We start from the raw sequence: 144179 nt of genomic DNA, 5'->3' as shown, positions 1-144179 counted from the left end.
GGAGTGGCTTTCGTCTGGCCACTCTACCATAAACGCCTGATTGGTAGAGTGCTGAAGTAATGGATGTCCTCCTGGAAGGTTCTCCCATCTCCACAGAGGAACTCTGGAGCTCTGTCAGACTCTTCCTAGATTTGAGGAAACTGAGAAATTAGGGGAGAAGTGTCCTGACCAAGGCCCTTCTCCCCTAATTGCTCAGTTTCCTCAAATCTAGGAAGAGTCTTGGTGGATTCATACTTCTTCCATTTAAGAATGATGGAGGCCACTGGGTTCTTGCGGACCTTCAATGCTGCAGAAATGTTTTGGTACTCCTCTCCAGATCTGTGCCTCGACACAATCCTGTCTCGGAGCTCTACGGACAATTCCTTCGACGTCATGCTTTGGTTTTTCCTCTGACATGCACTGTCAACTGTGGGACCTTATATATTGCCTCCTTGTTTGTTTTATTCACTGCCTTAGCACACTCTGCCAACCCAGATGTCCTAGCTGTGTCTGAATCCTGGCTTAGGAAAACCACCAAAAACCCTGAAATTTCCATCCCTAACTATAAAATTTTCCGACAAGATAGAACTGCCAAAGGGGGCGGAGTTGCAATCTACTGCAGAGATAGCCTGCAGAGTATTGCCTTACTATCCAGGTCTGTGCCCAAACAATTTGAGCTCCTACTTTTAAAAATCCACCTTTCCAAAAACAAGTCTCTCACCATTGCTATAGACCACCTTCTGCCCCCAGCTGTGCCCTGGACACCATATGTGAATTGATTGCCCCCCATCTTTCTTCAGAGCTCATGTGACCTAAACGGGGACATGCTTAACACCACGGCCGTCCTACAATCTAAGCTTGATGCCCTCAATCTCACTCAAATTATCAATGAACCTACCAGGTACAACCCCAAATCCATAAACACGGGCACCCTCATAGATATCATCCTAACCAACCTGCCTTCCAGATACACCTCTGCTGTCTTCAACCAGGATCTCAGCGATCACTGCCTCATTGCCTGCATCCGTAATGGGTCTGTGGTCAAACGACCACCGCTCATCACTGTAAAACGCACCCTAAAACACTTCAGCGAGCAGGCCTTTCTATTCGACCTGGCCGGGGTATCCTGGAAGGACATTGACCTCATTCCGTCAGTAGAGGATGCCTGGTTAATCTTTAAAAGTGCTTTCCTCACCATCTTAAATAAGCACGCCCCATTAAAAAAATGTAGAACCAGGAACAGATATAGCCCCTGGTTCACTCCAGACCTAACTGCTCTTGACAAGCACAAAAACGGCCTCCTGGGTGGCGCAGTGGTTAAGGGCGCTGTACTGCAGCGCCAGCTGTGCCACCAGAGACTCTGGGTTCGCGCCCAGGAGGTCCGTGGGGCGACGCACAATTGGCCTAGCGTCGTCCGTGTTAGGGAGGGTTTGGCCGGTAGGGATATCCTTGTCTCATCGCGCACCAGCAACTCCTGTGGCGGGCCGGGCACAGTGCACGCTAACCAAGGTTGCACGGTGTTTCCTCCGACACATTAGTGCGGCTGGCTTCCGGGTTGGATGCGCGCTGTGTTAAGAAGCAGTGCGGGTTGTGTATCGGAGGACGCATGACTTTCAACCTTCGTCTCACGCGAGCCCGTACGGGAGTTGTAGCGATGAGACAAGATAGTAGCTACTAACAATTGGATACCACAAAATTGGGGAGAAAAAGGGGTAAATAGGGGGGATAGGAGGGACGCCATGTGCGACTGACGTGTTTTCCGTTTGCTCCCGTGGTATTCTTAAAGTTTATGTGAACTTTGCAGCAGAATCGTATTTATTTTCAAATATTAATTTGGTGATCCCTTTCTGTAAAAACCAAGACTACTTTGCTTCCGAATGTCAGAATGTCGACCAAACATAAGGCCAAAAGCATGACTTTGAGAAAACCCGGCCTACAAGACCCGCTCTCATCACCGCCCTCTCCTGAGTCTGAGGGCCCGGGGACGCACACTTTACATTGGGGTGGGGCTTGGCCTGGCGGCGCTGAAATGAACATTCTCGAGGCCATCAAACTACTACGCTCTGAGATAGTTGAAATGAAAACACAGGTGGTTGCTACGATTGAGGCCAAAATACAGGAGGTTTCTGATACTTTAAAAGCAGATTTAACCATCCTGCGGAACGAGACTGTGCCAGCAATCACATTACTCAAAACAACAACTGCGTCACACACTACAACGATTGCAGCACTGGAGACCTCCGCTACTAATGTCTCCGACTTAACTACATCCCTGGAGGCTGAAGTTAAATGCCTAGCTGCGGATTTGAAAAAGGTGAAGGAGAGCTGTGTGAGTTTAGAGGGATTCTCTCGCCGCAATAATCTGAGACTTGTATCGGTCCCAGAGTCAGCGGAAATGAATCGCGCCATTGATTTAGTTTCAGGGCTGCTGAAGGATGTTATTGCCTTAGATGAAAAGCCCCTGATTGATCGAGCCCACCGGTCGCTGCGCCCAAAGCCCCAGGATGGGGAGAGGCCCTGTGACATAATTCTTCGAGTGCACTTTTTTCATGAGAAGATGGAGATCCTCCGACGAGCCCGCAATACCACTCTGAGCTTTCAAGGACAGAGCTTCTCCATCTACCAGGACTACTCCCCCACTGTTTCCAGGCAGCGCGCAGCTTTCGGACAGGCCAAACGAGTACTTCGGGACCATCCAAGTGTGAAGTATGGACTGCGATTCCCGGCCCGTTTATGGATATCTCATGAGGGTAAAGACTACACATTTGAATCTCCGGATGAGGCTATGGCTCACATTCAGCGTCACATCAAGAAGTCTTGAACATGCTCACAGTTCAGCAACTGTTGCTTGTGAACTGTGGATAGTAAGTAACCCACCTGTGGTACAATTATGTTTAGATATAACAGGCTAGTCTTGTATAGTTGGCGAACTATTCAGGCTTATTTGATGTGATCTAATGTTTTGATCATCTAGTGTGCGTGCCTTACAAGCATTCAGTCATTTTAATTTAATTGTATTAACGTTTTACTTAACTCCTGTGTTTCTAGGCTGTCTCGCTCACCTATTTAGTTTGTTTACACAGTGTATCAGTGACTCAAAATATTTTTGGTTATTTGTTTACTGCATCCGTTTGCATTGACCCAGTAAACAGTAAATGTCTCCCGAGGCTACACGGTTTTGGGGTCTCACTTTAATTCTAAAAGTTTTGAGCGTCATTTATGCCCAGCAAACGTTCAACGTTGCGCAAACAGTTTTTTGGTATTGGTTGTAAGCTGTCTCAGCGTCAACTAGACTACTATTATAATTACTATTATTTTTGATTGTCTTACTACGATTTCCTTACTTCAAACTAGATTTTTGGCTGAGAGCCTTTATACATTTTATTTATTTTCTCTCTCAATGCCTGTTAAAAGACTGGGAATATAATTATATTCATCTACAAGTGGTGCTTTTGTCATTCCGTTTGCACAAGGGATTCGCCTTTTTTTATTTGAAAAAAATACATACAAATCTTTCTTTTTGCTGCTTGATCCACTAACAAAACGCAACTTTAAAGAGCGGGACTGTGGGTTTAGGTTTAAGACCGCACTCTCACAGACATACTGTGCGAAGAGAACATGTTCTATTTAGGCTTGTACCTCGTTTGGGGAGGTACTGGTTTCTGAGCTGGTCATGGGTGCACCTCAGCCACGCTCAAGGTCCTACACGATATCATAACCGCCATCGATAAGAGACAATACTATGCAGCCGTATTCATCGACCTGGCCAAGGCTTTCGACTCTGTCAATCACCACATTCTTATCGGTAGACTCAACAGCCTTGGTTTCTCAAATGACTGCCTCGCATGGTTCACCAACTACTTCTCAGACAGAGTTCAGTGTGTCAAATCGGAGGGCCTGTTGTCTGGGCCTCTGGCAGTCTCTATGGAGGTGCCACAGGGTTCAATTCTCGGGCCTCTCGGGACAATTTCTCGGGCCTCTCGGGACTCTTTTCTCTGTATACATCAATAATGTCGCTCTTGCTGCTTCTCTGATCCACCTCTACGCAGACAACACTATTCTGTTTACTTCTGGCTCTTCTTTGGACACTGTGTTAACTAACCTCCAGACAAGCTTCAATGCCACACAACTCTCCTTCCGTGGCCTCCAACTGCACTTAAATGCAAGTAAAACTAAATGCATGCTCTTCAACCGATCGTTACCCACACTTGCCGGCCGCGCAGCATCACTACTCTGGACGGTTCTGACTTAGAATACGTGGACAACTACAAATACCTAGGTGTCTGGTTAGACTGCAAACTCTCCTTCCAGACTCACATTAAGCTTCTCCAAACCAAAATTAAATCTAGAATCAGCTTCCTATTTCGCGACAAAGCATCCTTCACTCATGCTGCCAAACATACACTCGTAAAACTGACTATCCTACCGATCCTTGACTTCGGCGATGTCATTTCCAACACTACTCAGCAAACTGGATGCAGTTTATCACAGTGCCATCCGTTTTGTCACCAAAGCCCCCAGTCAATCACGGACTACAAGAAGAAAACCAGCCCAGTCACGGACCAGGATGTCTTGCTCCCAGGCAGACTAAATAACTTTTTTGCCCGCTTTGAGGACAATACAGTGCCACTGACACGGCCTGCAACGAACGCATGCGGACTCTCCTTCACTGCAGCCGAGGTGAGTAAAACATTTAAACGTGTTAACCCTCGCAAGGCTGCAGGCCCAGACGGCATCCCCAGCCGCGCCGTCAGAGCATGCGCAGACCAGCTGGCCGTTGTGTTTACGGACATATTCAATCAATCCCTATACCAGTCTGCTGTTCCCACATGCTTCAAGAGGGCCACCATTGTTCCTGTTCCCAAGAAAGCTAAGGTAACTGAGCTAAACGACTACCGCCCCGTAGCACTCACTTCCGTCATCATGAAGTGCTTTGAGAGACTAGTCAAGGACCATATCACCTCCACCCTACCTGACACCCTAGACCCACTCCAATTTGCTTACCGCCCCAATAGGTCCACAGACGATGCAATCTCAACCACACTGTACACTGCCCTAACCCATCTGGACAAGAGGAATACCTATTTGAGAATGCTGTTCATCGACTACAGCTCAATTCAACACCATAGTACCCTCCAAGCTCGTCATCAAGCTCGAGACCCTGGGTCTCGACCCCGCCCTGTGCAACTGGGTACTGGACTTCCTGACGGGCCGCCCCCAGGTGGTGAGGGTAGGCAACAACATCTCCACCCCGCTGATCCTCAACACTGGGGCCCCACAAGGGTGCGTTCTGAGCCCTCTCCTGTACTCCCTGTTCACCCACGACTGCGTGGCCACGCACGCCTCCAACTCAATCATCAAGTTTGCGGACGACCAACAACGACGAGACGGCCTACAGGGAGGAGGTGAGGGCCCTCGGAGTGTGGTGTCAGGAAAATAACCTCACACTCAACGTCAACAAAACTAAGGAGATGATTGTGGACTTCAGGAAACAGCAGAGGGAACACCCCCCTATCCACATCGATGGAACAGTAGTGGAGAGGGTAGTAAGTTTTAAGTTCCTCGGCATACACATCACAGACTAACTGAATTGGTCCACTCACACAGACAGCATCGTGAAGAAGGCGCAGCAGCGCCTCTTCAACCTCAGGAGGCTGAAGAAATTCGGCTTGTCACCAAAAGCACTCACAAACTTCTACAGATGCACAATCGAGAGCATCCTGGCGGGATGTACCACCGCCTGGTACGGCAACTGCTCCGCCCACAACCGTAAGGCTCTCCAGAGGGTAGTGAGGTCTGCACAATGCATCACCGGGGGCAAACTACCTGCACTCCAGGACACCTACACCACCCGATGTTACAGGAAGGCCATAAAGATCATCAAGGACAACAACCACCCGAGCCACTGCCTGTTCACCCCGCTATCATCCAGAAGGCGAGGTCAGTACAGGTGCATCAAAGCTGGGACCGAGAGACTGAAAAACAGCTTCTATCTCAAGGCCATCAGACTGTTAAACAGCCACCACTAACATTGAGTGGCTGCTGCCAACACACTGACTCAACTCCAGCCACTTTAATAATGGGAATTGATGGGAAATGATGTAAAATATATCACTAGCCACTTTAAACAATGCTACCTAATATAATGTTTACATACCCTACATTATTCATCTCATATGTATACGTATATACTGTACTCTATATCATCTACTGCATCCTTATGTAATACATGTATCACTAGCCACTTTAACTATGCCACTTTGTTTACATACTCATCTCATATGTATATACTGTACTCGATACCATCTACTGTATCTTGCCTATGCTGCTCTGTACCATCACTCATTCATATGTCTTTATGTACATATTCTTTATCCCCTTACACTGTGTATAAGACAGTAGTTTTGGAATTGTTAGTTAGATTACTTGTTGGTTATTACTGCATTGTCGGAACTAGAAGCATAAGCATTTCGCTACACTCGCATTAACATTTTCTAACCATGTGTATGTGACAAATAAAATTGGATGATTTTTATTTTGTATTTTTTTATTTTTACCACCCACCACTGCGACCTGTATGCTCTAGTCTGCTAGCCCTCGCTACATATTCGTCGCCAGACCCACTGGCTCCAGGTCATCTATAAGTCTATACTAGGTAAAGTTCTGCCTTATCTCAGCTCACTGGTCGCGATAACAACACCCACCCGTAGCACACGCTCCAGCAGGTGTATCTCGCTGGTCATCCCCAAAAAAGCCAACACCTCCTTGTTGCAGGAATTAAATTCCTCTGTTTTAATACCCAATTCAAATCAAACACTCTGTCAATTCATAAGGACTTGTATGACCCTTATTTGTATAAAATGGACAGAGCCCAGTCTTAACTTATTCGATATAGGGGGCGCTCTTTTAATTTTTGGATGAAAAACGTTCCCGTTTTAAACAAGATATTTTGTCAAGAAAAATGCTCGACTATGCATATAATTGACAGCTTTGGAAAGAAAACACTGACGTTTCCAAAACTGCAAAGATATTGTCTGTGAGTGCCACAGAACTGATGTTACAGGCGAAACCCAGATAAAAATCCAATCAGGAAGTGCCGCATTTTTTGAAACCGCCTCATGGCAATGACTCCTTATATCGCTGTGAAGGAGCTAGGAGTCAGCTTACGTTTTCCACGTTTTCCCCAAGGTGTCTACAGCATTGTGACGTATTTGTAGGCATATCATTGGAAGATTGACCATAAGAGACTACATCTACCAGGTGGTCGCTTGGTGTCCTCCATTGCAATTATTGCGTAATCTCCAGCTGCAGTATTTTTCCGTTTGTTTCTGATGAGAAGCCAGCTGCCACCACTGATAGATTATCGAATAGATATGTGAAAAACACCTTGAGGATTGATTCTAAACAACGTTTGCCATGTTTCTGTCGATATTATGGAGCTACTTTGGAAAAAGTTTGGCGTTGTAAGTGACTGCATTTAGCGATATTTTTCTCAAACGTGATGAACAAAACGGAGCTATTTTGTCTACACAAATAATATTTTGGGAAAAAATGAACATTTGCTATCTAACTAAGAGTCTCGTCATTAAAAACATCCGAAGTTCTTCAAAGGTAAATGATTTTATTTGAATGCTTTTCTTGTTTTTGTGAAAATGTTGCCTGCTGAATGCTAGGCTTAATGCTATGCTAGGCTATCAATACTCTTACACAAATGCTTGTGTAGCTTTGGTTGAAAAGCATATTTTGAAAATCTGAGATGACAGTGTTGTTAACAAAAGCCTAAGCTTGTGTTTCAATATATTTATTTCATTTCATTTGCGATTTTCATGAATAGGAAACGTTGCGTTATGGTAATGAGCTTGAGGCTATGATTACGCTCCCGGATACGGGATTGCTCGTCCCTAGAGGTTAAAGTCAAACAGCAGATTTTTATTCACGAGAGTACTCCTCCTTACACATTTTACCACAGGTTATAAACTTAAAACCCATTTTTTTAAATCCACAACCCATTTTCTCTGTTTAAATTTGAGGAACGGTGTTGTTAACGTAAAATGACGCTGCAAGTCAGCCTGCCTCTGTAAAATACATATTCCCTATTCAGATTGAGTTCTGATTTAAATTCTATCAACAAAGTAAAACCAACCAAACTTCTCAACTTTCTTACCCTAACATTTAAACGTACCATGGTCTGTGCTAAATTTATCGTATGTCAGTCGATTCATAAAAAAATATATCATCCTGGTGGCACAAAACTGTATCGTATCTCTCCATTATTCCCTACATTTAACCCGGTTTAGGTGACTTTCTCTTCTATGATACATTTATTTAAATACGACTCCCATCTCAATACATTATTCCAGCAGATCATTTTGGGCAAAATAGCGTATTACATCGAAATTGTCTCGCCATTATTTTTAATGACTTCTTTTTTCAATTAAATCTAAACAACATATTAAACGTTCAGTTCATATCTTATACAAACACTAGCGATCGTATTTTTTGAGGCAAAACATACAAATAGATGAATTACAATCTAAAATCAATTTTAGTCTATCGGTTTCAAAGCTGAAATACGAACCTTGGTGTCCCGCTATTAAAATGATTGAGTTTCCCCGCCAATAACTATATTATTATAATTGTCTGTAGTCGCAAACTTCAACACCGAGAATTCTCAGAAAATCGTCCTAATTTAAAACCCTTCCTGACTATTTTAGTAATATCAGCTTCTATTCAGGTTCTTTGTCTGAGTCAGATTTTGGACGCCTCCCTTCCATTCTCTTTGTTCTCCTATAACGGTAATCTCCCGTTAGTTCCGGGACCTCTTTGGATTTCTATTTGTGTTTTCTCCTTTATGGAAACCTTATCAATAGCTTTGACTGTTGAATCAGATATTAGGTCTTACCTATACAACTATAAGCCCAGGGGTCGTAAATCCTTAGTTAATATCTTATTTTCCGGTTCTGTCAGAGGGCTTTTAAAGAACGCTAATAATCGTTATTTCACGCCACTATTTCTTAGGTTCCCTCTCGCATGGAACCTCTTGTCTATAGATTTGGCTTTTATCCCATTCCTTTAGATTTTGGTTTCCCTCTCCTCCTCATTTGGATATTTCAGTACTATTTGTTGAATCGGAACGATGATCAATACTCCCACAATTCAAATGACCATTCCAGTTATCTTGTTCGCATAGCATTCCTTCCTGTCTCCCCACGCCTAGTATTTGTACAAGAACACCGTCCTATCCCCCAGCACCTATTTAACATCCCGTCTTAATCTCGGGCGAATATGCCTCTCATGATTAAGCTTAGTTTATTTACGGTAGTGCACATTACCACAGGTTATTTTCGAACCTGCCCAGTGGATATCGGTTATACAAAACCCAGTGTATGTTGGTCATACAAAACCCTGTGGGAATAGCAAAGCTCCCATTATTGATGAATTCTAAAAATTTTAGAACATCAATCAAAGAACTCAAATCCCCCCAGAATCGAGAATATAGGCTACTGACCTTGCCACCGACTGGGAAAAGCATTGTTCGTTGGATCTAGTCACCGTCCCTGTCGGTCTGGGGTGTACACCGGCCTAGTCTTTTCACCCTCAATTCAGAGGCCAGGTCTTAAATAACGGGACCAGACCCGCTCGTGTACAATTTTTCGGCGTACGACCTTCAGATGGCAGGGAAGGGGATTTTAGATCCGGCTCGAAGGACCAATTGTTGCAGGAATTAAATTCCTCTGTTTTAATACCCAATTAAAATCAAACACTCTGTCAATTCATAAGGATTTGTATGACCCTTATTTGTATAAAATGGACAGAGCCCAGTCTTAAAGTCAAACAGCAGCTTTTTATTCACGAGAGTACTCCTCCTTACACATTTTACCACAGGTTATAAACTTAAAATGACGTCATTAGTTTCAGTACCAGCCCGTGTCATCTCCGCTCTAGTACAATGGCTGTATGGTTCTCACATGTCTCTCCCTATTAAGATAATATATATATATATATGAGCCAAGGTCAGCTTGTGTAGATAAGCCTTCTAGCCAGTCTGGCTATAAGTTCATTCATTTCTACCATGGTACATGGTCATTGTTCTAATTCTTGATTATATTTAAAATGTATACATATACAGTAACATAATAGTATTCTGATTAGTACATATACAGTAACATAATAGTATTCTGATTAGTACATATACATCATAATCTGCTCATCTGCTCATCTATCATCTAGTTTGCTCAATTGTAATTACTTCGCTACTATGGCCTATTTATTGCCTTACCTCCTCATGCCATTTGCACACACTGTATATAGACTTTCTTTTTATATATTGTGTTATTGATTGTACGCTTGTTTATTCCATGTGTAACTCTGTGTTGTTATTTGTGTCGCACTGCTTTGCTTTATCTTGGCCAGGTCGAAGTTGTAGATGAAAACTTGTTCTCAACTAGCTAACCTGGTTAAATAAAGGTGAAATAAATATAATAGTAAAAAAAAGCTGAACACATCAAATCCACAGGGGAACCTGTGACTGAAATAAAAAATAATTGTATAAGTCCACTTGTTTTCATTGGAGCCGATTACAATTGCCACAACATCAAGAAACACTGTATTTTTGTCAGGCACTGAAGGAAAGCAAATTTGATGTGAAAAGTTAACCAGTAAATTAATCAGCTACAAATAAGTAAATTAATTTGAAATATTTCTGATATTTATGCCTACTCATTAAGATATCCTAATAATGTTTGTTTGTGTATGTTGGGCAGACAACTAAACTTCTCTTCCACATTGTAGCGATATCAGAGCTTGCAATATCGGTTAATATGAGCTTATGTGGCCCATCCCCCCTACAGCCAGGCATTATTTAGCACTTTTTGAGTTTGAGAGGGGTGTGTCACTATCTATCAATTTAACCACTTTTGCAGTGAAATATTTTGACACAACCATCCATTTCATAAATGGGAGACATAAGAGATATGGAAAAACATGATTATGCTTTGTTATATCTCGGGTAGGGTATTTTTAAAACTAAAGCCCATTTTGAGGATGGGCCACTTGTAACGGCCATTGGTGGAAGAAGGTGAAGACCAAAGCGCAGCGTGGTACATGTACATGTTCTAAACTGAACACTAAATACACCAAGTAACAAAAGAACAACCGAAACAGCTCCGTCAGGTGTAAAATACACTAAACAGAAAATAACTACCCACAAACACAGGTGGGAACAGGCTACCTAAGTATGGTTCTCAATCAGAGACAACGATTGACAGCTGCCTCGGATTGGGAACCATACCAGGCCAAACACATAGAAGTACAAAACCTAGAACAAAACCTAGAATGCCCACCCCAACTCACGCCCTGACCAAACCAAAATAGAGATATAAAAAAGGAACTAAGATCAGGACGTGACATCACTAGCCGATAATGTCAGGTTAAATACTCAGGCTAAGCTTGAGTTATCCAAATGCGTAACTTATTGAGGCACGAGTCATCGAATGGGTGATCAGTTTCACTCTCAGGATCAGAGTTCACTTCTCCATTCACCAAGGCATGTTGAGAATAGGCATTGGTCAACATTTTCAGTACACAACAACTTTTTACCTATTTCACAATCAAAGCGGACTTCTGTTGTACTCCTGAGAGAAAAGGCATGAGAGAAATGGCTGTCGATAACTTCAACTGGATGCTGTACACCAATTGCTGGCTCGGACTCGGGTCCCTCGATAGAAGTTGTGCAGGACAAGGCCGTAGGGAACGCCATTTCTTCAGCCGGTTAAAGGTGGATTTAAGGTCCACAACATTTGGCAAATTATCCCTTCCATGCATTTAGATACCATCTCCACCATAACCTTGAAAAAGGACAGGTCAGAACCACAACTCAGTTCATCTCTGATTAAGGAAATCCAGACAAGCATTTCAAGAATGACAAATTACTACTACTACCAATGTTCCCAATGCAAATCTCTAAAACAAATGTCAAAGAGAATAACAACACATTTGGTTGAAAAAATGTTTTAAATGAGCCCTTATCACACTGTCAATCTCATCGCAATCATAGGATCAGGAAGTTATCCCAATCATCCAGCTGACCCAATCTGGTGAGATTTATCGAAAACAAAACAGAAGAAGCAACAATACACTTCTTCATACATCATTCGATGCATTCCTACATATCACTCAAGGTGTGTAAACATCAATCCAAAATCCATCAATTCAATCCATTAAAAAGTATATATTTTGAATACCAACCTCTGCTGGATATTCCCTTTCTGCTTCATACTTATTAAACAACTATTATTTTAAGATGAACCTGTAATGCACCCAATATATAAAATACAACAGCCAATGATTAATCAGTCCAAACAATTACCTTCCAATTGACTTACTTTCCTTTGTTACCTTCACTAGACTACATCTCTGTTTCCTTCAACTCAGAAAGCCCTCTACAATCTCTACTATACTCTACCTCTGTCTTTCCTCTACCTCTGTCTTTCCGTCTAACGTTACTATACAAGGTAAAAACATTTTTTTTTAAATTATAGTCAAAACAAACATAACTTCTGTTCACAGGGAGGCCACTTAAATTACTATGTTATCTCTTGTTTTGCTGGTTGTACTTTCCCATATGATGCCTTTTCACCCTGCTCTACCAAATAGTTTAGTAATGTGGCGATGTTTGGCATATAAGTTTCTTCGTCTTTTTACGCCAATATTGTACATTACTGCCAATTTTAATATCTTACATAATATCCACTGTCCTTGATTCTCACAAGGATTATTCAACCCCAAAATCTGGTAAGGAGCAGGGTTCATCCAAGCTCTCTGACCTCAAAAAATATAATTATTTTCTTGCCTCACAAAAGCAGTCAAGCACCCAAGCTAACTGGCTAAAGTTGGCTAGCTTGCTAGCTAACGTTACTTCCAGACACCACATCTTTAATATGAACATTCTACTCACCCTAGCAGAGCTGGTTAGGCTTTTCTCATGTTATTCAAAGCGTTGGTGACTAACTGTGCTGCTGGCAATAATTTAAATGAAGTTATTTCCCTAATGTTTACTGGCACCGGCCATATTCACCCGACATTGAGCATTCGTAAATTAATCAGTTATTCTGCGCTCTGGTATATTCAAACCAGTGCTCTGAAATCCAAACAAATGGCCAGAGTGAATTTACCAAGTACCCCATTTAATAATGTCCATTGAGAACGCACAATGACTATACATTTAGCCAAGCTAAGAATGACATGAATAGTCATGTCAATCGACAAATGTTGGGAAGTTTAATAGAATATAGTGAATATACTAGCTCGATGCAATGAAATGCTATGTGGTTCATAAGGCTAGCGCAACCAACAAATTTGTCATAATTAGTTCAAACAAGACCTTATATCTTAAGACCAATAAGCATAACACATACTCAAATTACTTCACAAATAGTACAGTTAGTGCGGTTACACTGAGTACATCTATTAATCTTGATTTTATCGGTTTTAGATCTTCTTTTATGTCATTGTGCCCAGTCACAATTGCATCCCTGAATTCTGTAGTAGTTTGGAATTTTCCAGTCAGCAGGGAAACGCTGCCAAATATTATCCATGATTGGATCTTTTCATATATGAGCCGAATCTCTTACTGCGAAAAATACATATTCAGGTCTGAGGGGCAGTTTTCTCTAAATGTATAATATAACCCTGACGGAAAAAATCCCATAAGCATTTTAGACAGTCATAATGCTTTTAACCTTATCTCTATCATAAAGAGACCACTCTGAAACTACATACATTTTGCACGCCCAATTTTTCAGTTTTTGATTTGTTAAAAAAGTTTGAAATATCCAATAAATGTCGTTCCACTTCATGATTGTGTCCCACTTGTTGTTGATTCTTCACAAAAAAATACAGTTTTATATCTTTATGTTTGAAGCCTGAAATGTGACAAAAGGTTGCAAAGTTCAAGGGGGCTGAATACTTTCGCAAGGCACTGTACATACAGTAAGGCAAAAAAGTATTTAGTCAGCCACCAATTGTGCAAGTTCCCCCAGCTTAAAAAGATGAGAGAGGCCTGTAATTTTCATCATAGGTACAATTCAACTATGACAGACAAAATGAGAAAACAAATCCAGAAAATCACATTGTAGGATTTTTAATGAATTTATTTGCAAATTATGGTGGAAAATAAGTATTTGGTAAATAACAAAAGTTTATCTCAATACTTTGTTATATCCTCTTTGTTGGCAATGACAGAGGTGAAACGTTTCCTGTAAGTCTTTCACACACTGTTGCTGGTATTTTGGCCCATTCCTCCATGCAGATCTCCTCTAGAGCTGTGAAGTTTTGGGGCTGTTGCTGGGCAACACGGACTTTCAACTCCCTCCAAAGATTTTCTATGGGGTTGAGATCTGGAGACCTTCTAGGCCACTCCAGGACCTTGAAATGCTTCTTACGAAGCGACTCCTTCGTGGCCCGGGTGGTGTGTTTGGGATCATTGTCATGCTGAAAGACCCAGCCAAGTTTCATCTTCAATGCCCTTGCTAATGAAAGGAGGTTATCATTCAAAATCTCACGATACATGGCCCCATTCATTATTTCCTTTACACGGATCAGTCTTCATCGTCCCTTTGCAGAAAAACAGCCCCAAAGCATGATGTTTCCACCGCCATGCTTCAGAGTAGGTATGGTGTTCTTTGGATGCAACTCAGCATTCTTTGTCCTCCAAACACGACGAGTTGGGTTTTTACCAAAAAGTTATATTTTGGTTTCATCTGACCATATGACATTCTTCCAATCTTCTTCTAGATCATCCAAATGCTCTCTAGCAAACTTCAGACGGGCCTGGACATGTACTGACTTAAGCAGGGGGACACGTCTGGCACTGCAGGATTTGAGTCCCTGGCGGCGTAGTGTGTTACTGATGGTAGGCTTTGCTGCTTTGGTCCCAGCTCTCTGCAGGTCATTCACTAGGTCCCCCTGTGTGGTTCTGGGATTTTTGCTCACCGTTCTTGTGATCATTTTGACCCCACGGGATGAGATCTTGCGTGGAGTACCAGATCGAGGGAGAATATCATTGGTCTTGTATGTCTTCCATTTCCTAATAATTGCTCCCACAGTTGATTTCTTCAAACCAAGCTGCTTACCTATTGCATATTCAGTCTTCCCAGCCTGGTGCAAGTCTACAACTTTGTTTCTGGTGTTCTTTGACAGCTCTTTGGTCTTGGCCATAGTGGAGTTTGGAGTGTGACTGTTTGAGGTTGTGGACAGGTGTCTTTTATACTGATAACAAGTTCAAACAGGTGCCATTAATACAGGTAGCGAGTGGAGGACAGAGGAGCCTCTTAAAGAAGTTGTTACAGGTCTGTGAGAGCCAGAAATCTTGCTTGTTTGTTGGTGACCAAATACTTATTTTCCACCATAATCTGCATAACTATGTCCGAGCTCTGGTGTCCACTCATGCCCGCCACCTCTCAGAGATCCTCCTCGTTGCCAAAAATTCTGTGGAAATCCAGTACTGAGAGAGACTTTGTCATCTCTTCAAACAGTCATCTTGATTTAATATCAATTAATTATTGCAATAATGAAACTATCAACCCAACAGTCTTAGGCAGAAAGCCTACCCTTTACAGACCATGCTGTTTCTTATATAGCTGATACCAAGAATGCTTCGTCATGGCTGGTTCAACCCCTCTCATATAGATTGGGGTCACCATAAGCCACTTTGGGTTCATCCTCTGATCATCTCCCTCTGGTGTTGTCTCCCAGATAACAGGATAATTAGGAATACTGAGGCCTTTGTTCTGTTCCTTCAGGCTCTCTCTATCTTGGTGACACCCACCACATCTTATCTATGGAATGCCAGCTGTACGTTTTTAGGCTCCTCTCAGTTCACAAAGATATTTAACAGAACATAAATGCTTTCCTGTTTAGTTAAGTATATAATCTTCAAATATCCAATGAATCAGGTAAATATGTAATTTTTCTATCACACTGGCTCGAACTGCAGTCAGGTCTAGACCCTGGTGAGGACGACGAGCACGCAGATAAGCTTCCCTGAGACGGTTTCTGAGGGTTTGTGCATAAATGAACCCTCATGTTTGAGGTCCTCTAAATCTGACTGAAAGGTCTGAGCAAATGCAAACAGAGGCTCCTTATTCAATACTGTTGTACTCTTTGGGTTGAGAGACTGGGCCCCTTGCATTATCTCGCAATTCTTCTTTGAAAAATGCCTCTGCATCTCAGCCTACCATTGGGTCCTTCTGGAACAGCACATCTGGTGCTTGATTGCAGTTAGGAGGGGCTCGATGACATCTCCTGGCAGCTCTGGCTCACTGTCCTGCTCAGAGTGAGAGGTCTCTGTGTCATCCCTTGATACATCTATTACATTAAAATAACACAAGAACCATTAGTGTATAATAACAATAAAAATGCCACAGACATCAAAACAAGAACACACATGAATCAACAACCAACATTTTAAAGTGAGGCTTAATCTGACAAAACCATCTATTACAATCACTGGGCATGTGACTGACTGCCTGGTAGATGCTCTGACCTGGTGGTGGCAGACTTGGTCCTTGTGAAGTCTGACCACAGTGACTCTGACTAGATTCAGGTAGGGAGCTGCTCTGGAGTCCGGTGGTGATGCACCTGATCTGCCTGTTTGTGCTTCTACAAAAAGAAGTCTGATATCTCTCCCTTTCTTTTCATGTTTAATTGACCCTATGCAAAAATAAGACTATGGTTACATCTAATCATCCAATTACCCACATTTTAGTCCAATCTCAACCTTAATTACAAATCTCCATCATAACCGTACCTTAAAATCAACTACCAACCTAAGTTACTAGTTGGCTAGCCCTACTCTGCAGTAAGTAACTTTGATAGCTATAATTTCTTACACCTTTACAATAGCAAACAGGCTATCTGCAAATTGTGGAAATCGTTTGAGTAACATTAACAGATTGATAATAACAATTGTTAATTTTGAGTTCAAGTACGAACTGAGTTAATGGATTTATCTAACTGAGTTAATGGATTTCAAGTTGCTGAATGTTAACTTGATTAACACTGAGAGCTGTAGCCTACTAGTTATCCCACATCAGCTAAACATTCGTATACTGTAACTTACGACACTGCACTGTATATGCATGTATTACCAGCACAGATGTAAACATAATGTTAGTCTAAATTGGGAACCGATCTCTCTCATCTGATTAAATGTCTGTTAACGGAGCCAAAGGTCTAACGTTTTAACTTACACGGTGACTCAACTTATTTTAAAAGTTGTTCAGGAAACCTAAACCCAATGCTAAACCTTAAAACTTACTTCAAATATGATTATTTCGCCAATTGCGAAAAGAGCTTGTGGAGCTGTGGAAATATTCTTTCTTCTTCTTCTGTATGTTCTTCTTATTCTTCTGTATCTCGCAACCAACGTTAATATTCTCTCTTCCTCGTCCTTAATTTGAAAAATGGGCCGCAGAAAATCAAAATAAATGTGTCTTTCAACAAGTGGTGAAATGAGATGTCAATCAGCATCAAACTGCCAGTAGCGAATTAAATTTTGTGGTGGCACCCGGGTTAGCCAATCAGACGTCAGTGGTGTCCAGTGCCACCCCAGACACCCCTCTGGCTCCGCCCCTGGTTCTAGGTAGTCTACAAGTTTTTCCTGGCTGTGCGTCTGCATTGCATTCTCTTTGTGGTTTTAGGCTGGGTGTCTGTAAAGCACTTTGTGACAACTGCTGATATAAAAAGGTCTTTATAAAATAGATTTGATGAATCAGTCTGTGTACGAGAAGTAAAATATAAGCCAAATGCTGTGATGAAAGAACTCTCTTCCTCTGTGTTTTAGATGACCCTCGTCCACACCTGAGAAAGCCAAACCAAAAAAGGTGAGACTGCCAATCCAATGCTTTTAAATCAGTGAGGGCTAATGGGGGAAGTGGAATGCAGCCCAGGCACTCTAGCCTTGTCTTATGAACCCTTCGAATCCAAAGTGTGCTCATCAACGTTTTGATGAATGGCTTCCCCATTCAAGTCAATGGGTGGAATTCTATTTCTTTGGTTGCATCAGTCAGCATTGCCCCAGTCGGCCATAGAGTGTCATGGTTGCCTTTCAGGAGAGACAGAATGTGAAGGAGAGCAGTGTGGAGCAAAAAGAGAACTGCGGAGTGGCAACAGCAGCACCAGTGGCTGCGGGGACCAGTCGAGCAGCCGGGAGGCCCCAGAGAGCCGCCGCCACCACTGCCAAGAGCTACAGGGAGCCCGACAGTGCTAGCCAATCAGAGAAAGAAGAGCTGTCCGATCTCAATGTCCTGCCTCTCTCCCTCACACATCTGACGTTTCCTCCTGATTAGGCTCATCACAGAATCAATAGAACAATTAAATAATATAGGCAATGTATCTCTATGGGCTCTAATAGTTATCTTTATGTTTCTCCTAGCCATATATGAATGTATATATACACTCACTACTGTAAATCGCTCTGGATGAGAGCGGATACTAAATGACTAAAATGTCAATGGAATTCTCTTTTGGTTGGTAGTAGGGGTTGATACATTTTTAGTTAGGGCAAATCAAGTCTGAAATCTTAAAGTGGAATACACTACAAGTTTGCATTTCCTGCTGTGATCAAATTATGATCCTACATCTGTAGTTGCATGTTTTTTTAAACACTTTTTTACCAGAGCAACTTGGAAGAAAATAAACAACTGTAATTAATGTATGTTTTGATGTATGTTTGTATGTTTGCTTGTTTGTATGTATGTTTGATGTATGTTTGATGTATGATGTTTTAATGTATGTTTTGGGATTATCATCTCCCAACTCCTCCTCTCAACTCCTCCAACTCCTCCTCTTGACAATTCAAAACTCTCTGAGAAGTAGTCGTTATTTACTATTTTACACCTGGTGTTGCTATACAATACTTATACCCATTTTATAAGAGAATCACAGAAATTGAAAAATGTCAAGTTAATTTCCGATTGAGCAGACAGCATTTACCGTGAATGCAGTCTCCGACATGGAAACATTGCCTTTACATTTCTTCTGCGCTACGGATTGAATCAAGCCCTAACTTCTAAATGAAATGGTTCAGTCACCGACCAAAAAATGTAGAGAGCCAAGAAGGCCTCCTCTTGGCCACAGTGACAACATATATGTCACGCCCTGGCCATAGAGAGGTTTTTATTCTCTATTTTGGTTAGGCCAGGGTGTGACTAGGGTGGGCATTCTATGGTCATTTTCTATGTTTTGGATTTCTGTGTTTGTTTGGCCGGGTGTGGTTCTCAATCAGAGTCAGCGGTCTATCATTGTCTCTGATTGAGAACCATACTTAGGTAGCCTTTTCCCACCTGTGTGGTATGGGTAGTTATTTTCTGTTTAGTGTGTTTTGCACCTGACGGAGCTGTTTCGGTTGTTCTTTTGTTGCCTATTTGATAGTGTTCAGTTTTACCATTAAAATGATGAACACTTATCACGCTGCATCTTGGTCCTCACCTTCTTCCACCAACGGCAGTTACAATATAGCTGTTTTAAATCTAATTCCCAGCAATTCTACTCATTTCTCCATGGCTTATGCTATCTGAGTGACTCAAACATTATAACAAAATCAATGGGAGCCTCATGCCATGACAGATACTCCTGAATGCATCATTTTGGGAATTTTAGGTTCTCCCTGACTGTCATTTTGGTGATTGTAAAAAATAAAAAACGTATAGGTCTACCTTTTCTATATACTTTATATCTGGTTTTAGTCATTTAAGTTCACACTAAAAACCTTTAACCATCCTGAAAATTATAAATAATACAAAAGAAGCTGAGGTCCAGGTGTGATTTTGAGGGCCCAAGTAGATACTCTTGCCAAGATGGCATAGCAGTCAGACATCCTTTGTTCTCGTCTTGTCGTGTATATATTTACATCTTTCTTCGCATATCTTTTATATATTTTATTTTCCAAAAACTCAACTTCAAAACACTCTCCTGCAACCCGCCTCACCAATTTAAAAAAAATAATATTATTTACCTCAAATCTGAAATCCACAATGGAAGCTAGCCAGACGCTAACCAGAAGCTAGCATGTTTACTGGCTAATGTTAGTATTCAGCTAACCACGGTTTGTGGTCATCAGCTATCCTTTAGCTCGAAAAGCTATCGCCAGTTTTGTACAACACAACTCAGACCAGAACATACCAGACCTATTTTTCTCTCCATATCCCCGGATTTCAACTGCAAGCTCTGGACTTTGACACCTGGATCTCGCAGCTAGCTAGCTGCTATCCGTGGGTAAACATCAATTATTCCGGAGCTAGCCAGCTAAAGAGTTCCATCAGCCACTCCTTGGCTACAATCTCCTATCCGAACCCGTTTTACTGTGGACGCGGATCCCCACCCATCTCCGACTCGACGTTACCTGAACACCCATCTGCGGCCCGCTAATCATTAGCTGTCTTATCGGCTGCTATCTGAATAGGTCTATCGGACAATTTTTCTTGGGTCACTATAACTATATCTATTTTGCCAGACCTCCATCCTATGCTAGCTAGCTACCGGCTAGCTGTCTGAATCGCCGTGACCCCAACCAACCTCACTACTCACTGGACCCTTATGATCACTCGACTAAGCATGCCTCTCCTTAATGTCAATATGCCTTGTCCATTGCTGTTCTGGTTAGTGTTTATTGGCTTATTTCACTGGAGAGCCTCTAGCCCTGCTTATTATACCTTATCCAACATTTCAATTCCACCACCCACACATGCGATGACATCACCTGGTTTAAATTATGTTTCTAGAGACAATATCTCTCTCATCATCACTCAATACCTAGGTTTACCTCCACTGTATTCACATCCTACCATACCTTTGTCTGTACATTATACCTTGAAGCTATTTTATCGTCCCCAGAAACCTCCTTTTACTCTCTGTTCCGGACGTTCTAGACGACCAATTCTCATAGCTTTTAGCCGTACCCTTATCCTACTCCTCCTCTGTTCCTCTGGTGATGTAGAGGTGAATCCAGGCCCTGCAGTGCCTAGTTCCACTCCTATTCCCCAGGCGCTCTCTTTTGATGACTTCTGTAACCGTAATAGCCTTCGTATCATGCATGGTAACATTAGAAGCCTCCTCCCTAAGTTTGTTTTATTCACTGCTTTAGCACACTCTGCCAACCCGGATGTTCTAGCCGTGTCTGAATCCTGGCTTAGGAAGACAACCAAAAATTCTGAAATCTTCATCCCTAACTACAACATTTTCAGACAAGATAGAACGGCCAAAGGGGGCGGTGTTGCAATCTACTGCAAAGAGCCTGCAGAGTGCTGTCCTACTATCCAGGTCTGTACCCAAACAATTTGAACTTCTAATCTTAAAAATCCACCTCTCTAAAAACAAGTCTCTCACCGTTGCTGCCTGCTATAGACCACCCTCTGCCCCCAGCTGTGCTCTGGACACCATATGTGAACTGATTGCGCCCCATCTATCTTCAGAGCCCGTGCTGCTAGGCGACCTAAACTGGAACATGCTTAACACCCCAGCCATCCTACAGTCTAAGCTTGATGCCCTCAATCTCACACAAATTATCAATGAACCTACCAGGTACCACCCCAAAGCCGTAAACACGGGCACCCTCATAGATATCATCCTAACCAACTTGCCCTCTAAATACACCTCTGCTGTTTTCAACCAAGATCTCAGCGATCACTACCTCATTGCCTGCATCCGTAATGGGTCAAACGACCTCCACTCCTCACTGTCAAACGCTCCCTGAAACACTTCAGCAAGCAGGCCTTTCTAATCGACCTGGCCGGGGTATCCTGGAAGGATATTGATCTCATCCCGTCAGTAGAGAATGCCTGGTTATTTTTTTTAAATGGCTTCCTCACAATCTTAAATAAGCATGCCCCATTCAAGAAATTTAGAACCAGGAACAGGTATAGCCCTTGGTTCTCTTCAGACCTGACTGCCCTTAACCAACACAAAAACATCCTATGGTTCTGCATTAGCATCGAACAGCCCCCGTGATATGCAACTTTTCAGGGAATCTAGAAACCAATATACACAGGCAGTTAGAAAAGCCAAGGCTAGCTTTTTCAAGCATAAATTTTCTTCCTGCAACACAAACTCAAAAAAGTTATGGGACACTGTAAAGTCCATGGAGAATAAGAACACCTCCTCCCAGCTGCCCACTGCACTGAAGATGGGAAACGCTGTCACCACCGATAAATCCACTATAATTGAGAATTTCAATAAGCATTTTTCTATGCCTGGCCATGTTTTCCACCTGGTTACCCCTACCCCGGTCAACAGCACTGCACCCTCGACAGCAACTAGCTAAAGCCTTCCCCATTTCAGCCAGGCTAGACAATCTTGTAGCAACCCCTATTACTAGCCTGTTCAACCTCTCTTTCGTGTCGTCTGGCCCTCGCTTCATACTCGTCGCCAAACCCACTGGCTCCAGGTCATCTACAAGACCCTGCTAGGTAAAGTCCCCCCTTATCTCAGCTCGCTGGTCACCATAGCAGCACCCACCTGTAGCACGCGCTCCAGCAGGTATATCTCTCTGGTCACCCCCAAAACCAATTCTTCCTTTGGCCTCTCCTTCCAGTTCTCTGCTGCCAATGGAACGAACTACAAAAATCTCTGAAACTGGAAAGACTTATCTCCCTCACTAGCTTTAAGCACCAGCTGTCAGAGCAGCTCACAGATTACTGCACCTGTACATAGCCCATCTATAGTTTAGCCCAAACAACTACCTCTCCCCCTACTGTATTTATGTATTTATTTTGCTCCTTTGCACCCCATTATTTCTATCTCCACTTTGCACATTCTTCCACTGCAAATCTACCATTCCAGTGTTTTACTTGCTATATTGTACTTACTTCGCCTTCATGGATTTTTTGTTTTGTTTTTTGGCCTTGACCTCCCTTATCTCACCTAATTTGCTCACATTGTATATAGACTTACTTTCCTACCACTTTCACTGTATGTTTGTTTTACTCCATGTGTAACTCTGTGTTGCTGTATGTGTCGAACTGCTTTGCTTTATCTTGGCCAGGTCGCAATTGTAAATGAGAACTTGTTCTCAACTTGCCTACCTGGTTAAATAAAGGTGAAATAAAATAAAATAAATCAAATAAAACCTCTTTACTGTAATGAATATTAGGAAAAGTATCTCTGTACTATTGACCTCAATGACCTTGACCAGCTGTCCGGAGTTGTGTTTTAACCCACACATAACCGCATCCGAGAGGTCGCTAGTGTTCTTACCCCGGTTGCCCCTCACCACGCTGGGCTCCCTGTCCGCCTCCCCTGCCCTGGAGCTGCACCCCAAACCCACTCACAGCTGCGGGGCTTCCAGCCTTCTTCCTTCTACAGAGCCCCTCGAAGGAGGAGTGACAGCAACGCTAAGGCTCCCTCTCTCCCCTTCCTCACTCCCACTGGCAAGACTCTTAGCCTCTGCGCCCAGAGACCCAGTGACTTAGAGGTAAGATACTGGACTAATGCTGCACCAAATTTGAGATGGAATTTCTAGGTGTATGTTTAACTCATTAGTAGTTGAATTGAGGTAGTGTGACCTCAAGCTCTTGCATGAGATTCCCCTCATCCTGTTGTGTGTGCAGCTGGTATTGGTACTAGTAGAATGAAGCCTACACCTACATGTTGCACAATAGTATTTAAATGTTTTGAGAACTGTAGAGTGGCTACTGCAGTAATTATCTGTTGTTGACAAAGATTTATTTGACTAAGCTATGTTAACTTCAGAGTATGCAACATTGTTACATTTCATGTTGATGTTAATGTTAACTACTGCTAGTGAGCATCTTGATAACTAACTTTTGTTGGCAGCTTTTAGCGACTGTATATCTTTTAAAAAGTTTTTATCCAACATTTGATTCATACTGGCCCAGATATCCTCAATGGCCTCCCATATTCGCTCTTGCTCTCTCTCTTGCCCCTCGATCTCCCCCTCCTTCTGCAGCCCCAGCTGAACCCTATCCAGCCCATTCTATCCCTGGCCCAGTCACGCCTCCTCGCCCCTCCTGACCTCCACGGCCTTGCAGAAGTCGGCTCCGCCCTTTCTTCCAGTCGCAGTCCTCTACAGGAGACAGAACAATTCACCTTTCATTTTGGCTCCCGGGCCTACCTGCCTCCTTCGACAAGGAGTCGCTGGTTTCCCGTGGTGACACTAAGCCAGTTCTCGTCTGGGTCAGTGACGTCATCGACCCGAGTGGAGGTGGTCAACCCAGCAGCCCTGACCACCGCACTGGAGGTATGAATACTAAGGGCCAGTTTCCCTGGACACAGAGACAAAGACTGAAAAGTTGTTTCAATGGCGTTTCTGGGCTTATGGGTAGTAGGCACCAATTTAGTGTCTGCCGAGCCCTTCATATCCACAAAATAACTATAGGGCTGCATCTGGAATGGCACCCTTTTCCCTATGTAGTGCACTATTTATGAACATTGGACTCTGCTCAAAAGGAGTGCACTAACGCAATATTTCGACCACAAACTTCTGGGTTAACAAATGACTGTTACCCCCTAGAAAACCCCATCCTCTGAGTGAGGGCACAAGCTGGATCAATGTAGCTTTCACCGGTCAGGCAAAAGACCACAGCTGTAACCCCCTGAAAGAAAATGCTGTTATTAACACCTGTGTCCACAAAGAAAGATTGGCAGTAATAATGTAACGTTATTTCATCTGATCTTAAATCTAGCATCATCTGGTCTGGTTCAATCATTTGGTCCCCCTCTCATAGGTCCCTGCGCAGGGCTCAAGTGCCACAACTGCCACCCCTCACCCACTAACGCGGAGGGGGAGGGAGAGCGAGCCACATGGAGAGGGGGCCAGGCGGTCAAGATGAGGCCCAGGAAACTGTTTAAACCCAGTGAGAACGACATTTCAACGTTTTTATTTATTGTCAACAATATTCGATACACATCCGTACACTTTTACATGTGTTCACAGAATTGGTAAACCAGCTCCCAAAATACCTCTTTAATAAAAAAGTTAAATTAAATTATTTTACTCCACCTCAGTGGTCAAGCCTAACCTCCACACTCAGACCCAGGCATGGGAGGAACAGAGCAGCTCTGACGAAGGGAAGAAGGGATGAGGAACAAAGGACGGCCCTCCCGGACGACCATGAAAATATAGCACCACATCCAGAGCAGCAAGAGCGCTCATGAAACAGGTACAGCCATGGAATTGAATAGAACACTTAAATGTCATGCATCTCTATGGGTACAGCAATCCACAAAACCTTTACGACAGAGATTCACCTACCCCCACGGTTCTTCAGAACAAGTAATAATAGTTATGATTTAGTCAAACCAACTGCCATATTTATCTTAACTCATTGAGCAGGTTGAAGCTTGAAGGATGCACTTACACATCCAGTACATATGGGAGATGGAGTGCTATAAACATGTTAGTCTATGAAGAGGTTCTTAAGACGATTTAAGCCATGATGTTGCTGCCCCTGTATGTCCTTGTGACTGTGTGCTTTCATGACTGTATGCTCCTGTGTGGGTGTTCATGACTATGTGCCTGCATTTGTGTTGTCCCTAGTCATGGACGTGTCTCCAGAGGGGGACCTTAGCGTGGTGGTGTCGTCCCACATGGTGACATCGTCCAGCTGGGAGGCCAGTGTGGACGTGGAGGCCAAGGGGGAGCTGCCTCGCCTCCCTCACGACATATGTCGCCAGATCAGCTCTGAGCTCCAGAGGAAATGCCAGGTTCAATAGAATGTTGCTTTTACTTCCTCCATTACTCCTATGAGTTCACTCAATGTGTACTCCACTTTTCACACAGACCCATTGAGGACTTGAATGGGGAATACTGTTCTAGGAATTGTATTTCTATGGTTGGACCCAACAGTCGTTTTTACCCAACTAATCCTTCAAAAAAAATGTACCCACTGTTTTATTGACTCGTACAGTAAAGTAAACTGACATGCCACATCAACTTCATATTTGGTTTGATGTTACTTTACAATGATTTGGCCATCTAAATAAAACATGCACACGTCCCATTCACCTCCGCTGATTGTTAGCTAATGGTAGCTTAAGATGGTTGAAAACAAAACCATGGATTGTAGTTTTTCCTCGGCCATAAACTAACAAGTTGTAAAATCCTGAACTTCCCCTTTAATCAATATGCCTTGTTGATGAGGATTTTGTTTTCCTTGAGAAACCTTAAGTGTAGTGGCGTAAAGTAGTCAAGTAAAAAATACTTTAAAGTACAACTTAAGTTGTTTTTTGCGATATCTGTATTTTACTTTACTTGTGCAATTAAACTAAACGTTTTTACTTCAGATCAACATGTTAACAACTCGTTCAAAATGCACTCATCCAATCCTCACGCCTCTGTTCACGCACAACATGCCTGATACATTCTTAAAGCAACAGTATTCAATACTGAACTGAGCTACGACACTATATTACTGAACACCACAGTAAATTATGTCGGAGTGTGCCCCTGGCTATCCGTCAATATAAAAAATTGTGCCATCTGGTTTTCTTAATATAAAAAATGTGACATGTTTTAAACTTTTGATAAAGTACATTCTAGCAATTATATTTACTTAAGTATATTTAAAACCAAATACTTTGACTTTTACTCTAGTATTTTACTGGGTGAATTTAACTTTTACTTGAGTATGACAATGGGTTACTTTTTCAGAATTGATCCAGGCAGATGGAGCTGCACTCCAAGCAGTCTCTGAAGACTGTCCAGCAGTATGTCTTCTCTGTCAATGTGCAAGTTCACAACCACAGGTCAATTAGTAGTACACAAGTATAAACTACTTAGTGAGCTGGCAACTACAGGGTTACTGACATCAATTTCTCAGGTGCCGCTGACTGCCCAAATGTCCTTGAACAGCAAGGCCCCACCACACACACACACACACAACAGGCTGGGAGCAACACATGGTCAGCCTCAGAGCAGAGCCCCTGTTCCAATTAACATTTAACAAGGCACACCTGTTAAATGAAATGCATTCCAGGTGACTACCTCATGAAGCTGGTTGAGAGAATGCCAAGAGTGTGCAAAGCTGTCAAGGAAACAGGTGGCTACTTTGAATAAATATTAATATAAAATATAACACTTTTTTGGTTACTACATGTACATATGCGCTATTTCATAGTTTTGATGTCTTCACTATTATTCTACAATGTAGATTTTATTTAATTTTTTAAACAAAGAAGAAGCCTTGAATGAGTAGGTGTCCAAACTTTTGACTGGTACTGTCTGTCTGTCTGTCTGTCTGTCTGTCTGTCTGTCTGTCTGTCTGTCTGTCTGTCTGTGTGTGTGTGTGTGTGTGTGTGTGTACGTACACACATAAAAGTATGTAGACACCACAGGAGGCTGCTGAGGGGAGAATGGCTCATAATGTCTGGAACGGAGCAAATGGAATGGTATCAAACACCTGGCAATCTGTGTTTGATGTATTTGATACCATTCCACTAATTCAGCTCCAGTCATTACCACTTGCCCATTCTCCCCAATTAAGGTGCCATCAACCTCCTGTGCTGAACACCCCTTCAAATTAGTAGATTTGGCTATTTCAGCCACACCCGTTACTGACGTGTATAAAATCAAGAAAACGGCCATGCAATCTCTATAGACAAATATTGGCAGTAAAATGGCCTTACTGAAGAGCTCAGTGACATTCAACGTGGCATCGTCATAAGATATCACCTTTCCAACAAGTCAGTTCGTCAAATTTCTGCCCTGCTAGAGCTGCCCCGTTCAACTGTAAGTGATGTTATTGCGAAGTGAAAACGTCTAGGAGCAACAATGGCCCAGCTGCAACGCTCACAGAACGGGACCGCCGAGTGCTGTAGCGCTTAAAAATCATCTGTTCTCGGTTGCAACACTCACTACCGAGCTCCAAACTGCCACTGGAAGAAATGTCAGCACAATAACTGTTCGTCGGGAGCTTTATGAATGGATTTCCATGGCCAAGCAGCCAAATACAAGCCTAAGATCGCAATGCCAAGCATCTGCTGGAGTGTTGTAAAGCTCGCCGCCTTTGGACTCTGGAGCAGTGATGAATCATGCTTCACCATCTGGCTGTCCGAAGGAAAAATCTGGGCTTGGCGGATGCCAGGAGAACGCTACCTGCCCCAATGCATAGTGATAAATGTAAAGTTTGGTGGAGGAGGAATAATGGTGAAAGCTTATTGGAATCAGTGTGTGTAGCCGGACAGGTAGGATGACTGACAATAGGGAAGGCGAACAGATGGTCACGGGTCCGATGACTAAAATTAATTTAACCACAAAGTGGTATATTTACCTGATAGTTTTTTTGTGTGCTGCATAACAAAGGAAACAGAATCAATCAATTAATCAAATGTATTTATAAAGCCCTTCTTACATCAACTGATGTCACAAAGTGCTGTACAGAAACCCAGCCTAAAACCAGAAACAGCAAGCAATGCAGGTGTAGAAGCACGGTGGCTAGGAATAACTCCCTAGAAAGGCCAGAACCTAGGAAGAAACCTAGAGAGGAACCAGGCTATGAGGGGTGGCCAGTCCTCTTCTGGCTGTGCCGGGTAGGATTATAACAGAACATGGCCAAGATGTTCAAATGTTCATAGACGACCAGCCGGGTCAAATAATAATAATCACAGTGGTTGTCGAGGGTGCAACAGGTCAGCACCTCAGGAGTAAATGTCAGTTGGCTTTTCATAGCCGATCATTCAGAGTATCTCTACCGCTCCCGCTGTTTCTAGAGAGTTGAAAACAGCAGGTCTAGAACAGGTAGCACGTCCAGTGAACAGGTCAGCGTTCCATAGCCGCTGGCAGAACAGTTGAAACTGGAGCAGCAGCACGACCAGGTGGACTGGGGACAGCAAGGAGTCATCAGACCAGGTAGTCCTGAGGCATGGTCCTAGGGCTCAGGTCCTCCAAGAGAAAGAAAGACAGAAAGAGAGAAAGAAAGAGAGAGAGAAAGAGAGAGAATTAGAGAGAGCATACTTAAATTCACACAGGACACCGGATAGACGGGAAAAATACTCCAGGTATAACAGACTGACCTTAGCCCCCCAACACAAACTATTGCAGCATAAATACTGGAGGCTGAGATAGGAGGTATCGGGAGACACTGTGGCCCTGTCTGACGATACCCCCGGACAGGACCAAACAGGCAGGATATAACCCCACCCACTTTGCCAAAGCACAGCCCGCACACTACTAGAGGGATATCTTCAACCACCAACTTACCATCCTGAGACAAGGCAGAGTATAGCCCACAAAGATCTCCCCCACGGCACAACCCTAGGGGGGGACCACATCAGTGACTCAACCCACTCAAGTGACGCACCCCTCCTAGGGATGGCATGGACGAGTACCAGTTTTCCTGTGACTCATCCCCTGTAATAGGGTTTGAGGTAGAGAATCCCAGTGGACAGCAAGGGCGGTTCGATTCTCGAGTGCCTTTCCTTCACACTCCTGGGCCAGAGTACACTCAGTCATAGGACCTACTGAAGAGATGAGTCTTCAATAAAGACTTAAAGGTTGAGACCGAGTCTGCGTCTCTCACATGGATAGGCAGACCATTCCATACAAATGGAGCTCTATAGGAGAAAGCCCTGCCTCCAGATGTTTGCTTAGAAATTCTAGGGACAGTAAGGAGGCCTGCGTCTTGTGACCGTAGCGTACGTGTAGGTATGTACGGCAGGACCAAATCGGAAAGATCGGTAGGAGCAAGCCCATGTAATGCTTTGTAGGTTAGGAATAAAACCTTGAAATCAGCCCTTGCCTTAACAGGAAGCCAGTGTAGGGAGGCTAGCACTGGAGTAATAGAATCAAAAAATGTTGTTCTAGTCACGATTCTAGCAGCCATGTTTAGCACTAACTGAAGTTTATTTAGTGCTTTATCCAAGTAGCTGGAAAGTAGAGCATTGCAGTAGTCTAACCTAGAAGTGACAAAAGCATGGATACATTCTTCTGCATCATTTTTGGACAGAAAGTTTCTGATATTTGCAATGTTACGTAGATGGAAATGTTTTTGTCCTTGAAACAGTCTTTATATGTTCGTCAAAAGAGAGATCAGGGTTCAGAATGACATCACCAAGAGGTCAAATATATTGTGAAAAGAATAGTGGTCCTAAAACGGAGCCTTGAGGAACACCGAAATGTACAGTTTATTTGTCAGAGGACAAACCATCCACAGAGACAAACTGATATCCTTCCGACAGATAAGATCTAAACCAGGCCAGAACTTGTCCGTGTAGACCAATTTGGGTTTCCAATCTTTCCAAAAGAATGTGGTGATCGATGGTATCAAAAGGAGCACTAAGGTCTTGGAGCATGAGGACAGATGCAGAGCCTTGGTCTGACAACATTAAAAGGTAATTTACCACCTTCACAAGAACAGTCTCAGTGCTGTGATGGGGTCTAAAACCAGACTGAAGCATTTCGTATACATTGTTTGTCTTCAAGAATGCGGTGAGTTGCTGCACAACAGCTTTTACATTTTTTTTTTTAAGAATGGGAGATTCGATATAGGCCGATAGTTTAAAAAAAATTCTGGGTCAAGGTTTGGCTTTTTCAAGAGAGGCTTTATTACTGCCACTTTTAGTGAGTATGGTACACATCCGGTGGATAGAGAGACGTTTATTATGTTCAACATAGGAGAACCAAGCACAGGAAGCAGCTCTTTCAGTAGTTTAGTTGGAATAGGGTCCAGGGTGCAGCTTGAAGTTTTAGAGGCCATGATTATTTTCATCAATGTGTCAAGAGATATAGTATTAAAAAACTTCAGTCTCTCCCTTGATCCTAGGTCCTGGCAGAGTTGTGCAGACTCAGGACAACTGAGCTTTGGAGGAATACGCAGATTTAAAGAGGAGTCCGTAATTTGCTTTCTAATGTTCATGATCTTTTCCTCAAAGAAGTTCATGAAATTATCAGACAGACACTTTCCAACTGATTTTTGTACTTTGATGTCCTTGGGTCGGTGCAGAGAGTCTGATAGGGCATCTAGGAATCGTTGGGTTGTCCGAGAATTTATAGCACGGCTTTTGATGATCCTTGGTTGGGGTCTGAGCAGATAATTTTTTGCGATTGCAAACATAATAAAATGCTGGTCCGATAGTCCAGGATCACGAGGAAAAACATTAAGATCCACAATATTTATTCCACTGGACAAAACTAGGTCCAGAGCATGACTGTGGCAGTGAGTAGGTCCGGAGACATGTTGGACAAAACCCACTGAAAGGAAGATGATGGCTCCGAAAGCCTTTTGGAGTGGTTCTGTGGACTTTTCGATGTGAATATTAAAGTCACCAAAAAATTTGAATATTATTTGCCATGACTAAATGGTCCAATAGGAATTCAGGGAACTCGGTGAGGAACGCTGTATATGGCCCAGGAGGCCTGTAAATAGTAGCTATAAAAAGTGATTGAGTAGGCTGCATAGATTTCATGACTAGAAGCTCAAAAGATTAAAACGTTGTTCTTTTTTTTGTAAATTGAAATTTTCTACCGTAAATGTTAGCAACACCTCCTCCTTTGCGGGATGCGCAGGGGATATGGTCACTAGTGTAACCAGGAGGCGAGGCCTCATTTAATACAGTAAATTCATCAGGCTTAAGCCATGTTTCAGTCAGGCCAATCACATCAAGATTATGATCAGTGATTAGTTAATTGACTATAACTGCCTTGGAAGTGAGGGATCTAACATTAAGTAGCCCTATTTTCAGATGTGAGATATCACAATATCTTTCAATAATGGCAGGAATGAAGGTCGTCTTTATTCCAATGAGATTACTAAGGCGAACACTGCCATGTTTAGTTTTGCCCAACCTAGATCGAGGCACAGACATGGTCTTAATGGGGATAGCTGAACTGACTACAATGACTGTGCTAGTGGCAGACTCCACTAAGCTGGTCTGCACCCTATCTCATTGTGGATCTAGGGGAGTTAGAGCCCTGTCTATGTTCGTAGATAAGATGAGAGCACCGCTCCAGCTTGGATGGAGTCTGTCACTCCTCAACAGGCCAGGCTTGGTCCTGTTTGTGGGTGAGTCCCAGAAAGAGAGCCAATTATCTACAAATTCTATCTTTGGGAGGGGCAGTTTTCAACCAGCGATTGAGTTGTGATTGAGTTGTGAGCTCATCACTCCCCCTAACTGGGAGGAGGCCAGAGACAATTACTCAATGCCGACTCATCTTTCTAGCTGATTTACACGCTGAAGCTATGATGCGCTTGTTAACCTCTGACGTGGATAACAATATCCCTATACTCTCTACACTTGACAGTTTTAGCTTTAGCCAGCACCATCTTCAGATTAGCCTTAACATTGGTAGCCCTGCCCCCTGGTAAACAGTGTATGATCGCTGGATGATGATGAGTATGAAACATGAGTCGTTTAGGATTATAACCGTTTATCATAATCACAATCATGATAATGCAAATACATTTGGCCAGCAGCATACCACCCTGCATACCACTGCTGGCTTGTTTCTGAAGGTAAGCAGGGTTGGTCCTGGTCAGTTCCTGGATGGGAGACCAGATGCTGCTGGAAGTGGTGTTGGAGGGCCAGGAGGAGGCACTCTTTCCTCTGATCTAAAAAAATATCCCAATACCCCAGGGCAGTGATGACACTGGGACGTTAAATGGGTGTCCTGACTCTCTGAGGTCATTAAAGATCCCATGGCACTTATCGTAAGAGTAGGGGTGTTAACCCGGTTGTCTTGGCTAAATTCCCAATCTGGCACTCAAGCCATCAAAGTCACCTAATAATCCCCAGTTTACAATTGGCTCAATCAGTTTTTTCAGGATAATCAATTTAGCAAATAATAATTACGTTTCATAGTTTCATGTTTGTCTTCATATGTACATGTCATTTTGTTACATTTTAACCACATGTAAATTGATTTATTGTCCGGTGATGATCTGTAGGGCCGTGATCATTGTCCATTGATATAACACAATAGGTTTGAAGCGTGCGCTCCAAGCCGTGCTCTGTGGTATTTACTATAAACAATATTTGATGGCCCACTTTTCTGAGCACAACAGATAGTTCAGATGAAAGAGAACTGATTCTGTGTGCTTACGTTGATTTGTGGAGGCACACATTAGATGTAGTTGGGGGAGAGAATGCAGCGAGGTCTGTTGGTGGCTAGTTCCTCTTTTTATTGAGTTGAGAGCTGTCAGACTTTTCCAGCTGACCTAATTAAAGCCCTCTGTCCCAGTTGCTCAAGTGGCCATGAATTAAAGGGTGATTCCACCAAATCCATGGGCCTTTTCCACAAATTGTATTGGGCTGTTTTCATATTTCGGGCTAGGCCCCTTAGTTCCAGAAGGGAAATCTTAACGCTACAGCATACGATGACATTCTAGACGATTCTGTGCTTCCAACTTTGTGGCAACAGTTTGGGGAAGGCCCTTTCCTGTTTCAGGCCCATTCCTGTTTCAAGACCCCGCAGCAATGTTCCAACATCTAGTGGAAAGACTTCCCAGAATGGTGGAGGCTGTTATAGCAGGAAAGAGGGGACCAACTACATATTAATGCCCATGATTTTGGAATGAGAAATTCGACCATCAGGTGTCCTACATACTTTTAGTCATGTATTGTACTGTATATATATTGAGATCTGCCTGCGGACCAACTACTGCAGACCCTGTGGACCCCACTTTGAGAACACCTGTATTAGCAGATGCTCTCAACTGGTCGTGTGTATGTGCTGTAAACAATGACAGGGCCCATATAATATGTATCTGCATTACTTTTAAAGGGTATACCAACCTAGCTCAACAGATTCAACATAGTTGAACTCAAACACGAACTCTATTTAGTAGTAAGATACATCCCTGACAATGCAGTATTCCAAATAACAAAACATTTTCAGTTTTGGTTTGTTTATGGGGAAGTCCTCCTGGGCTTTAGTTGACTGTATGTTGATTTAATCACTGTTATCAATTCGCCTCTCCTTAGACATACTGGAGGAAGTAGTCTGTGGTTTTCCGCTTATACCAGGAGAAAGAGACCAGAAGGTGAGAGAGAATGTGTACCCGTGCGTGCTTGTGTGTGCGCCATATTGGGGGAGTGTGAAATGTGTGGGAAAAGTGGGAAATGTTGTTCCACCTGCTCGAAAGGTCACACTGCAAAGATTGCAATCTAGCCTCTAGTCATCACCGGCTCCATTTCTAAAGGACCATATAACACATTGCCCAATTTATAACTTAGGGGAAATTAACTGTGACCAAAAATACAAGTATATCTGTTGTCATTGATGCTGGATCTGTCTCCAAAGAACTGATAGTTACTTGTTTCTTTAGGATGTGGTCATAGCATGCCTATTCACATGACTGTTCAGAACAAAAAGACAGTATCTCAAATTGTTCTTAGAAAGTGTTCTCATTAAATTTATCAGGGTTGGGGTCTATTCGAATTGAGGTCAGTCAAATTGGAATTGAGTAATCCACCCAAAAAGAGCACATTTTTCAATGACTTCTCATTCAACTGTAAAGGTGAAGCTATTATATTGATATATTTCTAATCAACCAAGTGTTGAAACCCTAGGCCTATATGTATTGTCTGTTTTTAGTTTGGTTAAAAGATTGGTTAAAACAAGTTACCACCGGTTAAAGCTATGACATGCCTATTTACTCTGTTCCATCTCACTGTGCAATCCATTGCCTCATCAGCCCAGCAGGCAATTTATTAAGGAGATCTCCACTATAAAAAGCATCTAGACATTATCTCCCATTTCTTTTAGACTAGCATTTGGTTTTCAATAGAGGATAATTGTATAAACCTTGCTGTCTGTCTCTCCGAAATGTGGAACATTGTTTCAATATTGAAATTCGATCTCCAACTGTCCCATAGTAATGAACGTGTTGGGACAAGATAGACAGGCAGCTTTTCTCAGCCACTCGAAATCATGAATAAACTGGCATCATTTTTATGGATATATACAAATAAATGCCAATAGAAAACAGGTAAAACGCAATGCAGCTAGTTGGCAGTCTTTCCAGCTTCAGTTTGAAGTGATTATATTAGCTGTGTTGTTGGCTAGCTCCTCTGAACAACAGTGTCCTAACGAGGCAGCACATTTTCTATGCCAGGGGAAATTGTGCCTCATTAGCTCATTGTTATAGATGTATCCAAATAAATGCCACTAGAAAACAGCTTTAAAAAATGCAGCTACTTTGCTGTTATTCTGGCTGCACTGTTTGACGTGACTGTAAGTTAGCCGTAGTTGGTTAGCTAGCAAGCAAGGGATAAGAACGTTAACAGCCAGTATGGCAATAGAACATTTAGAATGAACGACTGGTTCGCGTCTCTAAGCAACCTTAGATTTGTGTCTGGACTATATCTCGTGGAAGGATGAAATAATACAAATATATTTATCAAAATAGCGTTTTTAATGAAAATATGTCGATCATTATTTGATGTTGAAACGCAGTTTGTTTGCTCTTTCCAGCTCAGTCTGAAGTGATTGTGTTAGCTGTCTAGTTGGCTAGCTAGCAAGGGTGGGAGTTTTGTTTACCATAGCGACCTGCAAAGTTCTAGAACTATCAATCAGCGATTAGGTAGTTTTGCTTTACATGGCAGTCAACACTAATAGAACTAACGACCAGTGAGCGCATACAATTGCACTTGACAACCAGTGTTAGTGAATCTAGCATCACGTTTTGTAAAAACAAAAATATGTATGGTTTGGGAAATAATCTTGCTTTTTAATGCTGTTAACTCAGTTTATAAAATATATAATACACTCAAGTCCATATTTCAGGTCGCAGTTGTAAATGAGAACTTGTTCTCAAGTGGCCTACCTGGTCAAATAAAGGTGAAATAAAAAAAAAAGGAAATGTTATTATATTTTTATCATGGCTGGTAGACCACCACCAACACATGGCTTCTCATGTAGTATTGCTTAATTAAATCCTGGGCTGATTTTTAACAATAGCTGTTGATTACTATATGCCTAAATAGCATAATTGATGATATGTGATTGATATGGTTACATTTCATTTGCTCTGTTGAACCTACCCTTTGGAATGATTTCGATAGCAACAGTGAATCTATTAATAAGTGGATATTTCTCAACAATCATTCTCACGATAGCACAATGGTAAATGTGTCATCATTAGTAGTCATAAACATACATTCTAGTCCTGAAATGGACTAACTTTGGTCATTAAAGACAATATTTTCCAAAACAGAGATTTGATAGATTTAGGAAATGAATGATGTTACCGATATTTGAGGGTTGGGTCTGGATTCCAAGCATGCCCACTAACACGGAACAGCTGTCTAACAGCACCCAAATGGTCGGAGCATGCCCCACGCTTTCCAATCGTAGCTGCAGAATCAACCTACAGCCCATTTCTTTACAGACAGCAGAATTACCCAATTGAGTCATTATAACACAGTCCTTCGGGACTTGTTTGATTGACATGAGACAATGAATGAAACATACTTTTGATCATTTAGCATATGTGGACACCTGGTCGTCAAAAGTCTCATTCCAAAATCACGAGCATTAATATGGAGTTGGACCCCCTTTGCTGCTATAACAGCCTCCAGTCTTCTGGGAAGGCTTTCCACTTGATTCTGGAACATTTCTGAGGGGAATTGCTTCTTGCTTCCATTCAGCCACAAGAGCATTAGTGAGGTCTGGCATTGATGTTGGGCGATTAGGCCCAAAGGTGTTCAATGGGGTTGAGGTCAGGGCTCTGTGCAGGCCAGTCAAGTTCCTCCACACCAGTCTCGACAAACCATTTCTCCCTTTGTGCACGGGGACATTGTCATGCTGAAACAGGAAAGGGCCTTCCCCAAACTGTTGCCACAAAGTTGGAAGCGCAGGATCGTCTAGAATGTCATTGTATGCAGTAGCACTAAGATTTCCCTTCACTGGAACTAAGGGGCCTAGCTTGAACCATGAAAAACAGCCCCAGACCATTATTCCTCCTCCGCCAAACTTTACAGTTGGCACTATGCATTGGGTTAGGTAGTGTTCTCCTGGTATCCGCCAAACCCAGATTTGTGTGTTGGACTACCAGATGGTGAAGCATGATTCATGACTCCAGAGAATGCATTTCCACTGCTCCACGCTTGGCATTGCGCATGGTGATCTTAGGCTTGTGTGCATCTGCTAGGCCATGGAAACCCATTTCATGAAGCTCCCGACGAACGGTTCTTGTGCTGATGTTGTTTCCAGAGACAGTTTGCAACTCGGTAGTTGCAACCGAGGACAGACAATTTTTACACACTATGCGCTTCACTACTCCGTGGTCCCGTTCTGTGAGCTTGTGTGGCCTACCACTTCGGAGGCTGATTTTTAAGCGCTACAGCACTCGGCGGTCCCGTTCTGTGAGCGTTGCAGCTGGGCCATTGTTGCTCCTAGACATTTTCACTTCACAATAACAGCACTTACAGTTGACTGGGGCAGCTCCAGCAGGGCAGAAATTTGACGAACTGACTTGTTGGAAAGGTGGCATCCTATGACGGTGTCATGTTGAAAGTCACTGAGCTCTTCAGTAAGGCCATTTTACTACCAATGATTGTCTATGAAGATTGCGTGGCAGTGTGCTAAATTCTATTCACCTGTCAGCAACGGGTGTGGCTGAAATTTCTGTCCTACTCAAACATTTACACATTCGTGAGCTAACATTAGCATCACAAACACAAGTATCATTCCTTTAGTCAAAGTCATAGATAATACAGTGGCTCAGGCTGTTTGGGGTAACTCAACTACAGTGAGTGAAGAGGAACAAACAACAATAACTGCCAGGGTAGGATATAGCAAACATAACAAAATGTGTTAAACCACACTCCCAAGAGGGTAAATCACCCTTTTTTCTTAATTAGGAGGAAAACTGAGTTTAGCCCCCATTTAAAACATAATGAATGAGAAAAATACCTGATCTCTCCTGTGATGAGAAATAGCATTTGTTCTCATTTCCCATTGTCGAATTAGGGCCTTCTCTCTCACATTTGACCCTTACATCTAAATGTTTATTTTGTGGACAGCTCAATAAATATCAACAACAACATAAAATAGGTAGAAGAAAGTCACTGCCAGATAGTTTTTTTATTGATTCATAATTTGTGTTTTTACATTTTTTATTCACAACACCACAAAAAGATGCAAATGTGATGGTTTTGTATTTGAATATTTAATTTTCTCGTTTCTCTCTCTCTCTCACACACATTGACTTTTGGCTCGCTTGCTCTTTTGTGGGCTCTTCTTTTCCTTTCTTCCTTTGCCCTCATCAGACTGCAGAGCCTCAAGCAACTTCCAGACCAACGTGTGTCACAGCCTGGAGTACAAGGAGAGGATCTTCACCTCTCAGGTGTGGATTTTATCCAAACTTTAGCCTCCTACTTCATCCGAACTTTAGCCCTCTTATGTTGGTCATAGATCAAACAATTCCATTTGGAACAAGTACAGAGAATAGGGAAAGAGGAACAGCCAACCTACTGGGCACACCACATAATTTCAACGTTGTGAATTGGGTAATATTTGGTAGATACGCTGATCAATGAGATTCCAACCTATTTTAACTAACTCAAAAAGACAGCCAGGAAATTGTTGAGTTCCAAATGTGTTATCACTATGCTTTCAACCATCTAAAAGCTCAACCAAATTCCAATGGAAAATCAATGTCAGATTTTTGGTTTAGCACATAGAGGTTCAAATGGAAAAACAATGTCAGATATTTTGTTTATTTATTCAACAACTTAATGTGTTATCATTGTGCTTGATCTAATAGCACAAGCAAATTACCTGGATTGCAGTTAATTGAGATTACATTAAAGTAGGCTACATGCATGTGCAGATTATTATAGCAATTGTGAAGATTTCCACAGACCTACCACCCTCCTCATGCACACTTTCTATGATTACATAAGAATTGCCTTAACATTTGGCTATTCTTGGTCTTACAAAAGTAATATTGAATTGTGTTTGGTTGACAACGCAACCAAATATCAACTTTTGAAAGAGATGCATCTTCTGCTTGGACAGCTCCATCTGTGCCACTAAGTCTGACTTTAATTAAATCACATCTCCATTTCAACCAACAATCTAAGTTAAAGAACAGGACTAAATCAAATCAAACTTTAAATGCACTTTAAATAGAGTTTGATTTGATTTAAAAATGCACTATGCAGAAATCACTCTGCCATTTCCTGGTTGCTAAAATTCTAATAGTTTGCCTAATTTCAGTTTATGTGACAAAACAAGCAAGTGTAGTGTAGAGAATCATTGTACGATCTAAATCGCTGTGAAATATCTTTCCCATATCCAAAAAATATTGTATTTTCAGCTGTTTCAAGCTGATTTACCAAACTGAAAGTAAGACTCAAAAACAAAACTTAAGACTGGGAAGCATAGGCATAGTGTACATAGAACAGATCTACCGCTTCTTAGACTTGCTTTCAATGAGAATGACAGATCTATATGGCATTGTGCTTATCCCCATTTCCTCTTCTATCTACTCTGGCACTGAAGAGTTCAAACCCTTAGAAAACGTTTTGTCACCTGCTGTTTTCAGATATGCTTGATGAGGAAAGGCATGAAGTCAGTTCAGAACAGACTCTTCAAGAAAATGGTGAGTGTAAATGACAGTCGTGACTAGGCTAGAGACAAAATAATAATAATTCCCCTTCCACAGCATTAAAGAGGTCCCCCTCTTTTGTAGGCCATACTCAAAGTGCTGACTTTACAAGCGCCGACTGAGACTGCACCCCCTGAGGTGTTGCGAGTGTATTTGAGCGCTGTGTTTTGTGTCTCTCCCTTTAACAAGACAGGACATACTGAGTGTGAGGAGAGGACTACAGGCTCGTTTCCTGCCTGAAGGATCAAGGCCCTAAACCCAAATCAAGTACCACTGCACATTTATAAGATGTGTTTGTGTTCCATGAAGTTTTCTCGTCATTCTACGTTAATTGCAATCAATGAAATATATTGAGCATAACTTAAAGAAATATACATGCCTCATTTAAAAAGTATACAATTTTAATTTACATATTACTATAGAATTTGTATATTTATGAATGAATTTATGTATTATTGCAGTGATGTTTGACACTGTTAATAGCTTTTTTATGGTTTTAACCGTCTCTCGCTGCGAGTAGTATTTTCAAAATATAATGCATTTCTGTGAAAATTGTTCTAATGGCATGCCTGCTGTTAACATAGCCTGAAGTTAATTTCACTTTTAAAATGTTTTAGAATGTGAATTCAGATAAACTAAACTACCTTACTTGGCAGGGATATATGAAAATAGTACTTCAACTTATTCATGTTATTCCAATGGACAAATATCCATGAGTATCAGTTTGAGTGTCCTTTGCTTAGTAACTGTTATCTCACATTGCCAGACTCATGAATCTCACATTCACCCTGCTTACCACTGTACCTGACTACTTTTTGAGCAACACAAAGGGGAAGGCTGGATCGAGGCTTTGCTTTTACATATAGAGCTCGCCAGCTTGTAGTCCTAAAAAACTGAAATTATTTTGCATTTTCTACCTCCAGTTAGTTGGAAATTCATGGGGAAAGATAGGGGTTTTGGGATATATGCCAAAAAGAAGGTCTGAGGTTAATACAGGCTTAGGATATCTTAGACATTTTGTTCTATGAGATAATACAGTATCAGTCAAGTATCATGACTTTTATGAATTATGAAGCTGTTATGAGCTTGTTTTGATTACATAAATGCTTAAAAGTTCACAAAAAGTTGTGTTAGCTGATGAAGATTGTCTCATTGAACAAAATGTATAATATCTCCTAAGCCTGTGTTTACCACAGACCTTATTTACCACAGACCTTTATCCCCCCCCCCCCCCCCCCCCCCCCCCCCCCCCCCACAAACCCATTCATGTTTTGGCCAACGTGCCATGACGGAGTGAGCCTCTGTTAATACCTAAAAAAGACGACATTACTATTGCTCTCTGTTCAGCTGCCTAGCAATCCGTTTATTAAAACTTTCCAAAAAATAAGCTGATTCCCAAAAATAAGAGGAGGCAAAAACACTTTTTTAAAGACCTTGTATTTTGAAGACAAGTAGTGCTTACAAAGGTTTTCTATTTTCAGTAAAGACATTGACAGTCCGGTTCAGATTGACATATATACAGTTGGTACAAAATCTACCCCTGACCGACCACACAGTCCCACAGTCCCCCCCCCCCCCCCCCCCCCCAAGTGACACTTATTATTATTTTTTTATGTAAAAGGTGAAGCTGGTCACATGCACAACCGTCATCTTCCACGTACGGGTTTGCCACCTTCTCAGAGGAGACTGTTAAAAAAACACACGCACACAGACCGAAGTAGATTGTTCTTCCCTCGGCTCCATCTTAACCGATGGGCAGACAGACAGACGGAGTCCGGGGTTCCGTCTTTAGTATTCTGCCTCCAGGCAGCTCCCACAGTGGGATTCACTGCCACACACCCAAACATCACCATCCGTCCACCCCTCCTATCGATGAAGGCCAGGGGCGTGCTGGAGGAATCGAGGACACCCTGCAGACAAAGGACCGGGCTCTGGAAGAATGGCTTTAAGTGCTCCGGCAGTTTTCTAACCGCTGCCGACGCAGCAACCGAAAATTCTAGGCTCAGCAGTATTTCTTCATAGAAGTATCTCCCCTTCGTATTCATGGCCTGTGGAACCTACAGAAGGAAAGGAAGGGGGAAGAGTGAGGGGGAGGAAGAGTCATGAGCGCAGAAGGTGCCTTTGTAATCCCTCCACTTATTATTACAGCTATTCATCAATCTTGTGAGGCTATTTTTAGCACGGCTATGTGCACCGGGGGAGTGGGGTTGCTGTCTCCCTAGATCATTGGTACAAATCGACTGGAGGACATTCGTTTACCACACACACTTAATTGGGGACAGACAGCATTTGTAATTTCTCTTGCCAATATCAGGCCGCGGGGAAGGTAAGCAAGGACTCCCCTCCTCCCCTTTTACGCATCTATCTTTAGCTCTGTGGACCTTTTCTAGACATGCAAGAGGAGTTAAAAATAGAGTCAGCCGCAGCCAAGAATAGAAGCAAGCACAGAACACACACTGACCTCGTAAGGTGCTTGCTCGAGGCATGCACCTCCATCTCAGTGCTTTTGAACTCGTTCAGCTCTTTTCGGATAGCCGCCTGCAGAGGAAGAAAACAAGCGTTAGACTAGAGAGCATCCTTAAGCAGAAGCTTACCACGCACCCATCGACCCTCGCATGCATCGACCCACAGTCTGCAAAACTCAGCACGGAGAGCGTAGTAAACAAAAGAAAGATGACAACAACAAGGTCTTAGCCACAAGGACATAGTCTGAGATATGGAGTGAGAAAAAAACTGAAGCTAGCTAGAAAAAAGTGAGACATTCTGGCTCTATGGAGGAGGTAGCCAGGGCAATAAATACGACAAGTACATCACAAAATGCTCAAAAAGGGTATGTGCCAGTCACTTTGCCATTTGAGTTGGGAATCATTAATTTTGTGTGGAATGTGAAATATGGGAGATGCAGTCGAAGGATCCTTGTTTTTGACATGGTTGACATTCTCACACACACACACACACACACACACACACACACACACACCTTGTCAGCTGCCGAAAGCCTGGTCCAGGGCTTGTCTGCTCTCCTGTCATAATCTTGAGCTTTGGCCACCTCGACATAATCGCTGAAGCGGATGAGAATCTTTCGGTCCCGTAGTTCGTCGACTGTGGGCCGCTGATTGAGCTGAAATACACAATGGTCTGAAATTCCTGTATTCATCTGTGGTTTTGGCATCATAATGCTGCTCTCATAAAAGTAACGATTTTGCCATAGTAGGCTTTTTACAAATATTTGTATGTCTTGTTATGTTCTTATCCAGAGCACTTCACAAAACAAAGATACAACTAGTGTATAGCATTAAATAAATAGTGTATAGCATGAAATAAAGTATAAAAACAGAACAAGTACTTCAGTCAGGAGTAATGGGATGTAGTGTACCTTACTGTTAGTGCATTATTACATTGCCAATTATACCAATAAATGAATAATAATAACTGAATAATAACTAAGTAGTGTAATAAAAAAGTGTAACATACCTTTCTGTTGAGCCGCTGTTTGATTTCCCTCCTCTCCTCTTGTTCGGTCTGGTCATTTCTCTCTTTAAACCAATGAGAATAATACAATTAGTGATAGACAACGACACTGATAAGAACACTTGAGGTTTCAACTGATTTTCATCAGTTATCCCCCTAATCCACATGTCAGTGATGTCACTGTTTGACCCTAAACCTTATCTATGAGTGAATGATTATGAAATCAACACCAGTGTCCCACTGTGTTTGACTGTAGACACCGCTTCAGATATTACAAATAAAGTCTAATCTATGGGGATATATATGTATATTTGAACCATTTAAACATAATTCTTGGTCTAAATGTAAATCTTGTTTCACTCAGGGTCAGATCCAAATTCCCATAGAATCTCGAAATTAAAACGCTTATGTAAGAGAAACACAACGCTAGATAGAGCCTGTCCAAAATAATATGTGCTGTTGGTCAGTTTTCTAAACGAATTTCTCAACATCAAGTCATGTTACAGTATGTATGTTGGAAAACAATGTGTGCTGCTCATCCTTTCCCTCTCCTGAATTTTGCACGAGTGAATGTGTGTATCATAATAAATGTATGTATTGTCCACCTTGGTAGAGTCCTGCGCATGAATTTCACATTACTCAACGAAAAGAAACATAAAAAGTGCAGAAATGTAAATAAAAAGGCAGTTTTACAACTCACGTTTCAGAATATTCCGGCTTTCCAACTCCTCAACGTTCGGCCTCTGGCTGAGTCTCCTGCGAAAAAATACCAGAACCACGTTCTGAACCATTTTCGATTCAAGCTAGGTCAACATCAAATAAGTAGACTTTTAAACCAAATTCGCCTATCATTCTCCTCAATGTAGTTGTTCTATTGGGGAACACCTTGTTTTTCCATCTCGCGTCTAAACCTCGACTATGATGCTTTACTAGAGGCGCCCCCCACATCTGGAATACCCACAGACGCGCGATTTCTTTGTATTTCACGTTTTACCGCTGTTGAAACCTCTGGCTGTCTTAACTTATTGTCTCAAATCGTGTATTATCAGAGAGACGAAGAGCAAACACTAAGTCTACTGTCGTCTTGCATGTGCAGCTGCGCGCTTCACTGTCATCCATTGCAGTCTACTCCACACACACAGGCAGCACCCTTCTTGAACTGAGTCGTGATGCGCTACTCAGGCGAACCTCCCCCTTTCCCGACTGAATGTATAATTTGCTATCCGGAGGAGGTGCATACGAGATTCCCACTCAAGTTATCCACGATCACTCAGACAACATATTCTCAGTTTCACAAAGTTGCTTCTATTCTTCAAATGCTTTTGTTTCGAATTGTAAAATAGGCTACAATTAGCCTTTATTTATTATCTTGACTCACCTATCTAAATGTATATACTCCTGATATGGGTAGCTAGCTACAACACATCTATAGGCCTATCTCAAACTGATTACAAAACTGTATATACGTTTTTTCTTAAAATGTAATAAAAATGATGGGATACTAATAAGATGGTCCCTGGGTCATACAAATAAGCAACTCAAAATAATGACTGATTCATGTTTGCTTAAACCTCACCATCAAAGCTTCAAACAGTCCACAAAAACCAAATGCCCCTGACTTTAGAGTCACCTGTGCATGTGAGCATTTCAAAGACTTTGATATCAATAATAGATAGGGCTCAGCCCTCAGTGCATGTGGCAAACTCACCGCCCAAAAGATAAAGGTAGCGAGACAGAGTCCACCACACAACCTCACAGCATGTCTCGCCCCCGACCAACTTCAAACCTCAATTCCAGAGCTCTGAGTGAGGACCAAAGTCAGGTCACACACCTTGAAGTCGCACGCGCTGAACTCGCCACTGACGTGCCACAGCTGGGTATTGTGGCAGTAGTGCCCATTGCCCTCCCACACTGCTGCTCTTTCCCTCTGAAGAGGTGATCAATTTGCTGGAGCCCTAACAGTTATAGGCAACGTATATACGTACCAAATGCATACAATGAAATGCAAATACAGAAAAATCATGCTTGTATTCAAGACAATGTATTTAATAATACTACTATTATGACAAGACGACTAAACGAAATCAATGTTATTACATTTAATAATCATTGTACTGGTTGTCTTAGGGTTTGATCATAAGAGTTGGATGATGACATTGAACAGCATAAAGAATACAATGGCTTCAATTGTAAAATCGTATAGAATCAGCTTGATCTCCTCTGTCTAAGAGGCGTGGACCTTTTTCAAATATATTTTCAGTGGTATTGTTAACAAACACACCCCTATAAAGAAAATTAGAATTAAAAACAGATTCTACCGTGATCTTGCAGAGTTACTCCACCTCAAGAATTACATTTGGTGAAAGGCTTGGCACCCACATACTCAAATGAGAACTACAGTGCCTTGCGAAAGTATTCGGCCCCCTTGAACTTTGCAACCTTTTGCCACATTTCAGGCTTCAAACATAAAGATATAAAACTGTATTTTTTTGTGAAGAATCAACAACAAGTGGGACACAATCATGAAGTGGAACGATATTTGTTGGATATTTCAAACTTTTTTAACAAATCAAAAACTGAAAAATTGGGCGTGCAAAATTATTCAGCCCCCTTAAGTTAATACTTTGTAGCGCCACCTTTTGCTGCGATTACAGCTGTAAGTCGCTTGGGGTATGTCTCTATCAGTTTTGCACATCGAGAGACTGACATTTTTTTCCCATTCCTCCTTGCAAAACAGCTCGAGCTCAGTGAGGTTGGATGGAGAGCATTTGTGAACAGAAGTTTTCAGTTCTTTCCACAGATTCTCGATTGGATTCAGGTCTGGACTTGACTTGGCCATTCTAACACCTGGATATGTTTATTTTTGAACCATTCCATTGTAGATTTTGCTTTATGTTTTGGATCATTGTCTTGTTGGAAGACAAATCTCCGTCCCAGTCTCAGGTCTTTTGCAGACTCCACCAGGTTTTCTTCCAGAATGGTCCTGTATTTGGCTCCATCCATCTTCCCATCAATTTTAACCATCTTCCCTGTCCCTGCTGAAGAAAAGCAGGCCCACACCATGATGCTGCCACCACCATGTTTGACAGTGGGGATGGTGTGTTCAGGGTGATGAGCTGTGTTGCTTTTACACCAAACATAACGTTTTGCATTGTTGCCAAAAAGTTCAATTTTGGTTTCATCTGACCAGAGCACCTTCTTCCACATGTTTGGTGTGTCTCCCAGGTGGCTTGTGGCAAACTTTAAACAACACTTTTTATGGATATCTTTTAGAAATGGCTTTCTTCTTGCCACTCTTCCATAAAGGCCAGATTTGTGCAATAAACGACTGATTGTTGTCTTATGGACAGAGTCTCCCACCTCAGCTGTAGATCTCTGCAGTTCATCCAGAGTGATCATGGGCCTCTTGGCTGCATCTCTGATCAGTCTTCTCCTTGTATGAGCTGAAAGTTTATAGGGACGGCCAGGTCTTGGTAGATTTGCAGTGGTCTGATACTCCTTCCATTTCAATATTATCGCTTGCACAGTGCTCCTTGGGATGTTTAAAGTTTGGGAAATCTTTTTGTATCCAAATCCGGCTTTAAACTTCTTCACAACAGTATCTCGGACCTGCCTGGTGTGTTCCTTGTTCTTCATGATGCTCTCTGCGCTTTTAACGGACCTCTGAGACTATCACAGTGCAGGTGCATTTATACGGAGACTTGATTACACACAGGTGGATTGTATTTATCATCATTAGTCATTTAGGTCAACATTGGATCATTCAGAGATCCTCACTGAACTTCTGGAGAGAGCTTGCTGCACTGAAAGTAATGGGGCTGAATAATTTTGCACGCCCAATTTTTCAGTTTTTGATTTGTTAAAAAAGTTTGAAATATCCAATAAATGTCGTTCCACTTCATGATTGTGTCCCACTTGTTGTTGATTCTTCACAAAAAAATACAGTTTTATATCTTTATGTTTGAAGCCTGAAATGTGGCAAAAGGTCGCAAAGTTCAAGGGGGCCGAATACTTTCGCAAGGCACTGTATACTCCTCTGTACACTGGTCATCTCTGTATACCCATCGCAAGACCGACTGGTTGATGCTTATTTATAAAACCCTCTTAGGCCCCACTACCCCCTATCTGAGATATCCACTGCAGCTCTCATCCTCCACATACAACACGCGTGCTGCCAGTCACATTCTGTTAATGGTCCCCAAAGCACACACATCACTGGGTCGCTCCTCATTTTAGTTCGCTGCAGCGACTGGAACAAGCTGCAACAAACACTCAAACTGGACAGTTTTATCTCAATCTCTTAATTCAAAGACTCAATCATGGACACCCTTACTGACAGTTGTGGCTGCTTTGCGTGATGTATTGTTGTCTCTACCCCCTTGCCCTTTGTGCTGTTGTTTGTGCCCAATAATGTTTGTGCCATGTTTTGTGCTGCTACCATATTGTGTTGCTACCATGCTGTGTTTTCATGTGTTACTGCCTTGCTATGTTGTTGACTTTAGGTCTCTCTTTATGTAGTGTTGAGTTGTCTCTCTTTTTGTGATGTGTGTTTTGTCCTATATTTTTATTTTATATATATTTTTTAATCCCAGTCCCCGTCCCCGCAGGAGACCTTTTGGTAGGCCATCATTGTAAATAAGAACTTGTTCTTAACTGACTTGCCTATTTAAATAAAGGTTAAATAAAATAAAAAAATGAGAACAGAGACTTATAATTTCAACAGCCTAACCTTGCCATTTTGTTTGATAAGCTGACGGGTGGAGCTGGGGAACCACTCAAATACATAGGAGTCCATGAGATCAACATGACAGTTAGCATATTTTGAAACTATACATCGTTGACTGAAATGACAACATAAACAAGAAACAGAGTTGAGAGTTTGGCTTATGATATTTTAGACAGCTGTGCTAGGTTCGGACATTTATACAGCATTTATACATTTATAACAATCAATGTCAATACAGACTTGCTACTAGCAATACTGTTGAATAATTCATTAACTTATTTGTCTGATCAAATCGTTTTCCAAGGAACATTAATACAAGGCCATGTTATTTTAGTATTTCCAGAGATGCACAAATTACAGCATTTATTTTTCAGTTTAACATCTAATATTTATTTGTTCTGCATGATTTTATGTAAAGTTTTGTCAGCCTAATACACAATCTTGTGTCAGATATGCTCAATTCAAATCAAACTTGTTTTGTCCAATAAGACATTTATTTGTGAACATGGCAGTATAATAGTCTGTCCTCCACAAAAAAAAAGAACTTGACAACACTAGCCACCAACTACAGTGAGCTCCAATAGTATTGGGACAGTGACAATTTTTTACTTTAGCACTTTGGATTTCAACTGTGATTTGAACCATGATTACAGATAATCCTACATGAATCGTGAATAACGATGAGTGAGTATAGACACACAAATATCATACTCCTCCAAACAATGCTAACCTCCCCTGTTACTGTAATGGTGAGAGGTTAGCATGTCTTGGGTGTATGATATTTGTGTGTCTGTATAAGTCTCTGTTCTCATTTAAAATGTTGTATCTCACTCATAATTATTCACAATTCATTCAGGATTATGTGTAATCAGGGGGGCATCCACATGCATCTATAAGTGTTTAGAAACATATTTTATTCTTTATTCTTATTCTTATTTCTAAACGGTTCACCCAATATCGATGACAATACACTCAAATTAAAGCTGACAGTCTGCACTTTAACCACATAGTCATCGTATCATTTAAAATCTAAAGAGCTGGAGTACAGAGCCAAAAAAACAACACCATTGTCACTGTCCCAATACTTTTGGAGCTCACTGTGTATCCTACATCTGTCACTCCAGTGCGAGTGTGTGATAAAGGCATAACATTTTCAACAAATGAAATGGAGTCACTCTCAAAGCCCCAATGGACGCTATATCACCATGACATTGACCTGGCCGCTGTGTGGCTTATCGACAGTTTCTCGTGGAAGACAATGGATTCTTCCCAGGGAACCCTTGCTACAGTGTAGGCCTAATAACAGCTGTGTGTATGTGCAGAACATTGGCTATTCTTGGCAAAAAAGTAATATCTTAATTTATTTGGAGACGGAAAGTCGAGAGACTAAGCGCTCATTAGATGTTTTGATGTTTCCTACCCTATACATTTCATTTTGACCCAAGGACAGCTGTCTAAGATACAGTACAGTTCAGAACATCTACTTTTCTTGAACATACTGTAGAACATGGGATGATAATGCAGTGTATTGCAGGTGTATAGGTAGGTACCCACTGTCCTGAAATGGCTATTCAGCCAACAATGCGCCTTTTAAAGGCATTTTTCCCAAACATTCGCAGAGACATGGTAAACGCATATCGGCTCAAAAGTAAAGTACCTTAAAAAGTCTGTTATTGTGTAATGCTTTATAACACCCCTTGGATTGAATCCCGGCCTATTCCCAGCTAGCACATTTGGTCCCTTGGAAGTTATTTTGGTTACCATTGGTTCTGGGAACGAAGCAATATGTTTCCCGACCGGTAAAACTGAAGGTTTTTTAAACATTCTGAGAACGGAAGTGATTTTTGACTGTTCCGGGAACGTAACATTTTAGTTTGCAAGGAGGTTTTACTATGGTTCCCTGAAATTTTTCCTGGGAAGTTTAATTTACATTCCGAGAACAGAAATGATAGGTTATTAATTAACTTTCTGAGAACACGTTTCAATAAGACTTAACACTGCTAGCTTCGGTTAATTGTTTTGAACTCCAAGCACAGATAGGACACATGGAAATTAATTTGCTTAGGCATTAATCATGCAAATATATATTTTTTTTATAGTGGCACGGCATCAGTGAGATTTGAACTTATGATCTTCTGTTTTTTAGCCATGGAATTATTCCACTGCGCCACCAGGATGGAGCTAGTTTGCCATGTTTTTTAAACTCATACAAAGTTGTTAATTTTAGGCTATTCAAACAGACCCCGGTTCAAAGGAAACAAGCACTCATTAAGATCAGGTGTGGCCAATTAGTAGGCGGTGGCCAACACACCTGAACACACTTAACAAGATAGAAGAAAGAAAGCATTTGGTTGATGCTGAGAACAGAATGATTATGTTTTTAATGACATTCTTAGAATGTTCTCTGAATGTTACTACAGGTTTTTATGGAACATTTTCTTAATATTCTCGGGAACAATTTGAGAACATGACTTTAAATAGAACCACGAGGAAACTTTTAGGAAACGTTATGCTGAAGTACTGAAATTTCCACAGAATAACGTTGTTTGTTAATGTTCTTGGAACAATGTGAGATTATTATTTTAAATAGAACCATGAGGACACCTGTGGGAAAAGTTATGCTGAAGTACTAAAATTTGCACAGAAGAACATTTGTTTCTTAACGTTCTCTGGACTATTTGTGAACATTCCCAATCTCATTTTGGAAACGTTCCTAGAACATTTCCAAAATGTAAATTAAATGTAACCATGTTTGAACTTTTAGGAAACGTTCTGTTAAAGTATTGAAATACCAAGAAAAAAAGTTTTTTTTTAATCAAGTTCCTTAAATGTGCTGGGAATGTTCCAAAGCCAAGCAACTATCCTGTACCTTTCCGAGAAAGTTGTGGGAAGGTTGTATGCAAAATAACCATAGGACAACCACGCTCCACCAAGCTCTAAGAAACATGGTTCTCAGAATGTTATGTGCTAGATGGGTATTACTCAAATTGTCTAATACTAGTATAAATATGTAAAGCATTGCTTGTGCATGGAGAGAAAAGGATAGACAGCCTTGAGTGGGTGGTTGCAATAGGCATTCGCTTCCTTTTCTCCTTCAGCCACAAATTGGCAGCCAGACTGCAGCGAGCAGTCACAATAAACCAGCTCTCCACAAAACACACCTCTTGCTGGCCCGGAGTCTGGTCGAGCGGGTAATGCTCTTGCCTCCGAAACCATACACTTCCCCTGTAGTGGGGATCCTGGTTCTATTGAGGCATGAACTCTACACATTTCTGCTCCCATTATTTACTCTGTCTCCCTTCTTCTGCTCCTATCCTGTCATAAAAAAAAAGAATGAGTTCGAAATTCCGCTCTTCTTTAAAATGGAAAATCCCCATCTCCTGCATTCTGGCCTACTGTAACTGTATTGCCCTTCCCCCACCATTTCTCCTCACATAACTCCTCAATAACACACATTTGAGGAGGAGTGGGGAGGCGGAGAGATAGGAGTGCACCGTGATGTATTATTCAATAGTCTCCAAGCTAAGAATAGCACCGGTGAAGCGCCACCACAGCAGAAGTGGCAGGCAGAGAGCAGAGTGCTATAGATGGAAAGGTCATCTCACTCTGAGACAACGGACAGGCAAGGTGTCATTATCCCAGTGAGAAGCTAGGACAGCATCTTTTTTTCTGCTTTTTATCTGGCTGGCGGTTTCTCCGACGTGGAAAGAGGCTCAGAAAAAGACGATTCAATCTAAGCTAGCAGTCATCTTGGGAGATCTGAGCTCGGAGTTATAGACTATTTTGTCATTCATTAAGAGTACCGTTGGGAAATAGGCTTTACTCCTCCATTAAGCTTCCCTCTTCTCCACCATCTTTAGGGCTAAATATAGTTGGGCTTTCCCCTCTCTGAAAAAGCGCAGTGTAACCAAAATATGGAGCATGCACGGCAAACGGGCACCTATACAGCGCATTCGAAAAGCATTTAGACCCCTTCCCTTTTTCCTATTTTTTTTAGGTTACAGCCTTATTCTAAAATTGATCAAATATTTGTTGCCCCTCATCAATGTACACACAATACCCCATAACGACAAAGCAAAAACAGGTTTTTAGAAATGTTTTCAAATGTATAAAAATAAAGAAATACCTTATTTACATAACTATTCAGACTCTTTGCTATGAGACTCAAAATTGAGCTCAGGTGCATCCTGTTTCCATTGATCATCCTTGAGATGTTTCTTTCTACCTGTGGTAAATGCAATTGATTGGATATGATTTGGAAAGGCACACATCTGTCTATATAAGGTCCACAGTTGACAGTATTTGTCAGAGCAAAAACCAAGCCATGATGTTGAAGCAATTGTCCGTAAAGCTCAGAGACAGGATTGTGTCAAGGCACATACCTGGGGAAGGCCTCCATCATTCTTAAATGGAAGAAGTTCGGAAGAAGTTGGAAGAAGCTGGCCGCCCGGCCAAACAGAGCAATCGGGGAGAAGGGCCTTGATCAGGGAGTTGACTAAGAACCCGATAGTCACTCTGACAGCTCCAGAGTTCCTCTGTGATGGGAGAACATTCCAGAAGGACAACCATCTCTGCAGCACTCCACCAATCGAACCTTTATGGTAGAGTGGCCAGACGGAAGCCATTCCTCAGTAAAAGGCACATGACAGCCCACTTGGAGTTTGCCAAAATGCACATAAAGGACTATCAGACAATGAGAAACAATATTCTCTGGTCTGATAAAAGCAAGACTGTACTCTTTGGCCTGAATGCCAACCATCATGTCTGTAAGAAACCTGACACTATCCCTACGGTGAAGCGGTGGCAGCATCATGCTGTGGGGATGTTTTTCAGCGGCAGGGACTGGGAGACTAGTCAGGGTCAAGGAAAAGATAAACGGAGCAAAGTACAGAGAAATCCTTTAAGAAAGCCTGCTCAGGACCTCAGACTGTGGCAAGGGTTTACATTCCAACAGGACAACGACTCTATGCACACAGCAAAGACAATGCAGGAGTGACTTCGGAAGTCGCTGAATGTCCTTGAGTGGCCCATCCAGAGCCTTGAACCTGATTGAACATGTCTGGAGAGACCTGAAAATAGCTGTGCAGCGATGCTCCCCATCCAACCTGACAGAGCTTGAGAGGATCTGCAGAGAAGATAGGGAGAAACTCCCCAAATACAGGTGTGCCAAGCTTGTAGCGTCATACCCAATAAGACTTGATGCTATAATCTCTGTCAAAGGTGCTTCAACAAAGTACTGAGAAAAGGGTCTGAATACTTACGCAAATGTAATATTTAAGTTATTTAAGAAAAACCTGTTTTTGCTTTGTCATTATGGGGTATTATTGTGTGTAGGTTGATGAGGGTAAAAAACAATTGAATGAATTTTAGAAAAAGGCTGTAACATGACAAAATGTGGAAAAAGTCCAAGGGGTCTGAATACTTTCCCTATGCACTGTACGCACTAATGGCACCACGTAAAGAAGAAATAAGCAGCTCAGGACCTCAACAAAATGTCTACACTGGTGTTGGAATCGGAACGTTTACCATTTACAGTGGACCTTTTCATATGTGGTCTCTATTTTGTCTGGAGGTAACAGTGGCTATAAAATGGGAGCACAAATTGCAATATAGTAGGATAATCCTACTATGCCTGCCCCTTCCCCTTACCTTTCAATGTTTGCTGATTTCAGTAGTCTGGATAGGTAGGAGCAATGTAGTGGTGGAGCTCCTGTGAGTTATCTTCCACAGTGATCCCTCAGGACTCTAAGTCTTGGTCCTGGAGGCCCACTGTGTATGCATCACATCATAACCAGGCTTAATTCAACGGTCAAAACTAAGACATTTAGGGGGAGAAATGTTAGATGTATAGCGGTCCCCTGAATTTTGTTCAACAGTTCATCTCAATGGTCCTAACAGGACACACGGTTGTTCTCCAAGACCAGGATTTGGTGACAGTTCTTTACACACACAAGACAGAATTTCGCAGAAGCAAATGGCAGTGCACATGACCATTGAGCAAAAATAACTATAATATTTAAAATAGACAGGAAAGCATATTATTCAACAGAAGTTCCAAATACAACTTGCAATTGCATTGTGTGCATCGAATACATCCATTTAAATAAAAAATAAAAATTGCTTTATGTGCAGATTGGTGGTCTTTTGTGTGACTAGCCTACAATGGTGCTCTCAATGTGACCTTCTCCCCAGACAGCTCCACATCTCATTCCCATGCTAGAGGAACCCCCTGTCTTCACAGAGCACACTGCCTGGGGCCTGGGGCTCTTAAGCAAGCCAGAGTCATGCTGCTTTGCTCTGACCTTTTACATAAGGTGTTTGTTTGCAGCTGGTAGTGAATTGTTTTTGTTGTCCACTGACAATATTACACTTTGAGGACCCTGTGGTACGAGCGGGAACTAAGAATAGCCTGAGGTTGATCGTTTCCATGGGTCTGACTGTTAAATATTTTTCTTGAAGATGAGTAGCACTCAACTGTGAGTTGTTACATGGCTGGTTACATAACATGATGGTGTACCCCTAGCTTGACAAAATGGTGATGAGCAACACAGCAGTTATAGTTCTTAAATTCCTTCACATTCTGTCCTTGTACCAAAATGTTGTGTTTTTCTGCAAATAAGAAACCATACAGTACGAGAACATTCTCTAACTGCTTTTGTTTAGAGAAGTGTGATGTATCCACATCCATAGTGTCCCGCTGGCCTACAGGCTAAGACTGTTACTGGAAGTTCAAATTCTAATAACTTCCTGTGAGGGAATGTCTTGTGTGTGGTTGGCACATACAGTAAACCAAAACAGTACACAAACACAAATGAGGCAAAAGAAAACAGGAAATTCAGGATTCCGGATTTCTTATCTTTAACTCTCCAGGAACATTCTTGAAATCAAAGATGTTTTGCTCTTGAGAAGGAATCTGGGTATTTTACCACCATAGTGAACCACGTTCTAATTGTATAACTCAGGTCCACAAAATAACCACATTTCAAGTTTGCAGGATCTTACTCCAATTGGTGATGAAATCTCTCTTCCTCAACTAGGGATTGGTTTGGTCAAGACCTTGATTAGTTCAATCAGCTGGTTTAGCACCTGGCCGCTGTAAAATTAATCCAACACAATAGAGCGACTGATCCGGGATCAGGATCGGCCGAGTCCAAGCATCAATTCCAAAGTATGTACAAAACAATGTCAGATTAACTGACGGACGCAAATCAAGTCAATGCAAGCCAAGGAGGTAATCCTCCTAGATCAGATCGTCTTTCTCACCTCCACTCTAAACCCTCCACTGTTCAACATTACATAACCACTACCATTAAGTTTACATTTTCATCCCTTCCTAACACTCATTGTTCAGACTCTCCACTCATGGACATTCATAGGTGAACAATTTGTCAATGTGCCCATGAACAAGGCACTTAACCCTATTTGCTCCTGTAAGTCGCTCTGGAATTTACTGTATTTATATTGACATTCATATGCAATCAATATCAATGGTGTGGTCTTATGTCCCGAAAGAGCCTTCAGGTTAATATCTTCCATCCAGACCTGGGTTCAAGAACTATTTAAATCATTTTTCAAATACTTTATTTGTGATTACCAGTAGAATAGTTCCAGACCTGCAAATCCTACCCATATTGCAGGCATTTTAAAGATTTCAAATAGTATTTGAACCCAGGTCTGCTTACATACATTCTAGGGCCGCCCAACTCAACTGGCGGACCGTGGTCCAGACCCGGACCCAGAGAACCGGACAACATTGCATTTTGTTATATAAAAGTCAATCCATTGTTTCTAGACAGCTTTTTAAAAAAAATCAACCGGACGCATTGGGCCTCTAACTCAGCAACCTCTTTTTCTCACTCTCTCTCTCTTTCTCCCGAAGCAACACCCGTCTCTACTAGTGCCCCGTCTAATCCATTCGAGTGGTTATATGCAAGTACAAGAGGCGTTTTACCCAATCACATTAATCCAAATATCCTCTGCGGAACCTTGGGACAAGCAGGCGGAAATAAACAGAAATATTTAACCGCGGTTCAACTGTAAATATCACAGACAGGAGCTTAGTTACCTTTATCTTTCTTAATATGGCTTGTTAAAAAAAAAGTTGACTCTGAAAACCGTATATTCAAAGACGAGTGACGGAACAGTAGTCATTCTCCCCGCAACTAGCACAAAACCAATGTGCCTGATATGCAGTGAGTCCGTAGCTCTCGTGAAAAGTGCCAATGTTAAACGCCATTATGGCACCAGGCATAATAAATGAGATCAGACGTATCCCCTGAACACGGAGGTGAGAACAAACAACTCAAATCCCAATATGAGAAGTCCACTAAAGTCCTTGTCAATTCCCTTACAGCCCAACAACATGCAATGGAGTGTTCACTGAGGATAGTTTGGGTTTGGGGAAAAGGAAGAATAATTCAGACGCTGAGATGGTAAAAGAATGCGCATGTGTGAAGTTGCTGACACCTTGCTTTAAGGTAAACAAAAATATGACCTCGGGGAAAAATCAAACAGATCCCACTGTCAGATTCCACAGCAACGAGGAGAACTGAAATATGAGCTGAAGATTTAACTTCACAAGTTGATGAGGCCATTCAGAATGCACCATGCATTTCATTAGCTGTGGATGAATCAACAGATAACACTGATAATGTCCAGTTTCTGGTGTTTGTCAGATTTTATAACGAAACAAAGAAGGAATTCTGTGAGGATCTGTTGGGCTTAACACATCTGGAAGCACACACACGGGAGAGGATATCCATGAGGTCATCAAAGGGAAGTTGACAAAAAGGGGGAGAGATTTCAATTTGTTTTCATTTAAGGGGCTTTATGGGAAACATGTTTACATTGCCAAAGCAAGTGAAACAGATAATAAACAAAAGTGAAATAAACAATAAAACATTAACAGTAAACATTACACTGACAAAAGTTCCAAAAGAATAAAGACATTTCAAATGTCATATTATGTCTATATACAGTGTTATAATGATGTGCTAATTAAAGTACAAAGGGAAAATAAATAAACACAAATATAGGTTGTATTTACGATGGTGTTTGTTCTTCACTGGTTGTCCTTTTCTTGTGGCAACAGGTCGCAAATCTTGCTGCTGTGATTGCACACTGGTATTTCACCCAATAGAAATGGGAGTTTATCTAAATTGGATTTGTTTTCAAATTCTCTGTGGGTCTGTGTAATCTGACGGAAGTATGTGTCTCTAATATGGTCATACATTTGGCAGCTCAATTTCTACCTCATTTTGTGGGCAGTGTGCACATAGCCTGTCTTCTCTTGAGAGCCAGGTCTGTCTTCAGCGGCCTTTCTCAATAGCAAGGCTATGCTCACTGAGTCTGTACATAGTCAAGGATTTCCTTAATTTTGGGTCAGTCACAGTGGTCAGGTATTCTGCCACTGTGTACTCTCTGTTTAGGGCCAAATAGCATTCTAGTTTGCTCTGTTTTTTTGTAAATTATTTTCAATGTGTCAAGTAACAGAATTCTATTTGGCCCTAAATAGAGAGTACACAGTGGCAGAGCCCCAGGACCAGCTTGCTTAGGGGGCTCTTCTCCAGGTTAATTTCTTTGTAGAATTTAACGTCTCTTTTCTGGATTTTGATAACTGGCAGGTATTGGCCTAATTCTGCTCTTCATGCATTATTTGGTGTTTTACGTTGTACACTGAGGATATTTTTGCAGAATTCTGAATGCAGAGTCTCAATTTGGTGTTTTTCTCATTTTGTGAATTCTTGGTTGATGAGTTGACTCCAGACCTCACAACCATAAAGGGCAATGGTTTCTATAACTGATTCAAGTATTTAGCCCGCCCGACTAGCATCACTACTCTGGACGGTTCTGACCTAGAATATGTGGACAACTACAAATACCTAGGTGTCTGGCTAGACTGTAAACTCTCCTTCCAGGCTCATATCAAACATCGCCAATCCAAAATCAAATCTAGAATCGGCTTCCTATATCGCAACAAAGCCTCCTTTACTCACGCCGCCAAACTTACCCTAATAAAACTGACTATCCTACTGATCCTCGACTTCGGCGATGTCATATACAAAATAGCTTCCAATACTCCACTCAGCTAATTGGATGTAGTCTATCACAGTGCCATCCGTTTTGTTACCAAAGCGCCTTCTTATACCACCCACCACTGCGACCTGTATGCTCTAGTCGGCTGTCCCTCGCTACATATTCGTCGCCAGACCCACTGGCTCCAGGTCATCAATAAGTCTATGCTAGGTAAAGCCTTATCTCAGCTCACTGGTCACGATAACAACACCCACCCGTAGCACGCGCTCCAGCAGGTATATCTCACTGGTCATCCCCAAAGCCAACACCTCCTTTGGCTGCCTTTCCTTCCAGTTCTCTGCTGCCAGGGATTTGAACGAATCGCTGAAGCTGGAGACTTACATTTCCCTCACTAACTTTAAACATCAGCTATTTGAGCAGCTAACCGGTCGCTGCAGCTGTACATAGTCCATCTGTAAATAGCCCACCCAATCTACCTACCTCATCCCCATATTGTTTTTATTTACTTTGCTGCTCTTTTGCACACCAGTATCACTACTTACACACCATCATCTGCTAATCATCATCTGCTCATCTATCACTACAGTGTTAATCTGCTAAATTGTAATTACTTTGCTACTTTGCTACTATGGCCTATTTATTGCCTTACCTCCTCCTTCTATTGTGTTATTGACTGTATGCTTGTTTATTCCATGTGTAACACTGTGTTGTTGTTTGTGTCGCACTGCTTTGCTTTATCTTGGCCAGGGCGCAGTTGTAAATGAGAACTTGTTCTCAACTAGCTTACCTGGTGAAATAAAAAAATATATATATTTTTTTACCAGATCCTAATTGGTATGTCGAATTGTATGTTCCTTTTGATGCCATTGAAGGCCCTTCTTGCCTTGTCTCAGATCGTTCACAGCTTTGTCGTAGTTACCTGTGGCGCTGATGTTTAGGCCAATGTATGTATCATTTTTTGTGTGCTCTAGGGCAATGGTGTCTAGATGGAATTTGTATTCGTGGTCCTGGCAGCTGGACCTTTTTTGGAACACCATTATTTTTGTCTTACTGAGATTTACTGTCAGGGCCCAGGTCTGACAGAATCTGTGCAGAATATCTAAGTGCTGCTGTGTCCTGGATGGCAGGTAGTTTGACCCCGGTGATACATTGGGCAGGCCGCACCACCCTCTGGAGTGCCCTGCGGTTGAGGGCGGTGCAGTTGCCGTACCAAGCGGTGATACAGCCCGACAGGATGCTCTCAATTGCGCATCTGTAAAATCTTGTGAGGGTTATAGGTGCCAAGCCAAATTTATTCAGCTTCCTGAGGTTGAAGAGGTGCCTTCTTCACCACACTGTCTGTGTGGGTGGACAATTTCAGTTTGTCCGTGATGTGTACACCGAGGAACTTGAAGCTCTCCACGTTCTCCACTGCGGTCCCGTAGATGTGTCTCCTTTATTTTGTTGACGTTGGGTGAGATGTTATTTTCCTGGCACCACACTCCCAGGGCCCTCACCTCCTCCCTGTAGGCTGTCTCGTCATTGTTCGTAATCCGGCCTACTACTGTTGTGTCGTCTGCAAACTTGATGATTGAGTTGGAGGCGTGCGTGGCCACGCAGTCATGGGTGAACAGGGAGTACAGGAGGGGGCTGAGCACGCATCCTTGCGGGGAGGATCAGCAAAGTGGAAGTGTTGTTTCCTACCTTCCCCACCTGGGGGAGGCCCGTCAGGAAGTCCAGGACCCAGTTGCACAGGGCAGGGTTCAGACCCAGAGTACAGACTCAAGCTTAATGATGAGCTTGGAGGGTACCATGGTGTTGAATGCTGAGCTATAGTCAATGAACACCATTCTTACATAGGTAGTCCTCTTGTCCAGATTGACAAGTGCAGTGTACAGTGTGATGGCAATTGTATCGTCTGTGGATCTTTTGGGGCGATAAGCAAATTGAAGTAGTCTAGGGTGTCAGGTAAGGTAGAGTTGATATGATCCTTGACTAGTCTCTCAAAGCACTTCATGACGAAAGAAGTGAGTGCTACGGGGTGATAGTCAATTAGTTCAGTTATCTTTGCTTTCTTGGGTACAGTAACAATGTTGGACATCTTGAAGCATGTGGGAACAGTAGACTGGGATAGGGAGAGATTAAATATGTCCTTAAACACTCCAGCCAGCTAGTTTGGGCATGCTCTGGGGAAGCAGCTAGGGATGCCGTCTGGGCCGGCAGCCTTGCGAGGGTTAACACACTTAAATGTCTTACTCACATTGCCCATGGAGAAGGAGATCCCTTGGTGCCGGTCCTTGGTAGCGGACCACGTCGGTGGCACTGTGTTATCCTCAACGCAGGCAAAGAAGGTGTTTAGCTTGTCCGGGAACAAGACGTTGTCCGGGACGTGGCTGGTTTTCCCTTTGTATACCGTGATTGTCTGTAGACCCTGTCACATAGGTCTCGTGTGTGAGCCATTGAATTGCGACTCCACTTTGTCTCTGTACTGACGTTTTGCCTGTTTGATTGCCTTGCAGAGGGAATAACTACACTGTTTGTATTCAGCCATATTCCCAGTCACCTTGCCATGTTTAAATGCGATTGTTCACGCTTTCAGTTTTGTGTGAATGCTGCCATCTGTCCGGTTTCTGGTTAGGGTAGGTTTAAATAGTCACAGTGGGTACAACATCTCCCATACACTTCTTGATAAACTCAGTCACCGTATCAGTGTATTCGTGTATGTTGTTCTTGGAGGCTACCCGGGACAAATCCCATTCCGCGTGATCAAAACAATCTTGAAGCGTGTATTCCGATTGGTCAGACCAGCGTTGAATAGTCCTTAGCACAGGTACTTCCTGTTTGAGTATCTGCCTATAGGAAGGGAGGAGCAAAATGGAGTCGTGATCAGATTTGCTGAAGGGAGGGGGAGGGCCTTGTATGCATCCCGGAAGTTGGAGTAGAAGTGGTTGAGTGTTTTAGCAGTGCGAATACTACGAACAATGTTTTGTTGGAACGTGGGTAACGTTTTTCTCAAATTTGCTTTTTTTAAATCCCCAGCTACAATAAATGCAGCCTTAGGATATGTGGTTTCCAGTTTTCATAAAGTCCAGTGAAGTTCTTTGAGGGCCGTCGTGGTATCGGCTTGCGGGGGAATATACACGGCTGTGACTATAACCAAAGATAATTCTATTGGGAGGTAATACGGTCGGCATTTGATTGTGAGGTATTCTATGTCGGGTGAACAAAAGGACTTGAGTTCCTGTATGTTATCACAATCAAATCATGAGTAGTTAATCATGAAACATGCACCCCCACCCATCTTCTTCCCGGATAGATATATTTTCATGTCTGCGCGATGAACTGAGAACACAACTGGCTGTACGGACTCAGACAGTATATCCCGAGAGAGCCATGTTTCTATGAAACAGAGTATGTTACAATCCCTGATATCTCTCTGGAAGGAAATCCTCGCCCTGAGCTCATCAACTTTATTATCCAGAGACTGAACATTAGCGAGTAATAGACTTTGGAAGCGGTGGGTGTTGCGCTTGCAGTGTTTTGGAACAGCCTCTGGAATCAGTTAAATTGCCCTGGGGGGTACGAACAAAGGATCCGATTCGGGAAAGTCGTATTCTTGGTCGTAATGTTGGTAATGCTGGTGAATTATCTCCAGGGAGAACTTGTCCACTTCCCCAATGTTCTGGTGCAAACGCAGGGAGACAAAGCTGTTCCCATGTTGATTTCTTCCAGAAGCTGATGGATAACTTCAAGGCTCGCTTTAATGATTTCACTTTGGAAGAGAACTGCTTCTGCTCATTGTCAGAAGAAGCAAAACAGATCTTCAGGTGGGTAGATGTTAAATCACTATAAATGGAGTGATGGACCCTGTCACGTTCTGGGAAAGATAATGCCTGCAGCTGATGCCCATGTTCTCAAGAAACTGGCACTAAATCCTGACCATGTTTGGCTCCACATACAGCGGTTAATCAGCCGTCTCCACAATTAACTTCATTAAAAACAAGTACCGCACCAGGCTCACAAATGAACACCTGCACCAGTGTCTGAGTTGCTCTCACACCATTTGTGCCTAAGTTCAAAGCATTGGCAGGAGACAGAAAGTGTAATTTCTCTCATTAATGCAGGACAAGGCCCAGATAGACTTATACATGAATATTGCATGGCCCACAGTGACGTTCTGTGCATTAAGATTATTATTTTTGTTCAACATTTTTTTTTTTTTACGTTGTTCTTCAGAAAACATGCACTTTATTTTATTTAAATGTTTTGTTCCTCAGCAATGTTGATGCAATTTTGCACATGTTTACATTTGAAAGAAATTCTTAGTCTCATTTAATGTACATTTTATATAACAACATGTTTCCTAAGTCCTAGATGACTATGTTTGTTACTACGCTGTACCAGTGCTGATAAAGGACAATATCCATCCGTACCTTTGCCATCTAGGGAATTTGTGTCACTGGACCTTCTCAATTAGTAGTACCCCTGTTCTAGGGTAGGAAAGATGTTGAAGAGGTGTCATAGAGGTCGGCCTACAGGATGTGATCTAGATGGGATTTTCTCAATTGGCCTTTTCGGCATTCATCGCTCCTTGCCTCCTTCCAACCATATTGGACAAGAAGATCCAAGGTCCCTTTCCTTGGACCTTCTTCTCCAATGCCTTTTGAGAAAAAGGGGTGACGAGACGATGTGAGGTATTATGGAAAGATGAAGTGAGAAAGGAGTGGGTGAGGAGAGAAGATGACTACTTACTTGGCGAGTTTCATCTCGATCTGCTGGCGTATATCCTGACGCTCCTGTTCGGTCCGTGCCGGGAAGATATTCCGGTCTTCCAGCTCCTCCTTGCTGGGCCGATTCCGAAGCTTCACCGTCAACAGCTCCTTCCTTAGCCTGCGAGGTAGTGTACCTGCACACACACACACAAACGGCATCAGCGATCACTTCAAGATCACTCTCACAGGACAGAAACCTAACCTAAAATGTTCACACGCAACTTAAACCTTCTTGTAAATCACGTGGACCTCTCAAGTTTAGGAGAGTCCATAATGCCCACCAAAAAAAACCCAAGCTTTTTACATTTGTCAGATTAAAACTGCTGTGTCTGCCATTTGTGTCTGTCTGTTTTCCCCCCAAAAGTTTAACACAGGAGTTAGAAAGTTAAAAAATGAAAGTCTATTTTTGAATTGTTATACAGTTGAAGTCAGAAGTTTACATACACTTATGTTGGAGTCATTAAAACTCGTTTTTCAACCACTCCACAAATTTCTTGTTATACTATAGTTTTGGCAAGTCGGTTAGGACATCTATTTTGTGCATGACACAAGTCATTTTTCCAACAATTGTTTACAAACAGATTATTTAACTTATAAGTCACTGTATCGCAATTCCAGGGGGTCAGAAGTTTGCATTCACTAAGTTGACTGTGCCTTTAAACAGCTTGGAAAATTCCAAAAAATGATGTCATGGATTTAGAAGCTTCTGATAGGCTAATTGACATCATTTGAGTCAATTTGAGGTGTACCTGTGGATGTATTTCAAGGCCTACCTTCAAACTCTGTGCCTCTTTGTTTGGGAAAATCAAATGAAATCAGCAAATACCTCAGAAACCAAATTGTAGACCTCCACAAGTCTGGTTCATCCTTGGGAGCAATTTCCAAACGCCTGAAGGTACCACGTTCATCTGTACAAACAATAGTATGCAAGTATAAACACCATGGGACCACGCAGCCGTCATACCACTCAGGAAGGAGACGCGTTCTATCTCCTAGAGATGAACGTAGTTTGGTGCGAAAAGTGCAAATCAATCCCAGAACAACAGCAAAGGACCTTGTGAAGATGCTGGAGGAAACAGGTACAAAAGTATCTATATCCACAGTAAATAGAGTCCTATGTCAACATAACCTGAAAGGCCGCAAGCCTCAGCAAGGAAGAAGCCACTGCTCCAAAACCGCCATAAAAAAAGCCAGACTACGGTTTGCAACTGCACATGGGGACAAAGATCGTACTTTTTGGAGAAATGTCCTCTGGTCTGATGAAACAAAAGTAGAACTGTTTGGCCATAATGACCATCGTTATGTTTTGAGGAAAAGGGGGAGGCTTGCAAGCCGAAGAACACCATCCCAACCGTGAAGCATGGGGGTGGCAACATCATGTTGTGGGGGTGCTTTGCTGCAGAAGGGACTGGTGTACTTCACGAAATAGATGGCTTCATGAGAGAGGAAAATTACGTGGATATATTGAAGCAACATCTCAAGACATCAGTCAGGAAGTTAAAGCTTGGTCGCAAATGGGTCTTCCAAATGGACAATGACCCCAAGCATACTTCCAAAGTTGTGGCAAAATGTCTTAAGGACAACAAAGTCAAGCTATTGGAGTGGCCATCACAAAGCCCTGACCTCAATCCTATAGAAAATCTGTGGGCAGAACTGAAAAAGCGTGTGTGAGCAAGGAGGCCTAAAAACCTGACTCAGTTACACCAGCTCTGTCAGAAGGAATGGGCCAAAATTCACCCAACTTATTGTGGGAAGCTAGTGGAAGGCTACCCAAAACATTTGATTCAAGTTAAACAATTTAAAGGTAATGCTACTAATTGAGTGTATGTACATTTCTGACCCACTGGGAACGTGATGAAAGAAATATAAGATTAAATAAATCATTCTCTCTACTATTATTCTGACATTTCACATTCTTAAAATTAAGAGGTGATCCTAACTGACCTAAGACAGGGAATGTTACTAGGATTAAATGTCAGGAATTGTGAAAAACTGAGTTTAAATGTATTTGGCTAAGGTGTATCTAAACTTCCGACTTCAACTGTATATTGCTTGGGAATTAGTTTAACAAGGGGGATGTCATTAATCTATGTTGTTCATTTGGTGGATATCATTGTATGCGATCTTTCCTTTAAGAATGGACACACCGGAGATGACAGAGTCGTTCCAGTCGTCCTGATCATGGGGGAGGCCCGAGCTGTCGGAGAAGCACTGGTCCAGCCGCACGTTCTCCTTGTTCTCCTCCGCCTCCATCTTCCTCTCCGCTTGGTGGAGCCAGTCGACAAAGCCACCACCCGCCACCGACTGATTCTCCGAGCTGGAGGAGCGAGAGATCCGCCCGTCAGATCGCCGCCAAGGGGGCGAGCACGGCTCAGCAGGCCCATGCACACTGAGGGGACACGGGAGGGAGGAGGGAATGTGGGGGTTAACAGAACAGGGGGGGTTAATGGATGGGTGAGCAAGGCAGTGCAGGTCTTATGGGAGGTAGCATTGGGTCAATTTGAAAGGTAACAGGTAGGAGTTAACATGGATGGGTGAGCATGTGGTGAAGATACCATAGGAGTGAACACTGGGTTCTTCAATTATGAGATAGTGAAAATGCAACATGGCGGTAGTAAGCTAATTGGCTGCAACATCACTGAAAGGAATGATGTTGAGGTTAGATGTGGGGTTGAACATTAAATAACGCTTTACTCAACACCAGTAGGTATAATGCATTATGATTCAGTTATAATGCATTGTAAGATATGAGAATGTCTAGTCGCATGTGTGACAGTGTTTATAATGTCTTATCATCGTCTCATAATGAGCCTGACTAAATACCAGCCATTTTGAGTCAGTGGAACTGTTGATACAGAGACCTAACATATTATAATAAACTTTATTTTAAGACATTATAAAGGCTCATATATGCTTATAACAAGTTATAAAGAATTCTACCCACAGGCTTTAAGTTTTACCAAACATTAGAGACAACATGAATGCCCGGTCACATGATGGGGAGATTATATGGCTGTTTGCTGTGAATGGGTTGTGCCCCTCACCTTTCTTGCCGATTCGCCTTTGAGGCAAAGGCTCGTTGTAGTTCTTCCATGATACAGCTAGGGGGCATTGGAGGGTGCATAATATTGGTGAGGTGAGGAGACCCTGAGGGGTTGGAGTGGGGCCCTCGCAGGGACACCATGGGGGCCAGGCTCTCGGGAGCCCTGGGGGGCTCCTTAGGCAGGAAAGAGTTGGCCAAGTGTGAGGACACAGGGGATGGGTCTGAGGGGCAAAGAAAGACAAAGGTCAGGTATCTACTGTATTTGATCTTTGCATGGGCCAGCACCAGCCGAGCGAGCCGAGTTCGGAACAACTGAATGTATGGGTCTTAGAAGTCGTTTTCAGAATCAAACATGCTTCCCAGAAATAACATGGTCCATGTTGTAGAACGTGTATTTTGATTGCCGATGTTTGGCATTTATCAGAGTACCATCAGGTAGCCTGATTTCAGATGTAACCATGTAAACAGGATTATTAGGGAAATCGGCCTCCTTGCAAAGCATGTAAACGCTTTATTTGAACTATTATATTCATCTGACTATCCACCATAATCGCATGCTCAATGTGAATTTTAAAAACTCTTACTCTCGTGGTATGGGTGGTCCATCCTCTTCATGCACAGATGTGTGATCCTTTGGTGTGTTGTGTACAGTATAGGTAGCAGATGTCAGCTAGTTAGCTGTGTGTGCTAGTAGTACCCATCATGCCATGACAAAGTAGTATTACCCTCAGCCAAACAAAACTATTGGTAAGGTAATGGTAGGAAGGAAGCATGCTAGCTTTTGTAGTTTTGTGTCATTGGTGATGTGAGATTGAATCCTGGTCGGCCGTACATGGATGGTCTCCGTCACATGTTTTTGGGTGTTTGTGTGCTTGTACATGTGGGGTTCACACTATCCTTGTCTGAGTGTGCAGTGCAGTACATGTGTATGTATTTGCAGGCCGATGTGTTTTGGCATGATGGTCCCTTCCTAATTATATACTCCAACCGGGTTAATTCCATTTCAATCAATTCCAATTTTTCTCAATGCTTTTCAATGAGGAAAAATTGGAATCGTAATGAGCTCGATTCGAATTGACCCCTACCCTGATACACTACACTCGTCTACTCACCCTCGCCACTGCTCAGCTGTGGCATCACCGGTTTGGCCGCTACTGGAGGTGGCGTGGTTCCTCGAGGTATTTCCTCTTCTAGTCTCTCCTCCGTCTCCTCTATGCCCTCCTGGACCTCGTCGGAGGCATCGGCACTAGGCTTCGCCTCCTCTTCTCCCTCCTCTTCTGTTTTCTGACTGCTCTCCTCCTCTGGCTCACAATCCTCTGGAGGCGCAGCCGCTGAAAGACATTTGTTTAATTGAGTTAAATCAAAGTTTAATCAGGTGCCACCATTTACAGTGAGATAGTTGTTGTCAGTGAATGAACCATGCTATTATAAGTACCATTCTGGTTGTTTATACATTATCTCTGTTGCCCCCTAGTGGCTCTAGTGAGTATCATGTGGCTAAACGTAACCTACTTTGAATAATTTGTACAGTATAAGAACATGAATAATAAAATGGTGATTTCTCCATATCATAGATCATGTATCTTGAGTTTTTCCTATTGTAAATACTATCAAAAGTGTATTAATAATTGTTCACAATTATAAAGAAAAAATAAAATAGTGGTTAGAAGATATATTTTGAAAGTCTATATAGTCCCTTTGACATGCCTATAAACTATTATCAAAGATACACACAAAGGATTCAGTCGAATTCCATGGCCCTCTGTAAGTTTGATTACTCTGAAATGTGTCACTGGCTAAAGCAATACGGTTGATGGTAGACTTCACGGCTATCCTATCCTGTGTCAAATAATTTATCTTCTTCTAAAGGAGTACAAAACATAAAAGGCTAAGTTCAGTACATTCAGCTCATATTCATAATTTGATTTAGAATCCAGAATGCTGGAGTATATAGCCCAAATTTAAAAAAAAATGCTTCGCTGTGAAAATACTGAGGACTGTAGCTCCACCTTGCCCTATGACAGGCTAGGAGGTGGAAGTTTCATCATATATACCAATCAAATCCTCTCAGATCTCCATAAGTGCATAATAACCCATAGGATTTAGGATTGGGTCTTAGTTTTCTTTGTAGGGTTGTTGGGCTGTCCTACCTGGCGGGGGGAGTTCCTCCTCTGGGCCCAGGTACTCCACACTGCTGACCGTGAGAGTGGCACTGAGAGACCCCCCAAAACTCCCCAACATGACTGTCCCGTCTGAGGAGCCCTGCAAGGGGGAGCCGGGCTCGGGAGAGATGCACCCACTGGACAATGCCACATCTGCAGGGAGACAACATACAATACATGCAGTATTCTACAAAGTTGTACCTTCTATTTCACGCTCATGGTCTCCATAGCATGACTACATTACATTACATTACATTTGACCACACCCCTTTAGATTTAAACAAAACTTTCCATACATACAGTGCCTTCTGAAAGTTTTCAGACCCCTTGACTTTTTCAAAATTTTGTTAAGTTACAGCCTTACTCAAAAAAGGGAATGAAAATAAAATAAAAACTCAGCAATCACACACAATACCCCATAATGACAAAACAAAAACTGTTTTTTAGAAATGTTTGCAAATGTATTACAAAATAAAAAACAGAAATACCTTATGTACATAAATATTCAGACCCTATGCTATGAGACTCGAAATTGAGCTCAGGTGCATCCTGTTTCCATTGGCCATCCTTGAGATGTTTCTACAACTTGATTGGAGTGCACCTGTGGTAAATTCAACTGATCGGACATGATTTGGAAAGGCACACACCTGTCTATATAAGGTCACACAGTTGACAGTGCACGTCAAAGCAAAAACCAAGCCATGAGGTTGAAGGAATTGTCTGTAGAGCTGCGAAACAGGATTGTGTCAAGGCACAGATCTGGGGAAGGGTTCCAAAACATTGCTGCAGCATTTAAGGTCCCCAAGAACAAAGTGGCCTCCATAATTCTTAAATGGAAGAAGCTTGGAACCACCAAGACTCTTCCTAGAGCTGGACCGCCCGGCCAAACTGAACAATCAGGGGAGAAGAGCCTTGGTCAGGGAGGTCACCAAGAACCTTATAGTCACTCTAACAGCTCCAGAGTTCCTCTGTGATGGGAGAACATTCCAGAAGGACAACCATCTCTGCAGCACTCCACCTATCAGGCCTTTATGGTAGAGTGGCCAGACAGAGGCTACTCCTCAGTAAAAGGCACATAAAAGCCCTCTTGGAGTTTGCCAAAAGTCATCTTAAGGAGTCTCAGACCAGGAGAAACAAGATTATCTGCTCTAATGAAACCAAGATTGAACTCTTTGGCCTGAATACCAAACGTCATGTCTAGAAGAAACCTGGCACCATCCCTACAGTGAAGCATGGTGGTGGCAGCATCATGCTGTGGGGACGTTTTCAGAGGCAGGGACTGGGAGACTAGTCATGATTTAGGCCAAGATGAATGGAGCAAAGTACAGAGAGATCCTTGATGAAAACCTGCTCCAGAGCGCTCAGGACCTCAGACTGGGGTAAAGGTTCACCTTCCAACAGGACAACGACCCTAATCACACAGCCAAGACAACACAGGAGTGGCTTCGGGACAAGTCTCTGAATGTCCTTGAGAGGCCCAGCCACAGCCCAGACTTGAACCCGATTAAACATCTCTGGAAAGACCTGAAAATAGCTGTGCAGCAATGCTCCCCATCCAACCTGACAGAGCTTGAGAGGATCTGCAGAGAACAATGGGAGAAACTCCCCAAATACAGGTGTGCCAAGCTTGTAGCATCATACCCATGAAGACTCGATGCTGTAATCGCTGCCAAAGTGCTTCAACAAAGTACTGAGTAAAGGGTCTGAATACTTATGTAAATGTAATATTAGAGTTTTTATAAATTTGATAACATTTCTATAAAGCTGTGTTTGATTTGTCATTATGGGGTATTGTGTGTAGATTGATGAGGGTGAAAATCAATTTACACTCCAATTAGGATAATATGTTAGGTAGCCTAGTGGTTAGAGTGTTGGGCCAGTAACCAAAAGGTTGCTGGATCAAATCCCTGAGCTGACAAGGTAAAAAATATATGTTCTGCTCCTGAACAAGACAGTTGACCCACTGTTCCCCGGGAGGGCATCATTGTAAATAAGAATTTGTTCTTAACTGACTTGCCTAGTTAAATAAAGGATAAATTTAAAAAATACTGTAAGTATTAATTTGTGTATGGCCACCACCCATTTCATATGATATGTGATTAATTACAATTTGTATTATATGTTACGAATTAGCAAAACATGTACACTGTGTTACGAATTTGCAAAATGCATGATTTGTTACGAATTCTAGCGAGGTGGCTAACGTTAGCTAGCTAGGCTAGGGGCTAGGGTTAAGTTTAAAGGTTAGGGTTAGCTAAAAGGGTTAACGTTAGGGAATGGTAGCTAAAATACTAAAGTTATACGTGATGAGATTCAAGCTCGACGTTCGTGCTAAACACCCACCCATTTTTGTTTGTGCATACGTTGTAGTTTAGACCCTAATTTGCATCACCTGTGGTGTTTGTGTTGTGCCTGCAAACGATTGAGACTTATTATACTCTTGAATAGAGAATCAGAGAATGTTAACTTGAATGGGAATATAATTTGTTTTAAATTATACTGTCGATCTTCCATAGGAAACCTATTGAAATCATAGAAATATAGATAATATAATATACATTTGCATTTAAGTTGACATTCGGGCGGGGGATAGACCAGCAGACATCTTGTGGTAGTTTTAAATCTCAATGGTGTACAAGCTAAACTGTAGTGGCCTGAAGTGATTGAAATGACATATTCAAGGGTATGCAGCTGTCTCAACCGATGACGTGCACAACACAAACACCTCAGATGATGAAAATTAGGGTCTAAGCTACAGCATATGCGAAAATTAAATCCATCAGAGCTTACACGCTAAGAAAATTCATGTTAAAGGTTAAAAAATGAATTATAAAATAGTTTGACTAACCTGATTGTAGTAAGCTTTTAAATTATATTAAACCGTTAATATTCTTCATTGATGAAGACATGGATGTGTCATGGTATGGTGGGGTATGCAATATCGGTGCGGTCAAAAAGTGATTAATTTCAAATGGAACGACCCTATTCTGAAATGGCTTCCTTTTTTGTGTCCTTTCTTTCATGACCCCTGATCTGACAGAAATGGAGAGTCCTATTTGGGGTCATGGTAAGTTGAGATAGAGGAAGCCATTTTAAATATTTGGGGAATTGCTCAAGTCCTTTTACTCCTAATCTACTACGCCTGCATGTGTGCATGTTTGTGTAGTTTCCATCTCTCTCTCTCTCTCTCTCTCTCTCACACACACACACACACACACACACACACACACACACACACACACACACACACACACACACACACACACACACACACACACACACACACACACGCACACACGCACACACACGCACCTGTGGAGCTCTGCTTCAGCTTCTCGTTTTTCTTTTTCCTCCACTTCCAGGGTTTGAAGATGCGCCCCAGGCTGGCCAGCTTGCTGTTGCGGCGGATGGGCGGGGTGTGGACCCCCGACACCAGGCAGCCAGTATGCAGCACCCTCTGATGGTCCATCACCTCCACTGCAACCAGAGAGGTGTGTAGCAGACAGGGAGGATGGATATTAGTTAGCAGTCAATTAAGAAAATCATGTCATGTGTCAATGTTCACCCTATTCATTATGCAAATTAAACCTACTTTTGGCCACAAGGCCACAGGCCCACACAACAGCTGCACTGATGTACACATAGTCTTACTGATGTGTTGTGTTCATATTCAATTGCAAAGAAACAGGGTACATACATAGGAAATGTACAATAAATAGACCAGAAAGAATCCAAGCGATAAACATTAGTGTGACTAAACCCACGACAACAGGAACAGGCAGGAGGCAGACATTTTGGTTTCTGTAGTCAGTACAGGCTACAGAGGCTTTCAACAAATCAGGGGGAAAAGGACGGGAAAACCTCACTTCACTGAGGAACTGAGTGTTGTTGGAGTACAGTGGAGGAGAGGGAGGGTGGACAGAGCCCCGATGCCGTGTGCAACATGCCTCGTTCTCTCTCTCTCTCTCTCTACAAATGCATGGGATGGGATGAGATGGGATGTGGGGGAGAAGCGGGCTCTGGAGTTTGACCCCAAATAATGGAAAAACGAGTCAGTTGACCGGCACGCACGTCTGGCCGACTAACTGTCAACCAGCACACAACGGAATCCAGGTCAAGCCTGAAGACGTGCGGCAACGAGCACAGCGAGATTAGAGAAGGGGGGAGGAGGTAGAAAGGAGGAGGGGGGGGGCATTGCTGTTGCCATGGCGACAACATCCAGATGCTGCAGTCAGTCGGTGGAGAGGAGCCTCCTTGGAGGCAGAGCAGCCCAACTGCATGCAGGGAAGGGGGTACGCAGCATGGAGGAGGTCAGTGAGTAGTAAAGGGGAGGGGGGATGTGAGGAGAGGAGAGTTGAGGGGGGATTCTAGGCTGTTGCCATACGGAAGGAGAATCTCCAGTAGCCAATCAAAGCCCAGTAATTCATAATGTATATCAAGTATTTCTACATTTTCCATAGAGGGAAACCTGTTTAAAAAATGGAGTAACAGATAACATTGAATTTGGAGAAAGCTCAGAATTTGTTTCTTCACCGGATGGGGATATGTTAAAAAGTATGTACAATTTCCATCATGAATGGGCTGTACCACATGTGGTGAACAATACAATTTCAATTAATATGCTAATGTACATTTGGATGAATTAAATCCATGTATCGTGTTTAGGCAGCACCCCATTTCTTTGCAGTAATGTACATAATCCACAGTATGTATTAGTCTTCCAGCTGTTGCGAGTGTTTAGCCTACAAGTGCTAAAAGTCTGGAAGACATACCCAACCTATCACATTTAGGCTAAATACATTGTGTGTGGAAAAAGGGAGATTTTATGATTGCAGCATAAGAAGTGTTCATGAGAGTCCAATGATTTTCATAGTAGACTCTGCATACAGTATTCTAATTTTCACATGTGCTAGCCTACTATAAACTTTAAGAAGGATGTTTTAAATATGAAGAATATAGGAGAAATCCATATTCATTGCAATGTTACGTAATAATAAAGAGGATTCAATAAAGAATCCTAGTGTACTAAACTCAGAAATACAGTGGTACTGCATCTCAAGGGGGACCCCACACCGTTTAACCATGCTGTCAGTGAATTCAAAACCGGAATATTTTTACAGAGAAAACCTGCTCTGTATAGCTCCACAGCTAGTATTTTACTGTGAAAGTAAGGAGAACAAAGCAAATGTAATTTTAACTGCCATTATGGTTTGCCACTCATGTACATATGACAGGACAGATTCAAAATTCAACATGAAAAAGATTTGAGCTACATCTAACCCTCCTAAAATAATATATGGTATCACTGCTGCACATCCAATGTCAATACACTCTGTTTTCCTGTGACTCCAGTGTCTCTTTGAATCACGGCAAAGTGCACAATCAACAGAGATATGTGTGACGCTCAGATACAGAGCAAAATGTATATTTTCAAGCATGATTGACAGTGTTGTGAGGTTACTGTTGTACGGTCACAATAAAACGATGAAAAAAAACATACAACTTCGTTTGCATCTTAATATGTTGTAATGCATACCCTGTTAGTGTGGAAGCTGTGGTAACTAAGAGTTCTTCAAATTGTGTGATTATAGTCACAACAATTGTGCCCTGCTGACTGGCCAAGATGAACTCCCTCACTGTTCACATACTTAAAGACCAGGTTCATGTTCCTACCAAACGGAGGGACTAGTTAGACTTGTCCAATAACAAATGCTGGTTTTCCAATGTAGATCATTAATAAAATGTGTTATGTTGTGTGCGTTAATGAACACGACCCTGCTCTGTATTTGGTGCTACTTAGCTTGCCTTTCCCTGACATATCTCAGTAATATATTACACTGAGTGAGATACTGCCAGCTCTAACAAATAATTGCAATACATTTCCAGCTGTCTCTCTAATGACAAAAGTAAACTGACATAAAACATGACTGACAGAATGCATGACTGACAGAATGCATGACTGACAGAATGCATGACTGACAGAATGCATGACTGACAGAATGCATGACAGACACGATTGTAACTAAAAGGCTGTTGTCCTAAGGTAGAGTTGAAAGGTGGGCTGTTCATAGGTGCAATGACATAAGTAGGCCAAACATATGCCTTATGAGTGTGTTTCAAGGGCATTGTTGAAGGACACTTCATGGTGCAATATCACAGTTGATGGAGGTCACACACACCATATACAGTACACATGGCTTGTAGAGTGACATGTCTCAAATCCCACATAGTGAAAAGGAATGGATCCACCAACCTTCAGAAATCAATTCAAAGCTCAGGATATGGCTTTGTCTAGATATTTACATGTCAATTGCTCCATCATGCCCTCTGATAGGCCAGGTGGACTTGTTGCCATATCGCTTTCACCTATCGAATCGTCTCATATCTATCCAAGTGTATAGGGGGTAGGGGCTAGGGGTTGATTTGGGATTCAGGGTCTTCTCAGGTCAGCTCTGTATAAATCCATTCCTCCCACCCCCCTCACCCTCTTCACTCGGAGGACTAACAATGTGCCCTTCAACAGGCCACTTCCTTACCCACTGCCATGCTATGCCATGCCAGCTAACCTCCTCACTTACCCCCCTGGCATTGCAACTGTGCTGCCATCTGGCCATGGCCTACGGGCCTGTCACAGTCTGAGCACACAGCTAACTACCAGAAGAGAGTGAGAGGATGCTTGTGTCTATGCTTCCTAGTGAGCAGCCACACATTGATTTAAGACCCCTGATCTGAGAGAGACTAGCGAGCACCTGCACCACCATTACACAAAGGGAGGTGCAGAGTTCAGAGTGACCCAGTCTTTATGAAGAGTCCATGCTAGCAACTGGTCCCTTATATCTCAGTTATTGCATAGTACTGCCTTGAATTATAACATTGTATAATTGCATCTTTTTCAGATTCCAAAAATCTGAATTATCTGATATTCCACTAACAGGCCAAATAGGGTTGACCAAGAGCAGATTTGGGCTGCTATTTTTTATATATATATATATATATTTATATTTATGTATATTCAGTGCCTAGTGAAAGTCTACACACCCCTTGCACAGTCTTCATATTTTGCTGCCTAAACATTTAATCTAAAAAGGGATTAAATTATTTTTCCTACAGTTCTACACAAACTACTTTTTTTCCAGAGTGAAAGAAAGTCATAGAACATTTTCCAGATTAATTAGAAGAACAAAAGAGAATGTCTTGATGTCTTCACACCCCAGAGTTAATACTTGGTGGAAACACCTTTGGCAGCCATTAGAGCTGTGAATTGTTTTGAATAATATTCTACCAACTTTGCAACATATGTCCATTGTTTTTGTCAAAATTGCTTCCACCAAGGATTAATTCTGGGGTGTGAAGACATATGCAATCAATACATCCTCATTTTGTATTTCTAAGTAATTTGGAAAATGTTCTATAATTTGTCTTTCACTTTGAAAATGTGGAGTAGGTTGTCGAGATAGATAGTGAAAAAATCTAATTGAATCCCATTGAAGATGTTATTTTAAGGCAGCAAAATGTGAAGACTGTACAAGTAATGTCCCCTTAGATTGATGAGGAATTGAAACATTTTATGGTTGAGAAAGGTATGCCAAATAAACCTGGCAGCACGACCGATTGGCAAAGAAACTATACTATGTAAATATATATATATATATATATATATATATATATATATATAATAAAATAAAAATATAAAGAATGATAGTAAAAAGCTTTGGAGCACCTTTAAATTACATTTTGGGAAAAAAAGCTAATTCATCACAAAACCCACTGATATTGCCAAATACTTTAATGATTTATTCGTTGGCAAGATTAGCAAACTTAGGCATGATATGCCAGCAACAAACACTGACACTACACATCCAATTATGTCTGGCCAAATTCTGAAAGACAAGCATTGTACTTTTGAATTCCGTAAAGTGAGTGTGGAAGAGGTGAAAAAAGTATTGTTGTCTATCAACAATGACAAGCCACCAGGGTCTGACAACCTGGATGGAAAATTACTGAGGATAATAGCGGACAGTATTGCCGCTCCTATTTGCCATATTGTCACGTTCTGACCTTAGTTTGTCTTTGTTTTAGTATGGTCAGGGCGTGAGTTGGGTGGGTTGTCTATGTTTGTTTTTCTATGAGTTGGTATTTCTGTGTTTGGCCTGGTATGGTTCTGAATCAGAGGCAGCTGTCAATCGTTGTCCCTGATTGAGAACCATACTTAGGCAGCCTGTTTTCACCCTTGATTTGTGGGTGATTATTTTCTGTTTCGTATCTGTACCAGAAAGAACGGTTTCGGTTTCATTTCGTTCTCTTGTTGGTTTTGTATTTTAGTGTTCTGAGTTCTATTAAAGAATATGAGCACTTACCACGCTACGCATTGGTCCTCACCTTCTTCCACCACATACAACTGTTACGCATATCTTCAATTTAAGCCGACTAGAAAGTGTGTGCCCTCAGGCCTGGAGGGAAGCAAAAGTCATTCCGCTACCCAAGAATAGTAAAGCCCCCTTTACTGGCTCAAATAGCTGACCAATCAGCTTGTTACCAACCCTTAGTAAACTTCTGGAAAAAAAGGTTTGACCAGATACAATGCTATTTTACAGTAAAAAAGTTGACAACAGACTTTCAGCACGCTTATAGGGAAGGACATTCAACAAGCACAGCACTTACACAAATTACTGATGATTGGCTGAGAGAAATTGATGATACAGATATCGTGGGGGCTGTTTCGTTTGACTTTAGTGCAACTTTTGACTTTATCAATCATAGTCTGCTGCTGGAAAAACGTATGTGTTATGGCTTTACACCCCCTGCAATATTGTGGATAAAGAGTTACTTGTCTAACAGAACACAGAGGGTGTTCTTTAATGGAAGCCTTGCCAACATAATCAAGGTAGAATCAGGAATTCCCCAGGGTAGCTGTTTAGACCCTTACTTTTTTCAATCTTTACTAATGACATGCCACTGGCTTTGAGTCAAGCCAGAATGTTTATGTCGACAGATGACTCAACACTATACATGTCAGCTACTACAGCAACTGAAATTACTGCAACACTTAGCAAAGAGATGCAGTTAGTTTCAGAATGGGTGGCAAGGAATAAGTTAGTCCTAAATATTTCCAAAACTAAAAACATTGCATTTGGGACAAATCATTCACTACACCCTAAATCACAACTAAATGGTTTAAGTGTGGAAATTGAGAAAGTTGAGGTGACTAAAACTGCTTGGAGTAACCCTGGATTGTAAACTGTCATGGTCAAAACATACTGATACAACAGTAGCTAAGAGGGGAGAAGCGCTGCTCTGCCTTCTTAACAACACTTTCAACAAGGCAGGTCCTACAGGCCCTAGTTTTATCGCACCTGGACTACTGTTCAGTAGTGTCGTCATGTGCCACAAAGAGGGACTTAGGAAAATTACAATTGGCTCAGAACAGCCATGACTACATGGAACTCTGTTCCACATCACGTAACTGATGCAAGCAGTAGAATCAGATTTTAAAAAACAGGTAAAAATACACCTTATGGAACAGTGGGGATTGTGAAGAGACACACACAAAGGTACAGACACACACACTCTACACACATGTACATTGTGATATTGTTTTATGGTGGTATTGTACATTTTGTATTGTAGATATGTAGTGGTGTAATAATGTTATATGATGTACTATTTTATATTTTGTTTTATATGTAATGTAAGTGCCTTAATGTGTTTGGACCCCAGGAAGAGTAGCTGCTGCCTTGGCAGCTGCTAATGGGGATCCATAATAAATACAAATACAAAGTAGATTTACTCTGAGTCTGAGAAACCAGTCTATGTGTGGTATTGTCAAATGTGTTGGCTACTGGCTTTAAAGGAGAGAAGCAATGTCAACAAGGAGAGCAGCCAATAGGAAGTGCCCGAGGGCCTTGTTTGCTACCATATGTTTCAGTTAAGATTGGGGACAGGTGGGGGAGTACTCAAATAGACTGCATGCAGCCTCACTACAAAACACTTAGGATCAAGTCTTGTTTAACTTTTCAAAGAGGCCTGTTTTGGCCCTTTGGTTAGTACCTTGGTTTGTATGCTGCTTAGGTTAAGAGCTAAGTTGGTTTTGATTTTGACACACGCAAGTACACTACACACACACACACGTATACACAAACACGGCATATGCTCATACACAAACACGCATGTACACAAACACGCATGTACACAAACACGCATGTACACACACACACACACACACACACACACACACACACACACACACACACACACACACACACACACACACACACACACACACACACACACACACACACACACACACACACACACACACACAAAACCACCATAGGGATCCAGCATCTCCCTGAAAGCCATAGCCAACAGATAACCCCAGTGGGATGTACTGTAGCCAGTCCTGCTAAAAATGTCTCTCTTGCCCAACTCCTGTCACCCACATAATAGGCTCAGGCACTGAGAATATACGTGTCATTTTAGCCAGAAAAAGAGCACCCACAGGTCTTTGGTTTCCAACAGTTATCAGAGTAGACAGAGACGGCCTCCCGAGTGGTGCAGTGCTTGAGGCACTACAGATCCAGGTTCGATCCAGGGCTGTGTCGCAGCCGGCCGAGACCGGGAGACGTATGAGGCGACAAACAATTGGCCCAGCGTCATCCGAGTTAGGGGAGGGTTTGGCTGGCCGGGATGTCCTTGTCCCATCACGCTATAGCGACTCCTGTGGTGGGCAGGGCACATGCACACTGACACATCGACATGCGTACTGTGTTTCCTCCGACACATTGGTGTGGCTGGCTTCCGGGTTAAGAGAGTAGTGTGTCAAGAAGCAGTGTGGCTTGGCAGAGTCGTGTTTCGGAGGACGCATGGCTCTCAACTTTCGCTACGGGAATTGCAGCGATGGGACAAGACTGTAACTACCAATTGGATATCACGAAATTGGGGATAAAAAAACTAGACAGGCATCTTCCCCCTGTTTTTTCCCCCTGTTTTTTAATTTGTCAGATGTTAAATGAACTACTAAACATTTGAAGCGTTTTAAGCCCATGTTTTTCCAGCGGTAATTTGCAAGAGGGGGCACACTAACTGGACCAGGCAAAGGGTACCACCCTCTCTTATTCTTCCTAGTAAGTGTTTCCTTCCAAGGTGCACCAAGGAGCAAAGATATGCTAGACAGAATGTTAGCTACTCTAGTGAGTGCAAACAGTATCGTCAGTGGAGGGGAGAGAGAGTGTAGAGTGACACACACACACACAGTTTTGGATTTTATTTTAGCTGCCGGTGATGGGCAGGAGTCGCAGGAGGTACGTTTTAAAATGAATTTGGTCAATCTATGTAGCCTATTGATTCCTACTTTATGAATAAATTATAATATAATGTAATGATTAATGTAATACTAGCCATCTAGCAATTTTATGAAGTTGGCTTTATCTAGCTAGAATGGTAGATTTGGAACCTATCTCATAACTAGCTACCAAGCCATTTCAGGCTATGAATGAAGTTAAAGTATTTTGTCTGACTATCTTAGCTAGCATGCCTGCTGGAAAGTTTGCTAAACTTTAGAGAATACTAAACTTATATACTATATACCAGTGTGGCAGTTGTACTAAACTCATAAGGCATAAAAGTTCTAAAGAATACATGTGCATCATTCTTAGTTAAAATTACAATTGAACAGGTGAAGAGGTATGCTTAGATAACTATGCAGAAACTTATACATATATTTGGCTCTAGATTGCAGGAAAAAGTAGTTTCAGGTATTTTGGGGCCCACTTTCTCTTGTGAATGGTGGTGGTTTCTGTCTACTTTGATAGTTGTAGAGACTAGCAGGATCAGGTAGGTGTGTGCATGTATATTGCAGTTATTCTGCTGATTCAGGGCAATGCCTGAAAGATTTATATAAAACATGAGTGTGTGTGTGTGCGTGCATACGTGTGTGCATGAGTGTGAGAGTGTATGTGCATGCGTTAAAATTCTCTGTGTAGACCCTTGAAACCTATTTGTCTGTGTGCAAGTGTGCGCAGTGCATGTGCATGTGTGTAGGTGTGTGTGGTGTGCACATACCAGTGAGTGTGTATGAGTGTGAATGGCTCTCTTCCATTGGACCCCCTGCAGGCAACACACTACTGGAAGTCTACACTACAGCCTCATTGTGGTGAGGCAGGAAAGACAAAGAGAGGCGCACAGAACACGGAAAATCACTACCATTTACATTTAATGATACCTACGTGGATTGGTTTTACTCTGATTCATACTGGTTTTACAGTCATGTATATCCACGAATAAGGAATAGATTCAGAAATAAGTTGACCATTATATTGATAAACTAAGTGAGACTACTATTGCAAGTACAATAACCTTGTTATGGGCTACAGTATGTCTGGGAATGATGTATCCTGAATAATAATGTGTAAAAAAATATTCTGATGCTGGATCCCAATGCGCTGACTCAACAAATACACAAACACATGGCAAATTCCGTTGGATACTGAATACAGCAGACAGTAGTAAAGCGTTAGCTTTCACAGACAGCAAGTGTACATTACTGTGTCAACGGCAATTGTGTGTGTGTGTGATTTGGTTTTACTATCCTTGTGGGGACCAGATGTCCTCACAAGGATAGTAAAACAAGGACAATTCTGACAAGTGGGGACATTTTGCCGGTCCCCATAAGTAGAAGGGCTATTTTAGGCTTAGGGGTTAGGTTTATGGTCACAATTAAGGTTGGGGGGGGGGGGGGGTGAGAGAGAGAGATGTGTCATATCTGCCATAAGAGGACAGAGACATGAACTGGGTGTGTCGGGAAAATAAACCATGAGTAAGAATAAGTAGCTATGATCCATTGTGTGTGTGCATATAGAGAGGTAACCCAGGTAACACTGTAATTGATACCTCTCTCTCTCATAAGGTTTGTGAATACAGGCCTAGGAGTTCCACTGCAATGCGAGTGTTTTGCTCTCCATGGTGCTGAAATCCCCAATGCTGCCATGTAAACATACAGAATGCCCACCATCCATACAATAGTGTTATACACCTCTCTCTCTTCTCTCTCTCCCTCTCTATCACACACATACACAAATGCCATGCATCCTACCACACACTCAAAACAGTCCGGCGAGACAATGAATAGATCAATTAATTTCCCTTACAACCAAATTCCTTCTATCACTGTCATCTAATACAGCTATGTATTTAATTTACCATCTCTAGAGAGGGCCTGTGAGGATTGTTGTGTTCAATACTGCTCTACTGTAAGTGCTTATCAAGCTAACAGTTACTCTGAAAGGGCTTCCTCTACTCTCACTCGGTAATGATTCGATGATGGCACCCATTGAGTGGCTGGGAAGACTAGCTCTTCTACCTCGTCCGCCTTGGGCTCATTGTTCTTTTTCAGTCCACCCCTCCCCCCTCCTTCTCTCCTTCTTTCTATTCCCTTGTGTTCCCAGCCCAGACCGTGTTTATTTGAGTAAGGGACTGGGAATTTCCTCTCCCTTGATCATCTATCTCTGACAGAATTGGCCACATCGTCAGAGTGGGAAACCCAGACTGTAGATGGTGGGGAGAATCCTAACTTCCACTTAAGTCGAATTTTCACTAAGTAATGCATCAATTTCAATGGGATACTATAAGTGAACATTTGACTAAAGTGGGAGTTAGGATTGGCTGTAATACCAGCCAAAACAAAGGGTGAGTGGGGCCCCTTAGTCTACAATGATTATGTTCCTTGCTCCCCTTGATTAGAAAGGACTGGATAGTTGAAAGCAACCACCTACCCAGCTGGATAGTGGGATTTAATTGTATCATATGGCTTTCACTAAACCAAGGTTTTTGTTTCTGATTGGAAAATTAATAACGAAAGGATACAAGGGAAAGCACAATAGAAGGATACCAGAGCATGGTATTGGTATGTAGCCTCAAAAAAGGTGAGACGTTGTTGATTGATGTTGATGAATACAGAAACTATCCAAAAGAGCTCAGGTAACTTTTACAACAAGTGTATTTACAGCAGATTCACACAGTCTATCCCTGTAATGTTGGCCAGATAGAAGGCAGGCCCAGGAGGGCAATACTACAGTATCTCTCTGGCTTTTCACACAGGCAGAGGCTGTCTCGTCCTCTGTTGTACAAGGGCCAAAACTAGAGCTTTCCTCTTATTGCTCTACTCTAGCGTAGCTTGGCCTCCTAAATTCCTGTTTTTAGCTCCATTATTTTCTCCCTTAACATTGAAGCCTATGCTTTGCTTGGGTCCTAGTTCCAGCACGGTCTCAAAGGGCTGTCTGCTGACTGCTTTCCCACTCAGTCTGATTCCATCTGTGATTTTTTGGTGTTGCACAAGCTCAGGCAGGCGTGCCCGTTCTCCAACACATCAACACACAAACATGCTCGTAAGTACATGTATGCGTATAGACACATGCACGCATCCACGTGCGCACGCACGCACATACACACCACACACACACAGTTCACACATTGACTACCTCAGGGAATAAGCATAACCATGAGGCTTGTTGCTGCTGTGTTCCATTTTCATTTGTGGGGAAATACAGCGACCCCACAGTGAGCAGTGCTCGACAAGGCATACACTAACAGTTTGTCCCATTCACTTCACTTGCAGTTCTTGTATTTACAATATTGCAGTACCACATGCAGTGATGCTACAGTACAGGTTGAATGGTAAGAACATAGCGAGTTGGTGTCAGTGGGGACAGTATAACAGTAGTGGCAATACTTGTGTGACTGATGCTGGGTGGTACAGATGCTCCCGTGCACTCACTCTCATTTACCAAGTGTAGAGCTGAAGAGACACAGTCACTCACTCTGAAAGTAGCAGCTACATTTACAACCAACTGATGAAATGCATGTTCATGGATCAAGTGTACAAGTCGTGGCCAACATCTCTCAATAACCGTTTTTGAACCTGCATGGGATTACTTGGATAAATAAACAATATATAAACTAATATTTGTATGCATTTTTTTGTGGTATTTCTTAAGAGTTCCTCTGTGATAATTCTCAAGCTAAAAGTGCTTCTGTTGTCCTCTATGGAGAACATGAGTGGCTCAAGAGGAAAATGAACAGAGCTCTTGCCGCAATAAACAGGTGGCCTTAACTGGCATCCCAATCTTGGCAGGCTGAGATGAATGAGTCGTGAGCTGACAGCGTTGTGAATTACAGCTCTAGTTCCATAATAGAAATGGGTTTAAAGGGCTAGTTCACCCAAAGTCCATTATTGATGACCCAACAATCGTTATACAGTATCTAAATGAGGTGGGAAGAGATGCTCGGAGAAGGGCCTCCCTCCCACCCTGTAGTGGACGTGGTCTTTTTAGCAGCCAGTTAGCAACGAAGTGATGACTCATATCCTGCCAGCTTGGTCTCATGATATAACATAGTAAACGTAAATCCGGGACACTCAAATTAGTATGATATGTTACATTCGCTATGGTTACATCAGACAGAAGGTAAGGCCTCCCGAGTGGCGCAGTGGTCGAAGGCAGTGCATCGCAGTGCTAGCTGTGCCACTAGAGATTCTGGGTTTGAGTCCAGGCTCTGTCGCAGCCGGCCGCGACCGGGAGACCCATGGGGCGGCGCACAATTGGTCCAGCGTTGTCCGGGTTAGGGGAGGGTTTGGCCAGCAGGGATGTCCTTGTCCCATCACGCACTAGCCACTCCTGCGCAGTGCACACTGACACGGTCGCCAGGTGCACGGTGTTTCCTCCACCACATTGGTGCGGCTGGCATCCAAGTTAAGTGGGCACTGTGTCAAAAAGCAGTGCGGTTTGGTTGGGTTGTGTTTCGGAGGAAGCACGGCTCTCGACCTTCGCCTCTCCCAACTGTACGGGAGTTGCAGTGATGAGACAAGACTGTAACTACCAATTGGGGAGAAAAAGGGGTAAAATAAAATAATAATACATCTGACAGAAGGTTACTTAGACAAAAACTAAAGTAGGGTGGTTGGTCGGGTGGATGGGTAGGTGTACAACGTGAATGGCTAGCAACCCAAAGGTTGCGTGTTCAAATGTCATTATGGACAACTTTAGCATTTGAGCTAATTAGCAACTTTGCAACTACTTAGAATGTTAGCTAACACTTCCCCTAACCTTAACCCCTTAACCCTAACCCTAACTTTATCTCCTAACCCCTAGCCTAGCTAACATTAGCCACCTAGTTAAGGTTAGCCACAACAAATTGGAATTTGTAACATATCATATGGAATGGATGCTGGACATCCACAAATTAATACATAGTACCATACAAAACGTAGCCCATCATACTATTTGGCGTGTCACAGATTTACATTTACTATGTTATGTCTACCCGAGTCCAAGTTGATCCTGCTTCTGACTCGTTAATTACCCTGACATTGCATGCAGCGAGAGTGTGGGACGCCCAGCAGATCTAGGTGCAGAGGTAGGCTTCAAGACCAGGGTTACTGTGACACACTGAAGCAGCAGGTGAGATAGACAGCCAGAGAGAGAGAGAGAAGGAATGAGTGAAAAATGTAGATGTGGGGAGGTGGTCAGAGAGAAATTTAAACTGAGGGGCTGGAAACTTGAGGTGCGAATATCTGTTTAAATGTGGTTTACAGATCAGATATAAATAGTAAAACATGTAAAATAGTAAATACAGACTCACAGCTAGAGCAAGAACAAACACAGAAACCCAAGTAGGCCTTCGATCAAGCCTGAAATAAACTAGTTGCATGTGAGGTGAGATGGTATGAATGATACTGACAGAAAACAGTGGTAGGCCTATCACCTCATGTCACCAATACTGTGTAAAATGCAGTGCCTTCAGAAAGTATTCATAACCCTTGACTTATTCCACATTTTGTTGTGTTACAGCCTGAATTCAAACCATAACTGTTTTCTCACCCATCTACACATAATACCCCATAATGACAAAGTGAAATCATGTTTTTAGAAAATGTTGCACAATATTCAATTTACATAAGTATTCACAGCCATTTATTATGACACTCCAAATTGAGCTAAGGTGCACCCAATTTCCTTTAATCAGCCTTTCTGATTGGAGTCCACCTGTGGCCAATTCAATTGTTTGGACATGATTTATAAAGAAACACACCTGTCTATATAAGGTCCTACAGTTGACAGTGCATGTCAGAGCAGAAACTATACCATTAAGTTCAAGGAACTGTCTGTAGAATTGTAATGAGGCATATATCTGGGGAAGGGTATAAAACAATTTCTACAGTGTTGAAAGTTTCCAAGAGCAGTGGTCTCCATCATTGGGAAATGGTAAAAATATAGAACTACACAGACTCTGCCTAGAGCTGGCCGTCCGACCAAATTGAGCAACTGCGCAAGAAGGACCTTGGTCAGGGAGGTGTCCAAGAACCCAATGACCACTCTGACAGAACAACAGAGTTCCTTGACTGAGATGGAAGAACCTGCCAGAAGTACAACGGTCTCTACAGCACTTCACCAATCTGGGATTTTTGGGAGAGCGGCCAGACGGAAGCCACTCCTGGAAAAAAAAGCACATAACAGCACATCTGAACTTTGCAAAAAGGCAAGTGAAAGACTTTAAGATCATAAGGCAAAAGATTGTGTTGTCTAATGATGCAAAAAATGTAACTCTTTGATCTGGATGCAAAGTATATATCTGGAGAAAACCAGGCAGGAACTAGGAGACTGGTAAAGATAGAGGGAACAATGAATGGAGCCAAATACAGGGAAATCCTTGTTGAGAACCTGCTTCAGAGTGCAAACAACCTTAGCCTGGGGGGAAGATTTATGTTCCAACAGGACAATGACCCCAAGCATATAGCCAAAGCAATGCTGGAATGGCTTCAGAACAAGAATGTGAAAGTCCTTGAGGCTGCTGATTATCCCGCACACCTGTCACCATTGTCTCGCGCACCTGCGCCTCATGACAATCACCTGGACTCCATCACCTCCATCATTATCTTCCCTATATCTGTCACTCCCATTGGTTCTTTCCTCAGGTGTTATTGACTCTGTTTTCATCTCGGTGCATTTGTGTTTCATGTTCATTGTTTATTTTATTTATTAAAACACTCACTCCCTAAACTTGCTTCCCGACTCTCAGCGCACTCGTTACACCCAGCCAAAGCCCAGACTTGAATCCCATTGAAAATCTGTGGAATGACTTGAAGATTGCTGTTCCCCATCTAACATAAGAAAATCTACAAAGAATAATGGGAGAAAATCCCCAAAAATCCAGATGTGCAAAGCTAATACAGACGTGCCCATGATGACTCAAAGCTAATACAGACGTACCCACGATGACTCAAAGCTAATATAGACGTACCCATGATGACTCAAAGCTAATACAGACATACCCATGATGACTCAAAGCTAATACAGACATACCCATGATGACTCAAAGCTGTAATCGCCACCAAAAGTGCTTCTACAAAGTATTGACTCAAGGGTGTGAATACCTAGGATAAATGAGATAATTCTGTATTTCATTTGCAATACATTTGGAAAAATGTCTAAACATGTTTTCACTTTGTCATTTTGGGGTATTGTGTGTAGATGGTTTAGAAAGAAAATCTATATAATCCATTTTGTATTTATTGCTGCAACACATTTTTTTTTTAATAAGTCAAGGGGTATGAATACTTTCTGAAGTCACTGTGTATGTATAAATACACTAAACACAAATATAAAAGCAACATGTAAAGTTTTGGTCGACATGTTTCATGAGCTGAAATAAAAGATCCCAGACATTTTCCACACTCACAAGAAGCTTATTTCTCTCACATTTTGTGCACACATTTGTTTACATCCCTGATAGTGACCATTTCTCCTTTGCCAAGATAATACATCCACCTGACAGGTGTGGCATATCAAGAAGCTGATCATTACACATGTGCACCTTGTGCTGGGGACAATAAAAGGCCACTCTAAAATGTGCAGTTTTGTCACACAACTTTTGTCATGGCAACTTCGCACAGCCATTGAAGAGGAATGGGACAACATTCCACAGGCCCCAATCAATGGCCTCTTGGTCACCTCCCTTTCCCAGATCTGTGCCTCGACACAGTCCTGTTTTTGAGCTCTACCGACAATTTCTTTGACCTCATGGCTTGGTTTTTGCTCTGACATGCACTGTCAATAGGGCTGTGGAGGTCAAGAAATTTTGTGAGCCGGTGATTGTCAAGCAAATAACTGTCGGTGTCACGGTAATTGACCGTTACTTACCAAACACATTTATCATCTCCTGGCTTCCACATATAGCCTTTATTCACTGATGCAGACCTTTGGAACATCTACATTTTAAAAGTCTAATAAATCCATGTAATACAGCCTATACCTTCACAATAAATCCATTATTTACTTTAGACAGGTCTAAAGAAGCATGATATGAAGAAAATGTAGTCTATAACAGAATAGCACACTGAGTTGTCCTTATGTTAGGTCCTGATCTGGCTATGCCAAATGGCTGTGGGCTAAACTAGTTAATTTATCAGACAAGATTTGCTTAGAATTGCGTGGCATTATTTTATATTATTTTATAGTATGAAGTATACGGTTGAACAAAGCTGAATAAAATATAAGCATTTTCTCCAAATGGGTTAACAAAGAAATAGGTACTCCTATATGCTTATTGTAACTTTAGGTTTTCTACAAAACGTTGGGCTATATGTTTTGACGTAATATATTGTATGATACGACTCTAAAGATGATTTGAAAAAAGTTGCTTGAAAGGCATGAGCCCTGCTTTGTATTTCTTGCGCAGGCTGTACACACTTCATTAGTCTCTCATTCACAATTTGACAATCACTTGATAATGACTCAAATTTCACAGTGGCATCCCCTTTGTGGCTGTAATGCACCCTAAAAAATCCATGCCTTTTGTGGCCAGTGGCTACATTGTGCCTTTCTCCCTGAGTGCTGCGTACTCCTAAGCACCTCTCACTCACATGGCTCTCCATCACGTGATCGGGTCTTTCTTACAGGCTACAAGTGAAGAAAGACACATTGTGGACACAACTGCGTGTGTCCTTATCCAATTCCGAGGTGCATATCCATTATAAAGATATTGGAAGAACTGTCCACATTTACTTTTCGTCAGCCAACAAGATGAGTAGGCCTAACGAACAGCAAAAGCACTAGCCTATGTCAATCTACTTACTATCCCACATAGTAGAAAAGTCAACCTATTCTATTCTGTGTGAGAAATAAATATTCTAAACATATTCTGGGACAGTTGTGGGAGGCAATAGATCTTAAATTAATACAACCACTAGCAAAAAAAAAATGTGGCTGGCGCAACAGATCAGAACGTTTAGCTTAAAATGTTAATAACTATCAGGCGGTTTCTTCACATTATAAGCGCCAATGTTCCATTAGTGGGAAAACACTATTAGCAATTTCGTATGCTGGGCATCATTCACAAGTGATAAAATTTTATTCACAAGTGATGGGATCCATTTCTTTTTTTGTAGAGACCATCACTCTGTTTTCTCCTGCAATTGCATAGCCTATAGAAATGTTGCGCAACATGAGATCATGGGCTCTCATGAAGTGTTTTAGTTTCTCAAATACATTTGCATTTATGTCAGAGTGATTAGAGGGACAATGGAGTGCTGAGAACCAGGCAGTTAGCACGTTTGGTAGGCTACTAATGACCATCAGCAGCATCAGAGCTTGGAGAAGTCTAATTACCGTGACTAAACGGTCACATGGAATCTGACTGCCCTCATGACTCGTGACCGCCGGTGTGGCGGTAATACGGTCACCGCAACAGCCCTAACTGTCGACTGTGGGACCTTATATAGACAGGTGTGTGCCTTTCCAAATCATGTCCAATCAATTGAATTTACCACAGGTGGACTCCAATCAAGTTGTAGAAACATTTCAAGGATGATCAACGGAAGCAGGATGCACCTGAGGTCAATTTCTAGTCTCTATACTTACGGTCTGAACACTTATGTAAATAAGGTATTTCTGTTTTTTAATTTTTCATACATTTGCAAGCATTTCTAAAAACCTGTTTTTTCTTTGTCATTATTGATGAGGAAAAATGTTATTGAGCACAAAGCTCAAAGCTTTGAGCACAAAGCTCAAAGCTCAAACCTGAGACTTTATAAGTCATCTGATCGAACTTTGATTGCAATGCATGTTTTAAAGTAACTTTAATTCATATTATTATTAAGTTGTAGGAAGTCTCTTTCACAGACATGTCAAATGAGAAGGTAGCTAAGTCAAATTATTGGTTCATTCAACTCGTGTTCATAATAGGCCTACCACATTCCAACCATAACATATATATATATTTTTTTTAAATTGTACCCCTTTTTCTCCCCAATTTCATGGTATCCAATTGTTTAGTAGCTACTATCTTGTCTCATCGCTACAACTCCCGTACGGGCTCGGGAGAGACGAAGGTTGAAAGTCATGCGTCCTCCGATACACAACCACTGCTTTTTAACACAGCGCCATCCAACCCGGAAGCCAGCCGCACCAATGTGTCGGAGGAAACACTGTGCACCTACAACTCCCGTACGGGCTCGGGAGAGACGAAGGTTGAAAGTCATGCGTCCTCCGATACACAACCACTGCTTTTTAACACAGCGCCATCCAACCCGGAAGCCAGCCGCACCAATGTGTCGGAGGAAACACTGTGCACCTGGCAACCTTGGTTAGCGCGCACTGCGCCCGGGCCGCCACAGGAGTCGCTGGTGCCCGATGAGACAAGGATTTCCCTACCGACCAAACCCTCCCTAACCCGGAAGCCAATTGAGCGTCCCCCCACGGACCTCCCGGTTACAACAGAGCCTGGGCGTGAACCCAGAGTCTCTGGTGGCACAGCTGGCGCTGCAGTACAGTGCCCTTAACCACTGCGCCACCCGGGAGGCACTACCAACCATATTTTTAACAAAAAATATGCTCAGCATGTGGTGGAAACATGGAAATGACCTGAATGAAGCTAATATATGACAGTATTTCAAGTGCCACAGATGACTGGGGTTATTGACAAATGCCTATAAGTCTCAAGCCGGTTACTCAGGACGATAGTAATTGAAAGCATCTTCAAGCGCAGTTGAAAAGACAGACGTGCTAGGCTTCTAGCGTTGCTGTAACTTCCAGTCCATTGTCTGCATGACTTGACTGACAGCACTGAGCACATCATGACTACTTCTAGTTTACTACTCCTGACGACAGGTCCAGGCTGGTGTCAGGATTCCTTTCCAACTGAAAGACATTTTCTCACTGCTGCTGTCCCATCTTGTCCAGTGAGGTCCTCACAATGCGCCTCAGATCTGAGGCATTTTCCTAATGCCACTTCCTACTGATACCAGCTTTTCTGCTAAAAGAGCAGTAGGAGTGCTGATTTAGGATCGGTTTTGTCTTTTAGATCACAAAGAATAGGATTACATGGACAGGGTGGACCTGATCTTAGATCAGCACTCTTACTCTGAGACTCTTGATACATACTGTGTCTCCTTTATTTGGTGCCCTGGTGCTCAGGAGCAGGAGGCAGAGAAGAGGTGCATGAAGTGTGAACTCAGTCAGGTCAGGGAAGAGGAGGCACATAGGCAGCTCTATGAACAGTATACCTTGGTTGTATTCATTAGGGCACATTGTACCAAAATGTTGTGCAACGGAAACCGAAATAAAAATAGTGTTTCTTATTGGACAGCTTCAGATAGTACCTCCCTGTTTATGACAATGTTCTTACGTTTAGTAAATACGACCCAATTCTGTCCATCTCGTGGAACAAAGCCTTCGAGCCTTCGAAGATGAAGTAAATCTTTGCTTGTGTCATTTTTTTAGGGCTTCAACACTTTTTTTTAAATCAAGAATAAGTCCACTACTGGAAGTTTTTCCTGCATGGGTAGGCTTTTTGTGGATTCCTATCTTTGTTGTTGAGCATCCTCCTCCTACTGTCATTTGTTGACTGAATCAATCAATCACATTTATTTATAAAGCCCTTTTTACATCAGCCGATGTCATAAAGTGCTATACAGAAACCCAGCCTTAAACCCCAAACAGCAAGCAATGCAGATGTTGAACCACAGTGGCTAGGAAAAACTCCCTAGAAAAGCAGGAATCTAGGAAGAAACCTAGAGAGGAACCAGGCTCTGAGGGGTGGCCAGTCCTCTTCTGGCTATGCCGGGTGAAGATTATGACAGTACATGGCCAAGATGTTCAAATGCTGAGGTCTACCTTAACTTGCTTAATGAGCATTTGAGCAGATTTGTATGGTGTGTGTGGGGTGGTGTGTGCGCGTGCATGTGTTTGTGTAAATAGTTTTATGGTATCACTTTATTTGGATAGTCCACAGTAGAGAGTTTGTAGATGTTTATCTAACTGTACTATTCTGAAGTCTTGCATATTGTCAAGGCTTCTGATAAACTTCCCTTGTCTACATTCAGAGTTAAGGGGAGGGTTATGATGCTTGAGCGTAACTCAAACCTTTTACATCAGCAATCAAAATGCTGTTCTTTATAATAAAGAACGCTTGGCTAATTGAGCATGTACACAAAATAATCTGAGTCACAACAGTTTAAAATATCATGATGGGGTAAGACTATAAATGCGCTTGAAAAAGTCCTTGAAAATCCTTGAATTTGACTTGCCAATGTCTGTATGAACCCTGTATATGCTACTTGCTCAACCCACAAATGAAAGATAAAATCATCTGCTATTGTCAGTATTTTTTAAATTCGGGCCAATGGCTTTCAGTTGACACTGGCCCGGACTGCTGACAAATTGACCTGAATGTCGAACCCTGTGTGTGCAGTGTGTGTAGCCATTAGCCAAGTTAATGATAGCCTAAACATCTGCCGGTAGATGGAAAGGCAAATAAAAGGGAACTACAAAGTAGCCTATGCCTACCTGGCAGAATCATGATTATTTGCATCAATGGTCATTGCACCAGTGGTAATTTGTTTTGAAAACTCCCATCACAACTGCGCGACACTGCTAGCCAAACACAACTTACGCTGGTGCTTACCTGAGTTAAAGGCCAACTACAGAAAAAAATCTACATTCCTCTGATTTTTCCCAGACCCCAAGAATTGTCCCCAGATGTGGTTTAAGCATTGTTGAGGACTTAGAACATCCAATGTTGCTTATTTCAAATATGGCTAGTCATTCTTAGCCTTGTTCTGTATGGAATACGGTTATATTATGGGACACAGGCCAGGTCATTATAAATGATTTAAAAAATTGGTGCGACCAAATCATTTGCTGGTGCCACTAACTGAAAAAGTTAGTGTAGAGCCCTGCATTACCGTGTCAAACATAGGTTTGTTCACAACAATGGCTAGTATTACATACACATTCCAACTGGAATATAAGACCCTGCAGTGTTTTCCCTAAAGGTCTTTAAGCAGGGTGCAACCCCCCCCAAAGTAACATCCTGTCCTGGCAACAACACCTCAGACTAATATTTCATATAACCCATAGTACTTTAAATACAAATCAGCCCTTGAAATAATACAAACTTAGTGGTACAGTGCATTGCCCCAACAAGGATGGAGGGTAAAATTGCCTTGAACGTTCTACAACTAATATACTCACACTCTCTCTCTCTCTCTCTCTCTCTCTCTGCAGCTGCAAAGGCCACTGTGTAAAAGGCTTAGTAATCCTTTGGCAAAGACTGTGAGCCGCGACGCTCACACAGTGATGATACACTGAGGACGGACAATGTGTACTTTGGGTCACCAGACACCGCTATTGCTCTCTTGAATGCCACAGAACTGTATTTACGGTATAGTCCATTAGCAGTGCCCTGTGAATGGGTGCAGGCTACATGTGTAGGCACATTCAAGTATAAGACACGGTTATCATAGCCACTGCTTCAATGCTTCAGGACAATAACCTAAAACACAAGGGCCAAATCTACACTGGAGTTGCTTACCAACGTTCCTGAGTGGTTGAGTTACAGTTTTTGACTTAAATCTACTTAAAAATCTATGGCAAGACCTGAAAATGGTTATCTAGCAATGATCAACAACCAATTTGACAGAGCTTGAAGAATTGTGAAAAATTGGGGCAAATGTTGCACAATCCAGGTGTGAAAAGCTCTTAGAGACTTACCCAGAAAGACTCACAACTGTAATCACTGCCAAAGGCGCTTCTACAAAGTATTGACTCAGGGGTGTGAATACTTATGTAAATTAGATATTTCTGTAATTCATTTTCAATAAATTTGCGAACATTTAAAATAACATGTTTTCACTTTGTCATTATGTGTAGATGAATGGGGAAAATAATCACTTTAACCCATTTTTAATTCAGGCTAACAACTAAATTTGGAATAGGTCAAGGAGTATAAATACTTTCTGAAGGCACTGTAGCGGTCTTTTTTTTAACCTTTATTTAACTCAGCAAGTCAGTTAAGAACAAATTCGTATTTACAATGACAGCCTAGGAACAGTGGGTTAACTGCCTTGTTCAGGGGCAGAACGACAGATTTGTACCTTGTCAGCACGGGGATTTGATCTAGCAACCTTTCAGTTACTGTCCCAACGCTCTAACCACTAGGCTACCTGTTAACTTGTACTTTTATGTGTGTGTGTGTGTGTGTGTGTGTGTGTGTGTGTGTGTGTTAGAAAGGGAGAGGGAACAGTAAAAGGTCAAGAACCTGCTCAATTTAGCCATGAATATGCCATAAACATACTGTCTTCCTAAACTGATACAGCCTGGCACCAACACTTATTAGTTGTCCAATAAAATACTTTATTAAACTGTTTAAAATATATATTATAACAAAATGCCATTAAGCTTGCAGACTATGCCTAAAAGCACTTGAGAATAAAAATGCTTGGTTGGTAAATAACATGCTTCTAGGCAGGGAGGGCCTGTTTATTTATGAAGGGTAAGATCACCCATAGAAGTGAGAACAGCTGAGAGGTAGGCTGAGAGGTCGGTTAACTTAAAGGGGAATAGCCTATGATTGCTCTAGGTGCTCTGTGCACACCTGCATGGTCCACACCATAGGGAATTGATGTTTTTCTATATGTAGGGCAGCACTGACGTCGAAGTCTTTGATCCTATACATCACGTGGAACGCTGGGTCATTGATCATAGGACTGTTTCATCAGCTCAACCTCAACATGGGATCCAATTGATGCTGCCAAGCGCAGTGGCCGAGTCGGGATAGGCAAGGGTCCATTGACTGAAGGTCCAATATATGCTACCACCGAAACCGAGGCTTATGCAGAACGAAATTGCTCAAATAATCATTATAAATGTGTCTGCTCAATGTCAGTATATGTGCGCTCAATGTAACATTGAATCCTAATATAACCTAGCGACGCAAAAATGTGTCTAGACATTTCGCCTAAAATGATGGACCACACAATGAGCTTTCTTCACTGTAGCCTATGTCATCTTTGCGTCCAATCTTATTGGGCATATATATATAAATGTATTTAAATTGATGCAATGATGTCTGAAATATTATGGGTTTGTGTACAATAGGCTTTGCATTATAGGCTCAAGTTAATTTATAATCTTCACATTTACGGCAAAACCACATAGCATTTCACGAACAAACAGTTTATTTTGGGAGAGCATCCATTCATTTAACTAGAACTGGAGGAAAATGGCAAACGCGTCATGATATTTTCCTACCAATTGTCTGCGAATCTTTTTTTATTGTGTTTTCTGTCAAATGGAAGCGTGGAGTGCTTCTTATTCTGATATGGTCCTCAAATCCCATTTAGCAATTGGGGATGGCTTTAGGAGACTACTGTAGCCTATCGCTAAAACGATTAAAATAATAAAACGCCAATACATTAGTCTATAACGCTTGAATATCAAGACAAAAAAAACATGTATCTTACCTGTGCTGTGCACTAGATCGATGCCGGACTCTGTGAGTAGGTTTGGGTCACTTTGAGATCTGCCTCTATGCAGAAGACAGACATCTATTCCATTTCCATCGGATGTAGCCATTGGGGATAGAGCACATGAATACTGAATCAAATATTCAAAACCCTACCAGAGGCAGGCAAGGTCAGAAGTAAGCAGCAGTAGTGCAGATATAATTCGTTCTGACAACAGCCGCTTTGAGCATCTAATGGGGAGCCATGGGTGCTGAGCAGAAATTCCTAGTATGTTGGAGCCACTGAAGTATAATAAGAACGGTTGAAGCGCGCGTGTGTGTCTGTGCGCGCTCGTTTGGGCGTGGGAGGGGTGATACGGATGTGCCGGTCTATATGTCACTACGGCCTGATTGTTCCTCGCAACATTGTAGCCGGCGACACAAATTTAGGCCAGGCCGCCTACTTACACAATCTGAATGTATTAATTTAGCCTATTGATTTATGATGCTGGTTTGGTCTATATGGATGGTGATGGGGTTGTATAGAGCAGAACATCAACACGTGGTGAAATTGGTTCATTGAATACATCTCAGGACTAACGTTATTAGTTTTGAATTGTTTAAAAAAAATACTGCAGTGTATCCCAATATTTAAATGTAATGCATTTAATGAATGGCATTGAAGGGATTTAGAGACAACAGCTGCATAGGCCTAGTGGTATTGGCTGAAGGGAGATCAGTAGGCCTATTGATATAGTAGAGAGCGTAATATACAGAAATGTCTAACATTGGCTTTAATACCTTGAGAAACGACAATGTAGCCTAAGCCTCCTGCTCAACGACTGTATAGGCTATGAAAACCACATACATTATTATATTATATTCCAAATGTAAATATGTTAGGTTCAATTGATCAAACAATTAATAATACTTGAAAATGTATGGTAACAAGCAAAGCCATTTTAGACATTATGCGCATATTTTGCGCCTTGATGATTGTCCATTGGAAGTACTTTCATCCTATTGGTCAACCCTGCTATGATGCGCCGATGAGGAAGTAGTTGCCGTTGCAGAGATTTTGGATATACTAACAAGATACACGTGTCTCCGCCCTAACAAATTGGAGTCGTTGTCCACAAAGTGGCACGGGGGGCGGTCTAGCTCCCGCCTATCCTTTCTTTGGATTGGTGGATACATCTCATTGTTGTAAACATTTTTGAATAGTCGATGAAGTTTGTTGATGTCAACGGCCTGTATTCAATGAATGGCGAGAGAGAGACACTACGCCGCTAGCCTCATGCATGAATATGCATAGCCATCTCGAGACAACTCCTATATAAAGTGTTTTTGTCTTGCCGGGATGTCACGTGTCCTACTTATATCAGTACACTCTTAACAACTTAAGCATTACCAAACTTTTATTCAGTCAAGTAAACCTCACGCAGCAAATAAGTCATTCGTTTTCTGTTGTTGACCAAATTCGAAACTCTTGACCTCCATATCAAATGACTGTGATTGGTGTACGAAAATACGCCACCTGTTGGAGGGCGACAGATTTTCCGCCTCGTTGGGCCATTCTTTCTCTGCCTGTCTGGTATTAGAGCATACTGTACTGTCTTCCGTATTAGCGTTACTGCAGCAACATTCGCGTTCTGGCAGCAACATTAAGACTTCCGGTTTTCTGATTTTGCTTCAAAATAAAAGACTGCGCTAAAACGCTATGCGTATGATACGAAATCAATAATAGTGCATGATGTTAAAATAATGATACAAAATTAAAACTACATATGGGGAAAATCTAAATCTAAATTTTCTCTTACTGAGAAAAAACGATTCTATGGGCCGATGTAAAAGTGGGGTTGGGAAGTAGAGTAGGGTCTGGAGAATGTATGTATGGTGTCATTTCATGGGGAACGGAATAATACAGTGTTGCTGGTCTTTTACTCCGCCCATTACATTGGCCACAATTCAAATCACTGTATTACATATTGGTTTATAGAGAGACAGCTATGTATAGGATTTCTCATTAGGGTCTGTAGAATATATATACAGTGAGCTCCAAAAGTATTGGGGCAGTGGCACATTTTGTGTTGTTTTGGCTCAGTATTCCAGCACGTTGGATTTGAAATGATACAATCACTATGAGGTTAATATGCAGACTGTCAGGCTTCATTTGAGGGTATTTTCATCCATATTTGGGGAACCATTTAGAAATTACAGCACGTTTTGTACATAGTCCCACCATTTTAGGGGACCAAAAGGATTGGGACAAATTCAATTATATATATGTATTAAAGTAGTCTAAAGTTTAGTATTTGGTCCCATATTGGCCCCATATTCCTAGCACGCAATGATTACATCAAGCTTCTTACTCTACAAACTTATTCCATTCATTTGCTATTTGTTTTGGTTGTGTTTCAGATTATTTGTGCCCAATATAAACAAATGGTAAATAATATATTGTGTCATTTTGAAGTTACTTTAATTGTAAATAAGAATAAAATATGTTTCTAAACACGTCTACATTCATGGGGATGCTACCATGATTACGGATTATCCTGAATGAATCGTTAATAATGATGAGTGAGAAAGTTACAGAGGCACAAATATCATACCCAGACAAAAAACTCAATACGGTCTGTAGAAACCACCTCCGAATTAACCGGTGCTATCCACGTAGTAGTCAATGCTTATATACACACTAAACTATCAACACTCAAAATCAAACACATGAGGCAAACTTTTTAGTCTAAACGAAAATCGTATTTATTTAAAATGTAAATGTAATGAATATCAACCAGGCTATAGGTACATTCACTACAGTCACCAATTTTCTTAAATGTGTCAGTTGAAATTTATGGTCTAACACACTTTATGATAGATTAATTTGTTTCAATCCCTCATTCATTAATTCATTCATGTTTCATATGGAAAATCTATATTAATATCTGTTTCATTTTTTAATTAGATTTTGATATATCAGTTCGGAGAAAATACATTGAAACTGTGTGAATGTCACTAGCATTAGAATCTTTGATTGTGTTGCACTGACTTAGCTTGTGCTGTCACCCTCATCTCCTATTTCAAATCAAATCAAATCAAATGTATTTATATAGCCCTTCGTACATCAGCTGATATCTCAAAGTGCTGTACAGAAACCCAGCCTAAAACCCCAAACAGCAAGCAATGCAGGTGTAGAAGCACGGTGGCTAGGAAAAACTCCCTAGAAAGATCAAAACCTAGGAAGAAACCTAGAGAGGAACCAGGCTATGTGGGGTGGCCAGTTCTCTTCTGGCTGTGCCGGGTGGAGATTATAACAGAACATGGCCAAGATGTTCAAATGTTCATAAATGACCAGCATGGTCGAATAATAATAAGGCAGAACAGTTGAAACTGGAGCACCCATATTTCATCACATATGGGTGACGGGATGAAAGAGATGGTCAACTTAACCTGTTCCTCAATCTGATTAACAAGACTGAATGTAACCTCTATTCTTGTCCCACATACTGTACTCCTAAGATTTTTGACACTATGTTGAGTGACAAAACGTTTTGGCAACTTCCTCCTAAAATTGGAAATCACATTTTTCATTTTTCTGCATAACGGAATGTATTGCCATTGAAATAGCATGGTAATCCAAACATTTATTTTATTTTTTCCACATTTTTTGTGATTTTTAACTTTCTGATCCTTCCCTGTCCCTCTCCCATACAATTTATGTTTCAGATTTGGTGGTTCAACAGCTTTATTTTTATTTATCATCTGTTGTGTCAAATTATTCTGATCTATGCATGTATCAGTAGGGTCAACTCTACAGTTAACTCTATCACCAGACAACTGCGTCACCATCAGTACAGCCAACTCCTACTATAGCACTAGGTCCACCCTCTACCAGTCCCTCCACAGATACAATGGCTTGCAAAAGTATTCACCCACCTTGGCATTGTTCCTATTTTGTGGCCTTACAATCTGGAATTAAAATGGATTTTTTTGGGGTTGTGTCATTTGATTTACACAACAGACCTGAAAATGCAAAATATTTGTTATTGTGAAACAAACAAGAAATAAGACAAAAAAAACAGAAAACTTGAGCGTGCAGAACCCCCCCCCCCAAAGTCAATACTTTGTAGAGCCACCTTTTTCAGCAATGACAGCTGCATGTCTCTTGGGGTATGTCTCCATAAGTTTGGCACATCTAGCCACTGCATTTTTGCCCATTCTTCAAGGCAAAACTGCTCCTGCTCCTTCAAGTTGGATGGGTTCAGCTGGTGTACAGCAATCTTTAAGTCATACCACAGATTCTCAATTGGATTGAGGTCTGGGCTTTGACAAGGCCATTCCAAGACATTTAAATGTTTCCCATTAAACCACTGGAGTGTTGCTTTAGCAGTATGCTTAGGGTCATTGTCCTGCTGGAAGGTGAACTGCCGTCCCAGTCACAAATCTCTGGAAGACTGAAACAGGTTTCCCTCAAGAATTTCCCTGTATTTAGCGCCATCAATCATTCCTTCATTTCTGACCAGTTTCCCAGTCCCTGACGATTAAAAACATCCCGACAGAATGATGCTGCCACCACCATGCTTCACTCTGGGGATGGTATTCTTGGGGTGATGAGAGGTGTTGGGTTTGCGCCAGGCATAGCATTTTCCTTGATGGCCAAAAAGTTCAATTTTAGTCTCATCTGACTAGAGCACCTTCTTCCATATGTTTGGGGAGTCTTCCACATGCCTTTTGACGAACACCAAACATGTTTGCATATTTTTTTCTTTAAGCAATGGCTTTTTTTCTGGCCACTCTTCTGTAAAGCCCAGCTCTGTGGAGTGTACGGCTTAAAGTGGTCCTATGGACAGATACTCCAATCTCTGCTGTGGAGCTTTGCAGCCCCTTCAGGGTTATCTTTGGTCTCTTTATTGCCTCTCTGATTAATGCCCTCCTTGCCTGGTCCGTCAGCTTTGGTGGGCGGCCCTCTCTTTGCAGGTTTGTTGTGGTGCTATATTCTTTCTATTTTTTAATAATAGGTTTAATGGTGCTCCGTGGGATGTTCAAAGTTTCTGATATTTTTTAATAACTCAACCCTGATCTGTACTTCTCCACAACTTTATCCCTGACCTATTTGGATAGCTCCTTGGTCTTCATACCCAGACAAAAAACTCAATACGGTCTGTAGAAACCACCACTCCGAATTAACCGGTGCTATCCACGTAGTAGTCAATGCTTATATACACACTAAACTATCAACACTCAAAATCAAACACATGAGGCAAACTTTTTAGTCTAAATGAAAATCGTATTTATTTAAAATGTAAATGTAAATGTAATGTAATGAATATCAACCAGGCTATAGGTACATTCACTACAGTCACCAATTTTCTTAAATGTGTCAGTTGAAATTTATGGTCTAACACACTTTATGATAGATTCATTCGTTTCAATCCCTCATTCATTAAATTAGCGATGTACCATTTTGTTTCATATGGAAAATCTATATCAATTTCAGTTGCATTTTTTAATTAGATTTTGATATATCAGTTCGGAGAAAATACATTGAAACTGTGTGAATGTCACTAGCATTAGAATGTATACATGTGTCACAGTTCTCTTTAAGACTAAATCCATTTCTCCTCTCCACTCTGTTTGATTGGTGCTTTTGTATCAATTAGTTTGTCTTTGATTGTGTTGCACTGACTTAGCTTGTGCTGTCACCCTCATCTCCTATTTCATCACATATGGGTGACGGGATCAAAGAGATGGTCAACTCAACCTGTTCCTCAATCTGATTAACAAGACTGAATGTAACCTCTATTCTTGTCCCACAAATTATTTTCGGGAAGAAGTCTTTGACTCACCTCCTGAAGTGCCACCATACACAGCACAGCCATTGGTTAGGCAGCACAAAAAGGTTGACATCAGCAAGAGCAGGGCAGGTCAGGGTTTAGGATTGGGATATCTATCCAGTGTGTAATGAAGTATAGCCAGTTTTATTTAAATCATTCCATCAGCGCAAAACTTGGGAAGGAAGTACATTTTCTTCGAAATATACCTTTTCCCTGTGCTTCTCCAAGCATGCACTTCATATAGCCTAGGCCTATTGCCTAGTATAGGCTATGGATCATTTGACTGAGACCACACTAAATATAGGGTCACTTGCTACTGCGCGCCCAGCAAAGAATCAGGGATGAGGGGCAGCACATACATACATTTTACTTTGGCACCTAGATTAGTTCTCTCTCTGTAAGCCAATATGGAATTTATGGGCCTATTTGTATTGTATTGGGACCAATGGAGTGGGTGGAATAGAAAGTGTTGCTGGGCACGTACTGCAGACCTCAGTCCACCATGGAATAACACCATATAGTGCATTCGAAAAGTATTCAGACCCCTTCCCTTTTTCCACATTTTGTTACATTACAGCCTTATTTTAAAATGTATTACATATGTTTCCCCCCTCACCAGTCTACACACAATACCCTATAACGGCAAAGCAAAAACAGGTTTAGAAATTTTTGCAAATTTACTAAAAATAAAACAGAAATACCTTATTTCCATAAGTATTCAGACCCTTTGCTGTGAGACTCGAAATTGAGTCTGATCATCCTTGAAATGTTTCTACAACTTGATTGGAGTCCACCTGTGGTGAATTAATTTGTTTGGACATGTGGAAAGGCACACACCTGTCTATATAAGGTCCCACAGTTGACAATGCATGTCAGAGCAAAAACCAAGCCATGAGGTCGAAAAAATTGTCCGAAGTGCTCCGAGACAGGATTGTGTCAAGGCACAGATCTGGGGAAGGGAACCAAAACATTTCTGCAGCATTGAAGGAGCCAAGAACACAGTGGCCTCCATTATTCTTATATGTAATAAGTTTGGAACCACCAAGACTCTTCCTAGAGCTGGCCGCTCAGCCAAAATGCAGGGTGGGACTAATAACAAGGTAACTAATGTAAAATATACTGTGTCCATAAAATATATATAGGTTCAGAACTTGTGAAACAGCACAGTTAAAAATATATGGCAAAAATAAATCAAACTGGATGGTCTTCCGAAATAGATGGGAGGGGTTGAGGGTAGCAGAAGGATAGGAGTAAAAACAAACAAAATAAAATCTGTTTTTCAAAAGCTGTGTCCGTAAAATGCATATAGTATGTATGAGCTGGAAGTAGAATCCTTAGTGTTGTTGTTCATTAGTTTACTCTAATTAGGGGAGGGGTGGTAGGGTTAGTGGAAAAGTACATGGAATGTCCAATGCTGAAACACCAGCGTAACAAAGCAAAAACATAAACTAAGCCGTTGACCAAAAGGCTGTTTACAGAGAGAAAACTATTCTAGCGTCATACCCAAGACTTCGAGACTGTAATCGCTGCCAAATGTGCTTCAACAAAGTATTGAGTAAAGGGCCTGAATACTTATGTACAGTTGAAGTCGGAAGTTTACATACACTTAGGTTGGAGTCATTAAAACTTGTTTTTCAACCACTCCACAAATTTCTTGTTAACCAACTATAGTTTTGGCAAGTTGGTTAGGACATCTACTTAGTGCATGACACAATACATTTTTACAAGAACTGTTTACAGACAGATATCATTTACTGCATCACAAGTCCAGTGGGTCAGAAGTTCATATACACTAAGTTGACTGTGCCTTTAAACAGCTTGGAAAAATCTAGAAAATTATGTCATGGCTTTAGAAGCCTCTGATAGGCTAATTGACATCATTTGAGTCAATTGGAGGTGTACCTGTGGATGTATTTCAAGGCCTACCTTCAAACTCAGTGCCTCTTTGCTTGACACCATGGGGAAATCTAAAGAAATCAGCCAAGACCTCAGGAAAAACATTGTAGACCTCCGCAAGTCTGGTTCATCATTGGGAGCAATTTCCAAACGCCTGAAGGTGCCAAGTTCATCTGTACAAACAATAGTATGCAAGTGTAAACACCATTGGATCACGCAGCAGTCATACCGCTCAGGAAGGAAACGCGTTCTGTCTCCTAGAGATGAAAGCACTTTGGTGCGAAATGTGCAAATCAATCCCAGAACAACAGCAAAGGACCTTGTGAAGATGCTGGAGGAAACAGGTACAAAAGTATCTATATCGACAGTAAAACAAGTCCTATATCGACATAACCTGAAAGGCCGCTCAGCAAAGATGAAGCCACTGCTCCAAAACCGCCATAAAAAAAGCGACTACGGTTTGCATGGGGACAAAGATCGTACTTTTTGGAGAAATATCCTCTGGTCTGATGAAACGAAAATAGAAAATATCCATAATGACCATCGTTATGTTTTGAGGAAAAAGGGGATGCTTGCAAGCCGATGAACACCATCCCAACTGTGAAGCACGGGGGTGACAGCATCATGTTGTGGGGGTGCTTTGCTGCAGGAGGGACGGGTGCACTTCACAAAATAGATGGCATCATGAGGGAGGAAAATATGTGGATATATTGAAGCAACATCTCAAGACATCAGTCAGGAAGTTAAAGCTTGGTCGCAAATGGGTCTTCCAAATGGACAATGACCCCAAGCATACTTCCAAAGTTGTGGCAACATGGTCTTCCAAATGGACAATGACCCCAAGCATACTTCCAAAGTTGTGGCAACATGGCTTAAGGACAAAGTCAAGGTATTGGAGTGGCCATCACAAAGCCCTGACCTCAATCCTATAGAACATTTGTGGGCAGAACTGAAAAAGGCATGTTCGAGCAAGGAGGCCTACAAACCTGACTCAGTTACACCAGCTCTGTCAGGAGGAATGGGCCAAAATTCACCCAATTATTCTGGGAAGCTTGTGGAGGGATACCCAAAACATTTGATCCAAATTAAACAATTTAAAGGCCATGTTAACAAATACTAATTGAGTGTATGTAAACTTCTGACCCACTGGGAATGTGATGAAAGAAATAAAAGCTGATATAAACCATTCTCTCTATTATTATTCTGACATTTCACGTTCTTAAATTAAAGTGGTGATCCTAACTGACCTAAAACAGGGAATTTTTTGTAGGATTAATGTCAGGAATTGTGAAAAACTGAGTTTAAATGTACAGTATTTAGCCAAGGTGTATGTAAACTTCCGACTTCAACTGTAAATGTTAAATTTTCATTTTTAATACATTTGCAAAAATTTCTACAAAAACGTTTTTTCTTTGTCATTACAGGGTATTGTGTGTGTAGATTGGTTAGGGAAAAAAACGACGTAATCCATTTTAGAATAAGGCTGTAACGTAACAAAAACTGAATAGGTCTGAATGTTTCCTGAATGCACTGTATATAGAATCTACAGACCCTACTGAGTACTCCCTACACCACATTTGTATCGGCAAAAATAATAATTTTTCCTGTTTTTCCTTTTCCTTTTAAACATTTTTATTAACAAATATCAACAAACCAAAGAGGAATAGTCACATGCAAACAATCATACAAACTATTTACATTGCCAGGAATCCTAAACAAACAAATCATATTCATTAATAATACAAGTTTTAATTGCCTTTTTGTTTTTAATTTTAGTTAAAGTAGTGCCATATTGTTTACGTTCCTTTATAAAGTGAAAAAAGTTTGGTTTTGAATTAGATCATTTGCATTTGTGAATATGAAATTAACCTAGTATTATAAGCAGTTTAATTAAATATACTACATCTTTATCTATGTCAGAATTTCTGAAATAACCTGTCCTGTAACAAAATTCCGTATGTAAATCCCAAAAAATCTACTATAAATACAGGCAAAAAACAAATGGTCTCCTTCTCCATTCCACAGAAATCAGTTAGTCAATATTTAGCTTGAATCTTTCCAAAACATGTTTCACAGGATACATTCTATGTAACATTTTAAATGAAACGTCCTTTACTATGTTACTGATACAATATTTGTTAGCAATTTTCCATGTTTCCCCTCCCTGTATATCACCATAGATATTTGACCAAAAGAATCTTGCTGGGGGAATTGTCGTATCACAACCTTCCTAATCTGTATATTACTACATTTATCTTTGATGTTAATATTGCCAATTAATATATTTGTATGTAAATCTATGTTACTTACATCAACCACAGAGGAATTTAAAAGAGATTACAACCCCCCTTGGAATCACATCTAAAACAATTGCATATTCTTTGGGGGTTTAAACTTATCAAGAAATTCCCCATATGAGAGTAGATATCCATCCTCATTCAGTAACTGACCACCCAAAATAATTTTATTCTCAAACCAGTTACGAAAAAAACGAGTTATTTTTAAATAGTATATCTTTGTTGTTCCATATAAAGTATCTGTGAGGGTAAAAATTGTGTTTATACGCTAACATCCAAGCTAAAATTGCCTGCTTATGGAATATGGCCAACTTTACTGCGATTTTATCAACATCAAAATTACATCGAAGCAAAAATTCTAAACCACCAACAGAGTCAAATACATACCTAGGGAAGACATTCCAAATACTGTTCTGGTTCTTAACATACTTCAGATTCCAATTTATTTTAAAAGTATTATTTAGAGTATTGAAATCTAAAACCTCGAGACCTCCGTGTTCTTGGGTATTAGTGAGAATATATTTTCGTAGATAGTGAGGCTTGTTCCTCCAAATAAAATTCTAAAGAATCTTATCTAAGTCCTTTACAATTTTAGGGGGTAAGTCAAGTGATAACGACACATAAATCGATCTGGATAACCCTTCAGCTTTGGACTATAAAACCCGACCAACCATATAATGAAATATCTCGAATCAACCAGAGATTCAATTTCTGATTTGTTTTCTCAATAATGGGGTTAAAGTTTAATTCACTCCTTTGTTTTTCATCCTTCATCCAATTTCAAGATAAGTAACCTTATCTTTAATTGGGATACCATATACTTCCTGTAAAACACAATCCTTGTGTGGAAATAAAACTGACTTTTTTCTTCTTCTAAGGAAGTCTTCAATACATGAAACTGCTTTAGAAACCGCATTCCTATCTCTCAAAAATATGGTGGTATCAGCAGCCAGTTGACATAGTTGATTTAAATTCATTGCCAAGTGCTGAAACACCTTGAAAATTCCCTTTCTTGATATGAAGAGACATAATTTGAGTAACCAATAAAAATTGACTAATTGGGCAGCCCTGCCTAATGCCACGGCCAATATCAAATCTTTGGGATGTCCTGTGAGCTAATTTTCCAGAGCTAGTACAACCACTATATAAAGTTGACTTTCAAAAAAGTCACCAAACCCCAAAAAACATATTGCTATGAACATAAACTCGTGTTCTACAGTGTCAAAAGCTTAATAAAAATCAACAAACATAAGAAAACTATCATCAAGGATGAGGTCATTATAGTCAATCATATCTAAGAACAACCTAATGTTATTACTAATGTGTAGTCCATGCATAAATCCAGATTGTACTTCATCAATTATATGATGCAAGCCTGGTTTCAACCTCTTAGCAAATACAAGGGCAAATCATTTTCCATCATTATTCAACAGGGTAATGGGTCTCCAGTTGTCTATATAAAGAGTATCCTTATTAGGGACATATTGTCCTTAAGGCTTTTAATACAGTCTTTTATCTCAATTTCAGATAACTCATCACAAAAATCCCTGAAATCATTATCTATCTTCTTAGCAATGTTTGCTACATTGTCTAAAAAAATATCTATATTGGAAGTTGACTGGGCTGATGTATAGATTCTGATAAAACTGGGCAACATGCTGAGAGATTTCTTGGGAGTATTATTAATCATTAATTTACATATGGAAGTCTTTTCGCCCGCTATTTTTTCTAAATTAACAAAATATTTTGTATTTCTCTCTCCCTCTTCCATACATTTGTCTTGATCTTACAAACACTCCCCGGGCCTTTTGCTCATGGATTGCGTTCCCAACAACTAAGCCTTCAATAAAACTCAGAAGGCGTGACTTTTCTTGAATGAATATATTGAAAACGTTTATGTTGTGAAACTGCAAAATACAGAAAATAATATACTTTAGTATTCAATTCACACCGACATACTGCAGCTGTACATTATACATTTGAAGTTGCATAAATACAAAGCACGTGCTAAGGTACCATGCATCTGGCATGACACCAAAACATACAGCTAATTGTACCTCATATGGAAATTGGCTAACTCCTTTCATTACTCTAATAATGTACAACAATCTATGTAGAATAACAAAGCATATTACACTAGAAACAGTAACAAAACTACAGTATTGTATATTTTACAATTCGTTTGCATGACGCACGAGCAAAGCAATACAGCTAACGGCATACATGAAAGGCATTGCAATTTGTGTGAGTAAATGCAACCAAACCAACATTGAGTAAGCAACTCTATCAATAACAAGATTATCATCATTAGCTAAATGCTTGAATCGAACTTACAAACAAATATTTTCCAAGGCTGAAGTGTGACAAGAAATAACTACACTGAAAGACCTGCAGCCTAGTGTTGTTTTTAGCTGCTTCGATGGTTTTAGAACAATTCTCTACTTCCTGTTTGCATACAGTCTAAGTACCAGAAAGGTCCACTAGGGGGCGAATAACACCATGGAACACAATGAAAATCCATTTTAACCATTGTAATAAAATAATCTGTTACCTCCTAACAGGATGGAAGCACAGGGACTATTGCCCTGCAAATGTCCTTCACTCTTGCTTTGATGTTCTCGTCAGATTTTCCTGCTATTCCATAAATTCAAAGATTCCATCTTCGACTATACCGGTCATTTTCGTTGACCTTTGACTCCATTTGAGTGAGTTCCTTCTCTTGCTTTGCAACCTGAATGTTCAATGTTGCGTTCTGCTGCTTCAGAGTTTTTACTTCCTCAGCACTGAAATCAATTGATTTTTTCAGGTTAACGATACTGTTAGTGTTCTTTTACACCCAATCCATGATGTTATCTACGCTCTCTTTGATTTTGGCCGTGAGGATGCGGACGATGTTGTGCTGTAGCTGGCTCATTGATGGTTCACTTCTCAGCTTCTTTGGAAGTTGCTCCTTGGTTGGGGTATTTGGGTATGAATCACATTCATCCCCTTTTTTTACACTGCAAGCATATGAGTGTGTTTCAACAATGCCTCTTTTCTCCTTGGAAGTTTCAACATCCATTATCTCAGCAACAGTTTGGTCATGTCCTGACTCCATGCTACTAGCTATGAAGACATTAGCAGGCTAACTTAACTACACACGCTGAAACTTTTCGATAACTAACGTTTTTTATTTTATTTTTCCTTTATTTGACTAGGCAAGTCAGTTAAGAACAAATTCTCATTTTCAATGACGGCCTAGGAACAGTGGGTTAACTGCCTGTTCAGGAACAGAACGACAGATTTGTACCTTGTCAGCTCGGGGGTTTGATCTAGCAACCTTTCAGTTACTAGTCCAATACTCTAACCACTAGGCTACCCTGCCGCCCCAACGTTAGCTTGTTCGTTGGAAATCTTCAAAAGTTTGATTAATTACAGTTTGTTTAATTAATTATTTTTGTGAGAAAAAAAAATTCAACTGCAGTCTAAAACTATAAACCTTGTGAGAAAACCCTAAAATTGATCCTCAGCTAGAAATGTTAAACCCCCTCATGCCGCCATCTTGAGCATCCCCCCCAAACAGTGTCCATGCACGGATTTTAAGGTGTTTGACCACAGTATTATTCGGCCCCATGAAATGACACCATATATACATTCTACAGACCCTACTTAGTATTCCCCAAAAAACGTTTACTATGGCACCCATAATTTAGTAATATAATAATATATAATAATAGTTTTTGCTCTTTAAGCAATACAATATGTGTTACATATACAGTGAATAATTTGTGGCATTTATTTGAAAACCCAAATGTAACACGTTTAAAAACCCAAATGTAATGCAAATGTCACGTAAATATAAACAAATATGCTTCATTAATCTTTAGACAATTATTTTCCATATATCATGAATAGAAACAGGTTATTGACACCTTTCTATTATTACGTAGGGAGTTTTATTTTGAAACATCTCTCTATTTCGTGAGCCGGAAGTACTTTTTTTAGTGTTGCTAATGGTACGCTGATTGTTCAGCAATCGGAAAAATGGCAGCGCACAGGTGCAATATTTTTATGCTGGTGTTCGTTCTTTGTGGATTAACATATGTGTTTGTTAGAGCGGACATAGAAGACACAAATCATGTGAAAGATGCTGACAGCGTGGCCGTTGATATTGCACCGAAGGCGAATATAGGCGCGTCACTGCGATCAACTAAAACCGAGGACCAAACCCAGGCCGCTGAAGAGGAGAGGCAATGGGAGGCCGAAACGAACCCCGTAGATGCCCCAAGCGACAACAAAGCTGACCATGTCCATGATACCATGCAAAACCTTGACAGTCGTCCAGCACCGTATGTAAAAGACCAAACTCAAGAGGCAGCGGAAAAGGAGAGGCAATGGGAGGCTACCGAGGTCAAAGAAGCTGACCATGTCCCTGACACCATGCAAACCCCAGACGTCCCTCCACCAACGCCCGCAAAAGATCAGTTTCAGGAAGAGTTGGTGATCAGACCATTGCATTCTGGGGATATCTATGCCAGCTTCCAGTTCCGCACCATGTGGGATACAGACTTCTTACGAGGAAGTAAAGGTAAATAGTGTGGTTTAATATGATGTGTGGGTCAATCACATAATTTATCAAGTAGTCACACAGGGACACCACCAGCCATCAGTGCATATCCAGCACAGGAGGTTGGTGGCATCTTAATTGGGGAGGACAGGCTCGTGGTAAGGGCAGGAGCAGAGTAAGTGAAATGGTATCGAAGACATGGTTTCCAGGTGTTTGATGCCATTCCTTCCGCTCCGTTCCAGCCATTATTATGAGCCGTCCTCCCCTCAGCAGCCTCCACTGAATTCGTCATGGTCCTGTAGACTCACAGAGCAGGCTTTTGTTCCAGCCCAGCACTAAACATTTTATTCAACCAGTCAAGGGCTTGATAAGTTGAATAGTTGAACCAGGTGTCTTATTGCTGCTGTGCTATGTTGACTAGCTGTGCATTCATTGTCATCAGTACATAGGACCTAGCCCTAATTTGTATGAGGTATGTCCACTGTCCAGTGCACACTTTTGGGAGATTATAGGCCTAGATCTGGTATGTGCACACCCCTAAACTCAAGGATGGATTTTATGAACTACATATCAAGTCAACATATTAGTGTTCTATGAAACTCACTGTTTCCTCCCAAATGTTCATTTTCAGTCTCCCACTACCGACTCTTCCCAAAGTCACTGGGCCAGGTGATTTCAAAGTTCTCTGTGCGTGAGCTCCACATCTCCTTCACTCAGGGCTACTGGAGGACCATGCAGTGGGGCCAGCCATTCCTACCATCGCCCCCTGGTGCTGAACTGTGGGTATGGTTCCAGGACACTGTCACTGAGTGAGTACATATAATATACTGTGTATTTATTTATCCTTACAAGTTCACTTTCTTTATTGTAGAAGATAATGGAGTAGCTTTAGATCTGTTGAATCATTGTTAGTCGGTTCTGGTGTCAACAAGAGCTGTATGAATACATATGTGTGGCTCTAGGCTTGTTCATATGATTGTAATCCCTTTTTGGCTGTACCCCTTTTGATTTGAATGAAACCTTCCATACATTTTGTCCCATGGAAGAAGTTGTCAGAAAGTGACTTCAAATGGATGTCAAACTCAACCATTTCTATTTTCCAGTGATGAAGACACTGTTGATGTATCATGGTGGGGTATGCAAAATGGTTCAAATTTGAGCATCTCTATCTCCAGACTGTTTTGGCATTCAGTTCCAAAAAGTCCCTTTCTGACTACTTCTACCATGGGCAAACATGTATGGAAGGTTTCGTTCAAATCAAAAGGGGTGCTGTCAGAAAGTGGTTGAAATCCTATGGAACGACTCTGTAGTCTCACCCATTTTGTAAACTATGACCGCAGGTACCGCTATTATTTGCTCCATTGAGTCTTCGCCCATGAACATATCACAACATTTGACAGGCATGTCTATCTTGTGGCTGGTTGCAGATACTACCATTCTCCCAAACTATATCGGCATTAAAGTGATATAGTTGTCTATTAAAGTGAGTGTCCACTGAAGTGAATGATCCAGTGCCTTCAGAAAGTATTCACACCCCTTGAATTTTACACATTTTGTTGTTACAAAGTGGGATTAAAATGGTTTTAATAGTTTTTTTGTTTTTGTCAATGATATACACAAAATAATTATCTTCACTATCTTGATTTATATCGTTTGTGTTAAATCACCTTTGGCAGAGATTACAGCTGTGATTCTTTCTGGTAAGTCTAAGAGCTTTGCACACTTGGATTATCCAATATTTACACATTTTATTATTTTAAAAAGTGTCAAGTTCTGTCAAGTTAGTTGTTGGTCATTGCTAGACAGACATTTTTAAGTCTTGCCATATATTTTCATTTTTTTTTAAAACTAAACTTTAACTTAGGAACATTCAATGTCAACTTGCTAAGCATCTCTAGTGTATATTTGGCCTTGTGTTTTAGGTTATTGTCCTGCCGAAAGATGAATTTATCTCCCAGTGTCTGTTGGAAAGCAGACAAGCAAATCCTCTAGGATTTTGCCTGTGCTTAGCTCTAATTCTGTTTCTTTTTATCCTGAAAAAGCTGTCATGTGTTGTTGGATTTGCCCTAAACATAACGCTTTGTATCCAGGACATAAAGTTAAGTTCTTTGTCACTTTTTTTGCAGTTTTACTTTAGTGCCTTATTGCAAACAGGATGCATATTTTGGAATATTTGTATTCTGTACAGGCTTCCTTCTTTTCACTCTGTCATTTATTTTAGTATTGTAGAGTAGGCCTAACTACAATTTTGTTGATCCATCCTCCGTTATCTTTTGTCAGATCCATTAAACTCTGTAGCTGTTTTAAAATCACCATTGCCCTCCTGGTGAAATCCCTGAGTGGTTTCCTTCCTTTCCAGCAACTGATTTAGGATGGTCGCCTATGTCTTTGTAGTGACTGGGTGTATTGTTACACCATCCAAAGTGTAAAATTAATAACTGCACCATGCTCAAAGGGATATTCAATGTCTGCTTTTTCTTTTAATCCATCTTCCTTATAATTAAGTGCCCTTGTTTGCGAACCATAGGACAACCTCCCTGGTCTTTGTGGTTGAATCTGTGCTGTTCACCTTGGACCTTAAAGATAATTGTATGTGTGGGGTACACCAATAGGGTAGTGATTTTAAACATGTTAAACACATTTTTTGCACATCCATGCAACTTATTACGTGACTTGTTAAGAACATTTATACTCCTGAACTTTAGGCTTGCCATAACAAAAGGGTTGAGTACTTATTGGCTGAAGACATTTCAGCTTTTCATTTTTTTAATTAATTTGTAAACATTTATAAAAACACAATTCCACTTTGACATTATGGGGTATTGTATGTAGATCAGTGACACAATTTCAATTTTAAATTCAGGCTGTAACACAACAAAATGACGGTGTGAATTATTTCTGAAGGCACTGTAACTGTACTCTTCGTTTGATCCTTCGTCTTATAGTGTGGACGGTGCCTGGAAGGAGCTGACTAATGTTCTCTCAGGGATTTTCTGTGCCTCCCTGAACTTCATTGACTCCACCAACACGGTGCAGCCCAGTGCCTCCTTCAAACCTCTTGGCTTGGGCAACGGTAATTTTCCTCACACTCAACAGTCTCTACAGTAGCTCGCCTACCTCTGAACTGAGAGCAGTGCTCATGAAGCACCAGAGTGAAACAGAGGTACCAGCTGTACTTGTCCAGTAAGGAACACTTCTACGATGTGACCATGAATATGATCCCGTGCCAACCAATGCTTTGTCGTCATGTCAAACTGAAAAGACAATGCCATGTGTCTTTACAGCAGGGGTGGGCAATCCTATGTCTGGTATGGGGGGAGTTTTTACTCAAGCCAAGCGGTTAAACACCCCATTCAACTACCTAACTAGTCATATTCAGGTGTGCATCTTGGCTAGAATATAAGACTGCAATCTTACCAGCCCTGGTGGGGTAAGAATCCTACTCCTGAACAGAGGGCAGTGCTTTAGAACTGCCATATTTTTGTCATATGTACTCAAAAGGAATCTCAAAGAAGTTAGTTAAAGATGTGAAACACTACGGTAGTGATGTGTGACTCTCCATTATGTCTTGTCTGTTGATTTTTGTCGTCTCATGTACCTTCTTTGTGTCCTCTAATCAGTAACAGACCAGCGCTTCCTCCGCTATGCTGTGTTGCCGCGGGAGATCGTCTGTACTGAGAACCTGACTCCGTGGAAGAAACTCCTTCCCTGTGGCTCCAAGGTACCTGTCTGTCTTATGTTTGATGCTCTTATGAAAGTTGCATCTAGCCAAAGCTTTAGACTTTTGTACAATACATCTGAAGTCTGCATAACTCCTATTTGTGCAATGGCTTCCTCCTTGGCTTATGTGTTTGGCTTTGGGTGGTTATTTTTGTTATCCTTTTATTGTAGTTGACTTTGTATGTTTGTGTGTGTGGTGATTAACCATGTCCTTCATGTTGCCCCTCCTTCCACTAGGCTGGTCTGGCAGTCCTGATGAAGTCTGAGAAACTCTTCCACAGCAGCTTCCACTCCCAGGCTCTACACTTCAGACCTGTGTGTCAGGTAATACAGTTTGTAGTGCACATACACTACCGGTCAAAAGTTTTAGAACACCTCATCAATCTAAATATATATAACATAAACTCAGCAAAAAAAGAAACATCACTTTTTCAGGACCCTATCCTTCAAAGATAATTTGTAAAAATCAAAATAACTTCCCAGATCTTCATTGTAAAGGGTTTTAACACTGTTTCTCATGCTTGTTCAATGAACCATGAATGAACATGCACCTGTGGAACGGTCGTTAAGACATTAACAGCTTACAGACTGTAGGCAATTAAGGTCACAGTTATGAAAACTTAGGACACTGAAGAGGCCTTTCTATTGACTCTGAAAAACACCAAAAGAAAGATGTCCAAGGTCCCTGCTCATCTGTGTGAATGTGCCTTGGGCATGCTGCAAGGAGGAATGAGGACTGCAGGTGTGGCCAATAAATTACAATGTCCGTACTGTGTGATGCCTAAGACAGAGCTACATGGAGACAGGATGGACAGCTGATCGTCCTCGCAGTGGCAGATCACGTGTAACAACACCTGCACAGGAACGGTACATCCAAACATTACACCTGCGGGACAGGTACAGGATGGCAACAACAACTGCCCGAGTTACACCAGGAACGCACAATCTCTCCATCAGTGCTCAGACTGTCCGCAATAGGCCGAGAGAGGCTGGACTGAGGGCTTGTAGGCCTGTTGTAAGGCATTCGTGTTTATCGTCGAAGGAATGAGCGTTACACTGAGGCCTGTACTTTGGAACGGGATCTGGATGTGGAGGGTCCGTCATGGTCTGGGGCGGTGTGTCACAGCATCATCGGACGGAGCTTGTTGTCATTGCAGGCAATCTCAACGCCATGCGTCCCAGGGAAGACATCCTCCTCCCTCATGTGTTACCCTTCCTTCAGGCTCATCCTGACATGACCCTCCAGCATGACAATGCCACCAGCCATACTGCTTGTTCTGTGCGTGATTTCCTGCAAGACAGTAATGTCAGTGTTCTGCCATGGCCAGCGAAGAGCCCGGATCTCAATCCCATTGAGCACGTCTGGGACCTGTTGGATCGGAGGTCGAGGGCTAGGGCCATTCCCCGAGAAATGTCCGGGAACTTGCAGGTGCCTTGGTGGAAGAGGGGGGTAACATCTCACAGCAAGAACTGGCAAATCGTGTGCAGTCCATGAGGAGGAGATGTCTGGAGGTCTGCTTGGCCAGTCCATCACCTTCACCCTCAGCTTCTTTAGCAAGGCAGTGGTCGTCTTGGAGGTGTGTTTGGGGTCGTTATCATGTTGGAATACTGCCCTGCGGCCCAGTCTCCGAAGGGAGGGGATCATGCTCTGCTTCAGTATGTCACAGTACATGTTGGCATTCATGGTTCTCTCAATAAACTGTAGCTCCCCAGTGCCGGCAGCACCCATGCAGCCCCAGACCATGACACGCCAACCACCATGCTTGACTGTAGGCAAGACACACTTGTCTTTGTACTCCTCGCCTGGTTGCCGCCACACACGCTTGACACCATCTCAACCAAATATGTTTCTTGGTCTCATCAGACCACAAGACATGGTTCCAGTAATCCATGTCCTTAGTCTGCTTGTCTTCAGCAAACTGTTTGCGGGTTTCTTGTGCATCATCTTTAGAAGAGGCTTCCTTCTGGGACGACAGCCATGCAGACCAATTTGATGCAGTGTACGGCGTATGGTCTGAGCACTGACAGGCTGACCCCCCACCCCTTCAACCTCTGCAGCAATGCTGGCAGCACTCATACGTCTATTTCCCAAAGACAACCTCTGGATATGACGCTGAGCACGTGCACTCAACTTCTTTGGTCGACCATGGCAAGGCCTGTTCTGAGTGGAACCTGTCCAGTTAAACCACTGTATGGTCTTGGCCACCGTGCTGCAGCTCAGTTTCAGGGTCTTGGCAATCTTCTTATAGCCCAGGCCATCTTTATGAAGAGCAACAATTATTTTTTTCAGATCCTCCGAGTTCTTTGCCATGAGGTGCCATGTTGAACTTCCAGTGACCAGTCAGTATGAGGGAGTGTGAGAACGATGACACCAAATTTAACACACCTGCTCCCCATTCACACCTGAGACCTTGTAACACTAACGAGTCACATGGCACCAGGGAGGAAAAATGGCTAATTGGGCCCAATTTGGACATTTTCACTTAGGGGTGTACTCACTTTTGTTGCCAGCGGTTTAGACATTAATGGCTGTGTGTTGAGTTATTTTGAGGGAACAGCAAATTTACACTGTTATACAAGCTGTACACTCACTACTTTACATTGTAGCAAAGTGTCATTTCTTCAGTGTTGTCACATGAAAAGATATACTCAAATATTTACAGAATTTGAGGGGTGTACTCACTTTTGTGATATACTGTATATTATAGTTGAAGTCGGAAGTTTACATACATCTTAGCCAAATACATTTAAACTCAGTTAACAATTCTTGACATTTAATCCAAGTAAAAATTCCCTGTCTGAGGTTAGTTAGGATCACCACTTTATTTTAAGAATGTGAAATGTCAGAATAATAGTAGATAAAAAAATATATATTTCAGCTTTTATTTATTTAACCACATTCACAGTGGGTCAGAAGTTTACATACATGCAATTAGTATTTGGTAGCATTGCCTTATAAATTGTTTAACTTGGGTCAAACGTTTCGGGTAGTCTTCCTCAAGCTTCCCACAATATGTTGGGTGAATTTTGTCCCAATCCTCCTGACAGAGCTGGTGTAACTGAGTCAGGTTTGTGGGCCTCCTTGCTCACACACTTTTTCAGTTCTGCCCACAAATTTAATATAGGATTGAGGTCAGGGCTTTGTGATGGCCACTCCAATAGCTTGGCTTTGTCCTTAAGCCATTTTGCCACAACTTTGGAAGTATGCTTGGGGGTCCTTCTCCATTTGGAAGACCCATTTGCGACCAAGCTTTAACTTCCTGACTGATGTCTTGAGATGTTGCTTCAGTATATATCCACATAATTTCCTTTCCTCATGATGCCATCTATTTTGTGAAGTGCGCCAGTCCCTCCTGCAGCAAAGCACATGATGCTGCCACCCTAGTGCTTCACAGTTGGGATGGTGTTTTTGGGCTTGCAAGCCTCCCCCTTTTCCCTCCAAACATAACGATGGTCATTATGGCCAAACAGTTCTATTTCTTTTTCATCAGACCAGAGGACAGTTCTCAAAAAAGTACGATCTTTGTCCCCCATGTGAAGTTGCAAACAGTAGTCTGGCTTTTTTATGGTGGTTTTGGAGCAGTGGCTTCTTCCTTGCTGAGTGGCCTATCAGGTTAAGTTGACATAGGACTCGTTTTACTGTGGATATAGATACTTTTGTACCTGTTTCCTCCAGCATCTTCACAAGGTCCTTTGCTGTTGTTCTGGGGTTGATTTACACTTTTCGCATCAAAGTACATTCAACTCTAGGAGACAGAACGCATCTCCTTCATGAGCGGATTGACGGCTGCGTGGTCCCATGGTGTTTATACTTGCGTACTTATGTTTGTACAGATGAATGTGGTACTTTCATGCGTTTGGAAATTGCTCCCAAGGATGAACCAGACTAGTGGAGGTCTACATTGTTTTCTGAAGTATTGGCTGATTTATTTTGATTTTCCCATGATGTCAAGCAAAGAGGCATTGAGTTTGAAGGTAGGCCTTGAAATACATCCACAGGTACACCTCCAATTCACTCAAGTGATGTCAATTAGCCTGTCAGAAGCTTCTAAAGCCATAACATCATTTTCTGGAATTTTCCAAGCTGTTTAAAGGCACAGTCAACTTAGTGTATGTAAACTTCGGACCCACTGTTATTGTGATTAAGTGAAATAATGTGTCTGTAAACATCTTGTCATGCACAAAGTAGATGTCCTAACTGACTTGCCAAAACTAGTTTGTTAACAAGAAATTTGTGGAGTGGTTGAAAAACACGTTTTAATGACTCCAATCTAAGTGTATGTAAACTTCTGACTTCGACTGTGTAACACATTTTTTTGGTTACTACAAGATTCCAAATGTGTTATTTCATAGTTCTGATATCTTCACTATCATTCTACAATGTGGAAAGTAGTAAAAATAAAGAAAATCCCTTGAATGTGTAGGCGTGTCCAAACTTTTGACTGGTGCTATTTACACACACACAAAGAAGCAATAAAACTGTCCATCTGTTGACTAGTTGAGTATCTGGAGCATCAGCATTTGTGGGTTCGATTACAGGCTCAAAATGGCCCGAAACAAAGAACTTTCTTCTGAAACTCGTCAGTCTAGCTAGTCATGTTCTGAGAAATGAAGGCTATTCCATGCGAGAAATGGAATAACCAGAATAGAAAGAGGAGTGGTAGGCCCCAGTGCACAACTGAGCAAGAGGACAAGTACATTAGTGTCTAGTTTGAGACTTCATTAAATAGTACTCGAAAACACCAATCTCAATGTCAACAGTGAAGAGGCGACTCCGGGGTGCTGGCCTTCTAGGCAGAGTTGCAAAGAAAAAGCCATATGTCAGACTAGCCAATAAAAATAAAAGATTAAGATGGGCAAAAGAACACAGACACTGGACAGAGTCGCCGCTTCACTGTTGACGTTGAGACTTGTGTTTTGCGGGTACTATTTAATGAAGCTGCCAGTTGAGGACTTTTTTTGGAGATTTACTTTTCAAATAACCGAATGTGAGAGGTTTTAAATTGAATTAAGGGAAAAAGGCCGTTATTGAACATGCGTTGAGACATTCTTACTAATCTGCTAGAGAACCAGTTCTGATTTAAGTATAACTTTTGTGTGAGTTCTAATGCCCTCCGAATTCAAATTAATTATATGAATGGGCCCATTTTAATTTTGTCTGGATTACCTTTCCAAATAAAATGTAATTTTTTTGCTCATATCGTTTAAAAAGCAAGTCGCTAGGTGTAGGCAATGCCATAAGCAATTAGGTAACCTGGGATATGACTAAAAAGTTAAATCGGTGTGAATTCTTTCCACAAATAGATAGATCTTGCTACCATGGAAAGGAAAATACCTATCTATTTTTGTTAACTTTCTATTCAAATGTATTATAGTGAGAGGATCTTTCTTTTGGGATATGAATTAAGCTTTAGTGCATATGGAACATTTCTGGGATATTTTATTTCAGCTCATGAAAAATGGGACCAACACGTTACATGTTCATATTTTTGTTCAGTGTAGTTGGTCGTAGTCATTTTTTTATGTAAGAGTGTAGGAATAGAGAATCTTCGTTAATTGTCTCAAGGTCTTCATTGTCTCAAACAAAACCACTGGTTTCTCCTTCCATGTTACATCTTTCCATCCTACCCTAATCCCATTTGAAATCTTGTCACTTTTGATGAGCCCCAGCCTTGATATGACACTCTACGGTTGTTTCAGGACTGGAAGTGCAAATCCACAGTGTGGGAGCTGAGACAGACACTGAACGTGGTGTTCGACCTGCACACCTCTGGCCAGGGCAAACGAGGTGAGAGGTCTCTTGCATTCAATATTATACCCCTTTCACACCTAAGCTGAGCCGAACTGTACTGCACTGGCCTGTTTATGCATCCACCATATATTTGCTGGAAACTTAAAGGAAAATAACAGAGTCAGCACAGTACGGTTCGGGTCTACATGATAGTGTGAAAATGGTATAAGTAATTTCACCCCACTATTGCTAAAACACACCGGTGTTACCAAGATCTACTGTACCTTCCACCGATTCATGTAGGTGCTAGGCTTGAACGGTATATCATATATATGTACTGTATACTGGGGTATTTGGGAAAAAAATACGGGATGGTTTTTCAATACTGTCAACTATTTGAAGTTTTTCAATAAATCTGAATATTTTTAGCTTTTTAAGCAAATACCTGCAGTGTAATAAATTAGGAGATTAAGCAGATTGCGTTCTTCATTTTACCTTTCTTGTGAGTCCAGCTGTGTATTAGGTTTAACTTCCTAGTTAGCTAAGTAAGTGGCTGAATTAATAAGGAGGTTGGGCGTCATATAGTTTTATCTTTCTGCCGTGTTTGAGAAGTTAAATCGCTTTGGATGAGTTATCTGTACAATTGCCACTGCTGCCATCTTGATTTCCTTGCGTTTATTTTTTCTCCTTTCCATTCTCGGCCCGTCAGCTTCTTCCCCCTCTTCCCTGAGCAGAGCAGGCAGGCCCATGGCCATAGCGACTCCACAGACTCAGTGTGTACACATGTTGCTCCAGAGCCAGTACTATTCTTCCTTCAGACAAGCATGCATCAAAACGTTCTTCTTTTGCACAATGTGTCTCGTTCATATTTGTTTGAAATTGCCCAGACTCACCAAACATTACATTCGGTGGCGCCTACCTACACTTGTATAAACGTTATGAGCTGGATTGCCTGTCTTTGCAATTAGTTTATTTTCAAATGTTCTTAGCTTTCTGGAAATGGTCGCCCCATGTGGTCTTTAAAAAAGAAAAATGTGCACCCCTTGTGTACTAAGACGGTAATACTGTAAATCCCGTGATGAGAGAAGGACGGTATAAACATTTGGATACCCCACAACCCAGGTAGGTGGATTTGCGTGCTAGCTGGATGATACAAAGCAAAAAGGGCATGTTTTTCAAATAAAATCAAACTTGATTTAAAGTGCATTTAAAGTTGCAAAACCTGTTAGTGAAACAATAAAATTAAAGAAATAAAGAACAACTTTTCATATAAAAGTTGCTTATGTCTAATGCGGTGTACAGACATTGACCTTTCTGTGCTCCTTGAAAAAGACTGTTCAATACCTTTTTAAATACAAAAGGGGCCAAGATGAATGTGATGTTACAATGGTGATGTTGGTTATTGGGTGTTTTGACAGAGTGGTCCCTGTTCAAGATGTTCTCTCGCACCCTGACTGAAGCCTGCCCGCTGGCCTCCTCCAGTAAAGTGTACGTGGATGTCACAGACAACCCTCAGGTCTGCATCTTTACATGACTGTTAACTTTACCCAACTCCACATTCTATTCAGTTGGCAGACAATCTTACTCTTGAGTGCATACGCATTATTGTTAATTAATTGATTGGCGAATCAATATTTGTCTATTTGTATATGAATGCTTGCATGTGTGTGATTTAACTCTAAAACATCAGACAACACTATGGAGAAGTGTTATTATATGGTAATTATGCAGGCAGGTGTTGTTGTATTTCCCCTACAGGGAGAGCTGTTTGAGCTGAGCCCAACCACTCCCCTGCTCAGCCAGGCTGTGGTGCTTGGGGACCGGAGAACCTACTCGGTCTATGACCTCACTAACCAGGCCACATTCGGACAAACGCGCTCCCTCAACATGCTGCTGCGCTGGCGAGCAGCCGAGAGTGGTGAGTGGCCTGTAAAGAACACAACACGCTGCGTTTTAATTCCAGAAAATATGTTATTTCCCTCGACTGTCTGTTCCCCTCCCTGCACAAATTGCTGTTACACAAGTGGAATAAGGAACAATCCCTATCCGTCTTGTATAATTACAAAAACTTCTCAACCCCATTTTACAATACAATTATTATGCAGTTACTAAAATACTAAGAAACTGCATGTTAATACAATGTTACTAGTATAATTTGCAGTTATTGCCAGGGCTGTTGCGGTGAGCGTATTACCGCCACTCCGGCGGTCACGAGTCATGAAGACAGTCAAATTCCACATGACCGCTTAGTCATGTTAATTAGGCTTCTCCAAGCTCTGATGCTGCTGCTGATCATTAGTAGCCTACCAAACTTGCTGACTGCCTGGCATACTCAGCACTCTCTTGTCCCTCTAATCACTCTGACATCAATGCAAATGTGTTTGAAAATCTGAACAAACACTAAATGAAAGCCCATGAGCTCATGTTGTGCAACATTTCTGTAGGTTATGCAATTGCGGGAGAAAACAGAGTGATGGCCTCTACTAAAAAGAGGAGGATCCCATCAGCTTTCTATAGGCTAGGCCTACTATATTTATTTCTTAACTTTCCTAATATTAAGGCCATAGGCTATGCTCCTGTTTGGAAGATAAACAATCTGGCTGGCATGAAAATGAACACCGGTTTCAAGACCGGTGCATGGTAATGGTCCATTCTAAATCAAAACAAATTTCTCACACCTTATTTACTATATGTAAAGACAATATTAAATCAATAATAGTCGGATTGGTGACAATATTAGCCTATCACTTGTGAATTATATACATTTGAAGTCAGAAGTTTACATACACCTTAGACAAATATTTAAACTCACTTTTTCACAATTCCTGACATTTAATTATTGTAAAAATTCCCTGTCTTAGGTCAGTTAGGATCACCACTTTATTTTAAGAATATGAAATGTCAGAATAATAGCAGTGATTTATTTCAGCTTTTATCACATTCCCAGTGGGTCAGAAGTTTACATACACTCAATAAGTATTTGGAAGTATTGCCTTTAAATTTTACATTTTCTATAGGATTGAGGTCACGGCTTTGTGATGGCCACTCCAATAGCTTGACTTCATTGTCATTAAGCCATTTTGTCACAACTTTGGAAGTATGCTTGGGGTCATTGTCCATTTGGAAGACCCATTTGTGACCAAGCTTCAACTTGAGATGTCTTGAGATGTTGCTTCAATATATCCACATCATTTATTTTCCTCATGAAGCCATCTATTTTGTGAAGTGCACCAGTCCCTCCTGCAGCAAAGCACCCCCACAACATGATGCTGCCACCCCCGTGCTTCACGGTTGGGATGGTATTCTTTGGCTTGCAAGCCTCCCCCTTTTTCCTCCAAACATAACAATGGTCATTATGGCCAAACAGTTATATTTTTGTTTCATCAGACCAGGGGACATTTCTCCAAATTGTACGGTCTTTGCCCCCATGTGCAGTTGCAAACCATAGTCTGGCTTTTTTGTGGCGGTTTTGGAGCAGTGGCTTCTTCCTTGCTAAGCGGCCTTTCATTGTATGTCAATATAGGACTCGTTTTACTGTGAATATAGATACTTTTGTACTTGTTTCCTCCAACATCTTCACAAGGTCCTTTGCTGATTGATTTGCACTTTTCGCATCAAAGTACATTCATCTCTAGGAGACAGAACGCGTCTCCTCCCTGAGCGGATTGACGGCTGCGTGGTCCCATGGTGTTTATACCTGCGTACTATTGTTTGTACAGATGAGCATGGTACCTTCAGGTGTTTGGAAATTGCTACCAAGGATGAACCAGACTTGTGGAGGTCTACAATGTTTTTTCATGAGGTCTTGGCTGATTTATTTTGATTTTCCGATGGTGTCAAGCAAAGAGGCACTGAGTTTGAAGGTAGGCCTTGAAATACATCCACCTCCAATTGACTCAAATTATGTCAATTAGCCTATCAGAAACTTCTAAAGCCATGACATCATTTTCTGGAATTTTCCAAGCTGTTTAAAGGTACATGTATGTAGTGTATGTAAACTTCTGACCCACTGGAATTGTGATACAGTGAAATAATCTGTCTAAACAATTGTTGGAAAAAGTACTTGTCATGCACAAAGTAGATGTCTTAACCGACTTGCCAAAACTATAGAAATTTGTGGCGTGGTTGAGAAACGAGTTTTAATGACTCCAACCTAAGTGTATGTAATCTTCCGACTACTCTATCACTTGTGAATGATGTCCAGCAAAAGAAACTGCCTTTGTTTTTTGCGTCTTTTCCCGAATCATAGTCGCACACCTCATGTAACCTAGCCCATAGGCATATATTTTGATAAGGTTTGTATCACAAGTAAAGTGGCCAAATAATTTCTTAAAATTGAGCACATTAATCTGCTTTACAAGGGGTGTAGAGCCTAACTGGCATATATAAGCAGCGTGAGTTTCAAGTTTGGAGAAAAAAAATTTTCTATAAAAATACACATTTTATAATGAAAGCATTACATGCATAATCACATTTGCGGTCAGTTTTGATAATGGTGTTTTCCCACTAACGGAACATTCGCCCTTATAGCCTACTACCATGTGCACATTGTTGCGCTTATAATGTAAAGAAATACAATTTTAACCTAAAATGTTCTGATCTGTTGCATCAGCTACATTGTGTAAAAAAAGTTTTTTTTGATGCTAGTGGTTGTATTATCTATTGCATTCCACAATTGTCTCAGACTATGTTTGGGATATTTATTTCTCACATAGAATGTTGACTTTTGTACAATGGGGGATAGAAGATTGACATAGGTTAGTGATTTTGTTGTTCGTTAGGCCTACTCATCTTGTTGGCTGACAAAGTGAATGTGGACAGTTCTTCCAATATCTTCAATATGCACCTTGGAATTGGATAAGGACGCACGCAGTTGTGTTCCCCGATGTGTCTGTTTTCACTTGTAGCCTGTGAGAAAGACCCGATCATGTGATGGAGAGCCATGTGAGTGAGAGGTGCCTAGGAGCATGCAGCACTCAGGGAGAAAGGCACAACGCAGCACTCTCATTCACAATTTATCCAAATCTTGTCTGTATGATATGACTAATGATGATTTTGAAAAAAAGTTTGTAGAACAACTAAATTTACACGAATATCTTTAAATTAAGCATATAGGAGTACACATTTATTTGTTAACCACTCAACACAGAATAGCCGCATGTGAGCAGTCCCTCACATCGTTTGGAGCTTTGTTCAATTCTATTCTTCATAGGGCACAACGCCCACTGGCCGCAAAAAGCATGGATTTTTAGGGTGCATTACTGCCACAAAGGGGATGCCGCTGTGAAATTTGAGGCATTATCAAGTGCTTGTCAAATTGTGAATGAGAGCCTAATGAAGTGTCTACAACCTGTGCAAGAAACTAAGCAGAACTCTTCAAATCATCATCATCAAACTAAGCAGAACTTTTCAAATCATCATTAGTCATTAATCATACAGCCTTACAATGAATTAAACATCTAACCATATAGCCCAACGTTTGTAGAACTACATTTACATGAATAACTCTAAATTAAGCATATAGGAGTATCTATTTCTTTGTTAAACGCTCAACACAGAATAGAGCAGTCCCTCAAATCGTTTCGAGCTTGGTTCAATTGTATTCTTCATACTATAAAATAATGCCACAGAATTCTAAGCAAATCTTGTCTGCTAAATTAACTAGTGTAGCCCACAGCCATTTGGCACAGCCAGATCAGGACATAACATAAGGACAACTCCAAGTATGCTATTCTGTTCTTCTGAAATAGACTACATAGCCCTAGTTACTGCACAGGTAAAGATCAGGTAATGTGTTACCGAAAAAGGTGAAAAAATTGTGATATAAATTAATTTCCCTGTAGAGCATATAAAATGGTGTCTGTATAAAACTCACCATATAAATTATATTTATATTCTAGTAATTTTATGATTGACAATATGAACACTCCCTCCTTCCCCCTCCCCAGGAGACATGCTGCGTCCCCTGCTGCATGGAGAGCGCTACGTGGCCGGCTACGGGCTGCAGACGGGAGAGATCCACACCCTGATGTACAACAACCACCCATACCGGGCCTTCCCCGTGCTCCTGCTAGACACTGTGCCCTGGTACCTGCGCCTCTACATCCACACGCTCACTGTCACCAGCAAGGGCCGTGACAACAAACCCAGTGAGTACTTTAGTCCCGCTGTTCACCTGCTGACTCTGTTCCACCTAAGCCTGATATAAATGGCAGCTACCTATTGATAGTAGTTGAGGTAAAGGCCATTTCTTCCCACATGGGGGAGCACATGCTACAGTATCATAAAGCCTCATGCAGCCACAAAATGTGCCTGACCTAAAATGTTATATTTTGAAGAGAACTTGACAAAGCGAAAACAGGTTTTTGAAATTTTTTAGATGTCTTAAAAATAAAGAACATACCGTACCTTATTTACGTAAGTATTCAGACCCTTTGCTATCAGACTCTAAATGAATCTCAGATGCATCCTTTTTCCATGTATCATTCCTGCGATGTTTCTAAACAACTTGATTGGCGTCCATCTGTGGTAAATTCAATTAATTTGAAAAGGCACGCTGCCAAAGGTGCTTCAACAAGTAACTGAGTAAAGGGTCTGAATACTTATGTAAATGTGATATTTAAAAAAAAATAAAAAATGTTCGCTAAGGGTTATGTGTGTTTGTAGATTGAGGGAACATTTATTTAATATTGTTTTTAATAAGGCTGTAACGTAACAAAATGTGGAAAAAGTCAAGGGGTCTGAATACTTTTCGAAAGCACTGTAGTATCAATGAATTAATCAATGTTGGTATTATTTTCTCCTTCATGGCATGAAGAGTGCAATAGCTCAAACTGAAGAGGATTTATATGAGAAGATTGATTGGATTATTTCTCTCTGATATGTTTCACACCTTTTCAATTCAGACTCAAAGTAGGAACTTCATTATCATAATGTGGGATGGGTATACAGTTGAAGTCGGAAGTTTACATAGTTATGTTGGAGTCATTAAGTCGTTTTTCAACCACTCCACAAATTTCTTGTTAACTATAGCTTTGGCAAGTCGGTTAGGACATCTACTTCGTGCATGACACAAGTAATTTTTCCAACAATTGTTTACAGACAGATTATTTCACTTATAATTGACTGTATGACAATTCCAGTGGGTCCAAAGTTTACATACACTAAGTTGATTGTGCTTTTAAACAGCTTGGGAAATTACAGAAAATGATGTCATGGCTTTAGAAGCTTCTGATAGGCTAATTGACATCATTTTAGTCAATTTGAGGTGTACCTGTGGATGTATTTCAAGGCCTACCTTCAAACTCAGTGCCTCTTTGCTTGACACCATGGGAAAATCAAAAGAAATCAGCCAAGACCTCAGGAAAAACATTGTAGACCTCCACAAGTCTGGTTCATCCCTGGGATCAATTTCCAAATGCCTGAAGGTGCCACGTTCATCTGTACAAACAATAGTACGCAAGTATAAACACCATGGCACCACACAACCTTCATGGAGCTCAGGAAGGAGACGCGTTCTGTCTCCTAGAGACTTTGGTGCGAAAAGTGCAAATCAATCCCAGAACAACAGCAAAGGACCTTGTGAAGATGCTGGAACAAACCGGCACAAAAGTATCTATATCGACATATCCTGAAAGGCCGCTCAGCAAAGAAGAAGGCACTGCGCCAAAACGGCCATAAAAAAAGCCAGACTAACTGCACATGGAGACAAAGATCGTACTTTTTGGAGAAATGTCCTCTGTTCTGATGAAACAAAAATAGAACTGTTTGGCCATAATGATCATTGTTATGTTTGGAGGAAAAAGGGGGAGGCTTGCAAGCTGAAGAACACCATCCCAACCGTGAAGCACGTGGGTGGCAGCATCATGTTGTGGGGGTGCTTTGCTGCAGGAGGGACTGGTGCACTTCACAAAATAGATGGCATCATGAGGGACGGAAATTATGTGGATATATATTGAAGCAACATCTCAAGACATTAGTTTGGATGTTAAAGCGTGGTCGCAAATGGGTTTCCAAATGGACAATGACCCCAAGCATACTTCCAAAGTTGTGGCAAAATGGCTTAATGACAACAAAGTCAAGCTATTGGAGTGGCCATCACAAAGCCCTGACCTCAATCCTATATTAAATTTGTGGGCAGAACTGAAAAAGCGTGTGCGAGCAAGGATGCCTACCAACCTACACCAGCTGTCAGGAGGATTGGGACAAAATTCACCCAATTTATTGTGGGAAGCTTGTGGAAGACTTACCCGAAACATTTGACCCAAGTTAAACAATTTAAAGGCAATGCTGCCAAATACTAATTGAGTGTATGTAAACTTCTGACCCACTGGGAATGTGATGAAAGAAATAAAAGCTGTAAATCATTCTCTCTACTATTATTCTGACATTTCACATTCTTAAAATAAAGTGGTGATCCCAACTGACCTAAGACAGGGAATTTTTACTATGATTAAATGTCAGGAATTGTGAAACACTGCATTTAAATGTATTTGGCTAAGGTGTATGTAAACTTCCGACTTCAATTGTATGGTCTTCTCTATTCGCAACAGAAAATTGACAGTCAAATGATTTGGTGTAAATAAAAGCAAGCACCAAATGCTTGATAAGTGTATGACATGTGAAAGCTTAATTACAATATTAGTGGGAATGGAATATAATTGGATAATTACAGGAAAGTTCAGATTGATGCAGCGTGTGGATCACTTTCTAAGATCAATATGGACAATGCTCTGTGCTTGAAGTTGAATAGGCACTTTACTAACAAGGGGGCTTTGTTAGAGCACTATTTAAGAAATGAGAGAGAGGCTTACCGGTTTGACAGATGCAATTATGTCATCCATATATTTTTGTCGATAGGCCTATAGCTATTTCCTCCCATTCTGTCATCATGCACTCCTGTGTCGGACTCGGGGCTCAAGTCTGGGGTGGAAAATGTACTTCTGAAAGTACCATGCTTAGATTCATAATGACATTTCAGATTGATTTCTTTGCAAACAGCGATAGTTTAGTTCCAAACAAGACACACTCGTTTTGCTTTGGAGAAACACTTAATATTTAATTTATTTTTATAGAGTAGGTAGGCTTATTAACATAGTTATTGGTGATTCTACCACTGTAATCAGATCTTCATTTTTATATTTTCAATAAATTAGCCCACTAACCACATGTTAATTGTGTAGTTTAACCTATTGTGTAGGGCTTTGAATTGGGCAGCTAGTAGGCTATTTGCTAATAGGCTAATTATGTTCAGCCCACAGACAAGCTCAGCAACAAATTGGCTGGAGGCCAAACCTAGCTGTATATTGTAAATTCAACCATCATTCAGATCATTTAATTGTGTGGATATAGGCCTAGTACTAAACTTGAAGAACTTGTGGTTTGTCTCTGAAATTGTAGTTGCTCACCAGTGCTATTTTTATTGCTATATAGCACTGGTCCTCTTACATTTAAATTCCAGGTTGCATATCACAATATTTAAGCGCATATGGGATGGTCTGCTCTGCCCGTAAGTCACACCAAGCATAGGGTCACTTGTTTTTGCATTTTTTTTACCCTGCTCTGTGTATTCAATGTATTCCATTTAAAATGTGGCTCCCAGTGTGGCTAGTTCCAGGGCTATTATGACACATCTGACAGTTCCTTCTCTATATGTTCCTAGGGCAAATGCAGCGGGGTTGCCTAGCAACACATGCCTCGGCGGGAGACGAGGTCTGCATATTCCCATGATTTGTGAATCTATCTGGACAGTACAGCTAGCGCGACAACTAAAATGGCTTTTAAAAAATACGATGACATCTAATAGGGAGAAGTAGCTAACAAAATAACTACATTATGGTATTCACTTATCATAAACTATTTACATAATAGAAATTTGTGTACACAATTCTTACTTACCTACTGTTTTATATTGATAATTTTATGGGAGAAGTTTTTGTTTAAGCTGTTGGGTTTCTCACCTCTGCTACACCTATATATTATGTTACTGTCACTATTAGGGCTGTGACGGTATTTGTATAACCATGTAATCAATGATATGGGATGATTGTTGTTTTAAAATCAACTTCATATTAGAGTCGGCAAACTTTACTCAAAAGCAGCAAATTAAAAGGAAGCCTGTTTTACGTCTAAACTCTGATATAAGGAGAGATAGGATGAGGAAAAATCCAGCCATAAAAAAAATGACTGGTGCGGTTGAGTCTGTTTCCACGTTAACATGGACTCTTTACAACATGTTTAAACTTGGCTGCTCCTTGGTTCAGCAAGCAAACAAATCTTCAGTTGCCTGGGCTATGCATAGGAGAATAATATATATATATATATATATATATATATATATCTCACACACACACACACACACACACAGACAGTCATGGCCAAAAGATTTGAGAATGACACAATCATTTTCACAAAGTCTGCTGCCTCAGTTTGTATGATGGCAATTTGAATATACTCCAGAATGTTATGAAGAGTGATCAGATTAATTGCAAAGTCCCTTTTTGCCATGCAAATGAGCTGTATCCCCCAAAAAACATTTCCACTGCATTTCCTCCCTGCATCAAAAGGACCAGCTGACATGTCAGTGATGCTCTCGTTAACACAGGTGTGAGTGTTGACGAGGACAAGGCTGGCGATCACTCTGTCATGCTGATTGAGTTCAAATAACAGACTGGAAGCTTCAAAGGAGGGTGGAGCTTGGAATCATTGTTCTTCCTCTGTCAAATATGGTTACTTGCAAGGAAACACGTGCCGTCATCATTGCTTTGCACAAAAAGGGCTTCACAGGCAAGGATATTGCTGCCAGTAAGATTACACCTAAATCAACCATTTATCGGATAGTCAAGAACTACAAAGAGAGCGGTTCAATTGTTGTCAAGAAGGCTTCAGGGCGCCCAAGAAAGTCCAGCAAGCGCCAGGACCATCTCCTAAATTTGATTCAGCTGCTTTTTTATAAGGCAGGGCAGCTCTAACCAACATCTCCAATCTTGTCTCAATGATTGTACTCCAGGTTAGCTGACTCCTGACTCCAGTTAGCTTTTGGAGAAGTCATTAGCCTAGGGGTTCATATACTTTTTCCAACTATATAATGATTGCTATTCGACCGATTTTTATGATGGTGACTTCAGTCATTTGACTGACAAAACCTCCATCCAAAATGCCATGACCTTCACATTTGGGGCGGCAGGTAGCCTGGTGGTTAGCACGTTGGGCCAGTAACCGAAGGGTTGCTGGATCGAATCCCCAAGCTGTCATTCTACTCCTGAACAAGGCAGATAAGTTAACCCAATGTTCCCGGGTAGGCCGTCATTGTAAATATGAATTTGTTCTTAAATGACTTGCCTAGTTAAATAAAGGTATAACATACATAACAGCCCTAGTCGTAATTTTACTTGTCTTTCATTGTTGTGAGTAAATAAATACAATTTCTCTTACTCCCCTCTTTTCTACCTAGGCTACATTCACTACCAGCCGTCCAAGGACCGCCTTCGGCCCCACCTGCTCGAGATGCTGGTCCAGCTGCCCCCTAACTCTGTGACCGAGGTGACCATGCAGTTTGAGAGGGCACTCCTCAAGTGGACCGAGTACACCCCCGACCCCAACCATGGCTTCTACGTCGGGTACCACTTGACTTTGACTTTGATTCATGTTCACTTTTTACAGAAACGGAAAAAGGGCAATGCTATGGGTGAAGTTCTGTACTCTATCTGTCTCTGTCTAATGAAATGCAAACTGTGATGGAAATTTTAGGTATAAATACATTTTTTAATGTTTGCCTAGTGCTGTCAGCTTTTATAAGTGACCTTTTCTCTTGTCTTGCTCCAATTCTGATTGAAGATGGGGGCATTGCTGAAATTGAGATACTACTTGCTTGAAGTCTCTCAATGTTCAGGTTTGCAGTAGAAGATATTTGATTAAATGTTGTCCCTCGCTTCAGGTCTTCTGTTATCAGCGCTCTCGTGCCCAGTGTCGTTGCCATGGATACCAACAGCACTCGGGAATGCCCACTTTTCAGCAGCTTGTGAGTAATGAGGCTGTTTTTTTAAGTAGTGTTTGAGCACTTACGTAGTAGTTATCTTAAGTGTGTTAGTTTATCACCTGAGGTAATGCAATTTGAATGCATCTCAAGGAAATTACACCAAATAAAATCCTATTTTAAAAGTAGTGTACTATTCCTCAATTCCATTGATTTGAAATGGAATTGACCCCTAACTCTCATGCAGTAGTTCCTCCTTTAAAAGTTGCGAGCTTACACAGCGGGACTTAGAGGTACACCTTCATTGCTCCAGACCACCACAAGGGCGAGTTAAAGCACTCATTATGTGTTTGGGTCCCAAGGTTTTAATTTGACCAATCATATCGTTATGTTTGGAGGAAAAAGGGGGAGGCTTGCAAACCGAAGAACACCATCCCAACCGTGAAGCATGGGGGTGGCAGCATCATGTTGTGGGGGTGCTTTGCTGCAGGAGGGACGGGTGCACTTCACAAAATAGATGGCATCATGAGGGAGGAAAATTATGTGGATATATTGAAGCAACATCTCAAGACATCAGTCAGGAAGTTAAAGCTTGGTCGCTAATGGGTCTTCCAAATGGTCAATGACCCTAAGCATACTTCCAAAGTTGTGGAAAAATGGCTTAAGGACAACAAATTCAAGCTATTGGAGTGGCCATCACAAAGCCCTGACCTCAATCCTATAGAACATTGTGGGCAGAACTGAAAAAGCGTGTGTGAGCAAGGAGGCCTACAAACCTGACTCAGTTTCACCAGCTCTGTCAGATGAATTTTGGCCCATCCCTCCTAACTTATTGTGGGACGCTTGTGGAAGGCTACCCAAAACATTTGACCCCAAGTTAAACAATTTGAAGGCAATGCTACCAAATACTAATTGAGTGTATGTAAATTTCTGACCCACTGGGAATTTGATGAAAGAAATAAAAGCTGAAATTAATCATTCTCTCTAAAATTATTCAGACATTTCACATTCTTAAAATAAAATGGTGATCCTACCTGACCTAAAACAGTGAATTTTTACCAGGATTAGATGTCAGGAATTGTGAAAATTAGTTTAAATGTATTTAGCTAAGGTGTATGTAAACTTCCGACTTCAACTGTATATGTGTGTGTGTGTGTGTGTGACATTTCTTATTGAGCCGTGATGCCTGCAGATTAGATTGCCTTTGCCGATCACTCATCTATCTTCATCAGTGAGTCAATGGCTTGAATAGTCATTGACTCACTCACTCACGCGTTGAAAAAGAACAAGATGGAGTCACAATCCATGCCAGCCACACCTGTGTGCTCAGGAACTCCACCTCCTACAGGAAGAGTCAATATACAGTACGTGGCGGGTTCGTCAGGTTTTCGGTTCACCCTGACATTTCCATTCCTCTTCTGACAACAGAACTTGACCAACTGCTCACCAGGCACAGCAAGGGATACCCGGACTGTTCTGCTATTCCAAGGATGTGTAACCGAAGCGATACCACGTGTGAGCACAGAAAACAGTACATAGCCTTCCTCCTGTGGGCCTCTATTTCAGCATCGTTTCGCGCTGCTCTGAGACAAGCATGGAGAAACGAAAATTTAAAATATTCCATGATATTCTTAAGATATGTGTTGACTGAATATAAGTAAGTGATGTCTGCTAAATAATCAAGTTAGGTTTCTCCAGAAATAAATAATTCTAAATAACTGGCGTTATTTACAAATTAGTGAGAATGTCTCACCCCATGTTCAAGAATTGCCTTTTTCTCGCTCATGCTGGGTTAAATGAAAATTAAATCTCCAATATTTTTACTTTTAAAACGTTGATTTATTATTATTAATTCATTTATAATGATATAAAAGCCCCTTTAGATATTCTCACAGATCCTAACGGAAAATGCCCCTTAGATATTAATATAGAGTCCTCAAATCCTCTAAATGTAATTATTGGCTGAAAGTCACATCATTGAAAACATATTTTAAAATTCATTGTTGGTCTTATTTATTTAAAGAGCATATTGAAGTTAGAAGCAAAAGCCTACAACTATTTTAGTACTGTTTCGGCTGCTCTGAGACAAGCACAACACAGAGATTCTTTAGCTAAATAGCCCTGTACTGAACTGCCGGACATCACGTTGTGCAGTGTAGAGGTCGACCGATTTAATCGGAATGGCCGATTTTAATTAGGGCCGATTTCAAATTTTAATAGCAATCGTTAATCTGCATTTTGGGGCACCAATTATGGCCGATTGCATTGCACACCACGAGGAGACTGCGTGGCAGGCTGACTACCTGTTATGCGAGTGCAGCAAGGAGCCAAGATAAAGTGGTAGCTAGCATTAAACTTATTAAAAAACAATTGATCTCAACATAATCACTAGTTCACTACACATGGTTGATGATATTACTAGTTTATCTAGATGGTCTTGCGTTGCATATAATTGATGCAGTGCCTCTTAATTTATCATTGAATCACAGTCTACTATGCCAAACGGGTGATTTAACAAGCTCATTCGTGAAAAAAGCACTGTCGTTGCACCAATGTGTACCTAACCATAAATATCAATGCCTTTCTTAAAATCAATACACAAGTATATATTTTTAAACTTGCATATTTAGTTAATATTGCCTGCTAACATGGATTTCTTTTAACTTGGGAAATTGTGTCACTTCTCTTGCGTTCTGTGCAAGCAGAGTCAGGGTATGTGCAGCAGAATTGTACATAATTATGACATAACATTGAAGGTTGTGCAATGTAACAGCAATATTTTGACAAAAATAAACGTTTTGTTTTCTAAATGATTTTACCATATTAATTACCTAAGGCTTGTATTTCTGTGTGTTATTATATTATAATTAAGTCTATGATTTGATAGAGCAGTCTGACTGAGCGTTGGTAGGCAGCAGCAGGCTCGTAAGCATTCATTCAAACAACACTTTCCTGCATTTACCAGCAGGTCTTCGCTGTGCTTCAAGTATTGCACTGTTTATGACTTCAAGCCTATCAACTCCCAAGATTAGGCTGGTAATACTCAAGTACCTATTAGAACATCCAATATTCAAAGGTATATGAAATACAAATGGTATAGAAAGAAATAGTCCTATAATAACTACAACCTAAAACTTCTTACCTGGTAATATTGAAGACTCATTGTTAAAAGGAACCACCAGCTTTCATATGTTCTGAGCGAGGAACTAAAACGTTAGCTTTTTTACATGGCACATATTGCACTTTTACTTCTCCAACACTTTGTTTGTGCATTATTTAAACCAAATTGAACATGTTTCATGATTTATTTGAGACTAAATTGATTTTATTGATGTATTATATTAAGTTAAAATAAGTGTTCATTCAGTATTGTTGTATTTTATATATTTAAAATTGGCCGATTTTTTTATTTATTATCTGTAACTGCTTTTTTTTGGTCCTCCAATAATCTGTATCGGTGTTGAAAAATCATAATCGGTCGACCTCTAGCTACAGTGCCATATTTTCTGTTCCATCCTAACAGTTTTTCATGGAATAGAAACACCATCATTTTAATCAAATGAATTAAGCAAGTACCAGTCAAAGGTTTGGACAAACCTACTTATTCAAGGATTTTTCTATTTTTTTGACTATTTTCTACATTGTAGAATAATAGTGAAGACATCACAACTGTAGCAGGTGTAGCCCATCATGCCAATGTTTCCTATTAGCAGGACAATATACTTTTTATAACTCCGCTACTGGTGTGAAAATCCCCCAACTTGCAATGTATTTGATGCTTAAAACCTCTTGCAGCTCCCCCCCTACTTTGTGCAATTTCCACCTGAAGACATACCCAAATCTAACAGCCTGTAGCTCAGGCACAGAACCAAGGATATGCATATTTTTGGTACCATTTGAAAGAAAACACTCATGAAGTTTGTGTAAATGTGAATTGAATGTAGGAGAATAAACACACAATATATCTGGTTTAGATAAAACAATGAAAAAAACCATACGTTTTTTATTTTTGTATCATCTTTAAAATGAACAAGATAAAACAAACATTCAGATAGGATGCTGGGGACAATTTCAGTGAAAAATATAAGAAGGTGACAGTACTTGTGCAAAGTTTCAGAATGATAACTTTCAAAATGAGTGTGCTACATGACATGTATCATGAAGTCACCCAAGTGCCCCACACAAGTAGCCCAAATGTACCCAAGTGGCCAAATTGTTGAAGGTATACATTTTGAAACAAATAACTATATACAAAATACCAAAATGGTATTCTAACACACACCCCCCAAAAAATTGAGTTTTTTTTTTTTTTTAAACAATAATTATTGATTAAAAAAATATATATACATTTACAAAATAACATGGGTAACTATTTACACACTTTCAATATTTGGAAGACCCTCAGTCCTCTATCAAATCAAATCTATTTATATAGCCCCAGCCTAAAACCCCAAACAGCAAGCAATGCAGGGTTAGAAGCACGGTGGCTAGGAAAAACTCCCTAGAGAGGCAAAAACCTAGGAAGAAACCTAGAGAGGAACCAGGCTATGAGGGGTGGCCAGTCCTCTTCTGGCTGTGCCGGGTGGAGATCAGTGGTTGTAGAGGGTGCAACAGGAAAGCACCTTGAGTAAAAATGAACAGTTTAGGGTTCCATAGCCGCAGGCAGAACAGTTGAAACTGGAACAGCGGCAAGGCCAGGTGGACTGGGGACAGCAAGGAGTCATCATGCCAGGTAGTCCTGACGCATGGTCCTAGGGCTCAGGTCCTCCGAGAGAGAGAGCATACTTAAATTCACACAGGACACCGGATAATTCGGAGTCAGTGTCACTGTGAAAGAAAATGTTCAGTTAGAATAGTTTCACATATGAGCCCTGTATCAACAGGTATAATAAACAGATATATATATAGAGAGTTGAAGGTTGAATATATTATTATATTATTATTACCTGCTAGATCTGTCTCTTTTATATTTTGACATTTCAGCTAGATCTACTGTCTTTATTATATTACAACAGACCAGCTGTATCTACTGTCTCCATTTCACTTTGGCCATTGATGTGGTCCTGCCCTCTCCTCAACTGCCTTAAATAGGCTATTTCATGTGGGTTGGGGTAGGGCGGCAGACACGCATCTCACATTTCATAACATTAAATGTTTATATATTGCTTCTAAAATAAATAAAAAATAACATTATTTTATATTATTAATTTCAAACAAGGGCATTAGCATGATAAGAACTTACCAGTCCAAAACGATGTCCTCTCCCGTTCATTGGCTATCTACCCAGCTAGATTTCAAGACTATCAGTGGTCATTGGGTTAAAAGACAGTCAATCAACGAAACAGCGGGCAAATCATTGGTGCACAATGATGTCATTACTTGTCTTCAAATCAGTTTCTTTCAGTCAATACGTCCTGCGAAATGGCCCATCACGTTTGATTGTGTTACAAACAAACCAGTTGATTGCAGTGAAACCAAACATGACTGGAAAAGTCACTTTCTGTGTGGGTGATTTACCTGGAATGTTTCGTCGTCAAATGGAATGAGACGGAATTCACTACACAAGCGGTTCACAAAATGTTTTGTGTTAGGCTATAAAAACTGATTTTATCAAACAAAAGATCATTCATTGTGTAGCTATGAGCATTGGAATTGCAAACAGGCGAAGATCGTCAAAGGTAAACAATTTATTTTAATGCAGTTTGTGATTATGTTACCCCTGTGCTGGTTAAAAAAATTAATAATTATGGGGCTCTATGCTCAGATAATCGCATCGTATTCTTTCGCAGTAAATCCTTTTTTGAATCTGACAACGCAGTTGGATTAGCAAGATTCTAGGCTTTCGATACATGGGAGACACTTGTATTTTCATGAATGTTTAATATGACTCGAGGTAAAGTACTCTAAAGTGTTACATTTCTTACTCAAAACAGCAGTACATTATTTGTTCATCAACATCTTTATGCTTTCATTAATAAAATAAAATAACAAGAAAAAAGGACATTCAAATGTGGATGTTTATATTTCACTTAATATCCATTTGGGTCTTGGTTAGACAAGAATTAGAAAATGAGGGTGCAGAAATGTTATGCTCTTAGTGTAACCTTTTTTTAACTAGGCAAGTCAGTTATGAACAAATTCTTATTTACAAGGACAGTCTACTCCTTCCTCGTAAATAGCCCAATACTGTACTGTCAACGTTCATTTTCTGTTCCAGCAAGTACCAGTCAAAGGTTTGGACACACCTACTCATTCCAGGATTGTTCTATATTTTTTACTGTTTTCTACATTTTAGAATAGCATTGAAGACATCTTGATTCCATATGTGTTATTTCATAGTTGTGAACAAATTTCTATTTACAAGGACAGCATACTCCTTCCTCCCCAACATGGATTTGAACCCCGGTCTCACGCGTGCCTTGCATTCTGTAGTACAGACATGGCCTGCTCTCCCTTATGTAAGGAATTGGGCACGTTCCAATGTTTACTACAGTATGTAGGCACAGTAGCCTAATAAACAAAAACACATTTCGTTAATAAAATAATGATAAAAAAATACTTTTTCAAATGCAGATGTTGATTTAGTTATGGGTCCATAACAAATTACTATGGGAATAAATATCACTGATTTACAGAAATATTGGAACAAAGTTGTCTAATGAAGGCAAACCATTTAGAATCCTCCAATCCTATAGCCTACTCCCGACCGTCATGTTGTACAACGCCATATTTTCCATTCCATCCTAACGGAAACCCTGAGGTTTTCGTTTTTCATTTTTCTCTGAATAGAAACGCCAAATTTCTTAATCAATCCCATATTGTATGTTATTACAAAAAAGGTTTTAAATTCTCTGGTAATGCCAATAAGGAATACTATCAAATGCTTCTCAAAGATGCCATCTGGGGATCAAACTAGCAATAACTTAAAATAACAGTAACAGAAAAAATGGCTGAGAATTAAATGATGTGCCACAGAATGCTGCGGCAGCACACAAGGTGTACTCCAGTATGACGCAACTTTTAAAGGAGGAACCACTGTAGGTTATTGTAATAAGACATTTAATTTGCATAGGACTTTTCTTTACAAGGGAATCTCACTAGCTCTACATTGGCAAAAATAAAGGCATTCAATTTTAAATATTAAAAACACATTTTTTACATTAAACATACCTCATCTTGTCTTTCTTCACAGTTTCCCATGTAAAGAGGAGTCCAGTTACTTCATGCGGGTCTACACGGAGCCCTTGCTGGTGAACCTGCCCACCCCTGACTTCAGCATGCCCTACAACGTCATCTGCCTCACTTGCACCGTGGTGGCCGTGGGTTACGGTTCCCTCTACAATCTCCTGACCCGCACCTTCCAGGTGGAGGAGCCCAGTCCGGGCCTGGCCAAACGCCTAGCCAACATCATCCGCAGGCTACGGGGTGTGCCACTGCTGTGATGAGCCAAAATGCTAACTTAAACAACAACAACAGCAGAGGTCGGTGGCTACATCACTTGGGAACTGTGAATGTAAGTTTCAGGAAGATAACGCTTTAAGTGCTGGAAGCTTCGACAAAGAAAATAAATTACTCTTAAGTTTGTTTCGTGAATGATAAAGGAGTTGATGAACAATGAAGTCTCTAATGAAGTGTCATGGATTCGATGGACGTTAAAGGCTTTTTCTTGCCCGTGAGAAGCAAAAAGGGTGGCCTTTCTTGAGTGCACTACTACTGCTGTTGGTCTAGTTAAACAGAGAATAATGTATTTTTCAGGAATGTTTAAGGCAGGAACCAAAGTGTTTGCTCCAGGGTTTCAGTGGGGACAGATGGCTGCAAGAATCACAGCAAGCTCATATTGGTTCCTGGAAAAAGTAATTGTCTGTTATAGATCACTAGGAAGCCATTGCTCTGAGATCTGGGGCCGTACGTATCAAGCGTCTCGGAGTATGAGTGCTGATCTAGGATCGTTGTGTTCTAGAAAACAACTGGTCCTAAATCAGCACTCCTACTCTGAGACGTTTGGTAAATTTAGTCTCCAGATTCATCTCTTAAATCTTTCCTGAGATAAATAAGATTTGTGTTTTTAGTTGATGTTGAAATGCTAAATGCACTGACTTACAGAACTCATAAACAGTTGTCTTTTGTTTTGATTCATATCATATTTGTTCATTAATCATAGAACCAGTCAAAACGTTTGCACTTGTAGAAAACCCCAAAATCTCTACTGGAAACGACTTGATTTTAACTTGCGTTTGTCCAAATTTCTGTTTGAAGTTGTAATGTTCTCTAATTGGCATTACCTTTTGGTAAGCCTTTGTAGCACAAATACCCAACAGACAACATTTAAAACGATGAGTTTGCCATGCATTTCTATTAGGCTAAGGCTAAGCACCCTCCATGCATTTACTTTTTAACACTGCTCGTTCTTTGTATATTAAACTGTGCTTGATAGATTCATTTTACTGAACAACATTCAAATGTGTGAACATATATTGGGTAACCTTGGGTATATAAAAAAAATAATACATCTATAAAACTGGTCAACTGACCAAACGTTTGTCATTTTTGTTTTAATCCAATGGCTTTAAAGCAAGGCACCACACCCTAATAAGGTACATTCCCCCCCCCCCCCCCATTCATATCACAATTTTACCAGTTGAATGTAGACAAAAACATAATACTTTTTGTATTACAACTTTCCTGAAATGTTGTATTAAAATATGCAAATGAGGCTCTCATTAAATATGTGCACATTTGCATATACTGCAAATCTGTTTTTCTGGACACTGGATGAAGTCAGCCTAAATTATTTGGTGTCATTTTGTTAAGACACTCCAGGACCGGACGTGTTGTGGATAAATATTGTTTTAATCTTTCTATCTGTGAAATACTAAAGTCACATATGTAAAAATGTATTTTAGGTGCGTTTAAAAAAAAAAAAAATTTTATGTGATCTAGAATAAAACATTTACAACATATCAACAATTCCCTCTACACAAGCCTGGAGAATATATCTAAGGATAACCACACAAAATTTGGTGAATGCAGAAGCTTCTGAAGCTGAGAAAAAACATGTTTTCATGTGGGAAGGTCTGACTTTTGGGAAATGGCAGTTAAAGAGCAGTACAAGGAATTTATCTTAGCAAATGCAAAACACCTAATTAGACCCAATCGCAATCTCTTCAAAGTTAGTTATTACATATAGTCCAGATTGTAACTTTCTCTACGAAATGGGTTTTTAATTGCCTGACGACTCAAACTGAGTTCTGGTCTTCCGCTGCTCAATTGTTCCCTACATACAATCTGAGACTGCAATCATTGAAGTTGTTTTGGGTGATGTCAAAATGAGGCAGGGGTGTTGTACAAAGCAAAGTCATTAGTGATTGAATTGTCTCTAACCAATCACAGTATCAAAGCCAATGATGCATTTTCAAACTTAGCTTTACCCACGTGTGTTCTGCTCTGGCCCAACCCATCGGTTTTTGGGACCAATTAGATGGTCTAGAATATATTTCCGTGAAACGTTTTGCCGGAGCAAGGGGTTTAGGTAGCCAGGCAAGGATTTTGAAAGATGTATTACTAAATGTAGTAAGCTTCGATATATGTCCATTTGAATGACGGTAGTATGATAAACTAAATCAAATAAACATTTACATCAAGTTTTGACATTTTTAAGTTTACTTTTTGAAATAACTAATTTAGGGACAAAAATACCCAAATTCTAAATCGATAAGTAGATGCAAACGAAGTAAGTTAATCCTGTGGTGCCTCGCCTTAAAAGAAGAAATACATGGAGGCTTGTAGAGGGGCCATGTGAATCTCAATTGTCTCAGACTAGGATCAGGTCACTCCTGTCCATATAATATTATATTATCCATTATGATCCAAGTCAAAACTCATTCTAGATCAGCACTCCTACTCTCGGTTGATACATACAGCCCTGTATCATTGAAAATTGAATTGTGCCCTTGATGAATGCTGTGAATCCCTGCTTCTCAGTCTAAAACATTATTTTTGGACTGCTAGGAGAACTCTTGAGGATTCCTGAGAATAAATTATGAGGAACCACATGGCTGCAACTAAGCATGGATCAACTGTATCAATATATAGCAAAAGAGTATTCACGACATACAGGGGTATCATCACCCCAAAAATCTGAGGGGGCACAAAGTACGTAAGAAAGGCTGCGGGGCGCCCTGGAAGTTGGACAACTTTGCATTTTTCAAATACCTGAAATCGCATTTTCCTGCAATCTAGAGCCATAATCATTATGCTTAATTCTATTTTTTTATTTTAAAGACTTTCTGCATGCTCTTGAGCTGTCTTTATCCTCCTAACTGGTGGTTCTTTTTTTTAAAGAAACAAAATATGCTACCCTGCATCTCGGCAAAAATCTTGGTAAAAGATTTAAAGAAATGTGAGTCTTCGTCATTACATTTAGTTATTGCTTGTTTTTCTAAAGTCTACCAACCTTTCCAGAAGGCATGCCAGCTAAGTTAGTTAGACAAGCTAGCTACTCTTACTTAACCTGAAAAGGCTTCTTGGTAACTAGTTATGAGGTTGGGAGATTGGGAACCTACAGTATCTGGGCTAGATGAAGCCAATTTCATAAAATTGCTAGGTGGGGTTTTAGGCTGGGTTTCTGCTGACATAAATACATTTGATTGATAGTATTACATAGACATTTATTTTTAAACTGGACAAATCTGAAGGGCACAGATGCCTCTGACGACATAAGCATTCAAAACGACTGATGTAATTTTATGACAAGCCACAGAGTATGGATCTAGGTAACATTACATTTCTACTTGAATGTTCTGTTTCATGGAGAATAGATTTTATTTACTAGGCAAGTCAGTTAAGAACAAATTCTTATTTTCAATGACGGCCTTGGAACAGGCCGTCACTGAACTGCCTGTTCAGGGGCAGAACGACAGATTTGTACCTTGTCGGCTCGGGGATTACGAACTTGCAACCTTTCGGTTACTAGTCCAACGCTCTAACCACTAGGCTACCCTGCTGACCCTTTCCCTATTCTATCTGATAGAGTAGACACATTGTCTACTATTCATTCTATTTCTATCTGTAATGTTCAGAATGTTTCACATCACTGAATACACCCCAGGTCCAGGAGTTCACTTTCTGTATTCCATTTCAATTGCCCCAGTTATGGGGAAGTGCGTGTATGTGGAGGGGAGGGGAGGGAGCGGCTGATTATTTTCTCTATAAACAAACTTGGCCTAACTCCTGCCAAGTTCCAGCAGAACAGACAGACAGACACAGAGATCCCTTTCTTTGCCAGCCAGTCATTTTCTCTCTTGCATGTGTTTGGCACTCTAGAGTGGAACAAAAAAGCCCTCTGCATTCCTAATCAGTGATGGTCATGTCCGGTTTAATAGCTCTGCTTAACTCTGTCCGTTTAGGCAGGGAAGTGGGTATACCTTGGCAGGGAGCATAGACACTTTGTGCAGAGTTGAATGTTAGGGCAGGTATAGTTACACACTAGAAGGTTTTCTACAGCTTTTCTTTAGACCAAATCACTGGTCAAATAGAAGTATATGTACTGAATCTGGTGGACAGCTAGGAAACGTGTACATGCTTGAGCAATTTCCATTCTTGGAGTGTTCCATAATTTGTTATTGTAGCTCAGTGCTGCCATAAAAAAACCATAAAAAGGCATCTCAGACACTCAAGACTTCCACCAACAAGGTCATAAATGCACAGGAATGTATTTAAAGGCTACACAGATGGTTTTATTGATTGGAATACAAACAAGAACAAAAAACACCCCCTCTTTAAAAAAAAAAAAAGCCAACAAGCGTTCTTGTTCTTGAAAGAGGAGTCTATTAGCATTGTCACTAATCTCCCGACCCAAACCTTGCCGTCCTATGAACATGGCTCGCTGCAGGCGTGGCCGCAGGTTGTCTGGCAACACTTCTGTTCTTCTGGGCACTGGCCGTCATGGTAACAGTACTCAGCACACATAGGGGTCCCCTTGGGCAGGGCACATCGACCGGGCTTCACTGTGGTAACAGAAAAGAGGTGTTCAGTTATACTGTAGCAACATTGGTCTATAGTAACAACTTGTCCGTCTACACTGACTGTTCCCATTTGAAGTCTTACTATTACAATGCTCAAGGTCATATAGACATACATGGCTCTGGGAATTCTGAAGTGTTTCAGCTCTAAAAAGAGTATATGAAATTGATCTTCCCATGTGCATGCATGTACATAACTAGCCCAGTTTCTTGTTTCCAGAGTAATGCAGCAATAATGGATGGGGTGTATCTGTCACTTTGGGACCATCTCCTACCTGTGTAAGGTGTAATGCACTCATGCCCACATCCGTTGTGGCAGCATTTTTCATCATTGGAGCAGTCACTGTCGTTGGAACAGAACTCCGCACACATCCCTGAGCCCCATAGTCTGCGAGGGCACATTCCTGGCTTTGCTTTTGGTACACAATTTGCAGAGCAGACATGTCAGGGAACCCAACTTACTGCAAAAGGACATGAACATATGGATACAATTGGACTACCATTTTCTGAAAATCTCATATATGTGTGATAGCCTACTATAAATACGCATTTGCATTTGTGGGAAGAATGCAGACTCCAAGTATTTTTGTGTCTTAAGTATAGGAATCATCAATGTTTTTCACATATCACCCATGAAAATGCATGACAGCATTCTGAACACTGTTAATAAACCAGTCAGGTTCTTACTGAAGGCAGGTGGGACACACACGGCGCCACAGTCAAAGACACAGCACTTGTCATCTCCAGGACAGTCCTCGTCACAGACACATCCCTTGTGTGACGGCACGACGTTCAGAAGCCGTGGGCATTGACCTGCCTTCTGGAGGGTCGGCACTGTGAGAGAGCAGGAGGAATCGTGAACTGTGGAGACCTCATATCAAGTTAATTACGGTGTAATTACGCAGTAACACAGCAACCTTGCGACAATGGGTTACAAAACCAATTTCAGCTAATATTTTTTTCTCTCAACAGAAGCTTTTTAGTTCACACGCAGATTCTGTATATGCTTTCAACCAGCAAATTAAAGTCATATTTAGTAAGTAACAACAAAATAGGTTGCAAATGGGCTTATGCACAACTATAGCCTAGTGTGTCTCACCACATAGGTACGCCTACAAGAAAGCAGTCAAATGTAGTAGGCAATACTTCAAAAAATCTGTTTCATGACAAATAATGCAAAGTAATTAGAACAACTCACCTGTAGATTTTCCTCCAGTTTCAGCAGCGACTATTTTCAAATCTACAATTGACAACAGAACAATAGCCAAAGCACAAAGCACTGAGGAATTCATCTCCATGCTGACTTCAAGACTGGAGTCTACTTGTTGGAGCAAATTCTCCAAATCGATTACATAAAAAGGGGGAGAGACCAAAAGAGAGAAGAATGCACAGGGAACAATGCGCCTGTAGGGTCCCTATGCCCCTCAATTTACATTCAGAGTTCGGAGCCGAACACGCGCTAAGGTCACATGTAATAACAATAATTCATAGATGGAAAAAGGGGTCCCCCAAATGGATATAAATTCATAATTGGACAGAAAGGGACTCACCTTTCCCAAATCCATGAGCAAAAGCAAATATTGTTAACCTAAAACTAAGGGTTTTTGTGTGTTTTCCTTAGATAAGAAATTGGTTAATATTACAGTGCCTTCAGAA

At 41.2% G+C, this 144179-nt stretch overlaps 3 protein-coding genes across 5 annotated transcripts; 1 reads left to right on the top strand and 2 right to left on the bottom strand.

Annotated features, from left to right (window-relative positions):
• Window positions 1-41147: 41147 nt before the first annotated feature.
• Window positions 41148-94665, bottom strand: LOC139367558 (phosphatase and actin regulator 3-like). Its single transcript, XM_071105807.1, has 12 exons — window positions 94522-94665; window positions 71043-71207; window positions 67719-67883; window positions 66681-66899; window positions 65570-65789; window positions 64673-64914; window positions 62506-62659; window positions 43714-43769; window positions 43017-43078; window positions 42523-42663; window positions 42004-42080; window positions 41148-41599 (listed from the first exon to the last, which is right to left on the bottom strand). The coding sequence occupies exons 1-12, from the start codon at window positions 94631-94633 to the stop codon at window positions 41584-41586; spliced, it is 1629 nt and encodes a 542-aa protein (XP_070961908.1). The 5' UTR covers window positions 94634-94665; the 3' UTR covers window positions 41148-41583.
• A 13849-nt stretch (window positions 94666-108514) lies between these two features.
• On the top strand, window positions 108515-140901 carry LOC139368316 (GPI transamidase component PIG-T-like). Of its 2 annotated transcripts, XR_011626947.1 has the most exons (13): window positions 108515-109099; window positions 109710-109887; window positions 112024-112151; window positions 112699-112799; window positions 113036-113122; window positions 118499-118586; window positions 119948-120045; window positions 120288-120447; window positions 124478-124678; window positions 129982-130147; window positions 130465-130548; window positions 137696-138384; window positions 138486-140142. XR_011626947.1 is itself a non-coding variant. In XM_071107066.1 (12 exons), exons 1-12 carry the CDS (start codon window positions 108556-108558, stop codon window positions 137943-137945), a joined length of 2085 nt encoding a protein of 694 aa, XP_070963167.1. In that variant the 5' UTR covers window positions 108515-108555; the 3' UTR covers window positions 137946-140901. The 2 variants fall into 2 exon arrangements, 1 of the variants encoding a protein (XP_070963167.1); XM_071107066.1 differs by having other exon boundaries at window positions 137696-140901.
• A 1315-nt stretch (window positions 140902-142216) lies between these two features.
• On the bottom strand, window positions 142217-143853 carry LOC139367557 (whey acidic protein-like). 2 transcript variants are annotated; one of them, XM_071105806.1, is made up of 4 exons: window positions 143722-143853; window positions 143211-143357; window positions 142799-142936; window positions 142217-142508 (listed from the first exon to the last, which is right to left on the bottom strand). In XM_071105806.1, exons 1-4 carry the CDS (start codon window positions 143819-143821, stop codon window positions 142372-142374), a joined length of 522 nt encoding a protein of 173 aa, XP_070961907.1. In that variant the 5' UTR covers window positions 143822-143853; the 3' UTR covers window positions 142217-142371. The 2 variants fall into 2 exon arrangements, with proteins under 2 accessions (XP_070961907.1, XP_070961906.1); XM_071105805.1 differs by having other exon boundaries at window positions 143211-143384; window positions 143722-143848.
• Window positions 143854-144179: the final 326 nt, after the last annotated feature.

The sequence above is a fragment of the Oncorhynchus clarkii genome, chromosome 16 (assembly GCF_045791955.1).
Source record: "Oncorhynchus clarkii lewisi isolate Uvic-CL-2024 chromosome 16, UVic_Ocla_1.0, whole genome shotgun sequence".
NCBI lineage: Eukaryota > Metazoa > Chordata > Actinopteri > Salmoniformes > Salmonidae > Oncorhynchus > Oncorhynchus clarkii.
Note: the sequence above shows the minus strand (reverse complement) of the source record. Positions and strands in the feature narration are given on the sequence as shown.

Excerpts from the sequence above, each read along its gene's own strand:
- LOC139368316 (XM_071107066.1), top strand. The coding sequence starts at position 108,556 with ATGGCAGCGCACAGGTGCAATATTTTTATGCTGGTGTTCGTTCTTTGT. Across the intron at positions 109,100-109,709 it reads CTTCTTACGAGGAAGTAAAG|TCTCCCACTACCGACTCTTC; the intron begins GTAAATAGTGTG and ends GTTCATTTTCAG. Across the intron at positions 124,679-129,981 it reads GGGCCGTGACAACAAACCCA|GCTACATTCACTACCAGCCG; the intron begins GTGAGTACTTTA and ends TTTTCTACCTAG.
- LOC139367557 (XM_071105805.1), bottom strand. The coding sequence starts at position 143,821 with ATGGAGATGAATTCCTCAGTGCTTTGTGCTTTGGCTATTGTTCTGTTG. Across the intron at positions 142,937-143,210 it reads GTGTGTCCCACCTGCCTTCA|CAAAGCCAGGAATGTGCCCT; the intron begins GTAAGAACCTGA and ends GTGTACCAAAAG. Across the intron at positions 142,509-142,798 it reads GTGCATTACACCTTACACAG|TGAAGCCCGGTCGATGTGCC; the intron begins GTAGGAGATGGT and ends CTGTTACCACAG.
- LOC139367558 (XM_071105807.1), bottom strand. The coding sequence starts at position 94,633 with ATGGCTACATCCGATGGAAATGGAATAGATGTCTGTCTTCTGCATAGA. Across the intron at positions 71,208-94,521 it reads CGATCTAGTGCACAGCACAG|TGGAGGTGATGGACCATCAG; the intron begins GTAAGATACATG and ends CTCTGGTTGCAG. Across the intron at positions 67,884-71,042 it reads GCTGAAGCAGAGCTCCACAG|ATGTGGCATTGTCCAGTGGG; the intron begins GTGCGTGTGTGT and ends GTCTCCCTGCAG.